Source organism: Danio rerio, chromosome 16 (genome assembly GCF_052040795.2).
Source record: "Danio rerio strain M-AB ecotype USA chromosome 16, GRCz13ab, whole genome shotgun sequence".
Classification (NCBI taxonomy): Eukaryota; Metazoa; Chordata; class Actinopteri; order Cypriniformes; family Danionidae; genus Danio; species Danio rerio.
The window spans coordinates 47,798,948-47,943,126 of NC_141036.1; the positions used below are offsets into that span (position 1 = coordinate 47,798,948).

General features: G+C 35.4%; 6 protein-coding genes and 2 long non-coding RNA genes across 16 annotated transcripts in view; 1 reads left to right on the forward strand and 7 right to left on the reverse strand.

The window, feature by feature from the left end:
* Nucleotides 1-1,231, reverse strand: part of zp3d.2 (zona pellucida glycoprotein 3d tandem duplicate 2) — an 8,464-nt gene extending 7,233 nt beyond the window's left edge. Inside the window, 1 exon segment of one of the 2 annotated variants that reach the window (NM_001162847.1) lies at nt 619-1,191. In NM_001162847.1, coding sequence (NP_001156319.1) covers nt 619-1,137 — 519 coding nt within the window. In that variant the 5' untranslated portion in view covers nt 1,138-1,191. 2 annotated transcript variants of the gene reach the window in all.
* A 1,831-nt stretch (nt 1,232-3,062) lies between these two features.
* On the reverse strand, nt 3,063-11,708 carry zp3d.1 (zona pellucida glycoprotein 3d tandem duplicate 1). 2 transcript variants are annotated; one of them, NM_199838.1, is given in 9 exon segments: nt 3,063-3,269; nt 3,359-4,010; nt 6,498-6,568; nt 6,657-6,742; nt 7,256-7,367; nt 7,679-7,853; nt 7,952-8,055; nt 8,971-9,083; nt 11,075-11,705. In NM_199838.1, coding segments are annotated over 8 exon segments (1,800 nt in total). In that variant the 5' UTR covers nt 11,612-11,705; the 3' UTR covers nt 3,063-3,269; nt 3,359-3,408.
* Nucleotides 11,709-16,393: 4,685 nt separating this feature from the next.
* dyrk1b (dual-specificity tyrosine-(Y)-phosphorylation regulated kinase 1B) lies at nt 16,394-97,327 on the reverse strand. 5 transcript variants are annotated; one of them, NM_001168265.1, is given in 12 exon segments: nt 16,795-18,163; nt 18,395-18,850; nt 19,971-20,074; nt 21,041-21,344; nt 26,104-26,265; nt 28,123-28,269; nt 30,497-30,783; nt 34,363-34,510; nt 36,076-36,264; nt 36,352-36,471; nt 39,115-39,260; nt 96,611-97,096. In NM_001168265.1, coding segments are annotated over 11 exon segments (2,046 nt in total). In that variant the 5' UTR covers nt 39,178-39,260; nt 96,611-97,096; the 3' UTR covers nt 16,795-18,097.
* On the forward strand, nt 54,343-72,479 carry LOC147833466 (uncharacterized). 2 transcript variants are annotated; one of them, XR_015512008.1, is made up of 5 exons: nt 56,091-56,137; nt 56,246-56,340; nt 58,358-58,450; nt 71,838-71,918; nt 72,016-72,479. It is a non-coding gene; the product is annotated as an uncharacterized LOC147833466 (long non-coding RNA). The 2 variants fall into 2 exon arrangements; XR_015512007.1 differs by lacking the exons at nt 56,091-56,137; nt 56,246-56,340; nt 58,358-58,450 and adding an exon at nt 54,343-54,403.
* A 3,895-nt stretch (nt 97,328-101,222) lies between the features above and the next one.
* alkbh8 (alkB homolog 8, tRNA methyltransferase) lies at nt 101,223-122,503 on the reverse strand. Its single transcript, XM_087287720.1, has 11 exons — nt 122,322-122,503; nt 120,399-120,633; nt 120,193-120,324; nt 117,312-117,407; nt 114,413-114,517; nt 114,265-114,335; nt 111,425-111,531; nt 110,815-110,966; nt 106,381-106,637; nt 104,033-104,182; nt 101,223-101,910 (listed from the first exon to the last, which is right to left on the reverse strand). Exons 1-11 carry the CDS (start codon nt 122,442-122,444, stop codon nt 101,338-101,340), a joined length of 2,001 nt encoding a protein of 666 aa, XP_087143846.1. The 5' UTR covers nt 122,445-122,503; the 3' UTR covers nt 101,223-101,337.
* A 2,049-nt stretch (nt 122,504-124,552) lies between these two features.
* On the reverse strand, nt 124,553-134,477 carry fbl (fibrillarin rRNA 2'-O-methyltransferase). Of its 2 annotated transcripts, none has more exons than XM_087285530.1 (9): nt 134,362-134,477; nt 132,544-132,651; nt 129,045-129,197; nt 128,605-128,949; nt 127,956-128,471; nt 127,141-127,273; nt 126,950-127,062; nt 126,721-126,866; nt 124,553-124,953 (listed from the first exon to the last, which is right to left on the reverse strand). In XM_087285530.1, the coding sequence occupies exons 5-9, from the start codon at nt 128,214-128,216 to the stop codon at nt 124,929-124,931; spliced, it is 678 nt and encodes a 225-aa protein (XP_087141656.1). In that variant the 5' UTR covers nt 128,217-128,471; nt 128,605-128,949; nt 129,045-129,197; nt 132,544-132,651; nt 134,362-134,477; the 3' UTR covers nt 124,553-124,928.
* A 7,005-nt stretch (nt 134,478-141,482) lies between these two features.
* The window catches only part of kcnj21 (potassium inwardly rectifying channel subfamily J member 21), a 44,388-nt gene continuing 41,691 nt past the window's right edge, over nt 141,483-144,179 (reverse strand). The window contains 1 exon segment of the mRNA NM_001089393.1: nt 141,483-141,955. Within this exon segment, the coding sequence (NP_001082862.1) occupies nt 141,612-141,955 (344 nt within the window). The 3' untranslated portion in view covers nt 141,483-141,611.
* LOC147840399 (uncharacterized) overlaps nt 143,653-144,179 on the reverse strand; it is a 5,695-nt gene continuing 5,168 nt past the window's right edge. The window contains exon 3 of the long non-coding RNA XR_015512025.1: nt 143,653-144,179. This exon is cut by the window's right edge and continues 1,067 nt beyond it. This is a non-coding gene — a long non-coding RNA (uncharacterized LOC147840399).

A 144,179-nucleotide genomic window follows, 5' to 3' on the forward strand; every position in this document is an offset into this window, starting at 1 on the left:
AGTAAATAAAAACAAAGACTGTCTAGTAATGCACCATCAAATGTGGTCATGATAGAAGTCAATGGGGCAAAAACAGCCGCCCACAATAAATTGAGTAAACAAATGAAAATCTAAGAATGCAAAGCCAATGTTGTTTCTAATCGTTCACATGCCCAAGACTGTGATAAAATGTAAAAACAATTCAGTCCACAATAGCTTTTATATTGAAAATACGTCAATTAGTTTTTTTTTTTTAACCAAATCAGTAACATCATTAATGAATTTGGCAATTAAAGAGTTAAAGTCCTGTAATTTTCTAAGCAATTTAGCAGTTTTGATAAGGACTGAGGTTGATTTAACAGATTTAAGAAAAAAAAATTATATATATATATATATATATATATATATATATATATATATATATATATATATATATATATTTATGATTTTTTAATTCATATTTATCTGATGCTTTTTACAGCAGTTTAATTCAGTGAATGTTTTCATCGCTAACATAACAAATGGGTAGCAAAATTGAACAACAAGGGTTAACGGTGTTACTAGTAATAAAATGGTGCTTGTGTATTTTATATTCCCGCATCATTCTCTAAATTAAAAAATAAAAGGGTTTAAACACACCTTTCTCTCACTGGCACACTGATCCATGTCGTAAATAAACACATGGTGGCTCTTTGTAGTCTTGCTGATGTCGCATGTTCCCAGTTTTAACTCGTACTGAACACCACCGACTCCTAACATGTGTTTGTTGACTTTAACGATCATTTTCGTCAACTGACACACGACGTGCACTCCGTGTGCTCGTTCGCGGCGTCGGGAGCTCGCACCCTCTGTCGCGGGGGCGCGCGGGATGAAGAGTTTCTTTAACCCTTCGGGCACTTGCTCAAAGCCTGATCCAAACTTAGGAGAAAATTGTTCCTTGTCCACAAGCGGGATTCTGGAATGCAGGAAAATGGGTAGTTGTAAATATGGCGGTTGGAGACGCTTGACGGCAGGTCCTTCAGGATCTTCTTCAAATCTGAAGTCCAGATCTGAGGTTGAATTTCTTGATTGATTGTTTAGCGTCGCTCGAGATGAGGAGATAAAGACAAATAAAAGTATTATTAAGAGGAAATGAAGCTTCATATCTTTGAATCGCATCAAGGAATTCACTCAACCAGTCTTGGCAACCTTAATACGTTTTCCATCGCTGTGACTGGTAATTAACGCACCTGTCGTTAATAGAGTGCGAATCAAGATTCATTTCCGCGAATCGGTTCTTTTGAACAGGTCTCAAAGACCATTTTTGTACGTCCTCGCGTATGAGTCTGACATTAGGTTTTTTTTACCGTGCGTGTTTAACATTTTCTGTGTGTTATAGCTGTTTTAATAGATTTTCAATTTGTCATTTATTATTATTTTGAACAGTTTTGCCTCCCAGCAAGACGGTCGATGGTTTGAGTCCTGGCTGGGTCAGTTGGCGTTTCTGTGTGAAGTTTGCATGTTCTCCCCATGTTAGTGTGGGTTTCCTCCGCGTGCTATACGCTATAGGTCAGTGGGTCCCAACCTTTTTTTTTTTTTTTTACCTGAGACCCCCTTTTCCCCCAGAAAATATTGTAAGGCCCCACTCCACATTTAATGATAACATCACTCATAAGTTTGCAGTGAGTATGTTAAAAAAACGGTTTGTTTCTTACTATATCTAGATATGTTTATGTATAAATAATAGCCTAATGTAAAATATGTAAGCAAAAAAACAGTAGGTCGTTTGTATTGGGTACATCTTGAGGAGTTATCTGCAAAATTTAATTAAAAAATTAATTAAAAAAATTATTTGGACAGTCTCATGCATTCATTAGCAAGAACTTTGGCGCAGATAATGCACTGTGGCTGGGTCAGGGACTCTTTGCTTCAAGAAAATGAAATAAAACCATAATTCAGGTAACTGTCTTGGTGTTTCCAGTATAGCGCTGTGATAAAAAATGTTTGAAGTTTCTTCACCTAGGTCCAGTATGCTTAGGTCATTACTATAAGCTGCTGAAGGTGAATCAGTGAGACTTTGTCTTTTTTTTGTGGAGTACGAATTACAAATTTGTCCATTTTTATTTATTTTTTTCATCTGCCAGGATCAACACAGATGTTAATGCAGGAACATGTCTTCTTGGTGAAATCAGGTTGGCGGTAGGGCAACAAAACATGTTTCACCAATATGTATATATAATTTTCATAAAAGTAATTTAAAACATCAATTTGCCTGCAAATTTTAGGTATATAAAATGACTTTCAAGAGTTCACACTTAGCTGATGATTGATTATAAGCAAGTTTGGCATGCTGTCCTGAAAGAGAGCCCCGAGTTCAAAAGGGTCCTTGAGCCCTGGGCTACCTCCCGTTTGCAGGGCGAGAGGGTAGCTTTGAGCTCAGGTAGATCTCGACAATTCCCCCTTTTTGATCAGAGCTGATTATTAAAATGATTGCTATGAAGAGATAAGCTGCAGGATGGGAGTTTGACTGTAGTGCTAAATTTAGACCAATTCACTTGTAGTGCATGTTTTTGGAATGTGGGAGGAAACCGGAGAACCTGGGGGAAACCCACGCGAGCACGGGAAGAACATGCAAACTTCGCACAGAAACAACAGCCGGCCTGTTAAAGGACTAGAACCGGTGAAATTCTTGCTGTGAGGCAAGAGTTCTAACCACTGGGCCACCATGCCACCCTATGAAGAGAAAGGAGGAGTAGGGTGGAAGAGGGGATTTTTCAAATTAAAGATGACAAGTGAGAAACCCTGGCTCTTTATAGTGGATTAGGGATCGTCTGATTGGTGGATCATACATAGTTAATGCAGAACCAGCTGTGTTCAATCATAATCACGTGATCCTCTCAAAATTAGTTGATAAATAAACTTCACTTAGCGAATGTATGTTGATATACAGTAGACACCAAAAGCAGAATCGCATCTTCAAGAGCAAGAAACCTGCATTTTCTTTTGAAATAGAGTTCAAATATAGCCTGAGATTTACTTACAAAACAAAAATTGCTCATTCAGTGGGAAGCATTAAAGCGGACAAAAGACATATGATCAGGAAAAAAGATTAAATCAGATGTGTTTTAATATTCAAATAAGACTCGATGCAAGTACTGTACATTGAAGAATTCCATATGCATGGGTTACAATGCAGACAAAATGCCTATTATATCACACAGCTCTGTATTCATTTAATCCATAACCACAACACCCACTTTAAGAACGTTGCTGAGATCTTTTGCCACACAGATCCAACTCCATAAATGATCCTAAAATAGAAATAAACAACATATGTAAAAATTATTAAGGATTTCATAAACTGGCAGCTGAAATCATATTAAAATAATACCTTACACACCCTGGAATGATCTCAGATGTCAGTCCTCCATTTTCTACATATTGAGTTTGTTAAGGTCCATCTTTGTTCCACTCCGCTGGTTCTTGTTTGGCATTTAAAAACAGCTCTTCATCCAACACCATTTGTGACTGTACCGTACTTTGTACCTGCAAGTCTTTAAAGTCCATCTCATCTTTGGTAATGTTAACCATTTTATTTATTCCACTTTTGCTGGACATTTTAACATCTTCCAAAAGCTCTCCCATCACACCAGCTCCACTTCTGCTCCTGGGTCTTCCAGCAACTTTCCCAATCTTTAAAACTCTACCCATCTCTTTCCCATCAGACTTCACATGTCCAGAATGAACGGACTCTGTAGCAGTAATTTCCTTACTCCCAACAATTACCTCAACATCCTCATCCAAATGCATCACACTCATCTTCTTGTTTTCCTTTGTTACTTCTGTTTGTTCTTCAATATCACTCACAATCTCCAAAGTGTCACCATCATCATCTTTCTCTTCATCGATTCCTGTAGCGCTCTTGAACTTCTTCTCTGGGTCCCCTTTAATACTGACCCATCCTCCTTTAATGTTTAATAAGTTTTGTTGACTACGGTCCAAAATCCAGGGTTTGCTTGATATCAGAGATTGTGTCATACTGGGAAAATAAGCTGTTGTAGAAGCAAGAGATGTAATGTTTTCAGTTTACACACAGACAGTCGACACAACAAGACTTGTTCCAGTTTACACCTGCTGTTAAAAATCTCTTTTGACCACATTTGACCATTTTTTTTCTAGATTTTATTGAGTTAAATAAAAAAAACGTTGTTTTTTTTATAGCGCTTTTACAATGTAGATTGTGTCAAAGCAGCTTTACATAGAAGATTGTAGTGAATTGAAACAGTGTCAGTGCAGTTGGTGGTCTATTAAGGATTGTGATGAGATTTTTACGTTGTTTTTGTTAAGAAATCTTCAATGATGAAATACATGACTGGAAAATATTTTACTATTTTTTTTACTTAGAAATCAACTTGTAATGAATGTTATTTCTATATACTTCTATTTTAATGAATTCTATGCAGTAAAGGACATGCAAACACTGCTAATTATTTTGCTAATATATAAATGGATGAATAGATTTTTATTCAACTGAATAAAAAAAATAATAAAAATTAAAAAAAAAAAATCACAAAACGTAGAACCATTCAGGAGCTTTTTTTAAATCAATTGTAATAAATGTTATTTTACATTTATTTTAATGAATTGTGCCATAAAGGATATGCAAACGCTGCTATATATTTAGCTATAAACTCTACTGACTGGCTTCTCCACTGTGCAGTTTCACATGAGAATCGAATTCCTTTCCATAAATTAAACTTAAAAAAAAAAAACTGCATGTAATCATGTTATTTTGGGGCTTTAAACTTTCATTCAGCAACAGCTTCTGTTTATGGACAGCATAAATTTGTATCAGTGATGGTGATAATGACGACGACGGCTGTACAGTATGTGTCTCCAGGAGTTCACTGTGTGTGTGTGTGTGTGTGTGTGTGTATGTGTGTGTGTGTGTGTGTGTGTGCGCGCGCACTCTAGGATGTGACTGTGGTCCTTTACCGACTCGATGAGTGCAGAGAAGTGTCAAACAGCTGGGTGTGTAAGGCTTATCTTTGTTGCAAAATGCAGCTATAAGTCCTACACAATGGTAATAGTTTGATTACGGTGTTTACATGTCTGTACTGCACTATAATGCAACTATAATGCACAATAATGCAACTGAAAAAGGAATACTCCACATGTCTTAATTCCATTAGCGTTTAAGTATAGTAATGTCGTTTATATATAGCGACGTTGTTCCCATCACTGGAAATAAATCTGCACAATTTACATAGGACTTTGATTGCTGAAAAGTTATATGGAGAGATGCAGCTTTGGTTTGTGCTTCGAAAGCCTTAAAACAATGAGCGCTGTGGGTAAGAGAACATTGCCTTTTACAGTTATCAACTGATTATTTAAACCAACAATGCAATCTGCTTAAGTCTCCAGAAGTGGTGCAAATTGGACAAGAGATTTCCTCAAAGTATTTCAGACCCAGTTTACACCTGTATTTAAATTTGTTTAAATTAAGATTGGTGTACACCTTAAAAGTCATAGTTTTTCCATAGCAGAAAAAACAAATACTACGGAAATTAATGGCTACTGGTTTCCACCATTATTCAGTATATACCTTCTTGTGTGTCAAGTCAAGTAAATTACATTATTATACTTTTTAAAACTGTCCCTTTAAAGGTCTCGAGAGATGCTTTAAAACATGATTTTTTTTTTAATTCAATGACAATCTCAACGGAAAAAAATGAAGAGAGTGGGATAGAGTAGCTCCTTCCCTGTAAGATAAACAGCCAATAGCATTTTGTTTATATCACAGCTCCGCCAGTGAGAGTGGTTGAGATCAAAAGTGTAGATGTTAATAACTGATAATGGTTGGGTTTAAGGTTGGGGTAGGTGTAGAATTTAAGAACTGATGATGGTTGAGTTTAGGGTTGGGGGAGGTCTAGATCAGGGGTCATCAAACTTGTTCCTGGAGGGCCGGTGTCCTGCAGATTTTAGCTCCAACCCTAATCAAACACACCTGAACAAGCTAATCAAGGCCTACTAGGTATACTTGAAACATCCAGGCAGGTGTGTTGAGGCAAGTTAAAGCTAAACCCTGCAGGGACACCAGCCTTCCAGGACCGGGATTGATGACCCCTGGTCTAGATGATAATAACAGATGATGGTAGTGTTTAGAGTTGATGAAGGTGTAGATGTTAATAACTGTGATGGCTATGTTGATAATAACGGATCTACAGCGCCATCTTGCCAACAACATAGTTTTGTTATGTGGGTCTCCATAACTTCAAGTTACACCTCTAACGTACTACAAGTTACGGCCCTTCATGTTACACCAGTTTTCGCAGTCCGCAGGCCTTACTTAAAGTACTTTCCCATTTAGGTGGAAGTGAATTTGTGTGTTTATATCAGTTTTATATTTTCTTAACGTGTATTTTGTCGTGATTTTGGAGCAAGCTAGCTTATAGATATCCTTAAATTTTGTTTATTTATTTTTTATTTCACGAGACCTTTAATACCAGGTGTAGACTTGACCTCTGATGTCTACTTACAGTCTGCTTTAATGTCACATGTGGAATCACAGCAATCGCAGACAGATGCATCGCTGTAAAGTTCTTCCCACCTGTTAGTACAAGATAATAAAGAGTAAATCAAGTTAGAGTGCATTTACAAAATCTGTTAAATAAAATGTGAGAAATACAAAAATGTACCTCCACTCTGCATTGTTGTAGGTACAGGACTTTGCTGTGGCACTAACTAAATTGTGAACTGATACTCGGCAATGCAGGTAAAAGTGCTGCAAAATTAGGAGAAACCCAGTCAACACTGATACATTCACATGTGTGAATAAAGCCTAATTTTAACACTCACAAGGAGAGTGAATTCAGCACTGAAATGAGTAAAAAAATGCTAAACTTTTTTTAAAAAATTCAATGTCTGCGAATGCAAAATCATCAAATCAATCAAAGACTCTGTAGTAGTTAAATCAATATCTACTCTGATTCATAGCACTGTGATCTTTTTTAAGTGAGCAGCTCATGATCGCAGTGTTTTCCGTATTTTGGTAGCACAATGGTAAATAACTCACACAAATTCTCCATGTACTAGTGGTTCAAGTTTAAGCCTCTTTGAACATGCATTTGAAAATGTACCAAACATCTTTCCAAGCTAGTATCGAATATGGGGTTATAAACAAACATTTGCAGTCAGAATAAGATGTGCAACAATGAATAAACCAAATACCACTCACTAAATAATCAGTTAAAAGTGTGACAAGCTCCAGGTTCCTCATGTAAAATTAACACATTACCGTGTCAGTAACTTGGGGCAGTAAAAACGCATCCACTGAAAATCTTATAATGTGCGATTGTCTATGGTGGAACTGGGAGAGACTGTCTTGTCTTCTGCTGTCCTCCATACACCTGAAAAGCAATTTTTTTTCAATATAAGTGTCAGTCAAAAAATATTATTTTATTTTATTTGTACTGCCACATCAGCACTTAACGATTATATAAAGGCAAGATCAGTACAAATAAAATATCCAATAAGAGATGATAAAACACTTAATTTACATTAAAACATTATACATAATTTCTCAGTTTGATAAATGATAAATAACATTGTTTCAGGAGATCCATTAGTAAAAAGTCCCATCAAAAAGCTCCCAGTATAATAATATTGCCTTCATCATTGCCCATGTCAAATAAAAGTTGTGTGCACCAATCAATCTTACCCATAATTAGAAATAACACTGTGTTGTGGAGTCGACTTTGGGTCTTTGGATGCTGTCGCGTAGCAGGAGTCAACAAAAATCCTTTCATTCTTGGACGTATGCGGAGCACAGACTTCAAAATACATGGGCTCCCCGAGCACAAAACTCCCATTTTCCTCAAGCCTTTCCCAGCGCTCTGGAGTTCAACAAAATTTAATAGACCGGTGGGCACCAATACCACACTGAGAGGTCAAACAAAACAGGAAATTATAGAGAAGGAGAGGAAAAGCTTACCATTACACACAAAAATACTGAACTTTGTCTTGCGTTCAAAAGTCTTGTGAAACACGTGTTCCCTCACCACAGGCAGGAAGCCCATTTTGTAGGAATAATGAAACCTGGAAATGGGAAAACAAATGGATAGTGAGATGCATTTCATTTACAAGACTTGAACTTAGGCCTGTCACAATAATCAATATATTGAATTATTGTGCAATACTTGAAGATACGGCTGCACGATATTGGAAAAATCGGACATTAAGATATTTAGTTTCTCTGCGTTATATACTGCAATATGAATACAATTTCACCAGATGACTTGAATAGCTCTATTTGGAAATAAATCAATAATTTACATCAATTGAAGTGATTTTGAAAGGATGTAAATCATGTATGTAAAACAATAAACAAATTGCAAGCAAATATTATAAAAGAGCAACGAAAAAAGTTAATCTTATTTGCTTTTCTATTGATTCAAACAGTTTTTAGGTACAGAAATTAAATAATGAAATGCAAAATAACTCTGTATAATCTTCATTGTAATAATTCAGTAAAATTATTCTTCAATAAAGTTACAAATGTACTTTTTTTTGTACCCGAATGCTTAAAACTCTCTTGAAATGCCTTTAAAACACACAAAATGATAAAGATTCACTCTGGTATGGTCACACATTGCAATGACTCCACAAATCTCATGTATTCTCAACTGTTGTGCTGTTCAACTAATCCCAACTAAACATTGCATTTCCTGCGATGTGACTATTATAAACACACACATTGTGCTATTGATGCGCTATTGATGCTGAAACTATATATTGTGCAGCCCTACCTGGAGATGAGCTCAATAATTTCTATCTTTAAGGCTATTTGCATTATTAAGCTGTTATATAATCATTATATAATCAGTGGCATAAAATTATCTCAAAATGACAATAATATTGCTTGTCACAACAATTTCTGTGACAATACATCACACAACAAAAATTCCTTATCGTGACAGGCCTACTTGAACTCTTGTCAGATGTATGGTTTACCGATTGTAAAGGCACTGGATGTCCAACGTAAGAGGCACAGCACGGATGACCGTTCCTTGAGGCTCTGGTGTGTAATACACAGTGTTGGAGTACACGATCTGGCCGTTCATCATCTGAGAAGGATCAAACATTGTTATACGGTAGGAAAAAATAAATGAATCAAGACGAATAAGTGCACATTAAGTTAATTTTGGTGGTGTCCAGAAGCTAAACACTTATAGATTTTCTTAATATGGAAATTAATTTTCAGTAACTAATAAACCTTTAAAAACAGAAAGATTGTGAGTGCTGAGGTTATTAATTGTAAATGCTTTTATTTAACCCATTGGTTTACATTTATTTAAATCATGCTAAACTCATGCATAAACACTACATTACCCATGATGTTGTACATAAATTCCCACCAATCAGACTGAACCTGAAAATATAGATTTATACCTCTGCACTCACTCACATGATCAAATTCATCTTACTACGCTCAACATAAATATATACAGTCAATTTCAAAATTATCCATACCCAAAAGTATCCATACACACATTCTGAAGGTGCACGAAGCATAATATAACACGACACAAGTGAAAACAAAGTGTATTTAAGTTGTACTTTTTTAGAGTAATTATCAAATTTTAATTGTACTATACTATATGGATATTAAATGTGTTATTTTGAATGCACTTCAAGCATGTTAATTGTTATTTTATATATACTAAGATTAACTTTAAGCTATTTGAAATATGTTGTAACATACTTAGTTGTGTTAAAATTGACATACTTTAAGTACAATTAAAGTGTACTTTTAAAAGTGTATTTTATTTAAAGTACATTTAAATTTTATATTTGAAATTGAAATACAGTTAAAGTATATTTTTTAACAGTTAAAATATATTTTAAGTTCAGATAAAGTGTATTTTAACCCAGCTGCAGTGCATTTTAAAACCAATTAAAGTATAAGCCCAGTTGAAGTATAGTTGAAATTCAGATAAAGTATTATTTAAGCACAGTTGAAGTGCGTTTGAAAACTAGTTCAAGTATTGTTTAAGCTCAGTGGAAGTATTTTAAGCCCTGTAGAAAAATATTTTAAGCTTCACATTAATGTGTTAATAATATACTTACTATACATTTGCAGAATACTACAAGACCTACTGTATTTCAACAATAGTTATCAAAATCATTTAGTAGAATGTATTTTAACTATATTAAAATATGCTGTAAAAGTTAAAAAATAACATGCATTTACTTTAAACAAACTCAAACTGGCACCAATTCACAATGTTCTTAGACAAAGTACACATGAAAAATACTTTATTAAAGAATAAAATTAGTTTGATTTACTCTTTTAAAATTAGTGTTTGCTGTAAATACATTAAAATGCATGAATAGTATGACTGAGTTCTAGCATATTTTTTTTAAAAAGTGCAATTATGTATATATATATATATATATATATATATATATATATATATATATATATATATATATATATATATATATATATATTTTTTTTTTTTTTTTTTTTTTACCAATTGTACTTTTAGTATGCCTTATAATAAATACATTAAAATGCAAACCAACACATTTAGAATGCACTTTCAGGATGTTATTTGTTGTAATTGTGCTTTAAACATACTATCTACATTTTAGGTACATTGGTAAAATATTTAAGAGCACTTCTTTTTCACCTGGGTAGTGTTTGAACTTAAATAGTTTATAGAGGTAAAGTTGGTTATATATTTGCACATTCGTTTATCCCTTCATTCACAAGTCTCTATATTGTGTACCATGCTGCTTTGAATATTCGATCGGAATTAGCAGAAAAGTATGACTAAATTAACACTATCTAATTGACTGTGAACAATGTTGTACTTTGATAGTCATTGGCTGCTTACATGATTTGCCCTTTTTAGAATTTGCAAAGAATACTTGAATTATGAAACAATGTTATTAAGGAGATTGTCTGAATATCCGAATATAAAACTAACTTTACCTCATTAAATAGTTTGTTGAAATTGGTTTCCTTAATTGGTTTGAGTTACCTTAACTTTTTGCAGCTTTTTTTTTTTACAGTGTCCTTGACTTTATGAGGTTAACGTTCAGTACTTACCATTAACGAGCTATCACAGTCATTGAGGTCATAATGGAAATAAAAGAAGTAGTCGTCGAAACGAGAGACGGGACAGGTTCCCAGTTGAAAGGCAGACGGTGAACTCCTGAATCCGAGCAGACTCTTGTTCAGGCGCACAGAGACTTTCCTGTAGCCGCACCAGACCTCCACTCCCCGGGCGTTGCGCGCGGGAGACACCTGGACGCGCGGAGCGCTCACTGGAGGTGTTAAAATACTTGTCAACAGCCGCGGAAAGTGTCTATTCTCGGACACAGGTCTGAACAGCTCCATGTCAACTAAAGGAACCGGATAATCCTGGAACATTGGGAAAATATGATAGGGGGGCATAATCGGAGGATTCCTTATAAACTCGCTGCCTGCTCCAGTCCACGGCCTGACCGCGCCGAGCAGCTGCTCCGTGGACGCGACATCTCTATATGCTCGGTGACCCCCGGGAGCCTGAGCGTGAGTTTTGGCGAATTGCAGCAGTCCAAGAAAGTACAAACAACAAGAAAAATACAAACTCACGCGCTCCATGATTAATATTAACGCTTAAATGTGACATAAAGGGAGTCAAACGCCGCCGAGAGGAACGCTGAGGCGCGCGACCTGCGGACACCTGTTGATTGATGACGTCACGGCTAATTGCTCGCTCTTTTTTACTCGGGTATGAGCGACAGCTTACAAGGTAAATATTTCATTCATTAACACAAATTTGCGCAATGTATACCAAAATGCAATATCTTTTTATTAGAAATGGAAACTTTGAAGTGAACTTTTGAGGGATTTAATGTTAGATTTCATAAAGGAATTTTTCTCTGGTACAGATCCCCCGCTGTAGTCAATGATTGTACCCTAAGTTATTATTTTTGTTTTTATGTATATAAGTATTATGTAATAATTTTTTCTCCCCCACACCTGTTATATTTTTGCTTTATTATTTCCGGTTGTGTTTTTGCAATTCTTGTAATGTTCCTGAATATAGCATATATCTGAATTTATATTATTACTTTACGTAATGTTTCAAAGCTTATAATAATAATAATAAACTCGGGCATGGGAAATTTTACATTCACAGAGGTTCCTTAAATAAATCCAATCTTTATAGACGTCCTGTGTAAAATAGAACATTTAATTAAATCACTTAGATTAATTGAAAATAAGAAACTTGCTTCTTTCTTGAGCAAATATGAGACCGTCATGCTACTTGAATATTTACCTCTTTTTAATACAATATTTCTTTTAACTTTTACAAAACAATGTATTATTATTTTTATTATTTATGTATTGTATTGTGGTTTTGCTCCTTATCTTGTGTATCTAATGTGGTTATTGTGTAAAATAACTGTTATCTTTTACTGTATTCTATGTTGTATTATACAGTTTCTTGAAGTTAATTTAAAAAAACTCGGGCAAGAGCTTTAATTATTAATTGCAACATTATGAAATGTTTACAATAACAAAACAATTAAAAAAATTGTGAAACTTCATAATGACTTTTTAAAGTGTTATAAAACTTGGCAGCTTTGCCTCTGTAATTCTTTTTAATACTTAGGCTTATTTTATATTTTTTAATTGTCTCTGACTTATGTACTAAATTTTTTTTAATTTTTTTTTTAATGAATTGTTTGAATATGCAGAAAACGAGCAATGAACGTAAATAGGCCTATATTTTCCTCATGTTGCTCAAGAAAAAAAATATATATATACACACACATTTATACACACATATAAATATATATACATACATACATACATTTATATATATATATATATATATATATATATATATATATATATATATATATATATATATATATATATATATATTGTGGTTTATTTATTTCCAAAACTAAAAACTATATAACCTATATATATATATATATATATATATATATATATATATATATATATATATATATATATATATATATATATATATATATATATATTAGTTATAAGTTATAGTTATGAATGGTTTAGATGCAAAAATCTAAGTGCCATCTAAAGTTTTTTTTTCTAAAATTAGCTTTTTTTCTGTATTAAATTCAGTATTTTCACTTTTATTGCAAATGATAGGTTATTTTCATCACTTTTAACATGAAATAACTGAACATAAACATAAGAGGCTGAGAAAAATTTTAAGTTTTTAAAAGATGTCTAAGAGACGTCTACACATAGTCGTTTTAGCCAAAAAGGCCAAATTCGGGCTTTCAATGAAAATCTAATAGACGTCTAAAAATAGGCCAAAACTAGACGTCGGCGTCAAATAGACAGAAATGAATGACTACACATATAAAGTATGTCTAATCTGGGCTATTCTTAGATGTCTATTAGATTTTCACTGACAGTCCAAGCCTTAGCCTTGTTTTAGCCAAGCTGTCTACCTTTAGATGTCTAATAGACGTCTATTAAACACTAAATTGTTTGCTGGGAAAGTAAATGCGAGTGTGTTGCGAGTAAGTTCATGTTCATTACTTTCTGTCAGATAATCTTTGTTGATTACTTGTATGTTACATTTCTGCTGTTTGGTTATAAAAAGGACAAACCTTTTGGTTGATCAGAACCAAATCTTTAAAAAGATTCAATTCAATTGACTCATTAGATTCCCTGGGTCCCAGAAAGTATTCGATGGGTTAACCAGCTAATATTAAGATAGGTTAGAAGAACGTATCCGAAATGTTTTAGATTTTGAAGTTGTTACAAAAACCTCCCTGAAAAGTTAACAAAAAAGTATTTTTACAAATATTTCCATAAAAAAAGCAACCAAATAGCAACATTACCAGAATGTTTTCATTTTCTGGGTTATTTACAACTTGGATGTATAGTTTAACATTTTAAACTGTATTTTAATTGACTTCATTACACATTACTTATGCTGTGAGGCCTGGAATAAAATCATTTACTACAAGAAATATTTTAAAAAAATAGGCACTTGAGGTTAAATTCAAGTACCTCAGTTACACAGCAGTTTTTAAGTAAAACTTCTACTAACTTGAGATATGAATAATATTCATCTAGAAATGGCATCAGTCAGTGTTTTAAGCTTAAGCTAGTCGTTGCAAACTCAATTCCTGAAGGGCCACAGCTCAGCATAGTTTAGCTCCAACTCACACCTGCTTAATAGCACTGGTGAACACCTTGATTAGTTGGATGAGCTGTCTTTGATTAGGGTTGGAGCAAATCAGTGCAAAGCTGCGGCTCTCCAGGAATTAAGTTCGAGACCTAAGGCTTAAGCTATTATGGCTGAATTTATTAACCAAACCGGAAGGAATCTTGATAATTTTTTTCGGTCGAACTCCTGCGATTACAAACAATTATTCCTTCAGATGCTGCTGCACTTCAACAGTTTGCATGAGGGTTTTCAAGATTTAGTGGGAGGTGACAGAGCAACAATCTGTTCAGGATCCTGCTCCTGCAACCCGTCCATTTATATGTATATAGGCAGTTAGATTTGCTTTTAAATAATGACCATCTAGAGCAGGGGTGCTCAATCTTGGTCCTTGGAGGGCCAGGAGCTCTAACTTCCTTTAACACACCTACCTGGATGTTACACCTAGAAAAAGCTCGATTAGCTGGTTCAAGTGTTTAATTAGGGTTGGAACTAAAATATGCCAGACAACGGCCCTCCACGACCGAGTTTAGATGCCCCTGATCTACACCATAAGTCTTAAACTCAACTCCTGGAGGGCCGCAGCTCTGCAGTTTTACTCCACCCTTAATCAAACACAGCTGATCCAACTAATCAAGGTGTTCAAGACTACTAGAGACTATTAAGCAGGTGTGAGTTAGAGGTGGTTGGAGCTAAACTATGCAGAACAGCAGCCCTCCATGAATTGAGTTTGAGACTCTGTCCTGGAGGGCCGGTGTCCTGCACATTTTAGTTTCAACCCCAATTAAACACACCTGAACCAGCTAATCAAGCTCTTTCCAGGTAAATTAGAAACATTCAAGCAGGTGTGTTAAAGGAAGTTGGAGCTAAACTATGCAGAGCTGCGGCCCTCCAGGAATTGAGTTTGAGACCATTGATCTAGACTAGGGGCAGTTCAAACTCGGTCCTGGAGGGCCAGTGTCTTGCATATTTTAGTTCAAACCCCAAATAAACAAACCCGAACCAGCTAATTAAGCTCATCAGGTGTAATAGAAACGTCCAGGCAGGTGTGGTAAAGGAAGTTGGAGCTAAACTCTGCTGGACACTGGCTCTCCAGTACATAGTCTGGGCACCCCTGATCTAGACCAGCGGTACCCAAACTCAGTCCTGGAGGGCAGGTGTTCTGGAAAGTTTAGTTCCAGCTCCAAATAGACAGATCTGGGCTTGATAATCAAGCTCTTACCAAGCTTTCTAGAAACACAAGGCAAGTTGGAGCTAAAATCTGCAAGACACTTAGGGGCTACCCTAATCTAGACACACACACAAAACAAAGATCAGTATTTGTGTTACAAGCAGCTTGGAAACATCTGCATTTCCATTGTTTATCAATGCTCAGACACTTTAGTTGCTGTTGTTGACAGTGCATGGTGCGTGTGACATGTATACCACGGCCTAAACATAACAAGATTAGAGGACCTACAGAGGCAACTCTCTCTTTAATAGAGAAACCAAAAAACTGATGATATCATAATACTTCAGACAGCATGTTCTCATGAAGGATGACGTTGAAAGAAATGACAAAGTAAAGAAGCCAGTGAGGCCAATTACAAGATTGTTGTGTTTAAAACTGGTTATTTAGAACAAAAAGGACAGCAGTCATCATCACTGATCTGAGCAGAGCAAGGTAGTTTGCAGTTTCCTGATGCCTGGAAGGAACCCTTGAAAAATGACATTTCACCCTAACATTGCTTTAACGATGACTGGATGATGCATGGATGCTATGTACACAGATTACAATGGATGAGGATGTCATCAGTTAATTAAATATATATGTATATATATTTATATATGGTATTGGTCAGTCATACTGAATGAGGCTTGCGTCCAATATGAAGTTCTCACATGACGTCTGAATTGTGTTGGGTTTTGTTTGTCTACACAGTTGCATGAGGCTCGAGTTTTAGCTATACATATAATAAACCTTGATCAAACTCCTACAATCCTCTTCTGTTCAATCCCGTCCAGTGGCTGACCAATAAATCGAGGCACTTGTTTAATTAATACCATGTATCCGTTACATAATATAAATGTCAAGCTTTAACCTGTACCAAGAAAGAAAGCGAACAAAAAAACAGCAGAAAACAGATTTTTCTTCTTTTTTCTTTGTTAAATAGTAATAAATACATGAGATGCAGTGGTTTATTTTTCATTTTTCTGAAGCAGGAGGGTTAAAAAGTTCTCATTTTTATTTATTTATTTATTTCATTTATTTATTTATTTATCTGTCTGTTTTCTTTAGCAGCAATCCGAACATGGTTGAGAGTGGAGATAGCAGCCGAGAGAGAAGTAGTTCACTTTTTTTGACTTGATGGCAAACAGCACTCACAGAGTGTTGTGTAGGAGGAAGGGGAGGAGGGGGAGAATAAAGACGGGACAGAAAGCAAAATGAGAGGCGGGGAAATGAAGTCAGAGCGGGAGGGGCTGCAGTCAGGAGGGCGTGACAGTGTCCCTTCGTACTGAAGTATTGCGCCCTCCTGCTAAATCTCGCCCCGGACTCTTCCTTACAACACAAACATGAGATAAGAAAATAAAGTGAGAGAGAGAAAGAGAGAGAGAGAGAGAGCTACAGCAAGATTTGGCTTAGCATATCCAGAGTTAATACAAATGTGTTAACGCTTTCATAGTATTCTGTCCAAAACAAAGAAGAAGGAGAGAAAGAAACCAAAGCATAAGAGAGGGGTGAGAGAGTCTAGTGAGATGGTGAAGAAGAAGGCAGACTATTTTTTTTTCTTAAAACGAACAACAGGGAAGCATTTTGGTTTTCCTTCTGGCAAAATGTTTTGATGTTTTTCAAGACTTTCCTGTATCACTTCCTCCTTTATGTGAAGTCGAGTTACGTTCCCCCTCTCCTCGTGAAAGCGGCTCATGGTTCAGCCTCCTCCTCTAGTTGTTAGTTGGTGTTTCTCGACTAAAAACAGTTTCTGTCATTTGCTTTATTTCATTCGTAAGGATTTGTTTCATAGTTTGAGATATATAAGCCAGTGTGTCAAGCGAGATAAAGACTGGAAACATTAAAAAAAAGTAACAAAAATGTGTGAGTGTATGTCTCGTGGGTGTGCATGTGTTACGCTCGGCTAGAAAAAAAGCGACCAAAACGAAGCCAAGAAAGAAAAGGAAAAACTCAAACCCAGTTTGTTTGTTGTTTTCTATGCATAAGTATCTTTCTGACCAAAAAAGAAGAAGAAAAAAAAACAACAACTGTATAAATAAAACATGAATAAATAAACAAATCCAAAATAATACCCACCTCTCAATTTAGCTCTCTTTCTAAACCCATTTCTCTCTCCTCACGTAGTGATTCTTAATAAATTAAAAATGTACAATTACGGCAAAATCCTCAGGAAAAAAAACAACAAAAACAAACCAAAAATATTTCTTAAAAAAGCATTAGGTACTCTCTCTCTCTCTCCCGCTGCTGTCCTCTCGACAAAAACATTCAATTTTTTTTTCAACCCAAAACTCTCCTCAATCCATAAACAAAACGCCAAATAAAAATCTCTCGCTGCAAACCTGTAATCACATAAAAATCAAACATAAGAATGATTAAAAGAAACATTCTGAAACCTTCCGCCCACACAGCTCCGCCCTTTCCGTCAAAGAAAAACAAACATAACCATAAAAAGAGTCTCAAATCCCTCCCTTGACCTTCTCCCCATGCAAAACCAAAACAACGAACCAAACAAAACAAAACCTGTCTGATATTTCACAAGTTTTTCTCTGTCATGTGTGGCCGCGCGTCTGTGTGTGTCTGTGTGTGTATATATGTACGTGTCATATGTTTACTATGTGTCGTGTGTGTGTGTGGCGCTTTTTGTCACTGTAATGTTGTCGTTAAAATTTTCGTATGGCTTTTGGAATTTGTTCAAGATTTATCAAGAGTTGGCTGCACTCTGACCGCTCCCACTCCCGCTGCCGCACACTGCCATCATGGAGGACTCCTCAGAGTCCGGCCGCCCCCCTGCTCCACCCACTCCTCTGGGCGGAGGCCCCCCGGTGAGCATCGCCCCCACTCCCACGCTTCCCTGCGGCGGGTTGTTATTGTTGTTGCTGCCGGCGTAGCACGGAGGGATGTATCCCAAACCGGAGGCAGCGACCATGCTGTCCTGGGAGGCCGGGGCCTGGGGCAACTGTTGCTGGGAAGCGGAAGGGGGCTGCTGGGGGGCCATGACTGTCCTAGTCCGAAAGGCAGAGAGGCCCAGGTGGAGGTTGGAGGAGCCGTACTGACTGGAGTCCAAGCTCGACGGGGGCGGCTGCATGATGGAAGACTGACCCAGGTGGTGGTGGTGGGTGAGGCTGAGCTCGATGCTGTCCTGCATCTGCGGGGAGGAGACGGGCATCAGCGCCGTGCCCTGCTGGCCCTGCGAGGCCTGGCCCTGCGGCTGGTTCTGCTGCTGCTGCTGCTGTCGTAGCTGTCTGCCGTTGCTGTGGTGGCTGCCGTAGATGGGGTGAGGGTGGTGCGGCTCCATCATGCCCCCGATGTTGCCCAGGAAGTGGCGCGAGTGCTGCGTGGCCGCCGGCTTGTGCAACAGCAGCTGCGGGTAGGAGGAGTCGCTGCCGCTGTTGGACAGCTGACCCATGCTGCTGTCCCCTCCTGGCCAGATGCGCAGCTGCTGCTGAGACGGAGCCTGGAGTGACACAAGACAAGATTTGTGCTGAATAGTTCTGAAAACCGTCATTTAGTTTTGCTAATCGTTATTTTATTTTAGTTCCAGGGTTCCCACACTTTCATGGGAACTTTTTATAACCACCCTTGATTTAAAATCAAGCACCTTTGTAATTCATATCCCAGCATATGTAGCACCATGAAAAGTCCTTACTGTACATAACATTTCACTTAACAGACCCACTAGTTTTTCAAGAGTTTTTTTGCGATAAAAATTATTTTGTAGTGGTAATTCCCGAAAATTTGCGGACAATTTTACGATTATAAAAAAAAAAAAAAAATATATATATATATATATATATATATATATATATATATATATATATATAAATACAACAAACTTTATATATATGGTCTCTTGTCAAGACAAAATCTAAAACAGACCAAAAATGGTAGGGATTAAGCCAAAGCAAGGTTGTATAAATCTTTTCTTTTTATCCACGATATTAGCTTCTCTCAGATTTTTCTCCCCGGAGCATCTGACATCAGGTACTTCACTCAAGACATGCGTTAAGGCTTCCTCTATGTTATACACCTCAAACCAAATTCAAAATACACAAATTTCTGTAAAACTCGTCAATGGCAGGGAATTGTTTTCTATCGTCAACGACAGGTAAAGAATTCAACGAAAACATTTATCGATTTTACGTAGATCATACAGAGCTATACATGTAAAGCACCAATGAATGTCCTTAGAACGTCTATAAGTCATGTAAAACAATTAAATGCAAACTGAAATTAATATAATTTGATTATACGGTTTAAAATTGTATGTGTTTTGAGATTATTTACATAATTTGTGATTATTTTGCGTTTAATTAAGAATTTAATAATAAATAATACGTTTTTGTTGATTTTGCGTTGGATTCAGGGTCTGGGGGACAGACTTAATATATACATTAAAAACTCACTTTAATAAAATTCAATATTCAATACTAATATTGGTAAAATGTGTTAGTCAAGTGTTATTGTAGAAGAAGTCAATTTAAGACTTTTGGATTGAATACAGTTGTTGAAATAAAACCATAAACAAAACAGACTCTAATAAAGGAGCTATGTGTTGCAAGAGAATGATCACTTACTTGTGGGCTCTGCATCTCATAGTCTGTGTGAGTGACTGCGCTGTTGTAGTACCGGTTGCTGTACCGGTAATTTCGGTTGTCATTGGAAGAACCGCTAGATCCACCTGGGTTGGGAGGAAAGACAAAAAAAAAAATGTTTTAGTAGTACAAAGTAACCAGTTTAAATGGTGGTCATGATACACGTTTTGTTTAATTAAGAAATAGCAAAAGCATGCAACTTTCCATTATTTTTAGCATTTACTGTACAATAAAGCTGGGAGACTTACTACTACCAACAGTTTGTCCTAAGCTCATATCTCAGTGTAATGAGTAATAATATAATACACAAGTATCTAAAACAGTTTCTCCTCAAATAAATATTTTATGTGACCATCATTATTAATGTGCAATCAGTGAAACAACTCTGGATCATCCATAATACAGTTATGGAACATTAAGAGACCACTTAAAAATGTCTGTCACTTTAATGTTTCTCTGGCCTTATTGGATTTATTAGGTGTAGTTTTGAGTAAAATATGAACATTTGCTCTGTGAAGGTCTGATAACGTTTAACAGCTTTTTTTGCTCCTTATGACAGGTAGATAGATAACTGAATGATAATCAGGGTTATTCCACCAAAACTATATTTCTAAACTCCTCTAAAGTTAAAACATTGTTACAGTGTCGTCTAAAAATCTATATAAACATGTCTGAAATCATGGCACATTTCTGTTACTTTATGCACAAAAAAAATCCATATATTTTATATTCATATTTCTTGTTCAAATTCCATAGAAAAAAATGTCTCAAAATCGTCTCAAACTTCATCCGTATAGTCTCAAAACTGCATGCTATAGCATTTACCTTTCATTTCAGGTACTTTTCTTTTGGTGTTCAAAAATCTGTATTTTCTGTCTAAATATTTACTTATGTTGCAGGTAAGTGTAATGTACATGCACCCAGGTGCTACTGCAAAATAAACCCTGATAATATGATCTGGATCCCTTGCGTTTTACAAGTTGCAGTGTTTGATGGCATATTATGAAAGTTGCGGTGTCTGTATTAGTTTCCGTAGTAGTACATGCACTTACCAGAGCTGGAGACAGAGCTCGTGGTGGAGGTGGAGTGGCTGTGGTCCATGGCAGGGCTGGTGGAGGTGGAGCTGCTGGTGTTGGTGCCCTCGTCTGTCGTCTTCTTAAAGAAGTTGTGCTGCAGCGCGTAAAAGGGCGTGATGCGCGTCTTGGGATCATAGTCCAGCATACGCAGGATCAGGTCCTTGAACTTCAGGTAGTCGCAGGGTGCGTGACCCTGTTCTCCAGCTCGCCTCCCACCCGGACCTCCCGTCTCCACCCCCAGGATCTCATGCAATCGTCGCGTGGCCGGTGGTTTATATTCCTGGAGTGACCAATCAACACAGAGGATGGGGAAATAATGAGGAACAAACTTGCAATTTAATGCAACTCGGTTCAAAAATCCTCATTTATTTGGAAACATTTAAAGGGATAGTTTACCAAAACACTCAACACTTACTTACTTTTGCCAAACCTATTTTGAAGAATGTTGGAAACTGGTTGCCACTGATATCTGTAGTTAATAACTAAGGGTTTCCAACATTTTTCAAAATATCTTCTTGTGTTCAACAGAGGAAAGAACAACAAAGATTTGGAAAGGCTTGAGGTTGAGTAAATTTGGGTGAACTATCCCTTTAAAAGGACAAAAGCTTAATGAACTCCAAGTCACTACTATACTGTAATGACCGATTTCATGAGTTAAACATATAAATAAATCTACTGATATTACTATATATTAGGGATGCTCCGATCAGGATTTTTGCAGCCGATATGAGTATAAATTCCATGTCATGGTGATCGACTGATATTGAGTACCCCTTCTGATGCTTTAAGCTGCATAATGCATAAAGCACATTTTCACTCTAAATATGAGACTTAAATGGACATTATTAACCCTCATCACGATGATTTGTGGGGTATTTTAACTAATTTTCTCCCGTCACAGAGCAGGTATGAATATGCGAGAGACTCAAAGGTTCTAAAAGAGGTCATATGATTTGATGAGACACGAGATAGAGGTCGAAACACTGGATACACAATGGTTGCGATAAAGAGACCATCACTTGCGCGAGTCGCACCAATAAACTGTATAAACAGAGGTTGCACCTCATCTGAAAGTATTTTAGCTGCTATCATTTACCTCCTCACATGTTGTTGCTGGCTTATGTATAACCCGGGTTTGCATGTGCATCTTCCTCTGCTTGTAAACTCAAACAAACACTTGCAATCGGTTCATGAGATTGACCAGATCAAGAAGTAAGTACCCATTGAGTCATTAAATGGGATTATCGGCCGATACTGATCCCTGGCTGATTGATCAGAGCATCCCTACTATATATTACATCATTACTAGAAAGTCAACGTGAAATGCAATGTACAACACTTGAAACATAGTTGTACAGGAAAAAGGAACGATTTTTTTTTTATCTGATCTTTGCTACTTTTCATGGCTGTTACAAGCCAAAGTAGAGCCCAATGTGAATGCAAGTTAATTTACAGTAACAATAACTAGCATTGAATTTCTGTGTTAGAGACTTTCAATTTCAATTATACAACAATGGGCTAAAATTTATGAAACATGATTGACTGAGCATACATTTGTTATGGAAAGATAATTTCGATTTCATGTTGACTTTCAACATTCAAAACTAATCCGTTTAAGGAATCATAAATGAATGCCAGTGAAGAGGGGCTGAAAGTGAAATATGTTTGTGGTTTTGAGGGATAAATGAGTGTTGAATGAGACCTGCTGGTGTTCTACAGGGTTCAACAATGAGATTTATTGACTTTAGGCTTTAGTTTACTGCCAAATAAAAGCATAAACTTTACTTTTTACTAATAGATATAAAGATTTTGATTCATAAATATGCTGCTAAAATATTGTTTTAGCCGAAAAAAAAACCTTATTGTTGAGCCCTGTTTTACACACAGAAGAGACCTTTTGACCCTGACTATTATACACGGCATCTTGGTCCATAAATACTTAAATAAAGACTTTGGTGTACAACATCATTTCTGAAAGCTCTCAAATGTTTTCCCCAGAGTCCGCACTCAAGCACAAAAAGTGTGCTGGGTCGTTTGAGGTGAGTCTCTGGATGAGTTGGCATTAAGTGGCAGACATTAATCCTGTAAAACAAAGTGTATTAGGACCTCATCCAGACTTTTACCCTCTACCTGCTTTCACCTTTGCATCTTAATCTGCACTCACACACACACAGACCCATTGCATTCTTGACGCAGTGTGACTTCTCTTCGCTGGAAACAGGGTCATTCTAGCTACTGGCTGCTCACACTTAACCTGTGACCCCATGTGTGTCTCTGACTGGACGAAGAGCTGCTAACAAGTCGATCTCTGCCCATTCTGTACACACATATTGATATTCTGTGTTTAATACAACACTGCCGTCCAAATATTGGGACTGAGTGTGATTTTTGTCCACGTTTTTTGAAAAATCTCTTAAAGACTGCATTAATACAGTAAATGTTGAGAAATGTATAATAATGATATTCTGTTTTAATCATTTTAAATTTTAATTAGCTTATTTTTTTGTTTCAATAACACTATTCCTCAATGGCAAATGATACTTCAGAAATTATTTTTAGAATTCTGAACAGTGATTAGAACTGCGGAACATATAGAAAAATGATCGTTATCGCATAGTGCATGCATAGGTTGTTTACACAAAGTTGACCAATCAGATAAGGCCTTTACTATCTTTATCCCCACCTCTTCAGTTGGTGCTGTTAGGTGAACCCAGAGCACTCAGAGCAAAAATACAAAAGCCTATAAGAATCAGAATTGTCAACAAGGAATTAAGTAATTTATGGTGTATTAAAATCTTATTTTTTTTTATTTAAAGATTTAATTAGCTCAGAACGTTATGCATATATACAGTTGAAGTCAGAATTATTAGCCCCCCTTTGATTTTCTTTTTCTTTGTTGAATATTTCCCAAATGATGTTTAACAGGGCAAGGAAATTTTCACAGTATGTCTGATAATATTTTTTCTTCTGGGTAAAGTCTTTTTTGTTTTATTTCAGCGTGAATAAAAGGATTTTTTAATTTTTTAAACACCATTTTAAGGTCAAAATTATTAGCCCCTTAAAGCTATTTTTTTTCTGACTGTCTACATAACAATCCATAGTTATACAATAACTTGCCTAATTATTCTAACCTGCCTAGTTACCCTAATTAACCTAGTGAAGCCTTTAAATGTCACTTTAAGCTGTATAGAAGTGTCTTGAAAAATATCTAGTCAAATATTATTTACTGTCATCATGGCAAAGATAAAATAAATCAGTTATTAGAAATGAGTTATTAAAACTATTATGCTTAGAAATGTGTTGAAAAAAAATCTGCTTTCCGTTAAACTTAAATTGGGGAAAAAAAACAGGGGGGGCTAATAATTCTGACTTCAATTGTATATATATTTATGCAAATGAACAGCGAGTTTCATGCGAGAGAACCAATAAGCTGTTTGTATTCTCCGTGATGTAGACCTACACTGTCCACCATTAGCCATAGGTAAAGAGCCAAAATGGATAATGGAGCAGATTGTTCATCTTTGTAATTGAGTGTTTTATGTACTGTTTGCATTTATATTTAGTGCTTCCCTTCCACAATTTTCATTTTCAGTGACAATAAAACTTATAAGCTATCAGTGAATATCATAAATAAATGTAACCTGAGCAACCTTAAGGTGGGAACGCCCACAACCAGTTACAAAGCAGGTAAAGCCAAAAAGGCTTTAAAGGGAAAGTTCACCCAAAAATGAAAATTTTCTCACTATGGATCCTTTTTCCAAGACTGTTCTGATGATTTAATGTCATCAACATTTTAAATCCTGGAAGGTTTTTAATATTTAGTTAAAACAACATGAACATTTATATGTATTTACATATGCATTATATCAGTGGTTCTCAAACTGTGGTACGTGTACCACTAGTGGTACGCAGGCTTCCTTCTAGTGGTACGCTGAGAAACGAAATATGTCATGTACATGCTTAACACATTTCAAAATTTATCAAAAATAATGTTTATAATATGTCATATATGACATAAAGCCTATATTTCTGAGGTAATCTGCCACGTTTTTAACCTTAGCAGAGTTGTAGCTGCTTTACTGGGATACTGTATTTCAATGCTGCTCATTTTGGTTGTACTTGGAGAGACAATTTTTTTCTGAGGTGGTACTTGAAAAAAGTTTGAGAACCACTGCATTATATCATCTTTGTATCAAATTACAAAAAACAAATTACCGCTTAAATTAGGTATTTGAAATGAACAGTGAATGTAAGTTTGACCTTGTTCTCTCTTCTGGCTGTGGTTATCAGTCTCACACTATTTTCTTTCTTTTTTCTGTAAGTCTTCATAACACCATTGCTAAATATTTCAGCAAAAATGGATTGTAAAAAATGTATTAGTTGTATTCTCCCATTACTGTGCTTCAAGTTTACTCAATAATGATGACTTCCAATACTGAAAAACCTGGAAAGGTGAAAAAGGTCCATTTACTCACCCTTGAATGGTTCCAAATCTTTATGAGCTATTTGGAAGAAACCTGAACACCTGTAACCATCTACTTCCACAGTAGGAAAAAACTAATGCTACAGAAGTCACAGGTTTCCAACATTCTTCAGAATATCTTCTTTTTGTTCAACAGGAGAAACTCATAAACGTTTGAAACAATGAAGGGTGAGTAAAACCGACAATTTTTATTTTTTGCGTGAACTATCCCTTTTGAAGTGTATCATGTCTTAGCAACTAGCATCTCAGAGACAGATAGAGTATGGCTGTGAAAATGGCTGTGATGAAGGCAAGGAGGAGAACAGATGGAGTAGGTTGAAGGTTTTGTTGGACCTCAGAGGCAGGTCAGCGGAGAGAGGAGGAGGTTCACTAGTGCACATTATATTTCTTTCAATTTCATCCCCGACAAGTTTTTCACCACCCTCTCCTCCATTTTAGCCCAGCGTTTCTCTCTTCCCCTCTCCCTGAGGATAAGGTGTGGAGCGGGTGACGTGAGCGAGGAAAGGGGTTCTTTGGGAGGAGGGTGAAGATTAAGTAGAAGCAGAATTTTACTCACAGAGGCCGAAGGATAAAGTACCTTCTTAATGTCCTTGTTCTTCTTGACGGTCCAGAGGCCGTCGGACAGCTTGTCGAAGTATTTGCGTGCTTTAGGGGCCTGATCCAGCATATGGTTGGGCGGGACCCCCAGCACCTCCACTATTTTATTCATCTGGTCCACCTGAGAAATGTACAGTACAATGTTAGGGAGAGATCCACACAAGCTTCGCTGAAATGTTCATGTTAGCATCTTAAACAGTCGAACTCAGATTTATTAGCCCTCTTGAATTATGAAACCCCTGAATACTTTCTTTGGCATGATGACAGTACATAATATTTTACTAGATATTTATTCAAGACACTAGTATTCAGTTTAAAGTGCAATTCAAAGGCTTAACTAGGCAAGTTATGGTAATTAGGCAAATCATTGTATAATGAAAGTTTGTTCTGTAGAGACAATACAAAAAAATATTGCTTAAGGTGGCTGATATAATATTTACATTAAAATGTTTTTAAAAATTAAAAGCTACTTTCATTCTAGCTGAAATAAAACAAATATGATTTTCTACAGAAGAAAAAATATATGATATAAATATTATACAAAATACTGTGAAAAATTCCATGCTCTGTTAAACATCATTTGAGAAAAATTCACTAAAGAATTCACTAAAGGGTGAATAATTTGGATTTTGATGAAGCATTACAGTCTGAAATGCATTAATCCCTTGCAGAGTTAACTAAGCGTTTATATTCAAGATCTTTTGTTTAGAGCGGTGCTATTTAAGCATCTGTTATTATTTTAAATAAATGTTTTAATTTTAAAATAAAGTTTAGATAATTTAATAATTTATTTACTATGATAACAATTTATTTACTAACAAATTATTTAAACTTATTTTCTAATGCACTTTTATTTAATTCTATTTATGATTTTGTTATTTTACATATAAACTTGATTTTTAATAGTTATTTTAAGTTTATAAATTGTTTTAGGTAATGTTTATTTTAATATTTACTCTATTACATTAATAGATTTATATAACAACAATGTTTAAGACTGCTGTTGTGTACATGTATATATACACTACTGGTCAAAAGTTTGAGGTCAGTGTGATTTTTAAATGTTTTTAAAAAAAGCTTCTTCTGCTCACCAAGACTGCATTTATTAAATAAAAAATACAGAACAAATTGTAAAATTGTGAAATTTTACTGCACTACAAAATAACTGTTCAAAAGTAGTTAATCGTTTAATTTAATAATTTATTTCAGTGACTTTAAAGACAGATTTCCAGCTTCATTACTCCAGTCTTCAGTCACATGATCCTTCAGAAATCACTCTAATATTAATTATTATTATTATTAATATTATTAATAATAGTAAAAAATGATTAATGACTGGAGTAATAATTTAACTTAAAACTACATACAATAAGAAAGCAGTTTAATATTTAATTTTTTTTAGATTTAGTAAATGTTGCCTTGATGAACAGAATATATATATATATTATACTATGTTGAACACTTTATATTTTACTATATACTTTACTAAATACTATATACTTTACTGAATACTATATATTTTACTATGTTGAAATAAAATTTTATTCAAATTAGCCTCTATTCAACTCTTAAGTTCTATTTACATTTCTATTTTGTTTTCTTCCAATATTCATTTATTTTACTATTTCAATTTGTTAAAAGGTTTGGCAAAACTAATCTGGGGATTTATAGCCTTGCACAGCATTTTAATAATCAGTTACTGATAATCAAATAGATTTATATATATATACCACATCAGTGTCAGTTATAAAATAACCAACCAATCAAAAATAGTTGGGGCGGGGAATGTGGCATCTGCTGTTTAAAACATTTAAAGTAGTAACTGCTGTAACTGTCATCAGCGTCTTGAAATAATAATAATACTTTAAATATGCATAAATGCCAGCAATCCTGGGAGTTTCGAAAAATCCATCTTTCCTGTTTGTATGCCTGCATAAGTTTACACAAGCTTTGCACAATAGTCATCGTGTAACCGTACCTCATTGGAGCCACTAAAGAGCGGTTCGCCCGTATGCATCTCCACCAGGATACAGCCCAGAGACCACATGTCTATAGCCAGGTCATACGGCATGCCCAGTAACACCTCTGGAGAGCGGTAAAACCGGCTCTGGATGTACTGGTAAATCTAAAAGAGGAAGAAATCATGAATGAATGACATGCACAAACACACAATGCACAAGTGTCAACTCAAGTGCTTAAAACTATTTCATTATGTATAGACACTAAAATATTTAAAATAAAAAAAGTTTTATCTGTATTTCGCTCTGTTGTTTTTATCTGTATAACTGTTTGTAATTTGATTATTTATTACAATTATTAATGTTTTAAATGTAGTTAAGTTAGGGAAGCAGTTTATTCTGAAATTGGATTTAAGAATTGTGAAATTTATTAGAATTTTTATTAGCCCAGTTATTGCAATATTTAATGAATTAAAACAATAAAAACAAATTTTTTCTCCTTTATTATCATTATTATTATTATTATTGCAGCAGCAGCAGCAGCAAATGTTAGAATTTTAGCAGGGCAGGAGAAAATCCATGACTGAGGTTTAAAAAACATTGTTGCAATTTAATGTAATGCTGTGGCCATATTTCACTTTGGCATCGAAAACTATATTGAGCACTGATGTTTTTAAAGGTATCATCAAACTGAGAAATGTTTGATTCCTAACAGAAGTGTGTTACAAAGAACAGTTTTGTCCACTCAAAGCTCTCATTCTAGAGGGGAAAACCCTTCGAAATCATTAGGGCACAGAGATCTCTTTAGAATGGAGCTCAGCCATGCTGCATTTTCACCTTTGTCCATTAGGGGGCAGCAGAAGCTGTGAGTTTAGAAAGGCGCAGCAATGCCACTAGGAATCTCAAGCAGTAAAACCCATTTCAGCTGTGGGAAAGTCCTCTAGAATGTGCTCTGAATGCACATCCCACCAACTAAGTCCATTGCGTTTTTTTTTCTCTATTATAAATCCCCTTTACCATTAAACGTTCAACACAGCACATCTCCACTAGTCATGTGACAGTGCAAGTTTACCACACTGTAAAACACAACAGTTAACTTTATCAAATGAAATGAGTGAAATTAACTCAAAATTATTGTGTTGAAGGTAATTAAATACCTCATTACGTCAATTTAGATGGAGTAAGTTCACAGTGCTCATATAGATTACAGATTAGAACTCAAATGGTTTGTAGCGATCGGTTTCCTCGAACGGTTTGAGTTGCCTTAACCTAATGAGTTTTACAGTACTCAGTAGGTTTGAGTTCTCTTCATTTATTGGATTTTAATGTGCTCAAGTTGCTTCGTTTACTCAAATGTATTAAGTTCACAGTACTCGTTAGGATTAGTTTTTGAACTGAAATGGTTTGTTGCAATAGGTTTCCTGGAATGGTTTGTTACCTTGACTTTTTGGGTTTTAGTTATAACTATGCCTGATCTTGCAATGCCCACATCATCCCTAATATTTTATTCACTCCTGTATCAGCCAATAAATTGTTTTGTTTTTTGCAATTAAACTGCAGTTTCTGTGCAGTTTTATATGATCCCAAGTTTTTAACCACAGTTGCTTGTATCCCAGAGCTAGGGATATATATATATATATATATATATATATATATATATATATATATATATATATATATATATATATATATATATATATATATATATATATATATATATATATATATATATATATGTATTTATTTAATATTTTTATAGGAAAATTACAGATCTTTGGGCTGGGTAAGACTATTCCCCAACTGTAATTGCTTCGATCCCTTTCAAGGTCTCATGAAATTTAGTTTCAGTCTGTTAGTTTAAGGATATCTATTAGCCAGTGAGCACCAAAACAGTGACACTATTTACATTTATAAAATATTAAACCGATAGAAACATCCACAAACATCGTCACTTCCACCTAAATGGATCAACATTTTTTCATGTCAACTTTTACTTCAGTTTCTCATTAAATCTTGACCAATCAAATGCTCTCTAGTATCTGACATGCCCCGCCTCCTGCAAGACGCTTCTCATTTGATGTGCTTGAGCTCAATCACTCTCACTGGCACAGCTGTGATAAAACTAAACATTATTGGCTATTTTTAAAAAGGAGGAGCTACTCTAAATCCCGCCCTAACCATGTTTTAGTTTAGGTCAAACATCGAATAAAAACTGCACATTTCAAAGCACTTCATGAGACCTTAAAGGCTGCACTGAAGCACCAATGAAGTTTATTAAATTGAGAATAATCCTTCAAGTTTTCCTCCTTTTGGAGGACTAAGGGGTGAGTAAAAATACCAGGAGCAGTTAAAATGTTTTATTCTGGAAGTGAAGAAATCCTTGACCAAGCTCACCCTCTGTCCTAGCTGGCAGGAGCTGCCGAAGTCCACAATCTTGATGGCGCTGCGCTTGGGGTTGCAGAGGAGGATGTTCTCCGGCTTGAGGTCGCAGTGGATGATGCTGAGCTCGGGTGTGGCCAGGAAGAGCAGCGCCGTGCACAGCTGCTGAGCGAACTTGCGCGTCAGGTTGAGCGAGACGCCGCGGAAGTTGGTGTTGCGCAGGAGGTCGTACAGGTTGTAGGAGAGAAGCTCAAACACCAGGCACAGGTGGTTACGGAACATGAAGTGCCTCTTTAAGTGGACTGAGGACACAAATGGGAGAAAAAAAAACATTCATCAGAGTGACTTAAAGATATCACTAATACATTACAGAATTTTAGGATGGAACAGTTAATCTGAATTCACATACAAATCCACTATGCACTGAAGAAACTGATTCAAAGGCGATTTATTGGATTGACTAACATTGTTTTTATGGTAAGTGTCTATAAACTATTTATTCGGGCTGAATTTAAACAAAGAAATTAAGTTGAACATTACTACATTTAATTTGCTTGTTTAAATTCCGCCCATATAAATTGTTTGCAAAAATTTTGCAAAAACATTTTTTTTCTTTTTTTTTCCTTTTTTCATTCAATGTAAAAAGTAATTAGTTACTTAAAGGAAGTAAACCAATTGCCTTGAAAGCAACAAGTTAACTTCACATTGACTTTGCCATGACCTCTCTTGGCTTTAACAAACTTATCCTATAGGTTTTCCCGAACTTTAACAAAGCGTTCTTCCTTACTCAATGCTGCGATTTCCAGCCAAGAATTATTGTTCATCTTGTTCTCCCTTTGATCACACATGGACGGATCATAAAGATGTCTGTACAATACATCTTTTTCAGACAAAATCTCTTTATTGCGACTCAAATTCAACTCAAATAAAAACAGGACGCCATGTAAAACTGTTCGCTTGAGTCTCAAAATATTTTGTGTGCTCCGCCAGCCGAAATTATGTCACACCCACCCAAAGCAAACCTTCACAAACTCTGCGATGGCGTCATATTTGTTGTGCACACTGAGTTAAATAACAGAAAGCTGACTGGCTATTGCATGTTGGTCTCATTTGTAGTTGTAATACTGAGAAATACATTTGAACTAGTGAAATAAAGTACTACAACACCACAAAAACCAAGCAACAACAACAAAGAATTGAAATGAGTATTAAATGTAGCGTTACATGGACATAGGAAAAATAAGACCTGTGCAAAAATATTTAAGACCTAGAACAGGGAATTTAAGACTTTTTAGACCTAAAATTTTGATTTTTAAATTTAAGACTTTTTAAGACCCTGCAGAAACCCTGTTATTAAAGTCAACTAATCCTATTTTACAGTGTCAGACTGTTTTAGCACATGTTTTCAAAAAACTATTACAATATTACATATTAAGTGCTTCATTAAGTTTAAAAAAATCTGCAATTATAGTCTGTATTGAATTTAGAAGACACACTGGATTCTGGAAGAGCAGATTTATTTTACTGTATATCATTTTGCTAGATACAGTAAAGCTGAAACAAAAAAAATATAATAAAGGTGTATTGGAAAAAAGTTATTAGTTGGTTTTGGAAAAATCTGATATTGCAGTATTTTTATCTGCAATAAATATTGCTATATAAATAGCACTTTGAGGGTTTTCTGGGGAGCCTAAGAGTATTCAGGTATAGAAATTAAATAAACACAATGCAAATAAAAGGCTTTTCCTACTTTGTTTAATCTCGTTTCCTGTCAAAATATCACATAAATTCTAAGAGCAAGTAAAAATATTTGTTTTCACCTTCAGGATAATTAAGTCAAAATTAAGAGCTTTATCTTAAAACAAGCTAAATTATCTGCCAGCGGAGTAAGCAAAATAATCTTGTTTTTGCTTTGAAATGTAGATATCTGGACTAGAAAGAAGACAGAATTATGCAATACATTATTTTGTGTGCATAAATTGTATAATTTCAGAATAAATACAGTAATTAAATACAATTCTGCAACTCCTGGTCAACTATAATTCAGACTCAGCACTCCATTATATTCATATTATTGCATGTGTATTGCATTTGCAGCACTAACTGCTTGAAGACTTGATATGCTATTTATTTGCAAACATTTTTATGTTCCATGACGTGTCTGAGAAAGGCATTTTGTTGTGTATTAGGAGGAAAATAAATATTTTATTATGCTTTTTTGGAGTCAAACATTTTGAAAAATGCTTAATCGCGTTTTTAAAAGGTCTTGTAAAAACAAATTTTGTTTAAGACTTTTTAATACCTTCATTTAAGGGCCTTAACTTTTTTCATTGATTAATCAACATTTAATACTTTTTAATACCCCTCAGACACCCTGAATATATAATAAAACACTAAAAATAATCGAGCTGTTTCACTCGTTAACTCTACTTTTCTGCAGTTTATGTTAATATTGTTATAATATAATGTATTGTCATAAAACTTTCAGCAATTATCACAACCAACCATCTTTTGCATAACACAAATAAACAAAAAGGCTATTTAGGGCTAAGTATTTTCTTATTGTCGGGAATAAGATTTTCCTTTAATTTAATTTCAGGCATTCTATGCATGTTTTAAAATATGCTTCTTTTTATATAAATCATAACCAAAATATATATAAACTAAAATGTATTTATACTAAATGTTATTAAATGAATTTTATAACATTACATAACTTTAAACAACTAAAACTTTGTATTTAATAACATCTGAAGAGTTTATATCTTCTAAATCTCTAAATATCATTTGATATTTTCTTCTAAACTTGGCATTTTTCACAGACTCCTGTGTTTACGCTCTGTAACTTTACTGTCATGGTGACAAACAAGTTCTTCTCATTGTCTTTAAAGTGAAATAACTGAACAGACTGGAAAAAAGTGCTCATTTTAGGAGAAAAGTTTTAGACGGCATTTAGAGGCATTTGCATCTAAACTCTTAATTTATTAGACAACTAAAACAATGTATTTAATAACAATTATTACACAAGTTAAAATTATTTTAGTGATAAGTGATATCATTTTAGCAAGTCGCAAGTCTACTGTAACTTAAAAAACTATTAAAAAAAATGACACTTATGCAGAAGTAAACTACATCCCCATAAGATCTGTTTATAAAACAGTATCATGTACAACTTATAAAGGCTGATTTATACTTCTGCGTCAAACACCGGCGGTATGCTACAGCGCTGACGCATAGCCCTTCGCCGTGGCCGTCGCTGTCACTGACGTGCACCTCTCAAAAAATGTAACTACACGTCGCAACGACGCATAGCGTAAGCTCTATGATTGGTCGGCTTGGTATCGCTGACGAGTCTGGGCGGGACCGAGAGCCGCGCGAATGGCGCGAGCGATTGTTTACAAGTGTGGAGTCCCGTGAAGGAGCTCCGGATGGAAAGTTTTGTTTTGTGTTTACCTCATAGTTAAAGTTGTTGCACGTCCGCCGGTTCCTGCCTCAAAATGAGCGAGTTTGAGCCACTTGTACATCCCGGAAGTGTTCAGGAAAAGCAACACAACAGCGAAGAAACTTGACACAGAGGAACATTTACACCTCACTGCCAACTAGCGTTTCGGAAGTGTTAATGCAGACCAACAGAGACAGCGCGCAGAGGTATAAATGCACAGCCACGCGCGTTGCATGCGCCGTGGATTACGCCGGTCACCTGACGCAGAAGTATAAATCAGGCGTAAGTCTTATAGACTTATTCTCTTGCTATTGGGTCAAAGCTTTTGCAACACAAGACTATATGTAAATTAACAGCTGCTTGTCGTATACTTGTGTGTGTGTGTGTGTGTGTGTGTGTGTGTGTGTGTGTGTGTGTGTGTGTGTGTGTGTGTTTTTACCTATGTAGTACTTCATCTCAGTGTCATGTTTGTTCATGAGCTCAAGAAGCCGCAGCTCGATCTGGGCCTGGTTCAGGAAGGCTTTCTTGTTCTTGATGATCTTGATGGCCACCCACTCCTGCTCGTGGTGGTCATAGGCTTTCACCACCTACACAAAAAACAGCTAATTAGCAAACACCTGGGAAGATGGTGGTGTTTTATGACAGTGAATGACAAGCAGCAACATAATATATTGTATGTTTCAAAAGGCAGCTACAATTCTGTACATTTAACATTTATTCTGCCACTTTGTAAACCATTCTTGTTTGTTCGATGATTTATTTAAGATAAGAACTAAGAACACAAAGCACTCCTTGTTTAATTCCTCTAAATTTTAGATATTCTATGAATATTTTAAAATATGCTTAATTCATTCATTCATTCATTTTCTTTTTCAGCTTAGTCCCTTTATTAATCAGGGGTCACGACAGCAGAATAAAACGCCAACTTATCCAGCATATGTTTTACACAGCGAATGCCCTTTCAGCTGCAACTTGCACAGAAAACAACCCAATTTTCCCCAATCTCTGTTTAACGGTGAGCAGATTTTTCCAACACATTTCTAAACATAATAGTTTTAATAACTCATCTCTAATAACTGATTTATTTATCTTTGCCATGATGACTGTAAATAATATTAGACTAGATATTTTTCAAGACACTTCTGTTGAAAAAAAGAGCTGTTCAGCTTAAAGTGACATTTAAAGGTTTAACTAGGTTAATTAGGTTAACTAGGCAGGGTAGAATTAGGCAAGTTATTGTATAACGATAATTTGTTCTATAGACTATCAAAAATAACACAGCTTGAGGGGCTAATGATATTGATCTTTAAATGGTGTTTAAAAATTTAAAACAGCTTTTGTTCTAGCCGAAATAAAACAAATAAGACTTTCTCCAGAAGAAAAAATATTATCAGACATTTTAAAGTAAAGTATCAGGAAATATTTTAAAAAGAACAAAAATTGAAAGGGGGGCTAAAAATTCTGACTATATATATATATATATATATATATATATATATATATATATATATATATATATATATATATATATATATATATATATATAAAATTTGCAGGTTTACTTTAAAATTAATATGAATAACTATATTATATATGTTTTTTTTTTACTTTTTAAAAATGACAAAAACACAACATAATTGACTAAACATTTAAAGTAATAAATATTAATTAACTCAAATTAATACAAAAAAACTATAAAAGATACTAAACTGCAGAAAAAAAAACCCTCAACAAAACCTGTCACTATTTTACCAAAATAAAGTCCTGAGAGAATAAAGAATTAATAAAATAATTAACCTCATCTTAAACATGAAAATAAATGATAATAATAATTTGCAAGTTTACTCTGATTTGAACAAAAATAAAAATTGTAATTAATATTATTAACAATATTATGTTTATTTATGCTAAAAAACACAGAAAAAAATTAAACTTGCCATAATTTGTTATAATAAACCTTCAATATGAAAAAAAACCCCTCAATCAATGTATTGTGAGAAAAAAACGCAATCAACAGACAGCACTTGATAGCCTTTTCTACACATCCTAATGAATAACATGTTTGTTTTTACAGTTTGATTTTAACCCATTATAGATACACATGTAAGACCAAATCATGAAACCTTTTCTTCTCATGTGCGCTCATACTAACCTGTCCAAATGAGCCCTTGCCAATAAGTGAGTCGATCTCGTAGCGGTCCAGCCACTTCTCCCCGTTCTTCACAATGTAGTCGTAGTTGTCGTCGTCATAGCCGTCGTTGTACACCTTGCGCTCTTTTTTGGTGCTGGAGTCTTCAGGAGGAACCTGCTGGGCTCGCCGTTTCTTTTTCGTGTAATACACCTGAAAAGCAAAGAAACAGCTGAACTTTTCTGCTCTAAGGAGTTTGCATGAACGCTCTTTCGTATGTAACAAAAAGTTATGGCTCACCTCATTGATGTGCTTGTATGTCTTGATGAGATCGACTGAGAGTTTTCGTAGCGGGGCGCTGGCGGGATCTCGAAAACTTGGGGGAATCCTCCTCTGCAGGATGGTCATATCTGACAGCACCTGCGAATCAAACAAGAAGAGTCACACCAACAGAGGAAGAACCATAAATAAAACAAGACAATAATTGTGGAACTGTGTGCTTATAAATGTAGTTTGATTAATTACAAATCAAACGTCGCAATATAAAGAAGCTAATTATTTATTATCCGCCTTAAGCAGTGCATGAAAAAATGTAACAAGGGATTCTCCAGCCCACATGCAATAGTGATGCAATGGCTTATGACGTCAATGTGCACGTATACACTGACCAGTAATAAAACCCTGCAGAATATATGAACAAGTTCTGGGTGAACAACTAAATCTGCCTCTGACAGACATAAAAACTCTATTGCATAATGTAGCTGCTGGACAATAGGCCATATAGCATATACATATAGTTTTTCTGTCTTTGTAGTGATGTACTGGTCTTAATATACTGTCATTTGAGGGCTGTTATTTTGAAATACAGTATATACAATTGCATATCAGAGCATGTAATTGTGTTATGAATTATCTAATTGCAGTTTAAAAACAAAAGAGTCACTAAAGCTTGTTTTTGGTGATTGTAACGAACGGTACAAGACCAAACACATTATCATTTTGTGAAATATACTTTGCACATGGGTTATGTGCAAATACAATGCATTTTATAATCAGCCTGTAATTGTGTTATTCATTTATTTGATTGCATCTGCATTGTTTAAAAAAATTCAATGAGGGACAAGTCATAAAAACATCCTTCACAGGACTGTTTACACCTTAACTAAGGCTGCATTATATTGAAAAATATCTAACATTGCGATATATTTTATTTTGCGATATATATTGTGATATTATTACGATTTCACCAGATTACTTGAATATCTCTATTTGGAAAGAATTTATACTGTTAGATTGATTAGGATGATTCCGCAGTGCAGTTTCCCAACAAGTTGTCAATGTTGTCTGTGCTATTTTGCAGTGTGCTACTGTATTTGCATGTGTTGTGAGTATTTTCATGCATGTGTTTAGTCAGAGATTGATGAATTAATGTTTACTATTTGCATCTCCAAAAAATCTAATAAACAATCTATAAACTTTTTTTAGGTTCCCTGATGCACTTTTGTTGTGGTCTGTGCTATTTGCAGTGCATTTTTGTATTTGCATGTGTTGAGAGTATTTTTACGCTCAACAATCTATAAACACAATCAAGAAAATGATGCAAATAAAATAGTGTTTTATCATGTCCCGAGTCTAACAGTATTCGAGTACAGAAACTGAATGATGAAAACAATTCAATAAAATTAATCATAGTTAAGGTCACAAATGCTACCATTTCTTATACCTGAATGCTTTTATAGTCATACGATTACCGACATTAAAAAAACGCATGCAAATGATAAATTATAATACAAACTCAACATTGCAGATGATGAGATGTGACTATTGCCAATGATCACATTGTGATATCGATGCTGAAACGATATATTGTGCAGCCTTAACACATTAATAGTCTTTGTATACAAGTTAAATAAACTTCAGTACAAGTGCAAGACATTACACAAATCTCTAACAATTTTATTTGTTTTATTTTTTCATAAAATACAATGATGAAGACATTGTAGGATATACTTAGTCAATTTGCAGTAAATGCAACTACAATTAATTTATTAAAGAGCATGTAACATTTTTAAACAAAATGTAATGAGTGATGGTTAGAGCTAATGAAAAGATTCACTTGGGGAACAAGCTTTGCATAGGAGTTAAATCATACTTCATGAAAAACAATAGATGCAGTTGCAATTAGGCATGGGATGATAACTGTCTCAAGGTATATCGCAGTTTGGAAAAGTCAAAGGTTTAAAACCTCAAAAATTTTCGCTTTTACCGTTCATTAGTTTTTTTCCTTGAATTTTTATTTACATGCTATAAAGAAATCTGTGTTTTTGAAACAAATAAAGAGAGCAAAAGTCAATGACTTATTTACATTTTTTAGCCTGACACATTTACGGTTACAACATATTAAAAATATTATAAAATAAAAAGTTGCTATTTTTTACTCAGACATTTGAAAAAACAAACTTATTTTAGAGCAGTGATCACAATAACAAGATCACCATGAAAACTGTAGTATTTTAATCATATCGTCTGAAACTTATACTTGCCCATGCCTAGTTGCTATCAACTTGTTTAAACAAATCTTTTCATTTACAGTTTTAAAACAAATTATTAAGAAGACTTGATATAACTGAACATGATGAGGATTAAAGAAAAACGTTGAACACAAAGCTTAGTATAAGAGAGGTTGAATACTTCAATAAAATGTAAAAAATAACTTTATTAAATCAAATAACTGTCAGATGAATTTATCACTTGGCAATACTTTAAACAAAATAGGATGAGTAGCTACCGATGTAGAACATTGCTTTGCATATGGCTGATATATAATGTGTAATCACATGTACTTTAAATTAATCTCATGAATTTATCAGGCTATTTTTATTTATTTATTTACTTTTAAAAATAGTATAGGAATAGCAACAAAAAAATAGTAACGTCAAGTATTTATTAGGCAATTTTTCAAATCGGATGAGACAGTGAAACAAAGAGGATAAGTTTGTGAATGTCGCAGGGCATATGGCGTACATGATGTAATTTAATTGCAAGGAAGTGCGTTTCCGGTACCTGCTGCTGGTCGGCCATGGAGTGGATGTTACTGAAGGAGGGGTGGCTGTGCTGGCTCGACATGGTTGGCTCAGCGGGGGAGAAGCCCAAGGCGGCAGGCTGGCAGAGGGTAGAGGAGGGGGGCTTGCATCCTGAGCTGCTTCCACCTTCATAGGGAGAGAGAGAGAGAGAGAGAGAGAGAGGATTCAGAAGACACATTGCTAAAGTACATCGCACACGCCAAGCAAATCCTGACATGGGTGTGGGGGGAAACACTGCACTGCAGGGGGAAGTAGAAATATGAACACACAAAACTCACACACTCCATATTGGAAGTCAAACCGAAAGCATTTTTTTTCTCAGCCTTTTAGCTAAGAAGAGATCTTTGAAATCTGCTTCAGTCGGACGAAAACGATCAGTTATCCTCTCAAGAAGCTCCAGTTCATTTTGGCTGGGAAATTACAGCAGGTCAGCGTGCCTGACAAGCGTGCGTTGGAGGTGCGAATACTCTGTTATACACCTTCAAAGCCCTGAGAATGATATCCAAATCAGAAAAAAAAAATCTCTCAACTTTCTGAGGCAGCATGTGTTTTTTTCCAACAGGGTGGACGGTATGCAAATGCCAGAAAATCACTGTACGCTTTGCTGCTGCCAAACCGGTGGAACAAAGAAAAACGGCCGTATGACATAGCACACCAAAATCTCAGTGGATGATGGGAGTGACTGGGAGGAAAAGCAGAGCTATCCATGGTCCTGTGCTGCCACTCGTTGGCCAAGAATATGCTGCAGCTATTACTTCCAATGCACACAGGCTGCCTGATAGAGCAAATAACAGGTGCATCACTGTCAAACCTTGTCATGTGTTACATCAGGAATGGTTTTCAGATTTTAAATATAATTTAGAGATATACAGCAGCATTTTCAAATGATAATTAAGCACAATTTTCCCTATGATGTGTCGAGACATTTGCATATTCCTGTCATTCACTAGAGTAGTTTACTAGAGTAATACTGCTACTTTTACAACAGCATACTGTAATAGACAGCTTGCTGCTTTTCACAAATGATTATACATTTGATTTGAGATTTAAGAAATGCATTACATACAGTGCTCAGCATATATAAATATCTCACAGATCTCTCTATTAAATTCATATTTTAAATAGGAAGCTATGCAAAATTATATTTATGCGTATACATTAGATTAGTCAACACTGAAGTCAAATCTGGAGCTTATCTAACAAAATAACTTGCGATAACGGTCCAAAAACTAGCACAATAGTACATCCAAATTTATGATAGAGAAAAATATTAAATACAAATTTAAAGAGAAGAAAAATCAAGAGAAGCAAACAAATCTGAACAATTTAGTTGATATTTTGCAGGTTGTAATTTATTTTGCATTATTTTGCTTGAATTTATTTAAAATCTTTCAATTTCTAAATTCTTATGGTGACTAAAATGTTATTTTAATAAAAATGTCTGTTGAATAAATCAGTTTAGTTCAAATACACCAAAATATGTCACCTATAATCACTGAGAAATGGAAATTCCTTTTTTAAAATGGGGTGTACTCAATTATGCTGAACACTGTAACTAGTGTATATTGTGAAATAAAATGGATTCATGTGAACATGGAGTCAGAAAGAGATTTAAATGACGATAAGGATCCTGATAACACTTATATAACATATTTAATTGAGCTATTCTTGCTAATAAGATCATTTTTTAAATTTGCATTATGTCTAATAGTCATAAAAATAATAAATCACCATCCAAAATCCACACTCTTGACCAGTTTTGTCTTTGTCAGACTAGTATCAATCCCACAACCAAGCCATCTGAGAGCATCAGGTATCCATGAACAGCATATACACATTTCACAATGTAGGCCGGTGAGGTTTTCAGAGCTAGTTATGTGTACAAAAGACCAAGGGACAAACAGAGAACTAAACTACATGCTTATAAAGAATTAATGCTGTCCCAAATATGAAGGACATAAATTTTAACTACAGGATGTGATTTTTTTTCCTCGCCCCCACATCACCAATAACCCACAGTGAACATTTATAAACGTACAAAGGAAGTATCGGACATCTTGGGAAAGCAGCGAGAATGTGCAGAGAGAGTACAGTAATTAAGTGAGATTGCTGAGTGCGGAAGCTGGGATATGAACGTCTAACGGGGATATGAAATGGATGAGATATTCCACAGTGAATGCTTTTATTGCTGCTTTCAGGAGCTGACAGGTGAGGAGTAATAGGGGTGAAATTTATCAATGACACATTACAACTTGAAATAGCCAGGCGATCAATGGCCGTAGCTTAAACAAAGTGTAAAACGACACATCTGACCACCATCAATCCCAGGGAGTGACGGCGAGCACTGCTGCTACATGCCCATAGGAGGAGTCCCAGCACCAACTCACTGACAGGAAGCCTGCCTGGATATACATATGTGAGTCATCTCCAACTCATTGCTTTTTTACTTCAGAGCCTGCTGCGAATGACAATGACGGCTCAATCACGAATGCAAAAACCTTTCAAATGCATACATGATGTTTTTTTTTTATTTTTAATGACTAGCATTCACTTTGACTTTAAGCACGTCTTCATTCAATTCCTTGCCCTTGGTTTTCAAAAGAAAGCCACGACTGAAAGAGCGCGATCTGCTGAGCACCAGGAAAAATGTCACACTGTGCCTTTAAATGCTGAAACGAACACATTGAGAACTTCCTGAGTGTGACACCCCCCTTCCTCTGCTCTGATTGGCAGAGGCCCCCTCCCTCTCTTCCTCCTGATTGGCTGCTGGTATCCAAGGGCTGGGCGGCGAGGTCTCTATAAATAAACCTGGTAGCTTGTGCTGTATCAGCAACCCTTCCCACAATGCCGCTCTCTCGCCCTCCCTTTCCCTGCCTGTTACCTCTCTCTTCTTTTCCCCCCTTCTCGCTCTCGATCTACACTGATCTGGCCATAGCGCTCGCATAAAAACATTGCCCCGTTGGGAATGAATATTAATAAAATATAACAGGGGCACATGCCCCATCACAGACACACAGGTGCCTGGGTGGAATTTATTGACACGAGTGTCACGTCGCAGTAGTTAAATATATCAGGTGCTGGATGAAGTAATCATCTGCTGCAATTAACCATGCAAAAGACCACCTCCACCAACTAACTCACTCCACATCCCCACAGCTGACCAAACACAGCTGCCAGCTGCCAATCACAGTGTCGCCATGGCAACAGACCAGCCTACTCCCTGTCTCTAAGGCACAGGAAGAGGATGGTGGTGTGTGTGCCTGTGAACAGCTGAACACCCCTCCCCATCACTCCCACCTCACCCTTCCCATGTCCGTAGTGACCCCCTATCTTATTCCCTGTTAGGGTAATGGGAACGCTGGTGCTACTGAGCCAAAGTTGGACACACCATGATAGGCGTGAAGGGAAAAGAGGTCAGGGAGGAAACTCTGTGCATTATCAACAACTCGTTTTGCTTTTATTCTCCTCCTCAGACTTGGAAAAGTTTAACGAAAACTTCCTGGTGCATCATAAAACTATAGGAAAACTTGGCATGAGCAGCAAGCAACAAGTTGGTGTGTCAGAATTGTGTGTCGGAAAAAGGACATTGTAGACATGCAGAACATAGAGGTGAACTAGGCAGGGATGTGTGCGTCACATCGTGCCCACCAACTAATGCGTGCGTTTATGGCCACAGATGGCAGGTCACATGGATGTCACCATGTCCCACAGTGAAGGACTACAAGTTTCAGATGCTAAGCTAAACTCTGCCCAACAAAAGCAAAGGTAGATGTGAGAATGTATAAACATGGCAAAGATATGTACATCTCAGAACAGAATGTTGAAGAATCAGTTGTATCATCCCATAGTAGGCCAGTATGATTTGGGGAAAATTATCTAACTGCAATTTTTTTAACAGATATTGCGTTTTCGATTTGCAATTTGATTTTGTAGACAAGCTTCAGCTCAATATTTTGTATCGTAGCTTCTTACTGCTAAAATGCAGTGAGTGTTAGTCAAAAAAAGGAAATGAAAACATTTTTACTTATTCCAACGTTTATATAATTATGTATTTTTCTATAACATATAAAATTGCATCGTTTCAAATAACGATTTGATTTCGATTAAATCGCACAGCCCTATCCCAAAGCGACTAAAAGTTAACAAATATTCTTAATCCATTACTCTTTTTTTTGTCAGCACTTGGATTAAAATCAGAATAAATGACGAATAAGTTTACTTTCTGAGATTTGACACTCACTAATTGCAATGGGTTTTATTTGTTGCATACTAGTAGGTACTAGGGATTCACCTGACTCACGATTTGATACAATTCACAATAATAATCCCACGATTCAGACACTATTTTTAAAAAAAAATATTGAAAACAAATTTAAGGTCAAGAGCCCTTTCATTTTTTTCTTAAATGCTGCACATTTTTTGCAAAATGTAGACTCAATAATATAAACAAACTAAAACTGTGACTGTGCTGGGATTTTACATTATTAAAAAGAAAACAAAGGTAAATTGAGTTTGCACCTGTAAACGGGGCCCTTTTGTTCAAAACATGTATCGCAATTCGTTCAACATTTTTACCAGTTCAAATTATCACATATTTGAATCGATTTCAACCAGCTCACGGGGAATTGTTAAATATGTAGTAGGTACTACATTGCAATTTGAACTTCACAAGAATTAAAGTTCTTACTGTTATGTAACCTAGCAACAACAGCTGTGTGGCTTCACTTGCATTCTTAAATTCTCTTTCATGGCATCATGGGATAGTAAATTATACACCAAATGTGCACTTTCCCCGACACAGGTCATCCAGGTACTTATAGCCTACTGTTTTTTCATGTTTATAGTATTATACAGTAGGGAAGTATCAGATTAGAAATTTAGTGTTGAGAATTGGGAAGCTGTTTTTCTGATAAGAAATACCTCCAGAATGCAATGTGCAATTTGATGAGTTTATTACTTCAGCATATTGAGTTAAATGATATTTTGAACTGCAAACCAAAGCATGCATTTCTAAAAACAATCTAGTAATGATTTAGTTTACAGTGTTCAGGTAGAACAGACCACTTATGAGGACAGAACACATGCATTCAATTCCCAAAGTTTCATAGGGGACCAGCACTTTAGTCTCACCAATTACAAGTTTGAGGAAAGATTATTTATTTAGGGAGCAAGTGAGCTTGTGCCACCATCTCCCAGAATCTCCCACTGGTCATCTCCGATTTTGATTCTCAGAAGCCCCTCATTTGCAAGAAGACACCATCTTCAGCGAGCCTTCTGCAAAACATTCAACCTTTCCACTAAGTTCAGCACCGTGTTATGCGATATAACCCCGTCCAACCTTTCCTTGGCGGCCAAAGCCCAAACAGTACCACTGAGAACTTTAAACAGCCAGACCCCCACAGCTGAGTCAGACTGCACACTATTAATAAAAAGCCATCTGGGTGGACGCCTCTTACAGTGACACTGGTAAATTGAGAGCTCACACAGGGTATTAAAAATAAAATAAAATAAAATAAATCCCCCGCCTCAAAATAAATCATTAGCTAATGATGTACGACAACTGTCCACAGCAACAGCCAACGCTAAAACAAGCACAGTGCTGTCTGAACATCGGTATCCAACCATTGTTGATATGGGTTAAGGCATATCTATGTCTGACTGTGTCCTTCTAGATTTTCCTTGTGGGGTTCCTTTAATTTCTCCAGCAGGTCTAGATCTAGCTGCAATTCGTTGCTAGCCTTCTCGGTGCTAAGTGGGCTCGTCTTCTCCATTTTTCTTTAATTTCCTTCTTATTATCTTTTTTATTACTCATCTTTTGTCTCGAAGTTGAGGTAATTTTGTCGATGATCTTGTTTTTTCTTTAATTAAATTGCTAGGGAAATAAAGTTGCCACTTAATGTTTTTATTTTGACAGAGCTCAATTTAGTGCTGCTTATTCGGTCATAGCGCCACCGGAAGTCAACAAGTAGTTTTCAATTGCTAAAACAAAATTAACACTAACACAGTAGCAAAGTTTTATAGTATTAATTAACATAGGATCCTAAAATACTATTCTTCTCTTTTTGTAGGTGTTATGCTCAGTTTATACGAAAAGTAAATGTAAGCATTTATGCAAATAAATAACATGCTAAGTCAATGTAAGCACACAAATATCCGCTTGTTAAGTGTGACGTCACGCGAAGTGGCTTCCGGGTCCAAGCGATCTATTCAACTGAATGGGGAGACTCATAAAAGCGATTTAAGACTTTAGAAAATCACGATCGCAGTATATATGTCCATGCCTAATATTCGATGGCCAGAAAATGATTATTTTTTTTTTTATTGTTAAATTTTTGTATTTGCTATGCCGCAAGCCCAGAGATTGTTGTGTACACTATAATTTTATATAAAATTAACTTTAATGTGTGATAGGAATAAAACGTTATCATAAACGAATGATTTCTCCACTCAAAGGAATGACGGCTTGGACCCAGAAACAGTATTACATACGTCACAACTTAACAAGCGGATAAGTGAATTTTCACCACACTGTGGAAATGACATGGTATGTGCAGCCCATTTGCGGTGAATCTGTAGAATTTGCCTCAATCGTATCTTCCATGCACAATCAAACAATTATAATCAAGAATAAAATTAGCTTGAAGTGAAAAACATCCTGTGAGTAAACGAGGGCTAGTGATGTGATGCTCTACATTTAGAGTGACCCCAAACATTGGTTTACTGTGTATTAAGTTGTTATTCAAGAATAATTAAGCAACTGTTGAATAGTTTAAATTAGTGTTGTCCCGATACTGAAATTTGGTACCAATTTTAATGCTGTTGAGTGCATCTTAAAAAAACGCTGATTTGCCATTGCTCAACAGCGCTCAAATGTTAGCGGGAAATGGAAGTGGTTTGGATTAGTATCGAATACCAGTAACGTGACAACACTAGTTAAAATTTGATATTATGCATTTTGTGGTTTTTATTTGTTTCACAAAATACCTATATCGTTTTCATTCATTAATTTATTTATAAATTAAATATTTTCTTAACAACTAGACAAAATTAAAGAAGTTCAAACTTATTGTTTAAACTTAAGTATTGTTTATTGTATTGCCAAGTTAACTAAAGCAGTTACATTTTAAAAGTGTAAATCTTAAACACTTGTGTAAAAAAACAACACTGACAGAACATTTTGCAATAGGTTCATAAGCCATCCAGAAATAGTTATCATCTGAAATTGGCCTAGGCACTAATAAAATACCCAATAACCATCTAAAATAGCCTATTTCATTGCAATCAGAGATAAGTTTTAGTTCCGCTCATCATAAACAGATGCACGCCGACTGCTGTCATGAACAATGCTGGATCTCCACCCCTATTATCCTTGAGTTTTAAACACGAGCTGCGGGACCCTAAGGAGCTTACGTGCTGATCTCTCGGTGAGACTGCACCTTCACAGCTCAAGGCGACTGCAAGCTGACGTTAACACCAGACTGGCTAATCTAAAGTGACCAGCACTAATCAAGCGCCCCTTGAGTAAAGAGCCACTTGCTCCAGTGGAGGTGGATGTTGACACAGAGTGAGGAGTGAAGGCCTATTCACGTTGTTTACTTTCTTTCTTGGAAAGAGCACAGCTGATATGAGAGTGAGTCTGGAGACACAAATACAGACAGAAATGGGAATACCTGCACAAAAGTGTGTGTCAACGACATCAGTCGCGTTAATTTGAATGAGTAGGTGGTGGGTTATATCAGCGAGATGTCAAATGGATTGGATTGCTGCTCTGGACTTGCAGGTACACTCTGTGCATCTGGTGAACAATAACATGTTTTTGTTCTGATTCAGGCCCACCACTAATCCAGCAGGAGGCGGGGAGATGGAGAGCCAATGAGCATGAAGGGCATTTGTCACTTTTTCCTCTGAATATCTGAAACAACAGATTTTATCGGCATGCAAAGATGACAACTATAGGCAGACACTTTTCTAGACAGGCTCGAGCTCTAGGAGAGTTGAGTTCAACAGGCTAGATTAACTGGAGCACTGAGGAAAATTATTGATGGTTATAGTTAAGCTATTAAAATATGGTTCAGTATATTTGTGGTGCAACCTGAATTGAAATACTTTGACAATTTCTGGAAAACTGACTTATTTGAATCAAAAGCCAAAAATCTGTACGTTATCGCTGCATATATAGTGTTTGATGCACAATAAATCCATCTAGCCTCTAATTTTTTACATGCGTCTTTAAACAACTGTGCTCAAAATAATTTGTATAGACAATACTTCAAGCTAAGTTAAAACCTTAACATAGATGCAAGTAAATGTATATTATATTAACAAATTACATTAAGCGTTGAAAATTAAAATTGAAATGTGACAGCAATAAATCAGGATTTCAATGGACTTCACGTGGCAATAACTGAGCATTTCACCTTTAGACCAAAAAGCAGTGAGCAAACAAACATGAAAGGCAGCATGAGGGAAAGGAGCAAAGGGCAAGGAGTGAACCAGGTTGTTTGTATGAACGTTGTCTTTCTTTCACAGTCCAAACTCCATGCACCTTGATTCAGGGCTTGCTGATATGATGTCTTCAGGTGGCCCTATCAAATTCTTCTTTGTCTCGTATATGGAGAAACCATATTCCTGCAGCTTTCCCTCAACCCAAAAGGTTGCATTCAGTTATTTCTATCTTTAAAAGAGTTACTCAGGCTTCTGAAAGGCAGATATACACAGTGCTTGACACCCCAGACTGGGGTGGGGGGGGGACAGAAATAGCATCAAGAGGAAAGTCAGCCAGATACATGGATAAAAATAAAAATTTAAGGGAGAAAATGCAAAAACGCTCAATGAATTCTCTTCCCAAATAGTCTGACTATTGTATTACCAATGAACAATCACCCAATTGGACTGATGTTGAGATTAAAACAACAACTCTTCCTCTATCAATCCTCCTATGTACAACTTAAGTACAAACTCTTAGTGTTTGTCACCAACTTAAGACTAACCAATATCCAATAAGCAGTCTACAGGTGAACCGTGACACGATCTTCATGACCGCAGTTAGAATGGACATATGAGTTTGAAGCTAAATCCAGATTTGTGTGGAGTGGGGTTAGTACTTTGCAGTAGCTGTAGATTACTTGTTTGGAAACTTTCTTGAAATGGGCCAATTAAGCAATTATATCGTGACTGCATTAAGCAGCTTAATGCTTGACAGATAATTGAGTCCTTTAATTCCAATCCTGAACTGACAGAGAATAGGAGGGATGGCAAATAATGACGGTTAGGCTAAACATGGTTATGTCTAACAAATCAACTGTCACTGTGCTTTAGTATATATATATATATATATATATATATATATATATATATATATATATATATATATATATATATATATATAGGCAGACAATGAGCTGGTAATATCACATCATCAACTTTCCTCCTCCTTTAAAAACCACTGTGTGTTTTATCATCACTGCTTTCATCTGACAACAATTAAACACTCATTACACAAAATCAGAGAACTATAAGATATGAGATTCTTATTTTGTAATGCTGAATTCATGTAATACTGGACAGCAAACTGATACCACTGGTGGAATAATAGCAAACTGATCTGCCATGACAACAACCTTTCTTATGTCATCACAAGTCAGAGTCTCACTTGTCTTTGCTTAAAATCTGACTAACAAACCAAGAAAAGCTGTTTTGTGACGTGCACTGTGCACAATACAGTACATGCGGGTCTACAGAGCAGCATTCTGCTGCAGCTCTAAGATTCCCAGCAACAGAGCGATCACTGTGAGCTCACACCTCACGTAGAGCTCCCATAGCACACAGCACAAATTACCGCGCAGAAGTGACGCAAAGATCAAGCAGCCTCTGAAAGCGTTTGAGAATGTGCCTATTCCCATGATTGTTTAAACACGTTATGTTAAGACAATGATGGGAAAAGGAGTGTGTGAAAGATTTGACTAATATATGTCCGGTCTAAAGGGGAAATCCCCCAGGGTGGGCTCTTTTTCTACCTTGAAAAGCTCAATATAAACAAAGCTTTTTAGTGATTTTAATAGTAATACGTTTGTAATGGTGTACATCTTGCAACCACTTTCAGTTAAAAGCAATGTTGTTGATGAATGAACCAGACCATGTTTTGACCAAACTGTATTGACGTTCAGAACCAAAACTTAATGTACTTCCTCAAATTCCAAACCACTGTCATCACCACAATTTGCTTGCTTTTCCCTCAACATTTCATGCAGTTTTTTGAGTTGTTGCCTGGATTCATGCTGTCAAGGACACATTGAATTTAACCCATGAGGATTTCCAATGTTTACCATTGGTCAAAGGTAAATAGGACCTTCAACAGAAACTAATGTCTGTGAAATAAACGTATATGAATTTATGCCTGGATGCCATTAAACACTACTGTTCAATGAACAACAATCATGATGTACCAACATTTGTGCATATTCTAACATTAAGGCCACTTTTTCACGCAACACATGAGAATTTAGCGAATGCTGATTTCTTATGGGTGCAAAAAAAGGTACTAACTTCTTGCCGGTTTCCGTAGCAGGTGTGACTGTGGTAAGAAGCGATTCTGATCTGGGCTGCCAATCCAGGATTCGGTCGGCAAATTTGCGACCATTCTGTTAGAAGGCTGGGGCTTCTCCTCCACAGACGAAGTGATCACCATCTGAAAAGCTTATGCGTTGGCCCGTGATATCCAAAGAATGAGTCTAATCAAGTTTGCTGGGGATCCCAAAAAGTACTGAAAAAGTCGCTGACATCAAGTATAGAATCCTTCGCACATGCTTATAACTTCAGTAAATAATCCAGTAGGGTACATCCAATGGTAACTAAACTCAAGTTTGAACCGTAAAGGCAGGTTATAAAGATTAGGATTTAAATTTAAGCACAAAAATATCTTTCAATTACTTGCGAAATCCTGAAGTGACAGACAGAAGAAACCGATGAACGAAAAAGGCACCATTAAGTTATTTCAAACACCGTTTCATTTCTGTCCTTGTTATTCCCTTTATTACTATAATATTCTAAGGCAATGGATTGGGTTTCAGGCAACAATGCTCACTTTTGGCATAAAAATATACATATTCAAACTATGTACGTCTTATATACTTTATAGAGCTTTATATATATATACTCTGCAACACACACACATATAGATAGATTTCTCTGTTTATAAGGGGATGAGCTTATTTGGTTACTAAAGTTTGCTTTACTTGTACTGTATCTAGATTCATTGTCCCACAATACCAAGTGGATTCCATTTGATAAAATAAAAATAACGTTTAGACGAAATGTTCAAAACAGTAAAATAAAAATCGAGATCCTTGTTGAGACAGGACCCCCCACAATTTTCCAATCCCGATAATTCAGCAGCTGACAAGGAAACCAGAGCTAAACCTGGAAGTGTTGGTAGCCTTTAGGGTGGGGGTGGGGGTCTCAATTTTCAACACCATTTACCCCATCACTCTCGCTAAAAATAGCAGGCGTTTCTTATATTCTGTCTAGGTATCCTACAGTAGCTTAAATTAGTCAAAAATGGCAGGTGTGCTTGGCAACAATGGTTGTGTCGCCACTTTCCTCGGTTATAGTCTTAATCCTGATTAGTAAAACAAATGCAGCTCCAGGTAAGACAGATATCTGTGACTTCCTTGTGGGAAAAACAAAAAAGAGAGTTCCCCTTCCCCCTTGAATGCAACTGGCGAAGTCTGCAGGTGTACAGGCGACCTTATTCGCTGGCAAGTCCAAAAAAGAGGGGAGGAGGGAGCCAGAAGCTCAAGACAACGGACGACAACAATCTATAGCTTATGATAAATGTTCTCGTGGGCTGCAGGATCAAAACAAACACGTGCATGCACACAACTACGACGAGTCAAAGTGCTGAAGTGCAAGTTACAGGCACACAAAAATAGACAACTACTGGACAAGAGAATAAAAACTCGCCGATTTCACTATGATACTGTTTCACAATACAATGTGGATCAAATTTAGTCTCAACTGTAGCGCAAACGTCAACCGAGCAGACTGCGCCTGCAAGCGCACAAGCTCTTCAGTTCTGTCAAAAGATGTTTCCGTTGTGCGAATGTGCTTGGCATTGAAAAACAAAACGGGAAACAGATATCCAGAAATAAGTCCAAACGATCCAATCGTCCCAGTCAAGCAGTGAAAACTCACTGAAAAGTTCGGATTATAGACGGTGTCGTCCAACCGTGCGCTGTCAAGTCGCCTCAAAGAACAACAGAGAGCTTTCAGTTCGCGACTGACAAATTGGTTTTAACTTTCCATAAAAGCACAACTCAAAGCGTTTTCGTGAAAAACATCAACTGCCAAAGCTGAAGCATTTGACGTTACTTCCATCCTGAGCTGTCACCGCGATCGCGATCCTGTGCAGTTCCGCGTGCACTTTTCACAGATTCGTTAACTCCCGCTTTCAGATCTCAACCCCCAATCGTAAAGCTCCTTTCCGTTTTTAAAGCGTCTCCTCGATGTTTTGTTTTCCTCCAAACAAAAAAAGTCGTTCTTTTTTAAGCCAGTCTCAAGTCATACTCTCTGCGTGCCCGTTTTTACTTCTTGTTGTCGAGCCTCTCTGGCCGGCACTGGATCCACACCCTGCAATGAGGATTGTTCCATCCGCATGCAAGTGCAGGGGGATCTAAAAGAGCCACTCTGTGGAGGAGCTCGGTTGACGCAGCTACCCACGCTTCAATGTTTAAACACCAAAAGCGGAGGGCTGCCATGAGAACCACGAAACACGTTTCAAAAGGAGTGACGCATGACTATGTGCTTATTTACCCAGATTTCATCAGATCAAACAAGGCTTCGCCACAAACACACATTCACAAGCATTAAAGAAAGACCCCCTTTTTAACTTTAGTAGCGCCACCAAGCCACTTCTCTCCATTTATAGTAACTCTGCAGATATAGATATTCACACAGCGCACATATATATAAACATATATATAGACTGATGGAGTCATTAGAAGCACTTATCAAAATTACAAAGTTATTTAAGCAAACAAAAGTACATTAAGGTAAATGCAGCTTTAATGGAGACCAAACTTTTGTAATGCATGACATCTGGCTGTCGTTCTTGGCATCTCGTAATAAGTATTGCCTTATTCTAAAGCTAAACTTATTTTCTAATTATAATAATAGTAATTCCATTAATATTAAGTGTTATTGTTTAATTCTGTAAATGTCTGGTAACATTTCTTCCAAATTTTAAATAAAATATTGTAATTTTTTAGCATGCTTTTTTTCAGAAAAAAACTATTAAAAAGAAAAACTACTAAAAGGAAGATGCTTTTCATTTGTTATGACTTCCAATGATGAAATTATTGCTTGAGCACCTCTTCAGAAGTTAAAGAGTATTGTGTTGTCTAAACAATATATAAACATCTGAAAATATGTCATCTTTTTGTTGACTATACGTCATTTTATACTCTAACTTAGAGCTGCACAATAATATGTTTCAGAATCGATGAGCGATGACGCAATGTGACCATTCACAATAGTCACATCGTTAGCACAAGCAATGTCCAGTTTGGATAATAATTCATCATTTGCATGTGTTTTTGATGCCTGTGATTGCATAATGACCTGAAAAGCATTCAGGCATAATAAATAGTTCCAATTGTAACTTTAACAATTAATTTTATTGATTTTTGTTTTATTTTTATCATTTAGTTACTGTACTTGAAAACTGTTAGACTCTGGAATCGATAAAAACTTTCAATTGTATCTTTTCCTTGATTAGATTGTTATGCATGAAAATATTGTTAACACATGCAAATAAAGAAATGCACTGCAAATAGCACAGACAACAGCGAAAAAGTGTCGGGGGACCCCAAAAGCTTTATAAATTGTTTATTAGATTTTATAGAGATGCAAATAGTAAACATTATTTATCAATCTCTGACTAAACAAGTACATAAAATTACTTGTACAGAAATCCACTGCAAATAGCACAGACAACAACGAAAAAGTTTTGGGGGACCCCAAATGTTTATAGTTGGTTTATTAGATTTTATGGAGATGCATTCCCACTGCAGAATCATCCCAATCAATCTAACATAGATTACTTGAATATTTGAAAATAAGCTGTTGAAATTTTATTAATATCGAAATATATATTGCAAAATAAAATAAATATTGCAATGCTATATTTTCCAATATCATGCAGTTCTACTTTAAATTATAATTACTTGAAATATGAACAAAATATCCACTAGTCAAGAAAAAATTATGTCATATTTTGTAATTATCAAACGTTTGTGTTAATTGTTAAACAATCCTAGCTAGATAATATATAAATGCAACTAGAACAGATATACAGAAATCAGAGAGGGAAATTCTAACACTTTTATAACACTATTATAACCACTTTAGGTTTCAACCGGAAACACTGGTGTGATTTTAACTTACAGTATATTTGCAAAATATTAATGTAAGAAACTAATCCAAAAAACATTCACATACTGAATACAAATCTATTAAATCTAACTAATTTAGCAGGTTGGCTTCTGGTTATTGGAGTAAACAAAGCAACATGATGTCAAATCTAGCAGGATTTTATTGATTTCGTAAACTACACAGCATCCTGATATGCACAGATTTAATTCAGGCAAACTTTAGCAGACAACCATGCATTGCACAGACACAAATCATATAAAATTTAATGCCTTGCAAAATAGCATTACTTTTTAGGGTCTTACATTTCTCTACATTAATTGATCAACTTTTGATACTTTTTAAGACCCTGCAGACACCCTGTAAAAGAAGTTTAAATAACATTTTAACTAAAACAAGTCTAACTTCACTGAAATAAATACATTTTATTGCCTATTTGTAACAAAAGCTTTGTGTGTGTATGATAAAAAGAGATTTTTCTGTGCCCTTTAAGTTTCATCAAAACTTTTCTGTGCTAAAGCGCGCGCGCACACACGCCGATGTTCCTTTCCCATAGAGCTGCTGCTCCTCAAATCTCCCTCCTCCCTTTCTGCTAGCGCGCGTTCATGGGCGCCACATTCTCCACCCCCTGTGTGCGCGTTCGTAGGTTCTGTTGCTATCCGACGCCACGGCAGCTTACGCGCGATTGGTCAGATCCAGTCCGTGTGGCTGTTTCTATTGGTCAGCCTGATATGTGGGCGGAGAGGAGACGAGAGACTGCCCTTTCCCCCAGCTCCTTGTTGTCTCTAAAATACGCCGCGGAAACAGGATGACGTGCCCGCGGAAATAAGACAAGACTTCAGGTAGATTGATATGGAGGGGGGAGACAACAGCGAAAAGTTGAGAGAGAGAGGTAGAAATAGAAAAGGATAGAGAGAAAGAGAGAGATAGAGAGGAATTGTCATCTAACACGAAACTGAAGGACTGTTGCATTAGGACAGACTTTAAGTAATCATTAATTTTTAACTTTGTTATCATATATTTGCACTTAAACAGCTATTAAAATCAAAGTTGAGATTTAACAAATAAGAAATAGGCCTATCAAACATTTAGATATTATATTTAACTGAAGCATAACTGAATATACTCGTCTTCATTTTAATATAACAAAACTTATTATTGTTATGGACCATTTCAATGTGGTCATGTTAGTGGCCCTTGGACATTTGCTTGTTATCTAACTATTTCATAAACGTAACAAGAGGCAATTCAACCATAACTTAATGTTAAAAGAGCTTTCAGAACATTATTGATTAATATGTGGCTGTTTTTGGATTCCCGGAAGTTGTTGAAATGATAAATGTAAAACAGGAAATACATTAGGACCATCGTTTTTGTTTACATCCCTCAAAATGATAATGACAAGTTAAAAAAACTTGAAAATAGTCGTTAAATCTTTATACCACAATGAGAAAAATTATATTTAATGGATAGTTATTGAGCATGAAAACTTGTGAGCAAAATGAGATATGGCCTAACACACTGTGTAACTTACTGTATATACAGTTTTAATTTACCCGCATCTATAGCCAACTAAATAAGGAAGTAAACAAAGAACAAATATATCGTTTGATTAAAATGTAACCCTACATATTTTCCTGCTTGCAATTTTATATTATGGTTATGAAAGCATGTTTTAAAACCCCATTGCGTGCGGGTTGGTAAAGCCTCTCTGTTCTCCCCTAAAAGAGTCCAAGGGAGGGGGGTCGACGGTGGTGCAAAACGAGGTTAACCATGCCGTCATTCATCCTCCATGACTCCACAGAAGCTCGTTTATGTGCATCTATGCACGTATATTTCTCTTGCTAATAGACTATTATCGATATGACTGTTTTAATGAGTGATATACAAGCGTTTATTCTTTTAAATGTTAAAAATAAAATATTATAAAGTGATAAATAGTTCGGCTCAACATGAAATGTTGTGCGTTGTTACAGATACTTACAAAACTAAATTACTAGACGAAAGGGCTTATCACACTAACAAAATAAATAAAACATATTATATATTACTAATTTATATGTATTATTAATGTTTATAATATATAAACATATATATAATATGTCAAAATATACATTTAAATTGCATGAATTTTAACTTCATCTCCTTCCTCTCCAGCGCCACGGCCGCGCGCGCGCCCCTGTGACAGCTGCGGCAGCCGCTTATGTGCCACATTATTATTTTGGTTTGTAAAGCATAAACGTACAGATAAACGTCTACGTGTATAAGTGAGTTGGTTCTTGAGAGGAAATGTGACTCGGTTCCAATAAATCACCTTTGCAAAGCTCCCAGACACCCGAGATTAAAAACGCAAGGCGAAGATTCCGGGACTCACGTGCCTTGCAGCAAAATTCCACCCGGCAACTACACATTGTACCATGGTAACAGCCCTGCCATTGGTCCCGGGTGCGTTTTGAAATGACCAATGGGAGGGCCGGCAGCGGGTGATGCGTGTTGCTAGGTAAACATGATGCAGTGGGAAGATACGGTAGTCGAACTTCAGTAAAGAAGCTAGCGAGCGCAAAAGGAACGGCGGGGTAACACAGCAGCGAATTACAATTACACTGCGGGGAGGTTGCCGGGGTTGTGTTTCAGCTCTGCTCACGCCAGAGATGTGTGTGTTTTTTCTCTCTCCATTTCTAAAGTGTGCATTACAGAGTTACATTTGTCTGTTTGGACACATGCAAGTTAAATAAGGCAACAAAAATGGGCTTTCCGCTAGCAGCAGACGACGAGGAAGGTATGCTGCTGACCAAAACAAATCATATAGCTACTCTTCAGGGCTTTATTTTCAACCTCCTTACTGACAGGCAGAATTGGCCAGATATACATCACAGCGCTCCCAGCAAGCACTCTTGCCATTGGCAACTGGCTCGTCCACCAACAGGGAGATATTTACAACTAAGTAAAGCTGACCGCTTGGTCCCTAAATATTTAAAATAGCCAGCTAAAGTGCGTGCTTTCTTTGGACCACGTCTATTTCGTATATCCAAACAGCAGTATAACAAAACATGCCAATTATGGAATGAACACTTAAAGCGGGTTGGGAACAGAACATCTTGTTAGGATCTTAGCAATATTTCATGTAAAGTGTCCTCTCTGACACTCAAAGGACCAACAGACCAATAAATAACATTTCACTTAAGATCTACAAACCCCTGTGATAACAGTATATACAATTTTGACCTGTTTGGTAACAAGTTATTCATTTTCACAGCTTCATATTTTGCTTTCCTGCATGACCAAAGCATTTGTAGGTTATATAATTATTGAGCATAACAAAAAGATTCACACTACGCTTAACCTTGGGTTATTGATGTTATAAAACCCCAGGTTAAAGAATCACAATTTGAATTTAAAGGGATAGTTCACCCAAAACGAAAAAATGACTTTTTTCTCCTGTTGAACACTGCTGAAGTTATTTTGGGGAAAAAAAGCTGGAACCAACATGTAACTATAGACTATATGTTTTTTTTCTATTATGGAAGTCAATGGTTAACAGGTTTTCAACTGTTCATAATATATATTTTAGTGTTCAACAGAATAAATAAATTCACAAAGATTTGGAACCACTTGAGGGTAAAAAGGTCTTTTATCTTAGGGTGAACTATCTATTTAAAAATGAGGTTAATTAATCTGCTCCAAACAAGAGGAAGCACCAGTTTTACCATACATGAACAGTATAAAAGACATTATGTTTGAATGTTATGGCTATGCTTCATACTGTGTTGAAAAAAAGCAATTTCAGCATTTGAGAATACACAATGGAAAAATGAAAAGTTATTCATTTTTACAGCTTCATATTTTGCTTTGTCTAAACCACTTTTAGGTTATCTAATTATTGTGTATAACAAACAGACTCTTCACACTACACTTAACCCTGGGTTATTGAATCACAATTAAAAAAAATTATTTAAAGGGATAGTTCACCCAAAACTAAAAAATGACTTTTTTCTCCCGTTGAACACTAAACAGGTTTTCAACTGTTCATAATATATTTATATATTTTTATTAGTGTTCAACAGGATAAAGAAATTCATAAAGGTTTGCAACCACTTCAAGGTGAGTAAATTATTTTTTTTCAATCTTTGGGTGAACTATCCATTTAAAAACAAGGTTAATCAATCAATTAATCTGCTCCAAATAAGAGGCAGCACCAGTTTCACCAAATATGCACAGTATGAATACATTGTGTTTGAATGTTATGGCTATGCTTACCATCTGACAGTCACGTGACTCACATCAATGTGCTATCAACAGTCTTCAAACACTCAGTGTTGAAAAAGGCAATTTCAGGATTCCAGAACAATCATTAATGATGGAAAAATTTCTATTGAGAAAAACACCCAATAGCAGTCAGCAATATAAAACATGCAAACCTGTTGATTCTGTACTTATACAATCTGTGACACCACAAATATGCAAATAAGGAAGTTAATCCTGGGTAAACTTTAAACAAGAAACACAAAGCCAAATTATTAATGTGGGGTTTAGAAAAAATTAGGTTTAACTTTTTTTTTTTTTTACTTCAAGTTTGACAATCACATTCCCAGATGATGCTAGCTCACTCACAACGTTTAGATTAATTGAAGAACTAAATCAAAATCAAGATGTAACTTTTCACACAACCTAAACTTCAAAGTTGTACATGATGTAATACTTATATATCCTACAAGTGGATTAGTCATGCCACTAGCATGCTATGAAATCACATGCACAGAATATGAAGCTGAAAAAAAAATCTTGTTTCCAAACAGAACAGTTGTCCTCATTACACTAAAGTTACCTGTGACAAAAATGGCCCAATGTTGCTAGTCCCATGGAAGTTCTGCCAAGAAACCCAAGATGAGGTAGGGTCAAGTTTACCATTACAGAAGTTTGAAGTTTCATCCATAAATAGGCTGCATGAGGTGCCATGCTTGAACAGTTATGGATATGAACGCTAAAAATGTTCAACATTTAAGCCATGGTACCAGCCTTTCAAAATCACTCTATTAAGGTGTCACAACAACTTTAGGAATTAAATTACTTCCATAACTACACTGTAAAATCCAACAGGCAAGTTTATTAATTGAAATGAGTGTAGTTAACTTAAAATTTACTGAAAGCTAAGTCTACTCATTTGAAAATAGCTTTGAACTCTGTGTTGAAGGTAATGAGTTAGTTAAATACCTAATTACTTCAACTTAAATGGAGTAAGTTCACAGCACTATAGATTAGTTTTTTTTTTTACTCAAATGGTTTGTAGCATTAACTTATTGGGTTTTACAGTACTCAGTTGGTTTGAGTTCTCTTTATTTATTGGATTTTACTGTGCTCAAATGAATTAAGTTCACAGTACTCAGTCTTATTAGTTTTTGAACTCAAATGGTTTGTTGCAATTGGTTTCCTCAAATGGTTTGAGTTACCTTAACTTTTTGGGTTTTATCTAATTCAATTCAATTCAGCTTTATTTGTATAGCGCTTTTACAATGTAGATTGTGTCAAAGCAGCTTTACATAAATGGTCATAGTAACTGGATCAGGGTAGTTCAGTTTTTAGTGTTTAAGTTCAGTTCAGTTTAGCTCAGTTCAGTGTGGTTTGAAGTCATTATTGAGAGTCCAAACATTGAAGAGCAAATTCATCGATGAGTATATTTTCAGATCCTGAACCATGCAAGCCAGTGGCGACAGCGGAGAGGGAAAAAAACTTCACTTCAGTGTACAAAAAACTATTTTAGACCTAATCTCAATTACTCTTTACTTTACAGATATTACAGAAAAAAAAATGTAGCAGACTCATTTCTTTGGATGTTATATTTATTTCACAGATCTTTGGAATATTTTTGGGTCAATAAACAATATTATATTGAATCATGATAAAAAATTTATGTCAATAACAATAATAAGAACTTTTTTTACTCTATTGATCTAAGAGCCAATCACACAGCAGACATGTGCAACAATAGGAATCTATAAGTGTGTTGATATTATGTCCCAAATTTTTTTTTAGCCACCGAAAATTTAGCGGTCAAAAATATGTTATGCCATTTAATGGACTCTCTTCAGTCATTGTTGGGCACTCTTTTAAATCTAAAAGCATTAACAACTTTTATCAAAATACATAGCTAAGTTATTATTCAATATAGAAAATAAATATCGTAATTGCATTTTTTCCATATCGCCCAGCCCCATTTCTGATTGGTCAGTATCCCAAAGTCAGGTTAAACACCATACTGAATTTTAGTGCCTCTATTTCTTTCAGACACATTTTCATTCCTGTTAAGAAAATAAATATGCTGCTGCTATTCTAATTAAAGTCTAGCGCAGTTCAGCAGTAAAATATGTCTGATATTTTAAATTATCTACATCCAGCATATCATTTTATATCTGATTATTCAAATGGTTCAGTTCAATCAAAGTTCTTTAATTAAAAAGTGTTGCATATGGTGTGTAATTTCTCTGCACTCCCTACAAATAAGTTCATTTCTTTATGCCACAAAAGTACAGGGGAACTGATCCAAACCCAACCAACTGTATGTATGTACTGTATGTATGTTTGTATATAATTAAATAGGGATGTCCAGAACTGATCACGTGTTCGGAAATCGGGCACGATCACAGTTTCTGACTCGATTGGAATCAAACGTTACCTCCTGATCAGGACTCAAATATATATATATATATATATATATATATATATATATATATATATATATATATATATATATAAATATTTATATATATATATATATATAAATATTTATATATATATATATATATATATATATATATATATATATATATATATATATATATATATATATATATATATATATATATATATATACACACACATATATATATAAAACGCTACAGAAACAAAAAGAAAAAGACAGCTGTGAAACTTAGCCAGCTTTGTCTTTTTGTAGGAAACACACTTCAGATCTTTTTAGGGTAAGAGGTTCTTGAGTTATTGCCGCTATAACTGAATGTGTCAGGAATATCGAAAACAAAACCAACTTAACCGCGCTCATTTCTGGCACCCCCCTGGATGTACAGCGCCCTTAGTGTTTGTCTATACTGCCTATGCCACGGGCCGGCTCTAGGTTGGCTCCTGAGTGTTGTAAATACCGGCGCTCACCTCCCTCGCGATAGGAGATAAATGACGTCAGTACATAATAACCGGTTATGATTATTACTGAACCGTCGAACCGATATTGAATTGTCCGCGTCTGCATCACGGTGCACCGAAGAAACAATTAATTTTGACACCCCTAGTTAAAATGTGTAAAAAAAAAAAAAAAAAAAAAAAAAAAAAACTTTATGGCTTTAGAAATACAATATTTAAAGAAAGGTTTATTTTAAAGGCATCATAGTCTTACAAATAAAACAATAAAAAGATTCTTACAAGTCACCTCCTGCTAAATTATATATGTACTGGTAATAATACACCCATGTACATGACGATCAGGAAGAGACAAAGCTTGACAGTGTCTGTCCACACGTGTCAGTGCACTTAGGCCTGACCCATTCGTGGAGCGAGATGCAGGAGATTCCCCTCTGTTAATCCCTGATGAGCTCCCCCCCCACCCTGCCCTGCCTTCCGCAGCGCGACCTTTCACCTGAAAACCACACATCTCACAGCTACACTGACAGTCAATGAGGCGCTGTTGCCCAGGCCACTCCACTGTCACCCCTTCTGCTCAAATTCATCTGCAATTATGTATTCCGGTTGTTTTTGTTTTCTCTAGCTGCTTTACTGTATGCATTAGGCTTTATATATATATGGTATGGGCAACAATAGAGGGATTAGGGCTTACATTATTTCTTAAGAGGTCAGTGAAAGTTTATAAACCAGATCGGGTTGCTCATGGGTCATTTGTATGGGTGCTGCTGGAAGGCTCAGGGTGACAACAATAAGCTGAAAGAGATATTTATATATATCCCATAAATAAACATATCATATAGAAATATAACAATTAAATACAGCAAAAAAAATCATGTTAAACACACTACACCCAAAAAAAAAAAAATCTATAGTGCGTTATCTATAAAAATAAAGTGATCTCAGTGCTATACCAGGGATTACCAGGGAAAAAAGCATGCATAGGGCTGTGATAATTGAGAAGGTAGCAGTGGTCCCTCCTTTGCTGCCTCTAGTGGCTAAACTAGATCACTGCATGAAGAGGCAGAGCAAGAGGAAGCCTTTTGAGACCAGCATCTGTTAAACCACTGAATCAAGGACAGGTTAGGTATTTCTTTACGCTACTTTTTTTTTGTAAAATAAACAACAAAGGAAAAGTTTTTGCTTCAACTCCCCCAAGATTGACTGACAGATGAATGGGATCATATATTTAACATTAATAAATGACGTTTTTATAACATGGGTTAAATATGAAGCATCTCATTTTGGTGTCTGCATCAAAATAAAAAAAAACCCATTATTTTATATACATTGGAAGCACATTAAAAACAAAATGGCTCGGTTAAGTTTTGTCAAAACAGAAGCAAAACCTGACCTTTATTAAAATATGCAAAAGAGTAAGGCATGATGACATATAATAATATAATTTGTATTATATTAAAAATAATTTAAATTTGGGTGTCACGGTGGCGCAGTGGGTAGCACTGTTGCCTTACAGTAAGAAGGTTGCTAGTTGGAGCCTCAGCTGGGTCAGTTGGCATTTCTGTGTGAGTTTGCATGTTCTTCTCATGTTTGCGTGGGTTTCCTTCGGGTGCTCCAGTTTCCCCCACAGTCCAGACATGCTATAGGTGAATTGGGTAAGCTGGAAGGGCATTTGCTGTGCAAAACATTTGCTGGATAAGTTGGCGGTTCATTCTGCTGTAGCAGTTCCTGATTAATAAAGAGACTAAGCTGAAAAAATATGAATGAATGAATGATTAAAATCTGATAAATGGGTTAAAACATGCTTTGAAGGAGCATTAAAAAAATCAATCAGTATTTTGGGGCTGATCTGTGATCATTTTAATCAATTCATGGTTTCAATACAATTGTTTGGTGAACTAGTGACTATTTCTGATGGAATTTTTAATTGTTTAAATTTCTACAGTATAATGAATTATCATTTTTTTTAATTGACTGTGGGCTTTTGTTTATGCTACAGGCTGTCTAGAGCCGGACAGTTTGTAACATACGGGGGCTCGTCCAGGATTAGTTACAAAACTTTTTGTTCGTACTATGAACCCTTTTCACAAGCCTGTTAAGGTTTACTTGTCATCAGCATCTTAAATCCTTAAAAGTTTCTCAATTTTTTTTTTTACGTATAAACATTTATATGTAATTGTGTATATATCATATTATCTTATGTTTTGCTGTATTTGTGTAAATGAGAGAAAACTAAAGACCTGTTGTGCAAGGTGTTTCTAATGCAATCTTTTTCTAATGCAAAATTTTCTAATGTCTATTTTGTGTTTGGTCCAATGACATAACTTTTTCTAATACAAAGTTTACAAATATTCTAAAAAAGAAAAAAAAAAGAAAAAGAAAAATGGCAATCAAATGTGAAGTATGTTACAACGTTTAAAGTGAAGTATGCAAGATTGCTAACCTAGATCATCTGAGGACAAATGAGCCCACAGTTTTCTGAACTACGATGTGCACAAAACTTTTAATATTAAAAAATTTGATTAAAATGTCATTGCAGTAATATAATCATGCAATTTAGCTTGGCTGTCATTTTGCTAAGGTTTACAAAAACTTAATTAAAAAAACAAACAACGGCTTAGTGTTTCACACAGATTCAGGAGTTGATAAACTAAGGGAGGACTGGAATAAACGAAGGCCAATGGATTTGCCAAAGGACAAACCCATTGAAACAAATCAATGTGAAACACATGTCAAATAAATCTCCCCATTACAAGGCATGAGTGCTATAGACTATCTGTTTGAGAGGAAATGATGCCCAACTTGAACATTTCCACAAAGAAAAAAAATCCATGAAAGTTCAACTGCTTTGTCTTTCACTGCTGTTCACGTGTCATCAGACAATTCTTTGAGAGGTTCGGCAAATGCATTCAATAAAATTTACAAAACAAAACAAACCGTTACCAAACAAGTGAATGATATGTCACATCCATCCTTTTATCAGATGCACAAAACAGATATGTCACCCTACTTAACAATTGATCAAAAAGCTTATACTCACTAAACCCCTTCACATATTATTCCTTTTATTTTAAAGTCTAGAGTGGGTTTTTTACTCTTCCAAGATACTTTTTCAGTCACACTTTAGTTAAAGAACAATTGTGACTTTTTGTCCAGTGGTAAAATAAAGACTGTCTATGCATGCTACACGTATTATTTCAAATTAATAGAAAAAAAATCCACATTCAGAAATATAACCATAATACAGTCTTGTGATTTTAATTTCTTTACCTCCTGTACAAACATTTAGGATAAAATATTTTACATAAACCTTTATAGAAATTTTAATAAATAAAAACTGAATAGGAGCAATTTATGACAGGCAAATTTGTTAACACATTTTTGCTTAAGCAGATTTTAAACATTTCTTTTTTTTAAACAGCCCTGAACATCTTAACATAATCAAAAAATAAGGCACCATAACATTGATCACTGCGCTTTACATTAGGGCTGCATGAAATTGGAAAAACCTGACATTGCGATGTTTTGCATTTCAGCTATATACTGTATGATGCGCTGTGAATACAGTTTTATTCAGAAATAATTCCTCATTTTAGACTGATTGAGATCATTTTGTAGGGGATTGGATCTTGAATTATATATAAAAAATAACTTACAAGCATAGATAAATACAATATAGCAAAGATAAAGTGAATGATATTTTCTGGAGAGTCTAACATTCTTCAGGTACAGATATTGAACAATCCAAACTGCATAGTCTTCATTGTATATAATGTTATCTTTATTAAAACACAAAAATGTCTTGTGGCTAATGTTTTAAACTCTGAAATGTTGAAATGTTCACACAATCACAGGCCTTAAATTGTTAGTTTACCCAAAAAATAAAAATGTACTATTTACTCACGTTTTAAATGTTTATGAGTTATTAAATATTTTATTTTTTTGTGTTCAACATAAAAAAGAAACTCATAAATGTTTGAAAACAGTGATTAAAGTTTAATTTTTGGGTGAACTATCTCTTTAAAAACGCATGCTTTAAAAACTTTTACTCCATTATTCAACTCTGCATTGATTAAAATCAACTATAATTCCAACTCAACATCTACTTGTTAAATGTGACGTCATGCGAAGCGGCTTCCAGGTCCAAGTTCCATATCATACTATATAGTGTGACTCGTTAAACAGTAATATAAAGCACTTACAAATCAATGTAATACTTTTGAAAATCACGGTCGCAATATATAACCATGCCTAATATTTGATGGCCAGAAAGTCATTCATTTTTTATAAGTTGTTAATATTTTGGTATTTGTGATGCAGCAAGCCCAGAGACTGTTGTGTACACATTGATTTTATATAAAATTCACTTTAATGTGTGATGGGACTAAAAAGTAATTATGAATAAGTATTTTCTCGATTTAAATGAGTAGTTGCTTAATTGGACCCGGAAACAGTATTTCATACATCCCAGATACGTCATGACCTAACAAGCAGATTGAAGATGTTTATTGCGGATGTGATGCACACATTGCAATATCAATGCTGAAACAATATAATGTGCAGCCCTACTTTACATATGAGAATGTTAAAAAAAAAGACAAAACAAAATAAAGCAGAGTATTAAAATTAATCTGAAATGTTCAAATGTTCAAAACTACTACAGAAATAAAACATTTGAAATTAATAGAGATTAAAATGCAGAAATTATAAATATTTGTTTATAAATACATTAAAGCTTTCTTTAAGGGATGGTTGGCCCCCAAATTTACATTTACTCACAATTTACTTGGTTGCAAAACTTTCATGACTTACCTTCCTCTGTTGAACACAAAAGAAGATATTTTGAAGAAAGCTGGAAACAAGTAACCAATGAGTTCAATAGAAAAAACAAATACTTCAGAAGTCAATGGTTACAGGTTTCAAACATTTCAAAATATCTTTTAATGTGCGTTTAACAGAAGTAAGAAACTAGAAGGTCTGAAACAAGTAAAGGATGAGTAAATGATGACAATTCCTACACTATTGGACTTAATAAATCCTATAATATCACTTTATTAGTGTGAAGCACATTTTAATAACCTGTTATGAATTTATAGTCTGTTATAAATTGTCTTTTTTACAATGTATAGCTTCTGTGAATGCTCAAGTTCTTCATGAAACAAATAAAGCTCCCTTTTTTTATTTAATATAATCTCAACTAAAACAAGAAGAGAGGGTGGGACATATAGCAGGTCCTCCCCATAACAAAAAAAAAAAAAAAAAACAGCTAATAGCATTTTGTGCTTAATCAGAACTCTGCCAGTGAGAGTGGTTGAGCTCAATCCTGTCAAATAAAAACCAAATGAAAAGGACATGCCAGATACTAAACAGCATTTGATTGGTCAGAAGATTTGACGAGAAACTGAAGTATGAGGTGATGTCAAAAAATCATTGATCCATGTAGGCGGAAGAAACAAACTGCACACTTTGAATGTTTCTATCTTCTAAATCTAAATTTTGTCACTGTTTTGAAGCAGACTAGTGTATAGATATCCTAACATACTACCGATTCTAAACCTTTATTTTACCTTTAATGCAAATAAAGAACATTTACGTTAGTTTATATATAGAGTACACTAAAGAGTGTATATATTGTTAAACATTAGGGCTGGGCGATACAATCGGTATCGATATTTAGAAAAAAAAGATTCGCTATGAATTGCTATAGTTTTATTAAAATGTGACCGCTAAGGGTGCGCCTTGGAAGCAATGGCAATAAGCTTAAAGTGTAAGTCTGTAAGAGGCATGCAACTTGCATGATGCGTATGTGAGAGCGACGTGCACATGTTGTGCAAGCGGTGCACATGTGACTCGTGTGCATTTTCGAGGCACACCCAGTTGAAAACATCTCAACATTTCCAAATGCCCCGACTGCAATGCGATTCATGCAAGTAGAACTAACCAATCTGCTTCACACTTTGTATGGAATACATATTTCAGTAATAACAGCAGATTAATTACCTCAGACAAACACAGCGGACCCAAACAGTGCAGTGCTTTTTACTTTTCTGCATAAACTTGCCATCCTCTGAGAACACGCTTGATGGTTGCTTAGTTATGAGAGACGCCAGGGAAGCACAAAAGCAAAGCCCAATGTAATGGTCAATGAAACCACGCACTAGTGCTCGTCACTTCAGGTCAGAATAACAATACATGGGAAAATGAGTGCCGTATACTACAAGTGAGGAGATTGTAAATAAAATATGATGTAAGGATGTCGCCAGAGTGGCTTTTTGGTTTCTTTTTTTGTGCAGCCACTAGCTCCTCATCTAAAAGAGTTTTTAGCATAGTGGGTAATATAGTCATTAAACTTCACAATTTTTAATGTTCAGTATGTATTTCAACAATGATGGCTAGTTCCTTTGCTTGAAAGCTCAGATTTGATTATTGTAATCTGTTTTGTTGACAGAGTTTGAGGTTTATTGTATCATTATTATCCACACCTTACAGATGTTGATCTACCGTAGTTGCACACACTTTGTAACATTGTATTTATCAAGTTTAAGAGTCTCTTTAACACTTACTTTTATTTTATTAGAAACAGATCAGATATTTTGTTTCAGTAATGTTGGTAAATTAAAGTGGTTAAATAAATAAAAAATCAAAAAATTCCTAAATGTGTTGGTAAATAATACTCAATAATTATCAATCTCGTATGATATGAAACATGATAACGTTATTTGTTTTTAACAATATCGCCCAGCCCTATTATACACATTATACAACCAATAAGTCCAATATGTACCAGATTTAAAGCATCAGGGTCAAAGATGTCTTTAGCTAGCAAACAGGTGGTTATCAAGAGCAGTTGTGAACAGCAAGCACCCAAAAGTTGACAGCTGATGTCCACCTAACCCTAACCCTATGCAAACGCCTGACCTGTCAAAACATCAATTCTTATCCCTCTGTCCATAAGAACACCTAATGCACTTTTTCCACCGCTGCTTCTCTTCTTCCTCCTCTCCTGTCTGTCCTATTCCTCCTATACTGCACATACGAAGTGATTAAGCTTCTGTTAAGCCAGGCATAATCTCTAGAAGCTCTGGCTATTTAATTCTTGCTGTGCCAGCTTAGAGCAGTCATGGAGCCTGGCAAGGGGTGTGTGCACTGTGCAGGCATGCAGGCCCACAGACAGGCACTTTGGCTGTCACAGTCAGTGCATGAAGCAGTCTCGCACTCCCATGGTGACAACAGGGCCGTTTACATGGACACACGCCGTCTTCCAACCATGGCCTTTAAAACAGGCATGTTTCTAATACAGGCTTTCAGGACAGGCATGCAGATGTTTGAAGGAACACTTGAGTTGAACAGTTGAGTTTTACCATTTTCAAATCCATTCAGCTGATCTCAGGATCTGGCGAGAGCACTTTTAGCTTAGCTTAGCATAAATCATTGAATTGGATTAGACCATTAGCATCTCGCTCAAAAAAAAAAAAAAAAAACAAACAAACAAAAAAAAAAAGGTTTTGATAAACCGAAGTCTAATTTAAAGCCAGACTTTTACATCATTAGGAACAGGGATGTACAGTAACAAATTACAAGTACTCGAACTACTGTAATTAAGTAGTTTTTCCAGAGGAATTGTAATTTACTAAACAGTTTTAAAAATGTGTGAGAACATTTTTAGTGCTGTATTGGTACTTTTATTCCACTAGTTTCCTTCATACTGCAGACAGTCACTACTTTTTTTATTCTAGGGAGATTAGAAAAATCAGTCCTGTGATTCCTGTCCAATCAAATCGCACAAAGTAAATTGCATCATAATGAACAGCCTCACTCAAGACATGTGCGCTTTATAATTGCAGCAAACTGTTTGGAAGCATTAAAAGTGTCCAAGAAGATGTCCAAAATCTTTACATGCATAGATGCTCACAGGTTTAGATGCATGTCACTGATGAGATGATGACAGATGTTTACTGTATGATGACTGAAATGGCCTTAAACACTAAGCAGGTAACATCAATTTAACACATTATAGTGTTTTTTATAACATTTACCATTTATAATATTTTTGAACAGCAAAAATGTCAGGCTAAATAATTCAAATACATCATTGACTTCTCTCTTTGTTAGTTTAGTTAGTTGGATATCTTTCTTTTTTTGGATATAAATAAGCCAGTGCACTGTTCAAGCATATAGTTGGTCGAAAGCAGGAGTGTCTAAACTCGATCCTGGGGGCCGGTGACCTGGAGAGTTTAGCTCCAACCTTAATCAAAAACACATGAACCAGCTAATTAAGCTCTTATTAGATATACTAGAAACTTCCTGGCTGGGGTGTTGAGGCAAGTTGAAGCTAAACTCAGCAGGACACCGGCCCTCCAGGACTGAGTTTGGACACCCCTCGTCTACAGGATGTTGCTGTGATTTGTTCTTCAGATATTTGCTGAACTGTGGGGTGATCAGTAGCTTTTGATGTGGATGCTCCTTTGCTGCTGGAGATAATGTTGCCCTAAATAAAAAAAATTAAGTAGTCTTTGATAACAAAACAATGACTTACATATACCTTGTAATGGTATAACTATGACTTTTCCAAACCACTGTAAACCTTGAAACTGATTAACGTCCCATGCCTATAATGTGTTATCTAAGTCTACTTGTTATTTGGATGTTGTTTACTGCTAGGCCGGTGGATGGGACAATGATCACCACAATCCTTTGTGCCTTGGGGTTAGGGTTTCCAAATACAGCTTTTCTTTAAATACATAAAGTTTCTGAACTGTTGAATTACCCATATTTGTGTGCACACTTCTCTTGGTCTAGTTTGCTTACTGTAAGACTGTAAGATTTGTACTGGGCTAAAAGTGATCATGTTGCATGCAAAGTATTGTTTTACAAGAGCTTTTAAAAGGTGTAAAAGGAGTCATAACAGGTCCATAGTTCCTCTGTCAGACACAAAGATTTGTTTTCAATGAAAGAAGTGCTTTACACTTGTATTAACCTGTAATGGGTAACATTATGAATGGCAAGACAAATCATGTATGCTTGAGCATTCTGTCTTTTGTATGGTCATATATTGTGACATCACATTTCTGGTAAGTTTTGATGTCTTTGATTGATTTTAGATGGCATTACTAAACCTTAAATACAAATAAATTAAGGCAAACTAAGTACAAATAAACTACAAATATTAAGTAATGAACAAGACAAAAACAAAACTAAAATTTTACAAACAAAAGTGGACATCTTAAACACATGAGCAGCAAAGTTCCCACCCATATCAACTTAGCTTTTTTCATCTGTATTAGTGCATGATGTAAAAGATTAACATTTCAACCTAAAAGTAAACTGAAAGTTCATCTTCAAAACAAACTGAAACAAAGTTAACGTACAACAATCAACAAAACAGCTCTGTATTTTTGAAGTAATAAAAAGGACATAAACATAAAAACAAAGAGTAAAAATTCATAAAAAGGCTAATTAAAATATTAATCAATGCTACAGTAGTCAACATTTGAAGTGGTCCAAAACCTTTCATTAAAGTTGTTATAAAACTACTGAACAACAGCGATTCTTGTCTTAGGACAATGTTGAAAAACATTTTAGATTATAATTATTATAATAATATTTTTTGATTTAGGAAGCCACTTCAAATGTTGACTACTGTATCTTGGCCCCAGACAGTTTCTCCGTTGGCAGGGCTGTATTTAGTGCTAGTTTCATATCTAAGTATTTAAACAGGGCATATGCAGGAATCCTAAAGATAATCTCAATACCTTGTTTAGGCTTTTTAAAGACCTTCTCAGAATATTTTAAGACCTCATCACCACATCACGTTATAATCAGTATCAAACCTTTAACTTAATAAACTGTTGTAGTAAAAAGAAAAATGAATGTAGCACAACCATGCAACAGTACTCAGATAAGCTCAGAAAAAACAAAGCTTGAAATGAGAAATAACGAAGTTGTTTTCAGCAACAGGCTTCAGCCACTGTTTAAACTCCAACCAAGAGTACGCAAACTTACATTTCCCCATTTTGCCGTCACATCACCTTCTCACATTTGTTGCAAATTACGTGACATCATTGTTAATATTAGGAGAAAAATAAATATATTTATGCTTTTTTGGAGTCAAACACTTTGGACACTGAATGAATAAATTTAAGACCTCTTAAAAACATTATTACGACCTTTTAAGGACATTAATTTTCTCATAATTGATTTATAAACCTGCAATACTTTTTAAGTTCCCGCGGACACCCTCTAAAACTATTGCAAATTTATCCACAAGAGAACGAAGCCATATTTGGAGTGGCATGGTGTTGAGTAACGGATATCCGAACCTTCATTCATCATTTCCTTTGCTTTGGTCCCTTATTTATCAGGGGTCACCACAACAGAATGAACCATCAACTATTCTGGCATACGTTTTACACGGAGGATGCCCTTCCAACCGCAGCCCAGTACTGGGAAACACTTATTCACACTCACATTTACACAACACTCATACAGTACAGTCAATTTTAGTTCATTCAATTCCTACACAAACACAGGGAGAACATGCAAAGTCCACACTGGAATGCCAACTGGCCCAGCCGGGACTTGAACCAGTGACCTTCTTGCTGTGAGGTGACAGTTGTAACCCTGTCACCTTTCATTCATCACAGTCTTCTTCTTCTTCGGCCTTAGTCCCGTATGGTTGCGGGGTCGGCTCTTTGGAACAAGTGCTCTATTTAGACTTGTCCATATGATAACGACTTTTTTTTTTTTTTTACACATTCCGGCCGGCCTGTCGTCTGGAACCAGCGACCTTCTTGCTGTGAGGTGACAGCACTACCTACTGCGCCACTGCTTCGCCCTACCTTTCATTCATTACAGTACATTTCCATAAAGGAATAATTCACTCTAAAACTACAATTCAGACCATCTACTCACCCTCAAGTGGTTCCAAACCATTAAGAGTTATATTTCTGTTGAACATGAAAGTCATTTTGATGAATAGCCACTGACATCCATAATAATAATAATAAAAACATTCTTCAAAATATCGTCCTTTATGTTCAACATAAGTAAGAAACTCCAACTGGATTGGAACAAATGGAGAATGAGTAAATGACAACAGAACTTTCTCTTCAAACTGTGGTTCACTTGCAGGTACCAGGAGTGTACACTTGAACAGACACCAGCTGATGCTACAATCTGACATCATTCAGGATAAGGCCGATGCATGTTTCGGTAATCAACACTTGTGCAACTTCTAAAATAAAAGCGTGTGGCATGTTCTCGGAGTTGCTCCTGATTTCCTTCCTTCTCCTCTCATCTCTTCCCCCAGTCCTGACCCACTTTCATCTCCCTTTGAAGAGAGAGTGACCCAGCAATGTCCCTGATGAGGATCCTATACTGTTCTGCCCCGCACTACCCCCACGTCACTGTATCCATAGAGACAAGGGCCATGTAAATACATCCCATATTCCGCAGCATACAAGCCTATTGAGCGCTGCCATGTCAGGTCAAAACCTGGGTGCAGGAGAGCAAGTAAGGGTTACAACGTTCTCACAAAACAGGCCATAACAAACACAACACTGTAAAAAATGTTCGTAAATTAGCAGTTTTCTGTATTTTGTGATTCATGTTTTTATTTCATTTATGTTTTTTAATTTGCATTATAAGACTTTGATCTTTCTTCCAACAAGTTTTAACCTTGATAAGTTCCAAAAAGTGATTCTACTAATATTTTTAACGGTGATCTGGGTTGGTGCTGTAAATTACATCACAAAATCTTTAATAAAATACCAGAACAATTTCTGTTATTTTACAGACTTATTTCTCAATATATTATTCATTATATTATTTCAACCAGTGCTGGGCTTGAAATTAACTTTTTTTACTTGGTAGCGCTGGTGCTCCCAACTTAAAATATTTAGGAGCACCAAAAAACATAAAATAATAATAATAAAAAATAAATAAATAAAAAATTAGGAGCACTCACCAAAAAATGAATGAGCACCATTGTAAATTGTATTTTAAGAGATTTATTGTATTTGAAGACAACATCAATTAGGACTAACAAAAACCAGAACCAACTATCTAACTAATGCTGTGATGACTTATTGATATTTGTGTGCAATAATTCCAAAATGCATGTCTAATAATTATTAAATATTAATGATGACGATGATGACAATAATACTAACAATAAATTACATTTCTCATTTTCATGCTGCCTTGAATATGCTTAATTGTGAGTTATCTGCTAAAAAAGTCAGATTATGAAAAATAAATGTATGGTTTGCATCAAACTAAAATGAAGCATTGCAGTAAGTAATATTTATTTTGCACTATTGTTTTCATATGCATGTCAATCTAATAAATAATATTTCTGCTACAAAACAAACAAAAGATTATAATAAATCATTCAATTCAAAGCTGAAAGCTGCAAAACAGTTTTTTAGTTAGTAATTAAATAATAATAGTTACTAATGAGAATACATGTAGTGTAATTTATTAACAAAGAGTTGTAAATATATATACAATATGCCTATTCCTAAATATTACCTTTTACTATAAATGACTATAGTATTTTAAATGTGTAACACCTGGTTTTACTGGATTGTTTATTTTTGCTGTCATATACTATCATTTGTTTCTGTTTAGTGCAGCATATTATTTGCAATAAATCATTGAACTAAATAATTTTGCCTCATATGTTTCCCTGAAAGTTTTATTGATCACTACGATATGATTAACTGGGATTTTAGTTAAATAAAAATTACAAAAATTAGCTTAGATATAGCTAAGCTACTTTTCCCAAGTAGCTTTTAGCTTAGCTCGCTGCATTTCCCAGCGGGCAGTTTTAGTGTCGTTAAGCTACATTTTAAGTAAAGTAACTAATAGCTAAGCTCACTACATTTTTCAAGTAGCTTGCCTCACACTGATTTCAATATACTAAAATGTCAATAAAAGTAGAATAAGATTTTAATTTTTAACATAAAAAGTCCACAGAGCAATGATCAATGTCCCAGAATGCAACTCACAAACAATTAAACAGAAAACACTTAATTTCTCTTATCGGTGGACTGAAAGTGAAATTATCACCCTCAAATATGAACTCATAAAAATATTTTTTTTTGTGACAATTTTATACAGTGAAATTGGTTTTACTACTACAGATTTGGGGAAAAGTTAAAAAGAAAGAACTTTGCAATTTGCAGTAGATTGTAGCAACGGGACATGCAGAATGCTGAAAAAAATGATACAAAAATAGCGACTATCACCAGTGTTGGGGAAAGTTATTTGTAAAAGTATCTTAAGTCACTTTTAAATAACAAATAAGTGTTACTTAGTTCATTTTTAAGCTAAGTAATGTGTTATGTTAGCATTTTTGTTTTAGGGTGCTTTAACACCTGTATATCGATTGTTTTGTTACGAAACAGGTATTAAAATTGTTACAATATTCATTTTCGTTCTTGGTGCAGTTCGCTTTCACTCCAAAGTTTCTAAATGGACCAAAATACAAGTCACGTCTGACATTACTTTGCTGTTGTAAATTACCACGGAAATCACTCTAAATATACATTTTATCATGACCAAGTAGTGGTCATTAATATTTATGTTTGACAAATAAAGCCATTTTTAAAGAGCAGCATTTCACAGAATTTCCTTTGTTACAACAGTCTTTACACTTGCAGTCTTTACACAACAACAAAAATTTAAAATCTTACAGACGCCAAACTCAATGGTAGCCTACTTGTGTTAATAGTGCAATAAAATAGAGGGCAGCTAATATATGATGGCTAATAGCTGATAAACAATGTAAATAAAAACAGTCAGTTACTTATTCATTCATTTTCTTTTTGGCTTAGTCCCTTTATTAATCTGAGGTCGCCACAGGGGAATGAACCGCTAACTTATCCAGCATATGTTTTATGCAGCAGATGCCCTTCCAGTTGCAACCCATCACTGGGAAACATCTATACACACTCCTTCACAGACATACACTACGCTTAATTTCCGCTTACCCAATTCACCTACAGTATAACGCATGTCTTTGGACTTGTGGGGGAAACCGGAGCACCCGGAGTAATCCCACACAAACACGGGGAGAACATGCAAACTTGACACAGAAATGCCAACTGACCCAGCCGAGGCTTGAACCTGCGATCTACTTGCTGTGAGATGATTGTACTACGCACTGCGCCATCATTAAGCCGCTTAATTATTATTAAAATAATTAAAACCCACAGACATACTTTGACCATACCAACATGGCCCATAAAACGATTAACAGAATAGTTCACCAAAAAGGTAACCAAGAAGGTAATAAAGTCCTCCAAATAGCAACAATCCCTCGCTGAATCTTTCAAGAAAACATACCCAACTGGTTCTGAGAGACACATAAAAATAACAAAGGCAGTGCGGGTGTTTATTGCTAAAGATTTGCAGTTGTTTGCGGGGATTGGATATGTGGGCTTTTGTCATTTTATAAAAGCACTCGATCCACGTTACGGACAACAGACTCGCATTTTTACAGCACTGAGATAATTAAGATTGTTTATTTATATTTACTTAAGTACAAATATGTTTATTTGAAATGGCCAATTTATCTTTACTAACTTCTCATGTATGTTTATTTTCAAAGTGTAGGATTTTATGTGTTACCCAGTTTGTACATAGGCTACCAGCAGCTATGAGATTTCAGTGTTCATTTTTTTATTTATATACTCTAAGAACTACTGTACTTTTATTGGCTTTTAAGTAAAACAAAATGAGTATTGGAATAAATCTTTTAAGAAAAATTTCTCCTTAACCTCTTACTGTATCTATTACCTTTAGAAAAAAAACACATGTCAAGCCATGAGAAAACCAAACCGAAAACAATGTTAAAAAACCGAGGTATGTATTGAACCGTGGGCTAACTGTATTGTTGCATCCCTAGTGTTTACATTAATCTTATAGCATAAAATAATGCTGAGAGATTCCTTGTCATCAATTGAGTGTACGGTTAAAAACTAGCCGAGAACACTATCTGCAGTTAAAAACTATAGGCTCAGAATCAATTCAGGAGAGAAAAGCGATGCATTATGAACATCTCAAAATTAATGAAAAATGTAATTCTTGGACATTTTTGCCACAGCTTAGGTCTAGACGTGAACTTAAAAAAAAAAAGATGTTTATTTTAGGTTGTAAACAACCCCTTTTGAACTACTACAGGTCAGTGGCGATGTGCTCTGATGCTCAACCCTTATTAACTTAATCTCCCATGTCAGCACATTTGACTTGTTGTATGGTGTTAGTAAAACAAAATCATTTGCAGAAGTCTACAGTGGATATTGACATTCATACGTGTATATAACTGTGGCTAAAGTGTTCAAAGACCCGATATGACCATTCCAATTTGCCAGATTATGAATAGTGGCCCATACAAACAGAGGAACCTATAAGCTATGTATGTGTATATATACATGGCTTTGGCTACAGGACCGTAATTTCAAACATATGCCAAATAATCTGACTAGTCTAACTACACATTTTAGATCTAGAATAGATCTAGTCCATTTCTAAACAAGTTGACAACCCAGGGGTTAATGAAAATATTTCAGATATTTTATATTCTATCATTGACTTGATATTTTAGATAAATAAAACATTACAATTAGGAAAGCAATGAGGCATAATATATGACCAGATAGAACCTGCAGATCTTTTTTGCTATTTCTGCACAGAATTTTATAAAAGAAAGTCCACTCAGAGTTCATGCAGAATGATTTTAAAAGTGTAAAAAAAATTATGCAAGGTTTACAATCAAAATCCCATCAGAACCACTTATTTGGTAAATAAAGCTAAAGCAGGTCTCTCATAATACATCAACTGAAAGACAGAAAAGATTATTTTATAAATTGTGGTATGCGGAAAGACTTTTAATTTGTCAGTAACCTGGGTCAAGTGCTTCCTGGTAACATGTATGTCGCTATAATATCGGCGCATTAAGGTCTGTTTTCTTTAAAAATCAATGAACTTCACTGGCTGAGTGATATATGATATAAAGTGGGTCTCAGAATGGACATAAAAATGTATTTAAAATATTTTAAAGAACATAATTTCTTGAACATGTCTTTAAAATACAAATATTTATTTTACCCCAGTATATTCAAATGGAGCTTCTGCACAAGCCTGCTAATCCTGATGGGCGCATGCGTGTAAACAGCTTTTCATTTTGTTTCACGGTTGAGCAACTAAAAGAAAATTTAAGTCTATTAACTAATTATATTTTGATTATATTAAAACATCGATGCTGTAAAAGAAACCGTAAAAATTTTTAAAAAGTCACATTAACTGTTCACCGGAAGTTTATTGGTATGGGAAGAAACACTAGCTGTGCATATACCCTATTAACTGTATATGCAACTCATAAAATATGCTTAAATATGGCTCTTTTAGTTAATTTAGTATAACTTCAAATAAAAATAAGAGACACATAATAGACAGTTTAGGTTAAGACTTAAAGTTTAAATTAAATAAAAATATAAATGTATTTAAACTTTTATTTGATAAAAGCATCATGTTGGACCAACTCAAATGCATTTAATGGTGTAAATAGTTTTTGTTTATTTGGTGCTAAAGAAATTCGTTGGATAAAATCGGGCCCTCAATTCAATTAAGTTCATCCAATGAGTTCTTTTTTGAGTGTAATTAGTCTAAATACTTGCATATTATTCAATACACTGAAACTAATATAAAAATGTAGATTTACACATCTACAACAAAATAAATAGATTGAATGATGGGCTTGAAAATCTGGGGATTTCTGCAATGCACAGATTCATGCATGCCTACATGCACTGTAAGAAAATGCAGGGTTCCACAAAATTCATTCATGTTGTCCCAACAAAAAGTAAGTTACCTCAATACATTTAAGTAAATTGAACATAATACAAGTTGTCCAAAAAAATAATAATCTAAAGAATGGTGTTGTTTCAGCTCATTTTAAAGTTATATTTAGTTAAGCATCAAAAAACATTAGTGTATAACACACACTAATGTTAAGTAATGGTGCTGAAACAGGACATCACAATTTGCGCTACAGATTAATTGCAAAAAAAGCTCAGAAAACATTTTTAAAAGTAGGGCTGGGGGATTAATAAAGAAATAATTGAAATAGACATTCAGAACCTATAACCGATAATTTTTCTAATTATTCTCCCTACCGCGTGTTAAGTCTGTTAAGGCTGATTGTTGCTGTTGATTCTGCGTCGAGTATACGCGTATGGTCCGGCGTAGCTTTCGCACGGTCACATACCCGCGCACCTGTCCAAAATGCAACTTAGTTACACGAAGCGTAGCTCAAGCTCTGTGATTGGTTTGGTAACGTTTACACGCGTGGGCAGCGGGGAGAGCCGAGAGACAGCAGCAAGCCCATTGACGCAAGCGTATACAAGTGTCGAGCCCCCTGGAGGAGCTCCAGATGGAAACTTTTGTTTTGTGTTTACCTTATAATTAAAGTTGTTGCACCACTGCCAGTTCCCGCCTCTAAATGAGCGTGTTTTAGCTTCTTGTACATCAAGGTAGCATTTAGGAAAATCAAAACCCCAACGAAGAAACAACACAAAGAAACATAAAAACCTGCTGCCAGCTAGCGTTTCTGAGGTGAAATTGCTGAGCAACAAAAACAGTACGCAGAAGTTTAAATGCACAGCTACATACAAGGCAAGGACGATTACTCGACACAGAAGACTTTAGAGACTTTAAAGGCTGATTCCTATACTATTGCAGCCACTTTGCACCAACATATGATCTCTGGTGAAATAGGATGATGGACCCATTCTTGAGCCTTACTTTGCTCTACAATGATTGTAAGCTGCACCTGAGATGCCTTGTGATAACACTAAAATTATTATTTCGATTAAAATATTTGTTCACAGAAGATGCAAGAAACGCACTGTTTAAGATATTATTTACAGGATATACAAGAGTTAATTTATTTAGAAGAGATGCTGCTCATTTTCTACTTTTAATATGAAATAGACAGAAAATAATTAACTTTGTTTCCAAAGGTGAAACAAATTATTTATTTTCACTTTTTTATAAGAAAAAAATGTTCGTTTCAGACAGTGTGTTTACATTTTAGTTGTTCAAGTTGCCAAACATTTTAGTCATTTTAGTTGCCAAAAATGCAAATGAACATTATGCGCAAAACTGGAATATTGCATAAAAGAAGTGCAAATAAAGCAGCGTTTCCATCCAACGAGTCAAAGCGAACAAAATAGTCACTTCCTGATTAACTGGCGACAAATATCAACAGTAAAAACCGAAGCTGCATCAGTCTTTTTTCATCTAATAAATGACTTGCTCCTGCTCATGATTCTTGAGGTCATTAATAATATAATAACACTAATACTGAAATAGTCAAGGCGTTTTAGAATGACCAAAACAACAGTTCAAATGTTTTATAATGTGCTCAGTCTGCTGGTTTGTCCATTTACACACATTTTTATCATCACATGATCTTTTATAACAAAATCACATGACCTTTTTTTTTTAATGCGCATACTGAAATTTGTGCTATAAAAGTGTTTCCATCCTGCGCATCTTTTCTTATCAAATAAAAAGTTTATCCTACTCAGTTATGCGCATATGTTTTTATTCACATTTTCAAAATGTATGCTCATCATGATGTTTCCATTAATACGTTTTTTTATGTGCATATGCAAAATGCATATAAAAATAGGTGGATGGAAACATAGCTATAGATAGTAGATAGTGTGTGTTTATTTTAAAATCAAACAACGCACCCTTCATTCTAAAATCTCTTGTAATATGTGAGCATATTTACTGTACAAAAATCGTCAGTGAACTATTAATCGTAATCAAGTTAAAATGTTCAATTAATTGAGATTTTGATTTGAGGCCAAATTGCCCAGCCTAATTTAAAAGAATGATAAAACTATATAAAAACTGTAATGCATCTCAACAGTTATAACAGTTTAGTTCACATTCAGTTTTAATAAACAACAGCAATAAAACACAGCTTTTTTTTTTTTACCAACAAATGTACTGAACATTGTGGTCACGTCATACACTTGACTTTAAATGACTATTCTCTCATGGAAGAGGGATTTGCACGGGATGGATAAAGATTACTAAAATGATGAAGAAAAGTCTATTTTGGGAGCAGCTCATAACATCTTTATCCCATCCAGCTCCACCAATGACTTTGTCGCTCTCTCGCTGACACACATACACATCCATCTTTGCACCTTTCTGTTTCGTCTTTGCACTGAATAGACCATCCATTTATCTTGATTTATCCAGATCTTTTTTTTCTCGCAGTTTATTCTACCTCCTTGTTACCTTTCCAGACTTCGCTCCTTCATACGTTTAAACTCATTCACCCTCACTCTCTCTCCCCATCTCAGAGCTGCGTTAAGCAGGTCAGCAAGGCAGGGATGCTGAGAGGGAAAAAAGATCACCATGAAGATGAGCAGCTCCCTCTTATCACACACACATGCACAGAAGATGCTAAAACAGACAGGCATACAGAGAGACATCCTACTGATCAAACTTATGCATGCATCACAATGACTCTGAATCTGCAAACAGGATGCTTAGAAAGGCCTCTGTTACTTTAAGCTTCCTTTTAGGCCTGTGTAATATGACAAAATATACTGTATTGACAAAATATTCATATTTATATAAAGAATTTATATATTTGTCTTTTATTTCATAGCATCATCACAATTTACTGTTTATGGCCTACTTTTTATAAATTCATCTGAGCGTACTATTACATGCCATTACAGGGATGCAAATTGAACCATGAATAACAGCAGCATGAAAAAAGTTGCAATCATGGAAACACAATTTTTACATTTTTCATTTTATTTAGCAATTTTTTTTGTGCTGGGCAAAGCATAATCAAGATGTATTGCATCCAAAATAAACGTGTTTAGACATAATTTAAACAAATATATAAATTATGAATATGTGATCACCACATATGGAGTTGAAAACAAAATGATTCGAACTTTTGTGATTTTTTTTTCTTTTCTAAATATTTCTCAAATGATGTTTAACAGAGCAAGCAATATTTCACAGTAATTCCTGTAATATTTTTTCTTCTGGGAAAAGTTTTATTTCTTTTATTTCGGCTAAAAAAAGTTTTTTTTTTTTTTTTTAAACATTAAGGTCAAAATTATTAGTCTCTTTATGATATTTTTTTTCGATTGTCTGCAAAACAAACCATTGTTATACAATGATTTGTCTAATTAAACTAGTTAAGCCTTTAAATGTCACTTTAAGCTGTATAGAAGTGTCTTGAAAAATATCTAGTAAAATATTATATACTGTCATCATGGCAAAGATAAAATAAATCAGTTATTAGAAATGAGTTATTAAAACTATTATTTTTAGAAATGTGTTGAAAAAAAATCTTCTCTTCATAAAACAGAAATTGGGGGAAAAAATGAACAGAAGGGCTCAACAATAAGGACTGCCCAATGGCCCGGGTTCAGTGTAAGGGGCGGTTGGGACAGTAGACAGGATCATTACTGGCCCAATTGGGACAGTGCTGTCTTGTCATTTAAATTTTATTTGTCAAATGAATGCATTTTAAGTTTGTGCTTTTAAGTCTTTAAATGCTACCTTATCTGTGATGTCGGAAACACCATATTGCTTTTCGGTTGCTCTTATCTGATTTGATGTTTTGAGCATGCTATTTTTTGTGACGGCATCATAAAACTATAAGGATAAAAGAAACGTCTTCTTCTAACGTCTTGGAAGCAGACACTTAGGTGGGAACAACATTGTGGAAAAAAAAATATATTTTGCACAATTTGCAGTCAGTATGACAAGTCGGTCACATTTTGTTAAATAATTTCGAACTGCAATAAATTACCTGCACAGTTTCCATACAGCTCTATTTAGTTTGCATAACACTTTGAACGTTGCTCATTATAAATGTATTAAATGACATTTTTTAAATATTTAAACTCATCTAGAGACATTATTTTAAAATAAATATTTTTTTAATATGTGGCTAAAATAGCTATTAACTTGTCTTTTTTTTGGTACACATATGCATGTATATCAATATATATATAATTATATTAAACACACACACACACACACACACACACACACACACACACACACACACACACACACACACACACACACACACACACACACACACACACACACACACACACACACACACACACACACACACACACACACACACACACACACACACACACACACACACACACACACACACACATATATATATATATTTTTTTTTTAAATTAATACATACATTTATAACTGAATGCAATTTATTTTTGCCCAGCACTATTTTTTACGTTGGACTTTTACTGATTAGTCTTCGAAAGGTGCTTAATGTATTATTACATAATACATAATACATGTTATTTAAATGTATTTTGGATTGCTACATTAATCAAACATTTGCTCTGAAGGTCTAAATAAAGTAAGAAATATGATCCCACATGAATGAGTGCATTTCTGACCATGTGGTCAATATATAAAAGCTATTAATTGATTAAATAAACTATATCGTGGGGCGGCATGGTGGCTTAGAGATAAGCCTTACAGCAAAAAGGTCCTGAAGTCCCGGCTGGGCCAGTTGCTATTTCCGTGTGGAGTTTACATGTTCTCCCCATGATCACGTGGGTTTCCTCCGGGTGCTCCGGTTTCCCCCACAGTCCAAAGACATGCGCTATAGGTGAATTGGATTAACTTAATTGGCTGTAGTGTACGAGTGTGTGTGAATGCGAGAGTGTATGGGTGTTTCCCAGTACTGGGTTGCGACTGGATGGGCATCTGTAGCGTAAAACATATGCTCGAATGTAAAACATATGCCGGAATAGTTGGCGGGTTATTCCGCTGTGGCAAACCCCCAATAAATAAGGGACTATAGGCCGAAGGAAAATGAATGAATATGTATATCGTGATTACTTGTATAATGATATGAGATTTTTTATTGCACAGTCCTACATGTTTCAACAATCACTGCTCTCAGATTTTTAGGAAAAGTGATGTATAAAATAACCCACATATCCATATCTTCATCCAGATCATGTGTGAATGTAAAATGTGGGAACAAAATACAATGTCAGGGAGTTACTAAAGCATGTTGCTATGCAGTGCTAAGATCTTGTGAGTGGCTGATTGCTAAATGGATGCTTTAAGGCCCGAGTCCCCACAAGTCTCCATGGCTTTGTTCACACACTGCAGGGCAAATCTGATTTTATCTTGATCAGATTTTCTGTTCGGCCTGCAGTAGCTTTTTTCCAGCAGGTCTTTTATGTTTGTACTAAGTTAACAACACAAAATTGTGTAGATTCACCATTTATGAAAGTGAATTGGAGAATGTATTCTCATGTGATTCAAATTACAAAAACAGATTTAAATGAGACACAAAATGTATACATTTACAATGCTCAGCAGCATATATAAGGGCATCCCCCACAAATCTCTCATTTAAATTAATATTCTCTATAGGATGCTTTACAATATTACATTTGTGCATATGCATTAGATTAGTCATTACTGAAGGCAAATTTTGAGCTAATCTAACAATAACTAGTAACTCAATTGTATATGTTGAAGGCATGGGCCGTTATAAGATTCTGACGGTATAATAACCTTGAATAAAAATATCATGGTTTCACGATTTGATGGTATTGTGATCACTGCTCTAAAATATTTGAGTAAAAAAAAACTACTTTTTACACCAATTGAGCACAATATATTTTATTTTGAGAAACATTTATAATATTTTGGAGCAGCAAACATGTCAGGCTAAATAGTTATAATAAATTTCTTCTGCCATCTTCATTTGTTTCAAAAACACTGATTTCTTTACAATTTAAAATGGCTCTTTTAAATATCTTTTCTGCTGAAAATACTGTATTCCTAAAAACTAAAAAACTAAAAAAATAAATAAGTAAAAAACTAAAAATAAAATAATAAAAAATAAAATAAAAATTGGAATAGTATAGCAGAACATTTAAAACGTTTTAAAACCTTGACTTTTCCAAACCGCAGTATACCTTGAAAACTGTTATCGTCCCATGCCTAATATGTTAAGGAAAAATTTTAAACAAAATTTGGCGCAATAGCCTATAGTGGTTAGCGTTGAAATATTTAGTGTATAGAATTTTGTTGAAATGTTGTAGTTCGTCTTGCTTTTTTTTTATATATTTTGCATGAATTTAAATATTTTATTTTTCCATTTCTAAATATGTTCTGTGACTAAAATATTAATTCAATAAATATAACTGTTTAACAAATCTGTTTTGTTCAAATGCACCATAAAATATTACCTATATTCACTGAGAAATGGATAAAAAAATTAATTTTCAAAATAGGGTGTACTCAATTATGCAGAGTACTGTATAAACATTTTCATACAGTTGGAACAGCATGTGATGGCAAGATCAGTTTTTTTATTCAATCTGCATGTGTGTTTGCTAGAACATCCACACTGTTAAAACCCAATTAGAATACTCAATTCCCTGTGATTTTGTATTATAATTACCTATAATCTATTATAATTAAAAATGTACATGATATTATAAATGGTCCATTTGTTCATGTATTTACTAACATGAACAATCTTTTACAGCATTTATCAATCCTAGTTCAACATTTGCTAATGCATTATTAATATCCAAAGTTCATAATGTGTTAACATTAGTTACTGCACTGAGAGTTACCATGAACTGGCAATAAATTACTTTGTTCTTATTAACTTAACAAAGATAAATAAATACTTTAATAAATCTGTTGTTCATGTAATGCTATTATTTTAAACTATTACCTTTTGGGTTTCCAGTCTTAAGGAGGATAATAATATCAATGTAAAAGTTTTAAGTTGCGAGTTGAGCACCACATATCTCATTAACAAATTCCATAACAACCAAAACAGAACAATACTAGAATAACATACCTTAAAGTCTGTAAGAAATCAAAATGTGCACTGTTTATTTTGTTAGCACACCAGGGTTCAATGCTAAGGATTTTTCCTTCTGATTTCCTTCAGATTTCTACTTGCCCTGCCAATATTTTCACTGGCCCTACCAAAAAAAAAAAAAGTTAATAGCTATTTCTTAGCCACAAATAAAAAAAATGTGTCAAAATGTTTGTGAATCTAGAATTTGAATATTTAAAAATATGTTATATATGTATAATGAGCAAACTTCAAAGTAGCAAAATGTGCAGGTATTTTATTGCAAAACAAAAGATGGCTGAACTGCCAAACTGACGGCAAACTGTACAAAACATCACTTCATATTTTTTGTCATGGTGTACCCTCATAAATGTCTGCTTCCAAAACGTTAGACACAAATGTTTTCCTTTAGCATCGTCACTTGATGTTGCCGCCATGTTGCCGTCTCTTCGCTGTACTGGTTGTTACAAAAACTCTAACGTGCTCACAACACCCAATCAGATAAGTGGAACCGAGAGGGTAGCATTTGAAGGCTTAACAACACGAACTTTCTCAATTCTGACTGTATTTGCATGCAACTGACAAATAATCACAGGCAAATTAAACTTTAGTGACAGGGCATCAGCGGCCTAATCAAGCCAGTAACGATCCTGTCTACTGTCCGGAGCATCTCACACGCTGGCCCTAGGCCATCGGGCAGTCCTTATTGTTGAGCCCTTCAGACACTCTTATGATTTTTTGGTGTACAAAAAAAATCCATTCAAGTTAATCCACTAATATTTTTTTAGCTTTTGGTAATCTTCAATCAAAGTCTGACCATTTGCTTCCACATTTGGAGTGGCGGTCCTTCTCTGTTGACGTCAGTTTGACAGCTTCAGCCACAATATTCTTAACAACACCTCTCTTATCATTTATTTAATATGAGGAAATGATGTACAAAAAGAATGCCCCGCCCCCTACTCAATATTCCGCTTCAGTCAGAAGTACATTAACATACTTAAATAAATGTCTCAGCAACTTACAATTCATGTAGACTTTAAGCTAAATAATGATTAAGAACAAAGTGTGACATCATTCAGTCTAAAACGACGTTCATTTCAAAAGTTTGAAAGCGCATTCTCAAACAAACTTCTGAAAAGCTGGTTTCAGAAGGAAAACACACTTGTTGCTTTATTACTTCTTATACAGGGAGATATAAGATGGTCTCACAGTATAGCTGCTTGATTTAAAGCCAGCTACTTTATAATATTGATATCTTTATAAATAATTTTAAGTAGTTGGCTAAATCTAAATAAAGGTGACATGACTTTACTCGACTGCAGAACTGAATTGTAGAGCTGATGCAAACATCACAGTCTCTGTTACTTTTTTACCTTGTACTTTTATGTTAACATTTATTATTATTTATTTAGGTATGCACTTTCACATTCTGATTCCAATGCCTAAATAATAAATTGTTGAAATGGCTATAATTAAATGAAACATTCTTAAGAATAAAATATTATGTGTTCTTTGGAATTGTGCACTTGCATTGTGATAATATTACATTGTCATACAGGCATTAATGAGTAGCATAAAATGGTCTAAAAATGGCAATAATTTAATTTATCACAATATATTTTGGTGCAATATACCATACAACAACATATAGATATCGTGTCAGGCTTATACAGGTTTCCAGCATTGATAAAAATAACTAAATTTTGTGTTCAATAGAATTAAAGAAACAGTGAAGGGTGAGTAAACAATTTACAGAATTTCCAGTATTTTTGAGTAGGGTTGCACGATACTGGAATTCGGTACAAATTGATACTAAAATTTTTAAAACGTTATTTCCCACTAACATTTGAGCGTGTTCTTAAACACTGTTGATTTGCCATTGTGTTCACATGCTCAACTGAAATTACTGTGATTGGCTGTGAAGCTCATCAGTTCACCGAACTCCTTGCTGTGTACTGAGTGTAACCACAGATATAGGGACATCAGAGCGTTTTAAAGCCGCGATTCATCATCGATTGCTCGTATGTCAGCTTATAGACAAACCAGCATTTTTTCCAGTGTACTCTCCCTCATGTGGTTTCAAACCTTTATGAGTTTCTTTCTTCTATTAAACACAAAAGAAGATATTTTAAAGAATGCTATTACCAATAAAATACCACCATGGTTTCCGCTATATTCATTCTTTCATGGCAGGGCGCCACACCAAAATTCATCCCGCTACGGCTACATTACAGCTTCTTATTAATTCAAAACATGCATTCATTCTTGTTGTTGTTGTTTTTAATAGCGGGTTATAATCGCACCAAAACGCCTTAAAAGGTAAGTGAATTATAACAGCGCAAACTTTTTTGTTACCGTAGTAGGGCTGTGCGCTACTTGTTTAACATTTTAAGGTGACGTGCTGACTGACTGACTGACAGGTGCGTGATGGGTAAGGCAAGCAAACACGACATAGCTTTCAGTTAAGATGAACACAGAATCCATAATTATAATTTATTTGTAGATAAAGGTCTGTGATTCTACATACATAGTCTATCTTGCTGGAGTTTACTGCCGTTTCACTTTACTCTAGGAAGCATTCATACCGTTCTGTAGGACTATTGGAGAAATTCCTAAATATTCCTAGCAAATCTAATAAATGCTGGAGACAAACTCACTACATAAACGCACTAAATCGCACTTCAGCAGTGTTTATTTAATAGCGCACAAGAAGATCTGCGCTTGAGCAGTGTGTTTGAGGGCGGGCAAGAAGTTTTGTGCAGGAACAGAGGAAATCAGCGAGCAAGCAGAGATTGGCATGCTTGTATAAACATGACATAAATGCGATCCCGATGTGAAATACTGCGCTCACCACATTACTCCAATTGTCATTGAAATAACGCCATGGGTAGTTGGTAGATTTCTGTAAAAGACCTGGCTCACAGCTAGAAAAAATCCTAGAGGAAACACTGTCCATAATAGGTTAAAAAAAAGTCACTACGGAAGTCAATGAGTGCCAGCTAACAGCATTTATCAAAATTTCTTCTTTTGTGTTTAACAGAAGAAAGAAACAGGTTTGGAACAAATGAAGGATGAGTAAATGACGGTGGATTTTTCATTTTTGGGTGAACGATCCCTTTAAGGGTTTGTATAGCTGTGTAGCAACTCGAACATAAAGATATCCAGTCAGTGATGTGCATTGCTCAAACTTACAGGGTTTCTGGTCTTACCTCAAACACTGACCAAGACTGCATCATGTAGAGGTGGAGACTAGACCAGAATGACTCACTCATACACACTACTGCTGCTGAGGGGTACCTCGGCCAGGCAGGCTACTCTTTGATATGTGCATGCAGTGGTCAAGACATTGCAGAGAATGGACATAAACATCCTCCTCACAATGAAGAGAAAGCATCTACATTATAATCTGTACCATACGTCAAATCAAGTTTTATCCGCACTAAGGCTGCAAGATATTGGAAAATTCTAACATTGCGATATTTTATTATTCTGTCATATATACTGCGATATGGACACCATTTCACCAGATGACTTGAATATCTCTATTTGGAAACGATTTATAATTTTAGATTGATTAATTGGGATGATTCTGTAGGTTAGTGCATCTGTGTATAATCTAACAAACAATCTACAAGAACACAATACAATAAAGAAAAAGATATAACAGGGTTTCTGCAGGTTTCACAAAGTCAAATTTAAGACATTTTAAGACCTTTCTAAGACCATTATTATATACTTATATAAAGTTAAATGCTAAGGATTTTTTTTAAGAACATGGTTGAGCCAAAGAAAAAGATTTTAACTTGCCTCATCGAAACTATTTTAATTTTAGTTAAATCATTTATTCATTCACTTTATTTTCAGCTTAGGCCCATTATTAATCAGGGGTTACCACAGTGGAATGAACTGCCAACTTATCCAGCATATGTTTTACACAGTGGATGCCCTTTCAGCTGCAACCCATCACTTAGAAAAAACCACACAACCCCATACACTACGGACAATTTAGCTCTCCCAATTCACCTATAGTGCATGTCTTTGAACTTGTGGGGGAAACTGGAGCACCCTGAAAAAAACCCACGCAAACATAGTGAGAACATGCAAACTCCACACAGAAACACTAACTGACCCTGCCGGAGCTCAAACTAGTGATCTTCTTGCTGTGAGGCGATTGTACTACCCACTGCACCACCGTGCAGACCTTTTGTTATATCTTCACCATATATTTTAAATGTCAAAACAAGCAAAATCTTGTTATAATATTTACAAAGCTACAAAAAACTAAATGTATCCACTTAAAAGTTATTTTCAGAAAGATAATTACACCATATTGCAAATTGGTAGATAGAAAAAGTAAAAGTTTTATTGAGACTGGATTATTGGTCGGCATGATTGTGTAACTTTACATAAAGGAAATTTAGGACCTGTTTAAAATGGACCCATTTAAAGTTGACCTACAACACAAAAGTTCTTCTTCTTTTAAGGCCAAAAATTTTGTTCTTGAAATTTAAGACATTTTAAGACCCCCCGGACACCTTGTGCAATTTAAATAAAAAGTGTAGTTTTAAAATATAAAAACTTGGCGTTTTCCGAGTCTATAACTGTCGAGTAGTAAAAATTGCCACTGCAATTGTAGATAAAGCAAAAAGACAATGAAATGAAATCTATTTAATGAGAATTAAACAAATAGCATGTCAATAATGAAGATTGTTCCTATCCTTAAAATATAAAATGTCAGCTTTTGCCATCAAAAAGAAGATTTATGCAACCTTAAGTACAGAAAATGTGCCGTATGCCATTAGAATTTTAAATACTGGGTTTTAAGTAATGAATAGGGTTTTATTGAGTTTTTAATGTGACGATATTGAATGTAATTGTGTTGCCTGTTTTTGTGATAAGTGGGATGTGAATGCTGATATGGTTGTGTGGTGAAGCCAAAAATAAATTTCCACTTGTGGACAATAGGGATGCTATGATCAGGATTTTTCCAGCCAATACAAAGTACCAATTCCTTGTAGTCAGCCGATATGGAGTACCGATTCTGATGCTCTAAGCATAAAAGCACATTTTCACTCCAAATATGAGACTTAAGTGCCTTACCTGATAGAATAATGAAAGATGTATCATTTAATGTCTTAAATGTGTCTTCTATAACCATTTTGTGTGGACATGTAATGATCAAAAGCAGCTTTAGAAAAAATAATAGATAAAAAAAAATTGTAAGTAAAATCACCAGCAAAGCAATTTGGAAACATTGCAAAGAATGAAACATTAAATAATCATGTCTCAAGGAAGATTAGGGCACATATTTGATGCATAAAAATTTAAAATGCACCTATAAATCCAATACTTCTTACCAAAAGGAAATAAGCATATAAACCACTTTTATTTAAACATTTATCCCGATAAGTTGTATTATTAAATTTTCAAGTTAAAAATAATTTAAGTTTTTTTTTTTCTCTAATATTTCCAGCTGGTTTTAATGAACTTGCAATAAATACTGCTTGTAAACTTGTAAAAAAACACTTTTGATCAGTTCATGAGATCGGCCAGATTTGTTGATCAAGTTATGAAGTGTGATTATTGGCCGATACCGATCTCTGGCTGATCGATCGGAGCATCCCTAGTGGACAATAAAGAAAGTAAAGTAACAGTATTCAGGTGCAGTAATTGAATAATTAAAACAATTGGTTATTAAAGTTACAAAAAGTACAATTTCTTATGACTGAATGTTTTTAAAATCTTTAAACATTTAACAGGCCTCAAAATCACATACAAATGATAAATTATACAGCCTCAATATTGCATATCCTACGATTTGACTATTGGGAAATATTTTATTGCCATATCAATGCTGAAACGATATACTGTGCAGCCCTAATCCATACTGCAAGAAATTAAAAAAATAAAGTTGATCTAAATACAAGAGATGACTTCCATAGTAGCTACACCATCTGTGCTTTTAGAATCTAACTTTCCATCTCTCCTTACCACCATCAAAGTCACAAACACCTAGCAAAATTATCGCTACTAGCCTCAACTGTACCTTCCATATTATCCACCAAGCCAGTTCAGGATCTACAAAGCCACTGTGTGTGCTTTTCATTACCAATTTATGAGCCACTGGAAGCTGAAGGAAAACGACATTAAGAAGGGACAGGCAGCAACAGTTTATGGAAGGAGGATGGGAGGAAGCCATGAAGCCGGATAGGACACTGTAAACCAGAGGTCTGTTCTCATGTGCTTCTTTTTTTTTTTTTTTACAGGCAGCAAACTTTACTTTTGCTATATGACTTGGTCAAAAATACCTGAATTAAACTGGGGGCTTGCAATGTGACTACTGAAGGATTGGACTATCTGAAGGATTGGATCTGCAAAAAATCATCACCAATGTTTTAGCAAATGACACTATGAAAGATCTACTCAGCTCATGCTCACTGACAACTCACAGTAGGGCTGAGGGATTTGATAAAAACCTGATAAGATACGCATCACGATAAAGCAGCATTTCTGTCAATTTATCAATTAATAGTTATATATACCACATGTAAAGAACTATTTCATTTTCACATTTTAAAGTGTATATTCAAGGCGGCACGGTGGCTCAGTAGCAAGCACTGTCACCTCACACCAAAAAGTTTGCTGGTTCGAGTCCGGACTGGGCCAGTTGGCATTTCTGTGTGGAGTTTGCATGTTCTTCCTGTGTTGGCGTGGGTTTCCTCCAAGTGCTCTGGTCTCCCCCACAGTCCCAAGACATGTGGTACAGGTCAATTAAACTGAATTGGCTGTAGTGTATGGTTGTGTGTGAATGTGAGAGTTTCCCAGTACTCAGTTGCGATTGGAAGGGCATCCGCTGTGTAAAACATATGCTTGAATAGTTGGGGGTTCATTCCACTGCATTGACCCCTGAATAAATAAGGGACTAAGCCAAAAGAAAATGAATGAATGAATGAATGAATAAAGTATATATTTGGAAATTTACTTATTTATGTGATCATATTTCTTACTTTATTTAGACCTTCAGGGCACATGTTTCATTAATAATGTAGAAATCTAAAATAAATATTAATAAAATATTAAGCTTTCCAAATAACAAATGCTTACAGGTCCAACTTTACATAAAAAAATAACGCAAAATAATATGCAAAATGTAAACATTGTTCTTTCATGATTGCAACCTTCTCATGCTGTTATCCCAGCCTGATCTCACGAGGAAATTTAACTATTTTACGTTTTATCAGTTCATTGGCTAATTTGTACAAGTTCAGTCATACGATTAAAAAAGGAGGCATGGCACTGAACCCCTCATCATTAGGGGATAAGCATATTTTTAAAAAATTGTATGAATGAGCTTGTAGAAAATTATACTAACTAGACCCTAAATCAAAAAGTTACGAATTGCTGTGAGATCATGTTGGTTATTCATGTTTCTGTCTGCATTGAAACTTGTTTATACTTCTGTGTCAAATGATCGATGTGACCTACGATGCCTGCCTTGTGGATAGTCGTGCATTTAAACTTCTGCGTGCTATTTGTGTTGCACTGCAATAACACTTCCGAAACGCTTGCTGGCAGTAGGTTATGTTTCTCTGTGTCGAGTTTCTTCGCAGGTGTTTTGTTTTTCTGAATGTAACAAGTAGCTAAAACTTGCTCATTCAGGGGCGGGAAATGGCAGACGTGCAACAACATTAATCATAAGGTAAAAACAAAACAGAAGTTTCCATCTGGAGCTCCTTCACAGGATTCGACACTAGTAAACAATTATCAGAGCTCAATCACAGAGCTTACCCTATAAGTATAAATCAGCCTTTACTGTTAAAAATATTTTTTGTCACACCATGAAATAATCGATGTAACAATATGAAACAATGACTGACTTTTTATCTTGCATATAGACCATTTTGATGAATGTAAACAAATACAAAGGTCCCAATGTATTTCCTATTTTACATTTTTAATTTCTATAGTTTGCGAGAATCCAAAGAGTCACATATTGATAAATAATGTTATGATAGCTGTTTTAACATTGAGTTATGATTGAACAGCTTCTTGTTACAGAAATAGTTTGATAACAAGCAGGAAATGTTCATGGGCCAATCACATGACCAAACTTAAATGGTCTATATCAGTGGTTCTTAAACTGTGGTACGTGTACCACTAGTGGTACACAGGCTTCCTTCTAGTGGTACGCAGAGGAATTGCTGAATAATTGAAGTAAAAAAAATGAACACACTTTTAACTCTGACACATACAATAACACCAATGTGATCAGTAAATTGATTTTAATAGGCTAAAACTTTTAATTTTATTTTCAATTTTCTAATGTTTGTTTTGTATTCCATCATTAGAAGCTAGTCTCCTCCCCATATTTGTAACAGTTGTTGGGGGCTTATCCTGTATTTTTATGTCCCAATGTTGACAGGTATAGTTTAATCACTTGCTTTTGTGACAAACAAAGCCTATAACTTGCAGTAAGCACATCTGATTTCTAAATTAAATATGTAAATCCAAATCATACATTTAAAGTTAATGTTTAGATTTCAAATACAAACAAATACGTTAAAAATATGTGCAACATCTATTACAAAACTTTTCAAAAACATTTTATATATGAATAAGATCACAAATAGCCTATATTTATGAGGTCCGAGGCTGCTATATGTTTATACTTTACATTTAAGTACAGCAATTTTCTTTTTTCTTTTTAAGACCATTTGTAATTAACTTTTAGAAGCACATTTTAATTTAAAGATTTTTTTTTACCTGTAAGCACAGGGCAGTGTTAATGTTCAAGCTATTTATTATGTTTAAAGTTGCTGACAATAATAAATATTCATAATAATAGAAATTAATCTGCCTCATTTCTGAATTGTCCAGAGCTTTAGCTGCTTAATTAGGCCTACTACACTACTGTATTTTAATACTGGTCGTTATGGTGGTACTTGGAGAGACTATTTTTTTCTGAGGTGGTACTTGGCGAAAAAAGTTTGAGAACCACTGCTCTATATGATATATATATCATCCAATTACACAACTCAAACATACTTTAAAAAGTCTAGAATTGGCAAACCTGCCAGTTAACAACCGTGTACATTTTGCTGTTTATATGACTATTTATTAAAAATATATATATATATAATTTAATAGTAAATACGCCCCAAAATGACCTTTACTGAAAAATATGCAGGACACCGAACTGCCGGTACTCAAGACGTTGAATGAGTTTGCCAAAATGCTAGTAAATGGCTTTAACTACAATCCCTTACGAGACAAAGCAATTAATGTTTAAAATGGAGGCTGTAAACGTTGCTCCATTTCCCGATGCAATTTCCTTGCAAATGCCTCAATTTAATATGTAAATGAATTACATGGCTGTGGATCTCCTCAAATGAACTTGCTTTTGATTCAAGTCAATGAAAGACCTTGACCCTGATCACCATTTAGACAATGACAAACAATAAGTCGCGTTTATACTCTGAAATGTTAAGATGTGCACAACTTACACTATAATAGTCTGACCAATCCTAGGTGTCAATGCATACTGTTATCATCCACCAAGCCACATGTTGACCCCATTCACAAGCCATGCTTTTAGAGCAAAAGCTTGTTAGGAGCCACATCCAAATCGATGTGTTAGGCTATATGCCATCTGATGAGTGAAGGGATTTGTCCTGATAGAGTAAGGGCAAAGTCAGACAGGGACAGACGGACAGAAAGAGAGAGAAAAAAAACTACCTTCAGACTCTAGCATTCATCATTTACACAGCAAGAAGAGTGCTTTCTAACATTTGGAAGAGCAAACAGTTTTAGCTGTTCATCAAATAAGTCAGAGGCATACATAAACTTGCAGACACTATATAAAGTGTGTATTTGTCAAGTGTTTGTGCGTCCTCTCCTCCCAGAGCTATCAAATTTAGGAGGACGTTGCAAGATGAATGGGGAATACTGCCTCAGGTGGTCTCTGAAAAGACTAACAAGCTTGTGTCCATCCCTGTTTAGTTTGTCAGCTACAGGATATAAGAGATTTGACATTAACGGCTTACAATCCGGGCTAATATCAAATAGGAATTACTTGCTGAGCAACTTTAGTTATACAAAAGACATAATATTGTGGGTGTTTGAGGCAATTGTTCTGTTGCGTGCTAAATGTCTTATGTTCGTGTGCTTCTAAAGTTTAAAGGTTAAAGAGCAAGAGCTTCGCAAGATCTCACAAACACCTAATATAATGCGTTTGGCATCCCATAGAAGGATGCTTTTAATTAAATAAAGCAGCCCCACAGTGAGTTTACAGTCATTGCAAGATTTTGTACAAAGAAGTTAGTTAGTCTATTCACAGCCCCGTGTCACTCTGCCACGGACACCAAAAGACATCCAAAAACAGAGACTGCCACACATAAAAATAAAAGAGGCCTAAAATCAAAAAGAAACTAGAGGGCAGATTAATGCATGCTCAAAGCAGATGTGTGGCACTAAAATGCATGAAAACGAGAGATAAAGGAGACACTATTTTAAGATACAGGTGGCTCCAAAGTTGCAACTTAAAAGTACTGTGCATCTGAAAAGATGTCAATCTCATATATATATATATATATATATATATATATATATATATATATATATATATATATATATATAACTGTAAGAAAATGGAATAGCAGAAAGTAGTTCCAATAGGGTAAATCATAGTTTCACCTACAACCCAAATGATTCCACCCATTTTTGTTCTGAAATATAAAAAATCTACCTGGTCTTTAACCAAAGGTGGAATCCTATTTAACACATTCACAATATGCATGCTTAGACCATTCCCAAAGGTGACAGTGTCTAATGATGCAGTGAGAAGGCTGATCGAGATGGCAACATGCAAAAGAAGAACAGAAGCACAAAGTGTGTCCATTTTGAACCGGCATTGCTACTTCAGCACCACAGCAGAAGCCTTGCAGAAAACGCTATGGAGATGAGGGGTGTAGGCATAAGCCAGATTTATCCACACTCACTGGGCTAAATAGAGACCTGGGTGAATATGCCACATCCAAATGTATTCTAGAGGTGGACAGTAATAAGAATCGACCATATATCTTCACCTACAAGCAACATGCTCGTGCACGTATGAACATTAGGAAGAAAATTGTAACGTCACCCTCTTTATGGAGATGCCTGGAATAAAGTCGCGATTTAACTAGCAAAATGACCTAGGATGATCTTATGGTTTGTGAAACAGTAAATGTATTAACGAATGCACTGAAAACCAACACGATATCTGTCAGATTTCAGTAGCTTTCAGGCATTCTGTGCACAAGATTTGCATCCCATGCAACACCGCAGTTTTGCATTAATGTAATTGTGGCCGAACTAATGCTCTGTGATTTTACCCTCTTTTTTCCTTTTAAACAAGCATTAAATGACGACTGGGTGTCTAAAGCAAACGTGATGGGCTAACCTGACTCATCAATCTGAGTAATGAAAAGCGATAATCGAAAGATGCATTGAAGGTCTCATAATCGAACATGTTCATGGGTGCATGGCTGCAAAAACGCGATCCATGCAGTGGATTTGACCGATGCTTATTTTGCACATATATCACATAATAAGCGGTTTAGCGGCCGTAATGGTTGGGGAAAGATGTTGTGCATGGTTTTAATCATTGCAAATCACATCCACTGACAAGCAACCTGGCTGCCATGAGTTGAGCCGCTGCTCTCTGGATGGCACCGGGAGGATAACGTTTAAACACCTGCCCATGGTCTTTTGCATCTGACCCAGTTTACATGAAGTAACAAGCCGTATACACACACACATACACACAGATGTCCCCACTCCCTCCCCATTCCCCTGCCCAAAGCCCCGGCCTGTGCATCAGGCGTCTTCGGGAACACGGTGTCTTGCAGGAACCGGCTGGGAGCATCTCGTTTGAAAGACACGTTAACGGTACTAGTGAAGAAACCAACTGAAGTCTTACCTCAGCTTCGTGTCCAGCTTCCCGAAGCAGCCATTACCAGTATTCCTCCTCTACCGTCCGAACCTCCGCCACACAGGTACCGGGGCGGACCGAAAAACCGGCAAAACGACCCCCCTCCCCCCGAACCGCCACCCCTTCGGACGGGTTGCTGCGATCGTCTTCCGAAAAAGACGAACCGCGCACGCTGTAGTCTTGTAGAGGCTCTACAACCCCTCTTCAGCACATTTGTTTGTATTTTCTCAGTTTCCCAAAAGCACGGAGAAGCGAGGCGGCGGCGTCTTCAAAACCCCCGGCGCGGCCAACCGCCAGTCCGGTGAGCAGCAGTACATGCAACCGTGACAGCCGCCTCTTGGTGGTCCGCGATATTCCGCCTTATCGTGGTGTCTTCTGGAGCTCGTTCAGAAGCAGCTCGCGGTTAGTGCTGGTGCGGGTCTCGGCGGCTAGCGCTCAGGCTAACCGCGCTCACATCGCCCAGCAGCGGCAGTGTAGTAGCGGCGCGCTCGCGGTGCAGTTGCAGCAGCAGAGAGGGGGTGGAGGGGTGAGAAGAAGAGTGATTAAATGAAAAAGGAAAAAGAAAGAAAAACGGATGAACTAAAAACTGGGGTTTCTTCGTCGCACCGCGATGTGCATTCGCCAGGGACCCCCCCTCACTGCCCGTTAATCTCGGATCGGCTCCGCGGCTGCTTGTCGCTGGAGAGGGTCTGCACGGTAAAGCGCGTCCCCGCTACAAAGCGCGCTCGCTTCAGTGTGTGTGCAGTGTTCACAAAATGGCCGCCTAAACAAACCCGACAACGGGCTGCACCCAGCGGCTGTTAGCGTGATTTGCCTCGGCATTTGCCTGTGCAGGGGAGGAAAACGATGCGTTTACGGGAATAATAATTTAGAAAACGCGCAATGGAGTGGCTTTTTGGCCCGCTTCGAGCAATTATAAAGTGTTAAGTTCCTTGAAGCCAAGGCATAATGAACAATGCCGAGGCAATGTAGAGGTGAAGTAGCTTTACTTACAGAGCTAACGTTAACCGGAGACCACCATAAATGGTTATGACGATGACTAAGAAAACTTATCTTAATTTAGCACAATATCTGTCTTTTAGCACAACAGGTGGTGGGACTGCGAAAAGTTTTCTGATTAACATTTTGGGGTTTTACACGTGCATTACATGAGAAGAAGTCACATTTTAGTGTTCTGGCGCTCAAAGAATGGGATTTAACAGCAGGAGCGGGATAACACGTTGTAATGCTTTTAAACATGCCATATAACATTTCTCCTTAGCCAGAAAAATTAACGTTATATTAGTGAATATTGACACTGGAAAACAGTTGCTTAAAAATATCTGTTGCATAGTCACATCGTGCACGCGCCTAATCAGAATAGTGGGGGTACGCGCTCCTTGAAGAAGAGTTTATCGAAAAGGGGGTCGTGCAATGGATGTGGAGCTGATTGAGTTATCTAAGGTCTTTATACACATCCTCTTTCATCACTATTACACGAATTCCTTTGTTTCAGACCGATGGCACCATTTAAAACGGTCTAAATGTGTCATGTGCCAATAGGATAAAAAGACAAGGTCACAAATATGACCAACTCCCCCACACAAGACATTCACCGCAAACATATTTACAGATCTGCATTGTTCATAACCTTTCTGTCGCATTGTAAGCGTCTCCTACGTCCGTAGGAGTTTTGTGGGAACGATTAGACCGTGCGCGAAATGGACCCTTATGTTTCCCCCCTCTACAATTTTATACATGTTGGAGTCCCCACGTAGTTTATCACAAAACAAAAAAAGTATATGTATTAATAATTGATGAATTAACCGAAGCGTCAGGTCAACCTAGGTTACTAAAATTTAAACATGCAGGAAGTTCGTCATCAAATTCAAGGTGAAAGTTCACAGCGCTACCTTTACCTCTGCCTTACATTCCGATCTTACGCCATCTAGTGGTTAAAGAAAGAAGTAGAGTCAGTTCATATCTTCAGTTGCACTGAAAACGATGTATAAAATAGTTCAATACATTTTTACTACTAATTTTACTAAAAATATTTACTATTAAAACATTTGGTTATAATACATGCATAAATTTCTATTTAATAAAAAAAACGAAATTTTAAATGTTTTCTTTTTTTGCTTGTTTCTGAACCCATGAGGAAAATCCTCCATTGTCAGCTGTTTGGTCAGAACTGTGTGTAGGTATAGTGTGTCCACAGTCATATTGGGATGATAGAAACACAAGTCTCTTTCTTAAAATTTCCTGAGGTTAAAGTAGGATCCAAATCGTTCCCGTTATGAGGCCGACCGGAACGTGACATAGGAGTGCTGTTTTCCCCGCCCACCAAATTGATTGTCAGCCGCGTATTAACAGGCCTCTGTAGTAATGCGTATAATCATATCCACGAGACAGGACGTGCACAAAGCAGCTAAGATTAAAAGATCTTTTCAGTGCTCTGTGATCATCAATCATCATTAAATGTGATAAAGAATAAGTTTCACAAGTTTAAAACATTTTTAAAACAGTGTGTTTGTAATGAATTACAATGATTTTACCGTCTTTATCACCACAGCCGCATGTCAGTACAATTATAAAAGACGCTGCTTTAATCCCGGTTTGTGGACATAACTCAGGTTTATTTTGTACATTAACATAACAGATATTTATACAGCAGTAAATATTAATGTGTATCCTGTCACATTTATGTGCAAAAACAATAAAAGTTAAACGCAAGAGCTGTGTGTTTGTGCGCGTAAACTTTGTAACGGCGTTGTGTGTGACTCATCGTTGTAGATAGACAAATTAATTCCACAACAAATACAACAAATAATCATTGGGAAAGTTCCTACTGTAGCATTTCTCACAAACGTGACATGAGATCTGCTTCCTTCATGTTCATAAATGTGTAATAAATAATCTGATGGGTGTTTTGAGCTGAAACCTTACAGACACATTCTGGTGACACAAAAGACTTATCTTAAATCTGCAAAAGGGGACAAATAGGTGCCCTTGAAATGTGTTCAATAAGAAGAACTGCAAGATATAAACTTCTGATGGGGAAAGTCAGAACTGACTGATGCAAACTTTGATTAAACTTTGTTTAAAGACAACAATTCTAAAATAAAATATTCAGGAAATCAAGATCATTTTAACTTTCAGAAGTTTCTGAAAAATGTAAAAGTAAGTTTTCAGACTTCTTGAGGCTCCTATAAATGAGACCAAATTATAATAATAAAAATTCAACAACCTTTAAGTATATATTTTTGTCCATTTCATCGACATCAGGTCAGAACAGTTGTACTACCCGAACTAGGCATGGGCCGGTATAAGATTCTGATGGCATGATAACCTTGAAGGAAAACATCACGGTTTTACGATATTGTGCTCACTGACAAAAGTCTTGTTGTTGATCCCAGTTGTAAGAGCAACAAATCGACTTCTGGTTGATCATTTGGAAAAATGGCAGAAGGAAGATTTTTCTGATGAACTGCATCTCAGTCATCACAAATATTGCAGAAGACCAATTGGAACCCACATGGACCCAAGATTCTCATAGACATCAGTCAAGTTTGGTGAAGGAAAAAATCATGGTTTGGGGTCACATTCAGTATGGGGGTGTGCGAGAGATCTGCAGAGTGGATGGCAACATCAACAGTCTGGGGTATCAAGACATTTTTGGTGCCCATTACACTACAAACCACAGGAGAGGGCAAATTCTACAGCAGGACAGCGCTCCTCATCCTTCAGTCTCCACATCAAAGTTCCTGAAAGCAAAGAATGTCAAAGTGCTCCAGGATTGGCCAGCCCAGTCACCAGAAATAGACATTATTGAGTATATGTCTGGTTTAAGATGGAGGAGGCATTGAAGATGAATCCAAAGAATCTTGATGAACTCTGGGATTTGAACGCTTTCTTTGCCATTTCAGATTACTTTATTAATAAGTGATTTGAGTCATTGCAGAGATGTATGAATGCAGTCTTCCAAGCTCATGGGAGTCAAACACAATATTCATTATTTTTCCACTGCACCATGACTTTATATTCTATACTGGACATCATTTCTGTTAAGTGAAAAGACTTTTGTCTAAGCAAAGTCAGACATTACTGTCCTAATTAAATAATTAAAAATCAGGGCATGATAATATTTTATTTTGGAAAAATAGGTAATCTAGAGGCTTTTGCCTTTCATAGAGTATAAGCCACTTCTGATACCAAATGATCAACTAGAAGTCAAGTTATTATTTGTTGTTCCTAAAACTTGGATAGTCGAGTGTTTGTCAGGTAGTGTACTGGATTCCTTTCAAATTACAACATGCAGAGTCTTATCACCATTTGACAATCATCCACTCTCATGGACTGCAGACTTTAAGTTAGATGAAATGCTTAAGAACCACAAAAACATGGGCTGACGTGATGTCTATTGTAATGGACACCGTGTCCGAAGGGGTTAAAAAGTCAGAACAGTAAGACAAACTTACAACTGCAAGAAAAAGTGTATAATTGTAAGAGTCGCATCAATTATTGTATTGCAGAAAACCTACACAATTATTTGAAAAAGGTAGTAGGTAGTAAGTGAAGTAGGTTTTGAGCATGTTGCACTGTTTTATAAAAACACTCAACATTGTTGTTATTCTGCTGTTGTCATTTATTAACCGTCATTGCGTTCATTAAAACATTTCAAATGAATATTAAAATATATATTTTACGCTGTCATTTATTAAAGAAAATTGAATTTTTCATTTTTCCGCTGCAATAATTGAAAAGTTACCATGTGTCTTTTCCAGTTCCACACACCAGTTACCCTGATCATGGTAACTCCTGAGCACTTTTACTCCTTTTACCCCCAAACACAGCTCCTCCAGCTCTCCCTGCTGGAAGACATGATAATAGCGGTGAAATACAGGCTTCTGCTTAGCGTTTTCCACAGGGATGTCTGCGCAGCCACTTGCTGCTCCCTTCTTATTCTCCATATTGCCTTTTAAATGCCACGGCACCAGAAGGTCCTGGGACAGGAAAGCTGTTCGATTAGTGTGGACATGTATTTTTGGTTGCGTCACATTACTTAAACCATCATCTGTGCACCGAATGTCTGATATCATATTTCTATCATGCTCCTCCAGTTGGATTGCCTTATTTTCTTCAGTTTTTAGCTCTTCACCATCCTCCCTGCTGCTTCCAGATGCTTCTTCTTTCAGATATTTAGATTTTTGGTTGTTGTATTCTTGCTCCATGGCCCAAACATAGATTAGAGCTCTTCCTCCTACCTTTATTAACCGGATCAGCTCTCTGACAGCAGCTCGTCTTCTCTCCTAACAACACATGCAACTTTGTTCAGCGACACATATATATTTACACATAATTCATCACTCATGTATTTTACCATTCCAGTTTAATCCCAAACAGATGATTTTGTCCTAGTATATTTTTTCCTAATGCAGGAATTACACATGTTGATATTTTTTGTATGTTATTAAAAGCCTCATGTTCTATAAAATTAAAAAGTAGTAGTGTTTATTACAAATAATATAAGAAACTGCCTCATTCTAAACCTTATGGTCATATTTGTGGAAACAGAATGCACCAGTAGATAGACACCAACACTCCTAAACATCAGAAAAAACTACCAAAACATTACATTAAAATATATTAAAATAATGGTTTAAAGTTTAACAGGTTAACAAATACTACTAATAAAATTTCAGGGGTTGGACATTTTTTGTGTGTGTTTTTAAAGAAAAATTGCAATAATCTGATCAAGAATACAGCAAAAATAGTAATGTTACACATGAATATACTTTAAACAACCCTGTTTTACTATAACATATTTTACATTTGATTTGATCCTAAGCAGAATTCTTTGCTTCTTTTAGGTGGCACAGTTTAAGTTTAACAGCTTTATTAATCCCACCAGGGGCAATAGGATTAGGGTAGTAGCATTTCATGATACAAACACACACATAAAGAGATCAGATCACTTACAAACAATATTGAAAAACACAATCCGGCATGCTTCAGAATAGCTTCATAAATTGTACAAAAAAAAAAAACCATAGAAAAGACCCATGTATTAAAAATGTCAATTTAAAACTTGCTAAAATATAGTGTTGTAAAGCCTTATGGCCTCTGGAACAAAGGTAAATTTATATATGTTTTTTAACCATTTAAAATATTTTGCATTTTATTTGATCCAATGTTAAAGCAGAACTCTTTGCTTCATTTAGGTGGCATGGTGGTTAACGTGATTGCTTCAAAGCAAGAAGGTTGCTGGATTGAGTACTGGCTTGACCAGGAGGACAAAGCTTTTAAAACAAAAGCTTTTCAAAATGATGGTCAAAACGGTGTAAATGGAAATAAAACTCATGAAAAACCAGCATTTGACTTTTCAGAAATATTGCGAACTTTAAATTTAAAGCATAACCTTTAAATGCTCTCAGCTTATCAACTGATATCAGTAAATATTAAGAGTCTGCATAATAAGCGCTTTTTTTTTGTACATTTTCAAGGCTTGTATATTGCATGTTCAATTGTGGGCTCTGCTAAATTATTAACTATTATTCCTTTTCATTTTACAAACGTCTCAGTAAAATGACAATAAACTTGTAAAACTGATTTGAGATCAGGTAAAGTATATTGATTCGCCACTGTGGGCGATGTTTCATGTGGATTTTATTGTAATATACAGATTGTCTGCAAGAGGAAATTATTCAATTTTTAAAAAGTTTTGAAACCATAATAATGTAACAAACCCCCGTTCAGTGAAGTCACGCCACCGTTTGATATGTGCTCTGAACCACTGATTCAAAACCAAAAAATCGTTAAGTAGCCATCACCAGTCAAAACGGGCCTCAGAGTAATACCACAGAGTAACTGGAAAGTAGACAACTGTGAGGTAAATGGATCTTTCACAAGACTGTTATGTCACGTTTTATGGAAATTAGTATCTTAAACCCTTATAAGTTTTTAATATTTAAATAAAAAAACAACAACATGTGTACATTTAGGTGTATTTATGTATGCATTATATGATCTTTGCATGCAAATTCTCGCTTAAGTAAGGAATGCATTGTTTATGAGCAGAACAATGCATTTGACGTTGGTCCCACATAATTTTTTTCTTTTTTTCTGAATGTTTTGATAACACCAGTCATGTTTATCTTCTATTATTTCAGCAAATATGATTGTAAAAAAAAAAGAAAAAAAATTATATATATATATATATACACACACACACACACACACACACACACACACACACACACACACACACACATATATATATATATATTTATATTTTGTACTCTCCCATTCACCGCTCTCTAAGTTTACTCAACTATGATGACTTCCTCTACTGAGAAACCCAGAAATGTGAAAAGGGTCCCTAAAATGATTATTCTGTGTATTTCTCAGAATTTCCAAGTGCTGTATGCTCACCTGGGTGGCGAAATGATGAATGACGGCAATGGAGATGCAGGCATCACAGCTGCCTCTGCGCAGGGGGACGGACAGTGCATCGGACACAAAAGCATCGTACCCTCGCTCAATGCAGATCTGAACCAGATTAACACTGCGGTCACAGCCCACCTGCAGACGGACAGAAGACATCAGACTGCTCATTAGGAGTTCACGTGTCCCATTATGCTATTCTGAAGATCCTTCCTACAAAGTTTACAAAGTATTCAAGATAAAAACTAAAATTTTCTTTATTGTCTCTTTAAAACGGAACCTTTTGAGAGCTTACTCTACTCTTATTGGTCAGATTTGACCCAGTCTTGTGATTGGTCCTCTGCTTACAGCATGTGTCAGGGACTCCATTACAATGTAGTTTTTTTTCCTCACCACTGGCTTGCTCTGATCAGGACTTGTGGAGCTGCGCTTTGATAGATTTGCTCTACGGTGTTTAAACTTTAAGCAGAAATTTAAACCACACTAACTAAACTAAACTTTAATTCTGAAATCTGGACTATACTAGAACTATGTTAAGCTGCTTTGACACAACCTACATTGTAAAAAGCGCTATATAAATATACATGAATTGAATTGAATGTAGTAGTGGTTGTTATAAAAAAATCTATCTGTGAACTTCATTTGAAAAAAAAAAATAATTTGCACTCATAATCTTTAAATCAATCACCATAACTTTCCTTTCCTCCCTAAAAATGACTTTTCTTCACTTCTGGTCACATGGTCTGCATTTAGGGCGGGGCTATCAGTACGCTTCTCATTTCTGCTCAGGCTTTTCTAGTGGCAGTGGGTTAAACAACCATGACACATTTTCCATCTGTGAAATGTAGCTTATATTTCTAGTCATCATTGGTCAAATCTTCCCCCATTTTGTTAGCAATGCCCATCTCCCAACAATCCAATTGGTTCCTAAAAAATGAAATTGCACACTGCCCTACATTTTTGTCATGATAAGGGAAAAAAAAAAAAAAAGTACTATCTTATCTTTGGTGCATGCCAACTTTAGGTGATTGCCGCTGACAAACTACAAAGGAATAAAATGGTACCAAAAAATAAATAAATAAAATAGACCAACCATTACAATAGGTAAAAAAATGTTCCACTTTTGGGGTACCCTTTCCATTGGTTTACAGAGAAACATTACTAGCGCATGCAAAAGCCAGGAGAATGGAAACAAAGGAAGTGCCATTTTTAAATACACAGCCGAGACATTACACCGTTATAACATATGCATTTCGTAACGAGCCATTGTTGACCCGAGCTTAAACAAACCTTGTCGATATCTTGATGAACAGCCACAAAGCCTTAGAAGAAGAGCTGAACCTGCAGTATGTCCTCTTGTTGTTTATGATGCCCTATGAAAGCGCGAGTGGTTTCACTTTCTCCAGAGATTTGCATGCGCTTGCCACGCGTCTGTATTCGAAATGACGAACTTAAGCTGATGATAATAATATGCATGTGATTATTAAAGTACTTTTGACGTCCTTTCAGAAACGGACAAATGCGAGAGTGAAGAACGAAAAAAACAACGGAGATGCCTGAAAAACAAAGGAGCAAATGATGCTTTCAGCAACCTAAAACATGAACGAACTGCCATGTATCATCGCCTTTTGGACTTTTATGAACTCTGATTGACCGAATTACTATTTAAAAGGATGCTAACGTTACATGTGCTTGTGAAGAATAAAGATAAGAGGTTTGTTCTGACTGTATATGTTGCATATGGTTTATGAACCCAAAAAGGCCTTAATGCATGTTTTTTTTTAAATTGGTAACATTTCAGAGACTGTAAAGTTCATTGTCATGAGTGAGATGCGTTTCATTTATTATTTATTTTATATAATCGCAAATGTTACAGTAGGCTATTTTACATTATCATTAATTTGCAGTTATAATCCCGTTCATAAAATGATTAGCAATTAGCAGTTTTTTAAAATAATTTTAATATATATAAAGTATTTATGTATAGTTATTGTATATAGTTATGTATAGTTATATATAAGTATTTATGTATATAAAGCATCTGTAAGAAGTGATAGTAAGAAGTGCTTCTCATACGATATGAGAACGAAGTCAACTGCAATTCTGTCGAGCACCCCGCCAAAAAAGGGGACCATAGGTACCATTTAGCAGTGGACACACAAGCCTGATAAAGGTGATCCGTACCAAACCATACCATACCACTCAGTGGAAACAAAGCATTTCACACTACATGAAGAAAATACTAAAAAAAGGCATAATACAACCACAGATACAAAACTGCTGAGATGCCTTACTAAGAGACTTCCTGATAAAGTGTACCGTGCTGTTTTACTTACCGCCCTCACTGCAGGATTGATCCCCAGGTATTTGCCATTGCCGCATCCGACATCTGCCAGAAAACTACCAGGTGGAAGAGACAACAGGAAGTCTCGCACCTTGGGCCACGGCGAGTGTCGTGTGCTGCTGAAGTGAGAGAAAATCTCTTCATAAACCTGATGAACGTACTGTGACTCCAAACGACACGCATCTCCTTCAGCTACAGGCACAACAGGGGGAGATGGTGGCCGCTGGCTGTCACATACAGACGGATACGCTGCAACAGGGAAAAATAATCAGTTATACGTTTACCAAAATAAACAAATGCATAGTAAGTTTCAGTGGCAGCACGATGGCTTAGTGGTTCGCACTGTTGCCTCACAGCAAGAAGGTCACTGGTTCGAGTTTCGGCTGGGCCAGTTGCATTTTTGTGTATTTGCATGTTTTCCCCACGTTGGTGAGGATTTCCTCCAGGTGCTTTGGTTTTCCCCCACAGTCTAAAGACATATGCTGTAGGTGAATTCGATAAACTAAATTGGCTGCAGCGTATAAGTGCATGTGTGAATGGGAGAGTATATGGGTGTTCCCCAGTAATAGGTGGCAGCTGGAAGCGCATCCGCTGCGTAAAACATATACTGGAGTAGTTGGTGGTTCACTCAAACCAGCGACCTTCTTGCTGTGAGGTGACAGTGCTAACCACTGAGCCACCTTGTCGCTTAAATCATCCCAATAATTCTTTTAAATACATTTTATATTTAAACAAAAGTCTTAAAAATTTTTTTGATCTTTCACATTGTGACAGTACATAATATTTTACTAGTTATTTTGCAAGATACTAGTATTCAGATGAATTAAAGTGAGACAGGTTAATTAGTCAAGTCAGTGGTTTATTCTGTAGCCAAAACAATAATAAACATTTTTTGATCCTTGTGTTGTTTTTTCCCCAAGTAACCTTCCTCTTGGGGAAGATCGCCTCTCGCGTCATTCAAATCACATGCATGAAAGCATTGAGGCTTTCCTGTAAAATATGGTGATGACTGGAGAAGTTGGGGTGGTTTATTCGGCATGTGGTGGGTTTCTTAGGTTATTAAAAGCGTTTTTGACATTCAAAAATGAAAGTTGTAGCCAGCAACTACATTATTTTACCAATATGTGGTGATAACCAGCCATCAAAAATATGCCACTGAATAATTCTTAAAAAATGACACATCTAGCATTGAAACAAAGTTCTATGAGTGAATAACTGAATCATTTATTGAAAATGAGACAAAAAAAATAACATGGGTAGTAGAAATTGTTAGATTTCAAAAAAAGTTAGATTTCTACATTTAGCGTCATTAGCAACAATACATTTAGCAACAGTAGTAACAGTGAATTCTTCACAGTACTGAATATTTTATTTGTATTTTATTTAATTAAAAATGTATTTTTTATTTATATTGAAAATTTTATATTCATTTTTATTCAGCTGATAATTTCTTCATTTTATTTTTAATGAAAATACAGGTTCTGAGTTCTGTTTGTTGAAACCAAGTGACAACCTCCTGCTCTCCCTTGTAAAGCAAATACGTAACTGAAACTGCAATTCATAGAAATTCCATTAGTCCTGGCTCCATAATAGAGCACATTTCTATTGACCCCACTGTTGAAGTGACCAACTTTACAGCAGAAAAAAAAAAAGTGTTTACAGCCTGGTACAAAGAACAATTTTGGTTCATTTAGCTAATGTTACCCCTCATGACAACTGTGAAGGGTGTGATTTTTTTGTAACTCCTCTGTTTTGTTTATATCAGGGGTCTCGCGCCGACCGCTGTACACTGACAGAATCAGCAAAGCGGGGAGAGAGAGCGCTCCAAGCTCTGCTGATTCTATCCGTACACAGCGCGCTTGTCACTCAATGCTCGTTGTCGCGCGCGTTCTGATCAGCTGTGTTGTCGCGCGCGTACTCAAGAGCGGTATTATCGCGCGCCTACTGAAGGGCGGGACCGAGGGTGTGTCGCGTCGCGGGGGCACTTTTGGTCATTTTGGAAGGGCACTTTCTATGCAAGACTAAAAAGGGCATGTGCTCTGCACAGGTTGAGCCCTATGTGTGCACGTGCCTGCCCTGCATCTTATATATATTATAGGTAGATACAGACTGGTACAGACTGATGTGACTGGAGTGGGGTGGGGGGGGGGGTTTATTTATACACATATACGCCTTTTTTTTGGGTGAGGGAATGGAAGTTTTGAGTGAGTTCCCCCACTTTTTTCCCTAGGACTTCAAAGTACAGGTCTAGACTTAATGATGATCATCTTTAAGCCATACTGAGGGTCTCAACTGCTTCCGCTCTAAAGCCAAATGTGGTTCAGATTTGTGAGAAGAAGCGCTGTCAAGTCTCTGGCAGCAAGAAGTAGGCAAAAGATGCCATGTTCAGAAGAACTGTTCATAATGTTCACTCAATGTTTTATTAATGTTCAGGACACTTCATGTTCAGAAGAAATAATTAAAACTGTTAATAATGACATTTGAGGACTTTTTTTTGTGAAATCCCTTATGCGGCCCAGCCTCACCCAGACTTTGCCTCCTGCGGCCCCCAGGTAAATTGAGTTTGAGACCCCTGGTTTATATTAAGCTATATCAAGTCTGCATAATTAAGGGTGTGGCCACTTGAGTGACAGCTAGGTCTCGCTGGTCACCATCCCTTCACCTCAGCTGATTAGCTCAAGATATACATCATATTTTTGTTTTGTTTTATGTGGCTTTACACAGTCAGTTGCTTTTTAAAATTATTTTCTACAATTATCAGATAATATGGCATGCTGTGTGTATTTAATTGTGTTCACAAACCATTCATGTAACATTGTTATACAGAGTTATGGTTGGATTTTACAAATAGCCTTGCATTTACTAACACAGACTATATTTGAAGCATTTAGAAGTAATTCACATTTTTCTCCTGTAGAAAAACGTCGTAAGAACAATGTTTAGTGGCTCAATGTATTACAACACTTTTTTGATATAGTTTACAACCAAGCACATGTGATCAGAACACAAACGAGTCGCAGGTAATGAAGTAATAAGCATTTCTCCCAAAGAAAAGCCTGTCTAAGCAAAATGCTAGCAGGCGTCTGTAGCTCCGCTCACGCTCTGCCTCTTTGCCCTTGTTTGGTATCCCCTGTACAGTGCGATGATGTGCAAACAAAATGGTGACGGCTGGCCACGCCTACTGGTAACTTCTTTTGTGTTCTTCAGAAACCAATGAGTGAAACCAAGGATTCTACATCCATAACTTTTACAGTCTATGGTTAATACCAAGTGTCTTGCAGTGCTGTTTTTGTCATAAATGGAAAGCAAATGACATTTGTTTCCTCCCCATTTTGGCTAATCCGACATATGGTCAGATTCGTGACTAAAAAAACATAATGTGATCCGAACTGTGAGGTTTGTGATCTGTTACACCACTAACCGTCCATTCACACTGAAAGCAGCGAGAGCGTCCAAGGTCGCTCTGGCCGCCCTGGCGACAACGCTGTCTGCCTTCAGCTTCAGCGACGAGAGCGGCAAAACTCGCTACATTGATTTCGTATTTAAAGGGAGCCGTTGCAGCATATCAGTTACATTCCTGCATAAAACATGTTTTTAGCATGAAAATGTTGCGCGCTTCTTATCAAATTCATGTAACAATGGAAGATCAAGTTGCGTGTGGTGTGGCTTTGCTCTAGTTATCCAATATGTGTCCATAAGTCTAAAATATCCTAAAGCAGCTATACTGTTTTGTACTGTCACGTCGCGTGAGATTCCCACTTTTTTAAGATAAATATAAATATATATATAAAATATTATTCCACATCAGTAACTCGCCAGTAACTTATTTAATGCATGTTCCTGTAAGAAAACATTGTAAATAATTGGAAATCCGGTGACCGCAATCATCAAATCCTTGGGAACAACTGTGGTCGGAACCAAAGTTCACAGGTCTGTGTTCTCTAAACTCCTATCAAGTGGTGGACGTCTTCATTCTGATTGCTTGCCGCCGAACTGCGTCATAGCTCATTACCATAAAGTTGACTTGATTTCGACTCTCCTTGACGCCCACGCCGGCGAAGACGCGCCGCACTGCTTCTCGCCGCTGTTTCTCATTGAAAATGAATGACTTCCGGCTACTTTGACGCTCTCGCCGCTTTCGGTGTGAACGTATGGTAATATTAAATTGTGTAATATTATAACTATATACTATTCTGCTCTTCATATATTTCATGATATATAAATCAGATATTTAAAAATGTTTTTGAAGTCTCTGAAGGCCTATTTAATATTTAGAATAATGAATAAACATTTTTAAAGAGGTCATGAACTGAGAAATCCACATTCACTCAATCTTCTGACATATAAGACAGGTTTAGGAATGAGCAAATCATTGTGAAATAGTATTTCTTTAAAATAAATGAGTAAATAAAAGTACTTTACTCACCACAGTTGCAGGGAGTATGCCGTATTTTGCGGAAGGTCAGCGATGTCCTGGTATCACGCCGGCTTAGGGTCAGATTACTCAAGTCAGAGGTCATGACCCCTGACCCTCCAGTCTCTGACACAGGTACCACATCAAACTTCCGAGGTGTTATGCTGACATTAAACACACACACAAAACATGTTTATCGCTTCCTAGAACCAAAATGCATGTTTTTGTAAATATGAAAAGTAAATTTTTTAAATCATTAATAAATAAATAAGATGTAATATTTTGGTCACCCATAAAATAATTAAACTTACAAACAATAAAAAATAAAATAAATTACATACATTTATGCATAAGTACAATTATATACATCAAAAGTACATGCAAAATTTGATATATATACACACACACACATATATATATATATATATATATATATATATATATAATTTAATCAGTATATCTTTAAACTGATTTTTTAATTGAGGCAAGTGAGTTTAGATTTGGATATCACTGATAAAAATGTGGGGTATATAAAATTGTCAAATATTCTGCAAACATACACAACTCACAAAAGAAAGGAGGAAAGGACAATCATAACATAAAAAAAAAAGATGTTTCTCACCCATGAGTCCACAGATAGCGGCTCTCTCCTTTCATCACAAGCAGACTTCTCTCTGGCAGCACCACGGCGACAGAACGTCCATCAGGATGCTTAAAGTCCATCACTGTCTGTAAAAAAATAGAAGGTGAGACAAGACAAGATGTCAAACAAATACCCATGTGGGAAAATCAGGAGGATCATTTTCCATCTCCATCTTTGTTTTGACAAAGGAAAATCAAATAATCAATAATGCTGCTGTACCATAACCAATCAATACGTCTGAACAGGCCTGGTGTAACAGAACACTGTTCCACTTCATTACACTGACCAATACAAAATACCAGTGTTAAAGTAGCTGTGTGTGAGAATTTTCATGCATTATTCATTTTTTTATTATCAATGATTGAACAGCCTGACACAAAACTTAAAAACGGAGATCGTCCCCGACTTCCTAAAGTGTCTATTAAAGCCTGTAGGTCGATGTTTATGTATATAAAAAAAAAACATTGAGAATTCTGGTCAAGAAGATTAAGAACATGTTCAGAATGCTTAAAACATTAAAGATACAGTGCAATAATCTCAAAAACCTTAATGCTACTGAAATCATACTAAACACCAAACAGCCTTAAACAATCACTAAATAAAACGAATGAAGAATGAAAGGAATGGCCAAATGAAGAAAGGATCGACAAGGAATGGAAGAACCAAATAAAGAAAGGACAGAACTAATGAAGGAAGGAAGGACCAAATGAATGAAGGAAAAATACAAGGAAGGACTGAACAAACTAAGGAGGAAATAAAAGAATGAATGAATGAATGAAGAACCTAATGAAGGAACAAAATATGAATAAATAAATAAGCAAACAAATGAAGGGAGGAAAGAAGGAAGGACCAAATGAATGAAGAATTCAAGGAAGGACTGAACAAACTAAGAAAGGAACTGAAGGAAAAAAGGAAGGAATGAACCAACCAACCAACGAGAACAAAACAATCAACAAACAAACAAACGAACGAACAAACAAACAAACGAAGGGATAAACAAATAAATGAAGAAACGAACAAACTAACAAACAAATGAATGAATAAAGAAAAAACAACAAACAAACAATGGAAGGTTGGAAGAAACAAACGAATAGAGAAAGATCCCTAAATGCACTACAAAATGTTACGTTTACACATCCCTGCACAAACTGCATGTAAACACATCAACTTTTCACAGTGCAACACTCACTATTCTGGAGTACTTTTAAAAGGGCCACTTTTTACACATATTTGGAGAAATATTTACAATAGATACTTTTACTCTACCTGCGCTACATTTTTGGGAAAATAATTATGGAAGCCCATTACCGCCACTGAATAAAAAATAAATAAATAAAATAAAGTCGGAATTGCGAGTGATAAAAGGTTAAGTCCACAATTACTTTTTATATTGAAAATACGTCATTTTTGTGTGTTTTTTCACCAAATCAGTGATATAAATTATGAATTTGGCAATAAAAGAGTTAAAATCATGTAATATTCTAAACAATTTAGTAGTTTTGATCAGAACTTAGGTTGATTAACAGATTTAAGCAAAAAAAACAACTGAAAAATATATTTATCTGATGCAGTTTTAATGCAGTTTAATTTAGTAAATGTTTTCATCCCGCACATAACAAAAGGGTAGTACATTTGCCCAGAGTGTATCGTCTTATTTTTATTGAAAGCATTGACCCATAATATGTCTCAAAATAAGATTTGTCATCAAAAATCATTCTGCTTGCTGAAACACAGGAAAAGTTATGTCCAAATTAAAACTCAAAATCACCCCAGAGTGGATGAAAACATCTTCAACAGCACACAAAGGTAAAAAGAAAGAGTGCATAGCATTTTTTCATATTCATCTAAATATCACCCTTAGCAGTGCAGATACATTCAGTATATCATTGAAAACATATTTCGTCCAACTTCTAGTAAATAAAACAAAACAAAAACTAAGGAATCTGTTCTCACATTTTTTCTGAAATGCTGAGGATTTTGTGCAAAGTTAGGGTCTGGAGGCTTTCTTTGACGTCATCACAACACAGATTTACCCAAAACGAAGGCCAGAAGGATACAAACAACCCTTGCTAAGCCATATTTTTTCACACATCATTATCTTAGGTGGCAGTATATACCTTTTTTGTACAATATATTTATTACTTTTTCAATTTGCATATCACAACAGATTACAGTTACAGAATAATAATCATGAAGACACAGTAAACTTTTTACACCCTATTCTCCCTTCCATCAACCCATTACCTTCATTTTTTTTATATAAATGAAAGAGAAAAAATGACGTTTAAATCTTGTAAAGAGTGTTTCCCGAGTCTATGTTTAGGCCATGATACTCTCCTACTAAGCTAGTTCTTGTTATAGCAGACTGCCAACATTTACATTGTACTTCAAGAAAGGCAGTATGTACACCTTTAAACTGGTCTGTAAGTCTGCATTCAACCAGACGAGGAAGACAAATCATGTTAAACACTGACTTTGAGTCTCTTATGCATGCTGAAGTTCCATTATTGACCACCAATGTCACAAATTTTACAAATAGAGACTGGGATTTTTTTTGGGATTGTTCACCCCAAAATTAAAATAATCCACATATTCCAAACCCAGGTTTCTTCTGTTGAACACAAAGAAAGATATACTGAAGAATGCAGAAGAAAAAGCAGCCACTGACATCTTTAGTTTTTTTGTTCCTACTATAGATGTCGATGGCTGTTTTTTTTCCCAAGATTTCAGAAAATTTTTCATTTTATGGCTGAATTATTCCATTAAAAAAGCAAGAGATAATATAAAACATGAATAAAACCTCACATTATTATCAATACCTTTGCACCAAGACTCAAGGAAAGGATGGTGTCCTCAAACGGAGAGTGAGTGTCCACATGAGGGGGAATCCCTGTAACAGACAATAACACCAACTCATAAAAACCGACATAAATCTCCCCTCAGCTGCGTGAATACATGATGTACTACCTTGTCCGCTTTGGTATTGGTTTACAGTGAGCTGGTCTGGAAGGACACTTATATGGCCGCCAGCCAAACATCTTTGTAGTAAAGCATCACATTCCACAGGCAAGCCTGAAACGACAGGTGTCAATTCAGTTTTGAATATTAGCTGTGGAATACTTCGAATAAACAAATATGTTATATAAGGTTAATGTGGCTATTTTCAATTCCATAACGTTCCTTTTACAGCATTGGTAATCTAAATTAATTAAAATATAATTAGTTAAATATACATAAACATTCTATTAGTGGTTCAAGTGTAAAAAGAGATGAAGGACTATTCGGATGCAAGCGCCTTCAGGAGCAGCAGGTGAGCAAAATTTAAAATACTGTGGTAAAATTTATGTTTTTATTTTAAAGATATGGCACAGAACAATGGAATTTAATGCAGTGCCGATCTGAGACCCACTTTATATTGTATATCAATCAGGCAGTGAAGATGGTTGATTTTTAAAGAAAACAGACCTTAAATACTGCGACTTTGTAATAGCATGACAGTTCACCGGAAGCGATTGAGCTGGCTGACTGAAAATGAAAAGTCTTCATGCATATGATCAAATGTGAAAATTAAAACGTAAAAAAAAGATCACTTTCAAACATAGTTATTTATCTCGAACATTCAATTTATATTAACCACAATTCCCACACAACTATTTAGAAAATAATCTATTTTCAGCTTTGACAAGTAAAAAAACGTTTCACAGGTATCAGTTTAATACTATAAAGTATTTCTGAAGGACCAGCGACACTAACTATGTTTCCATCTTAAGATGCGAATTAAATTTATGCGCAAAATTGAAATATCGCATATGAGACATGTGAATAAAGCAGTGTTTCTATCTAATGAGTCAAAGAGAACAAAAACATCACTTCCTGATAAACTGGCACCAATTATCAAAAGTAAAATTAATTTAATGTGGTAGAACACGCTGCATGAATCTTTTCTTTATTTAATACATTACTTGTGTGTTAAAAGACAATGCCAACATGCAACGAACACGTGGTGGCGTTTGGAGGAGTGAGGCGCGAAACCGAGACACTCTTCTGGAGGTTTTTAATAACATAACAACACTAATATTAAAATTAATACTGAATCAAAAGTTGATCCTACTCAGTTATTTGCATAAGTTTTTTATGCACATTTCAAAATTGATGCACATCTTTGAATTTCCATCAACCATTTAATGTGCTAGGGTTGTAACGGTATGGATTTTTCCTTAGGTTTTATGTGCCAGCATGGATATGGTTGTCTATGGATATGGATATGGTTGTCTGCAATGCAGACAAACAGCTGCACCTTCATTTGCGTCTTTTGAAAACAGCAAGAGCAGCAGTTCGTCTTTGCTGTGTCACTGTTTTGTCATGTTTCTGTGCTGCTGTGCATGCAAAAGTACTTAGTATGAGAATTATTTCATCCAAACTTTTTTTTTTTGCGTTTTATTTAGCCGCGCATAAATGTATGCCTTTCTCTCATTCCGTGTTGTTCAAAAAGCTTGTTTCTCAATATGCGTTCTTCAGCGGTCTTGCGTCCTCGTGTTCTCGTGAAACGTCATCATCAGCTGCCTAAGTTCAGTTCCAATACTCAAGACCGCAAGTACGGAGGACGCGTGAAACTTCCCGGATGTGTTCTTGATATCGAGGACGCACCGATGCAGACTTCAACAGCGAGCTCGCTCTGGAAGTCCCAGAAGTCATTGCGACTGGAGGTGGGAAGCGCAGCATTTTATTTAGATTTATTATTAAAGTTCAGAGATATTACTTATTTACCTCAGGAGTTTCCCTAAATGAAACGGTGAAGGTAAACATTAACATGAACATCTTAATAAAGGAATAAACACATTAATTGTGTTTGTTTGATGAAATTCGTATTAAAATTTGTTTTATTTATAATGTGCAGAGTATATTTATAATGTTTTTATGCAAAGTATATATTTTGAAGAGGGGGGAAACAATAAATCGTTGTATAAAGGCTGTAATGTTTAATTAATTTCCATTTAAAACGCGTGAAGGTCACATGACTATCAGGAAGAACGCATCATCCCATTTCTCAAAGGACGCGTTCTCTGCCCTCGCGGTCTCCTGAGTTCGTTCTTCCGAGGACAGCTGGCAAGACCGCACTCTACAAGAACGCAAGTCCATTCTCTGCGTTTTTGGAATTGAGAAACAGCTGGTCCACAAACAAAAGCGAAACCTATGCTTATTGGTTGTGATATAGCGAGTTTGAACCAATCTGGGCATGGAGGAGGGATAATGCATCAATGTATCATGTCTGATTTGTCCGGAGACACAGTGACGAGCGTTTCTTTGTCAAATCAGCGTTGTCAAATGTTGATGACGTAACCGCACTGATTCCGGAGCCTGTGAAAGTCCGCACTGGAAAGCTGAGATTCTCTTCTTTATGCCAATCTTTGAATTGTATGAATCGGATCAGCGGATCAAAAGTTATTAAACATTTAAGAGCAATACTTATTTTTAGCCGCGGGCGGCTGTCTCGGTCTTTAAGGGTTAAAACCGTTGATATGCAATTGTTCATGGTATGATAATCGTGCACGTTCAAATCGTGGTAAACCGTCATACCGGTATATTGTTACAACCCTATAATGTACATTTTCAAAATACACATAAAAATAGGTGGATTGAAACATAGCTAATGAGGACTGAAAACTGATGTCATTAGTGTAATAAATGGCATTTAAAATATTAAAATAAGAAAATATTGCTTTAAATTTCAATAACAGTTATTTATAAACATACTATTTTACTGTAATTTGATTAAATGAGTGTAAGCTTGATGTTAAAAAAAACATTAATCTTACCAAACCCGAACTAAGAAGAGAAAATGTGCTTTATTTTTTTCAATACTCACCACCTGGCAATGGCTTGTCTTTGTCCACATTATTATTATCATAGCGAAACTCATATCCATAATGCTTCACTCTTCTGTGTTTCAAAGCTTTCTGCGCTGAAATGCAAAATCGAAATGATTAGAATTAATAAATGGAAATTCTTTTATGAAAATGAGGACTAAAAATTAATATGACAAGACTTAAAAAAATAAATAAATATTTAAAAATTTCACTCAAACCCACACATAATAAATGGAGAAAAAAAAAGTTGCATATCTATATACTTAAACCTGATAAACAACATTAAAAACAGACCGACTTGCCCCAAACTTAATTTTTTTCAACTTTATTAAATCAGTGGCACAAGAACAAGAGGTATTGCATACTGAAATAGTTTTCTAACAAAGAAAATACTAAACATAAAGATTTAGATGACTTTAACCCTTGTGCACTGTTTAAATGTATTACCCTTTTGTTATGTTCCGGATGAAAACATCCACTAAATTAAACTGCTGTAAAAATGCAATAGATCAATATTTTTTTCTATTTATTTAGCATAAATCTGTTAATTAACCTCAGCCTTGATTAAAACTACTAAATTGTTTAGAAAATTACAGGATTTTTACTCATAAATGATATCACTAAAATTTATAAATGATATCACTAATTTGGTGAAAAAAAAAACCACACAAAATGACTTATTTTCAATATAAAAAGTAGTTGTGGACTGGATTTTTAAATCTTTTATCACAGTCTTGGACATGTGAAAGATTATTTCCCAGCATTGGCTTTGATGCACTGTTAGTTTTTGTGCAGCATAAGATTTTCATCCCCATTTTTCTGTTGGTGGCTCTTCTTGCCCCATTGACTTCCACTAGAACCACATTTTTTGATTGCCAAGCCATGACACCATATAATCATGCATTTAAGATTGTTGCTGGTTTCCCTGTTGGAAAGAGGTAAAATTTGTAATTTTTACTCAACGCTAATAAATTCAAAGCATTTTCCCAAATATGTGTCAGAATAATATTTGTCATCGAAGTCATTCTGCTAGCTGAAACAGAAAAGGTTATGGCCAAATTAAGACTCAAAATCACCCCAGAGTGGATTAAAACTTCAACAACAGCACATTTTCTTATGTACAGTATAGGGTATTTTCCTAAAAACATAAACACATTAAAAATCTGTTGTCTTTAACAATTCAAGTGCTCATTATCAGAATAAAACAATACATATAATAAACACATTTCTATCTTACACTCCATTTTTTGATTTGGCAATAAGCAATAACAAATCTTTCCAAAATTTTCTTATGTAAATACAATGAAAAAAAAATGCAAAATCGTTTCTTTTTCTTGACCACAGAATTCACATATTTATGAAATATTAAGCGAAAATCTTGTACTTGACTTTAAAAATTTTTTTTTTACTAACATCACTGCCTTGAAAAAAATCTTTACAAAGCCTATAGAGGGTATATGCAGAGCTATGTCTCATCCCATACTGATAAACTTCCAGTGAACGGTTAATGTCTTTTTTCCATTTTATACGGTTTCTTTTACAGCATCGATGTTGTAATATAATTTAAATATAACCAGTTAAATAGACTTTGGCATTCACTTAGTTGCTCAAGTGTAAAATGAGATAAAGATCCATGAACATGCACGCCAATCAGCATTAGCAGGCTAGCACAGAAGCTGCATTGAACATACTGGGGTAAAATAAATGTTCATATTTTAAAGACATGGCGGGGGAAAAGTGTCATTTAAAGCAGTGCTTCTTGTAAAATCTGAGACCCACTTATATTGGATATCACTCAACCAGTGGAGATTGCTGATTTTTAAAGAAAACCAACCTTAAACATGCCAATTTCTGGCATACAGTTCACCAGAAGCGATTGACCCAGGTTACTGACAAATTACAAGTCCTTCTGCATACTTGCGCATATACCCTATCATTAAGAAAAAAACATCATAAGCTTTAGGAAACGTATTCTTTCTTCTTATTATTAATAATAATAATACGTTTAAGAGATTCAACTTGAACTAAATGAGTGTGGTTTTCCCTGCCCACCGATTGATTGACAGGTGCCATGTTTCTATAATAACTTGTTTGCACTTGTCCACAGAACATTTTTTTTGCAAAAATATTTGAGAATAAAAATACAGAGATTAAAATATTTGTTTCAACTCTCTGTGATTTTTATAAGTTTTAAAAGTTTATAACGTTTTTAAAACAGAGCATGTTTGTAATAAAGAAAGTAAAATCACTATGCAATTCTTAACCGTTATAATCACCACGGCACCATGTCAGTAAACGCGCACATATATGTGTGTGTGTACTGCAAACGACATTTGTGTGAGACTCATCCTTTCAGAAAGGCTTGAATAAACTCCACCATAAATACATGAAATAAACTCACTTGGTTTTTTGACAAATAAGCTGTATTTCAGCTTTATCCGAGGCTGTTTCTGTCACTGATGCCTGTTTAAATGATGTAGCGAATGAGAAGCTGACACGCATGTGGGAAGAGTGGGTGGGGCATTTAAAGCCACAGGCTATAAAAACAGCTACAATTTATTCAGACACCAAAATGGGCGGATTCTGGATATAAGAAATAATCTGATGGGTATTTTGAGCTGAAACTTTACAGACACATTCTGAAGACACCAAAAGCTTATCTTACATCTTGTAAGAGGTAAAATTGGTGCCCTTTAAGAATAAGAGAGAAGTAGGGTCATTACCAGAGAAGTACAGGAATATATAATTTATAGACTAATTTAAATCATATATAAACAAGGGTGATAAATAAAAAATAATGTTATGCCAAGGAAATTTACTCGAACTTGAATTTCTTTTTCTTTTTTTTTCGAACTTTAATTAGCATTAACAATCTCTTACCAGTGACATCATCAGCGTGTGGTGTCCAATCAACAGCCTTCAGAATCTGCAGCTCCTCCTCCAAAGACACAAAATCCTCCAATACAGACAGACCAGGAGGCAAAGCACAGGACACACTCCTGTCACAGTCCACTGGAAAACAACCAGATTCATTAAACACGGAGCTCAATAACAGTGTTAATTAAAATATGTCCCGCGTGATGCACCTTTCACAACATAGCTGAAATAAAGTGTCACGGTCTGATCCTGACACTGTAGTGTTCGTCCATTGAGAAGTGTGTATGCATTCTGGCCAGCTTCGATAGATGAATAAGACACAAACGCATAAGGTTTTGATGGAGGGGTGAGGAGAGACTCAACAGTTCCTCCTTCTTTAAGGACCTCCAGTAGAGACTCTCGGCTCACTCCATTCCCCAAACCACCATTAGAAACCACCAGATGCTGCAATAACAGACATGCAGAAATAGACATCACTGACTGCTCTTTGGGTTATTTAGACAAAGCAAACACACAAAAAAACACATATATACATATATATATATATATATATATATATATATATATATATATATATATATATATATATATATTACTGATTTTATAGGGACAGTTTACACAAAAATGAAAGTTATCAACATTTTACTCACGCTCTACTTTTTTTTAAACCTATTCGAGTTTGATCTGAGTTTGATTTTTTGATCAGTTGAAAACAAATTATTCTTTTTTTTTATAAATTATTTTTATTATAAATTAATTTGTTATATAAATTATTTTGAAGCATGTTGGAAGCCGGTAACCATTTACACACACGAAAAGCAAATGCTATGGATGTCAATGGTTACTGATTGTCAACATTCTTCAAAATATCTTTTTTTATATTCATCAAAACAACCAGAAAAAAAACTTGTTCAGGTTTGGAACAAGTCAAAGGTGAGTAAATCTAGAAGTTTTTTCATTTTTAGGTTATTTAACCCTTTAAATTTTACATTAAAATGAACAGGCAACACAATATTGTGCATACATCACAAATATGACTGATTTTATAGAGACAGTTCACAAAAAAAAAAACTGTTATCACCATTTACTTATCCTCTACAGCAGGGGTGCCCAAACTCAGTCTTGGAGGGCCCTGCATGGTTTACCTTAAACTTTCTTCAATACATCTAACTGGAAGGTTCTAGTCTACCTGGAAACAGCTAGATTAGCTGTTTCAGGTGTGTCTAATTGGTGTTGGAGCTAAAATACGCAGGACACTAGCCCACCAGGACTGAGTTTGGGCACCCCTGCTCTACAGTTTTGAGGGTTTTTTTTTACCTGTTAAAATGATTTTGAAGCATGTTAGAAGCTGATAAACTTTGATACACAAGAAAAACAAATGCGTTGGATGTCAATGGTTACTGGTTGTCAACATTCTTCAAAATATCTTCTTTTGTGTTTAACAAAAAACAACAACAAACAAATTAATACAGGTTTGAAACAAGTTGAGTAAATGCCCTGCTGAAAAAAAACAGCATATGCTGGTAAGATATGTTTTGATGCTAGTATGCTGGTCTCAGTGCTGCTTCTGACCAGCATTGAGACCAGCAACACCAACATTGAGACCAGCAAAACCAGCATTGAGAAAAGTAAAACCAGCATTGAGACCAGCAAAACTAGCATTGAGACCAGCAAAACTAGCATTAAAACCAGCATTGAGACCAGCAAAACTAGCATTGAGACCAGCAAAACTAGCATTAAAACCAGCATTGAGACCAGCAAAACCAGCATTAAGACCAGGAAAACCAGCATTGAAACAAGCAAGACCAGCATCAACACATACTTTACCATATGCCGTTTTTTTCAGCAGGGTGTAGAACTTTTTTTGTTTTCAGGTGAACTAAGTTAACCCTTTCAATTTTACATTACATTTAAAACAGTTTACCATGGACTGCACTACATTCGTCTAAAATGATCTGTGGATTTAATAGCAAAAAGACTTTTATTTTCAGCATATATATTAGCATTAATTATATACAATGAATGACACATTACACTATGACAGAAGTCTATGGTACTGTTCATTAAACCTCTGCAACGCTCGGACTAAATCCTTCTGGGTGACAATACACCAAAATAAGCTTCATAAGTACCTTTGTGGGGTGTGATACTGTAATTATGTCCTCGTGCTTCAGTATTGTGTGACTGGCTTTAATCTGCCTTCGGAGTAGTTTCTTCTCCTCTTTCGTTCTTCGGACACTTCTCGAGCTCTCCATGCTGCTCTCAATAGTGCAACAGCATAACTGATCCGCCGTGACCCGTGAACACAAACTGCAAGATTGGTTCCTAGTATCCGAATAATTATTGATTTTGTATCTTATTTTAGTAAAGTATGCTTACAACGTGCAAAGTCATGTGTAGTACATTTGGACATATAATTCATGTCTGTAAATCTCATCCGATTATATTTCCGAAAGCACATTGAACATTCATTTAAAAAACTTTGCATAATTATATCACAGAAACACGTGCAAAGTCATGCTAGAAACCGGCTAGTTATGTGCTGAGTTTTGAAAATATGTTACTAACATTCTATTTCCATGCCAGAAAATAAAATATTAGCAACATTTAAACCACAATAACAGGTGGTATAAATGAAAACTGGAGAATTAATGCTAGCAACGTGTTAGCCATGTGCTAGAATTGTGGCAAAACATAATTCAGCTATCAAGTGAAGGCATTTTAGATCTAGAACTCATGCTACAAATGTAATATATCATGCTAGTAACATGCTAAACGTGGAAACAGACGTAAAATGTTACGTTAGTTGTATTACATGACATGAAAAATGCTAGCAACTTTCTAGAAACATGACATCTAACGGTAATTTATTTTCCATGCTAAAACATACTGTGTGCTAAACATAAATAGCAGCAACATAGTAGTAAGAGACACATTTTTTACATTTTCGTCACGTTAAAACAACCAGAAACATGTTAAATACCCGAATGAGGTTAGCCTACGGTTACAATATATTATCATGATAACAATATGTTAGTTCTGCGAAAACATTTTAGAAACTTGGCAATACAATAAGGACTTTTTTGTCATACATTAATAGATCAGCCAATTATTTATGTAAATCCTTTAAATCAATAGTATCTGGATGCAGCCTTTATGATGCAAGCTGAGATTGCATCACTCAGCGATGCTATGCCAGACACAATGAACTCAATGGAGTGAGTGACGTCACTGTGACGGGTAGGGTTAATTGAGCGCTTTAAAAAGCATTGCATGCAGCTCAGATTGCACTGCACCAGATCTGCATCTAGACCCCTCTCCTTTAAATTGGAACACTCATTGACTATCTTGATGGCATGGCTACCAAGATGGGCCTTTTTAGTATGTGGACAATAATTTGACATTTGACCAAAAGTGTTGACGACATGAAGCCTGATTTTAGATATATGAAAAACAATCTAAACCAAGTTAAAAGTTCAATTAAAATGGTTTAAATTGCTTGCCTCTACTTTTAAAGATCTGAACTTTTAATTTAGATTACTAGCAGCTACTTTAAATGAGAAGACACTTGAAAAAAATAATGTTTAATTTAGTTTGTGTACTAGTATGTTTACTTATCAGATGATCAAGCAGGGAGAAATCTAAATTCACTTTTATAAACCAGCACACAAGCAAAGCCCATTTTCAATAGATGATATTGGCTTGATAAAATTGATCAACCCTTTAAGAGACTTCCGAAAACACATCTGCAGAATAATACCACAAGTTCATTCGAGGCATGCATGCAAGTCTAAACCCATGGACACTTCAGTGCAGTAATAAGATAAAGGTTTTTTGAGCCCCTTTACTGGGATTAAAATCCTTCTAGTCTGAATGTAAATGCAATGATGAATCGACATTGAAATTGTCAGCCAGCATTAAAGCCAAAATGAAATTTCACTCGCACTCAAGTAATTACATTCATTTTTCTGTTTAACACAAAAGGATATTTTCTAAAAGATGTTTGTCATTGGGTAACCATTGACTTGCACAGAAGGAAAAACAAACACTGTGGAAGACAATGGTTACAGGTTATCATGATTTCTTAAAATATCTTTTGTGTTCCACAAAAAAAAAAAAAAAAAACTCAGACTGTTGAGACAAGTGAAGGGTGAGTAACTGATGACAGAATGTTCAGTTTTGGTTGAACTACCCTTTTAAGGATTTATGCCGTAATGATTAATGGAATCTGCGATTCAAACATTAATGAATATGACTAATTGATTCAGCAAAAAAAGAAATCTGACTGAACATCACAAAGTTCTGTCTTTTTGAAAATCTACCTCAGTATGTGAGAAATGTAAAAACACAAACCACAGCCATATCAGATAAAAATGTTTTACTAAAAATATTTAAAGAAACAATAACTAAGGTATGCTTCTGAAAACTGTTGATCTAGTTAATCGAGATTCCAATAATTCTGACAAGCAAAACTCAAAAATCATCTCTCGGTACTGTATATTACACAGAGGATAATCATACAAAGAAAAAACAAAACAGAAAAACCCGGGAGCTGTGTTACTCTCCATAAAGAATATATTGCAGCGGGATGCACTCCCGTCCCAATGGATGCAGGAAAATGGTTCAGTTATATCAGTCTTTTGTCATCTGCAAACTGTGGGTCCATCTAGTGGCTGCAGCAAGAATTTCAGGAGCGAAGAAGGATGCGAACAAGAGATGAAAGTTTTCACAATAAATCCTTATTTCTTCCCCTTGGGTGGTGGTCTGCAAAGAGGATGGGAAACAATACTGTATAAATAAAATAAGTATAAATAAAACAAACATTGTAGGTAAATTCAAGTCCTATCCAGACAAAGATGTTTCTGAAAGTTCCTGCAATGTTCCAGTCAAAAATATTTATATATTTATGCTTTTGTTTCATTAACAGCTGTGCTTCATTTGTGCTGAACAAGTTTTTGTGGTTTGGACTGGATGTTTATATGTGCACCAATAATCAGACTTATAAGTTCATATCTCAGTCTCTTCACATTCCAATAGTAATAATTAAAGTAAATTATCTAAATTTATATGTATTTTTATATTCTGGGTAAGGCATAAAACAAAGCAAAAAGTGTTAATCCAATTAAATATTGTCGGGTCAGCAATTCCCATAATTCTGATAAGTAGCCCAAACTGTCTGTCAGCAAATGTAGATTTGTAGCTCTGGTGACGCAGAGCTGCCACTGTTCATGTGCATGAGACACAGTCGCAGTAAAATCAAATGCTAAAGCAAAACCCACTGAAATCTTCAGGTGAAAGACTGATGTGACTACTTTCAGTTGCAAAAGGCCTTTTACAGCATCAATAATGTAGATTTTATTTAAATTGAACAACAAAACATCAGCGCTGTTCCACCTAGCCTGCTTTACTGAGCTGAAGTTGGTTTTCTACTCACGTTGGTTCATTTCTGAGTAATGACAGCCATATTTGGTCTGAAATAGCTTGCAACTATGGCTTAGTAATAAGCGTAATTCCTGCACACCAGCTGGCCAAACACTAAGCATACAGTAGTTGCTTTAGGACAGTTTGAGAGAGTGAGACCATCCTTGCATGCATGAAGTATTGCACATTATGACAAGTTTTGCTTGCTACACAACTGAAAATGTGCTACACATAACACAGTTTTTTTCTTCTAGAACTGTAGTAATATTAAGTACTGTAAAGTTTTCAAACTGGCGAATGACACAAACTAGTGGGTTGTCTGCTGTCATCTTCAATGAGCGCGTGATTTCATGATTTCAGCAGGTGTGGCTTTGGACGGCAGTATCGTGCAGCCCTACAGCGCCCAGACTGCAGCTCTGCACAAAAAGTTTGGCCAAAGGAGAAATGGTCGTGTCCAACTGAGCCTGCTTCTCTCAAAGATTTTTTTTCCTTCGCTTTCGTCAATTGTTAAAGTTTTGTTCCTTGCCACTGTCACCACTGGCTTGCTTGGTTTGGGACTCGTGTGCATCGATGGGTTTGCTCTTCAGTATTTGGACTTTTAGTAGTGAAAATTAAACTATACTGAACTAAACTTCTCTGAAAACTGGACGAACATAGTTTTTATTGAGTAGAACATCAATGTTAAGCTGCTTTGGCAATTTACACTGTAAAAGTGCTATAGAAATAAACATGAATTGAATAATTATGGCTAAATAAATTGATTGTTTCAATTATCAGCACCATTTCAACCATTAAACAATTGTAAATGTTTGCTACATTGTTCTTAACCTGACTGGCTATGTTCAATCATGATAAATATAAAGTCTCTTATTTGTTGTCATGCTTGACGATTTGGTTCATGTGATTCACGTTTCGGGCTTCTAAACTTTTATTAAGTGAGCATCGATGTGCAAACATTTAGGTCCACTGGAAAAATGTAGCGATAAAGGCAGCACTTAAAATGGCTGTCTCTCTTATCAGTGCACTGTCTACTGAACAAGGGAGCTGATTGTGGCGCACCCAATGTCATAGTCGAAACAATTGTTTTTCATTCTATTCATCAAGACTTACCTGTAGATTCCGACAACGACAGCGTGATCTCTCTCGTATGGCTCCAGTGTGAGCTGCTCCTGAGGCTTCATATTCTCAGCGCTCATCTTCTTCACCTCGGACGCAAACACTGCTTCTGGAGCTGCCGTGGAGTCAATACAGTTCGCCTGAGGAAGGAAATATAAGTTTATAACTGAAGGACAATGAAAACATTGGACCAAAATCTCAGGAGATTTGTACTTATTCTAACCTTGATTGAAATAACAAAATGGCCTCCGTTCTTTAGAAAATTGTGTGCGTTGAGGGCAACAATTCTGGTTTGGTCAGGCTGAGCAACATCAGCAAAGATGACGTCCACCATTCCTGTAAGAAAACAAGGCATCGCTTTAATAAACATTCATGTGTATTTATATCTCAAGTGCTCGCATCTCAGGAACTTACCGACAAGCATGCGGTACTTGTGCGGGTGTCGGGCATCTTCAATGATGGGAATAATATTGGTTCTTTTTTTCGCTACATTAAGCAAGTCTCTGCCCGATCTGTGTGAGAACTCAACAGCATACACCAACCCTTCCTATGGTGAGAAAATTAATGTAAATCACTAAAATGTCAAAGACACTTTCAGAAATACAGTGTAATGTCCTGTGGAAAATAATATTGCTTATTCATCGAAAAATCCCAAACTCTTTTTTTTTTTTTACCAATTATAAACAATGCTTTAAAATGGAATAAAATAATTTTATTAAAGTCTAATTACTAGTCTACACTAATAAAATTCTGAAAAAAAAAATTACTGTAAATAAAATGCATGATACAACAGTTGAAAAGTAAAATAGGAGCTAATAAAAAGTGGTAGCAAAAGTTATTAAACCAAATAAAAATCTCATTTATAATAAACTATATCAAAAAACTGGCTGCTTTAATATCTTTAAATTGCACCTGTTTTTAAACCCAAATATTTCTGTTAAAATTACATAACAGCTTAATTTTCAATGGTGACAGTTATGCCACACTCTACAGCATTATTAAAACAAAATATACAACACTTGAGATTTGTTTTAGCTGATTTTATGTGGACAATAAGGAAAGAAATAAAAAACAGAAAAAGAAATAAAGAAAAAGAAAAGAAAAAAGGGGAAGAAATAAAGAAAGAACAAACAAAGAAATAAAGAAGAAAGAAAAAAGAAAAAAATGAAAAAGAAAATGAGAAAGAAAAAAAGAAAGAGAAAAAAAAATGAAATAAAGAGTAGACATACCGGTCCAACAATGTCAGAAACATGGGATACAGTAGTTCCTGAAGCGGCTCCCAGGTACATGACCTTTACTCCTGGCTTGATGTGGATCTGGTCAATACCTCCTAAAATGGCAGCGGCCAACTTTGACCTGAAAGGATTCCACGCTCTGTACTCAATCTTAGTTTCTCCTTCCTGAAGAAAAAAAAAAACTGAATCACTTAAATGAACATTAGAGAGTATGATGTGCAATTTGATCAGACTATTAATATGGCAGATATGCATGACCAATCAGTTAAGTAGAGAGATAGAAAACTGGGTTTCATTGATCAATAATCAACATTTACAGCAAACTAAATATATATTTACCTATAATAACAACAACAACAACGTTAAACAGTTAATTATAATTTGCATTTACCATTACGCAAAACATTCCATAACTAGTGGATTACAAAAGTCTCTCCAATATGGTAGGAAATAAAAGAAATGAAAAGTGGAGAATATTGACAGTGATTGATGACTGACGCAACAGAGCACCTGTTAAAGTTGCGATATTATGCAGTGATGGCATGTCCGAGAGCTTGTCTAGTATATAAAAGTGCATACTTTAAGTAATCACAGACTTAAATTATTTGTCCAAAAGCAGATGCATTTGTGCATGGAGATCCACAAATGCATCTGATTGATTGGAACTAAATTTTATTGTTGGAATTGGACAAGTGGCAATAATGTGTCTATAAAGTAAATTACACAATCACTCGACAGAAACCCAAACAGGGATATTTCGCATTCATAACATGAATTTAAAAGGAATTCAACATGCAGTGAGAGCTTTAAGACTTTGTGTTATTTTCACTTTTCCAACATGAGTAACATACAATTCACAGAAAAATATTACAGACATGCTTCTACAAGCTCACCTCGACATTTATCCTCTTCTCTCCGTACACAGACTCTCCAATCACCATGTTCTTTGTGACCAGAGCATCCTCCTTACCACGGCAGATAAAAACTCCTGCGATTTCCCCAAGAAAACAGGACCATTTAGCACATTTATCTAACAGCAAACTAAATCCCCAATTATTTGAGAGAGTACTGACTGTGTCGCACCTTCATGTCTATGGGGTTCTACGGTCACCTTGGCTCCTCCTCTAAAGCCTCCTCGTCCTCCCCCTCTTCCTCCTCCCCGTCCTCTAGGAGTGCCACGGCCTCCGCCTCGTCCACGAAAGCCACCTTCACCTCCCGGAGACTTGAATCCTCCACCTTTATCAAACAACAGACAAAGAAATGGATCAATGTGTGTAGAATCAAATCCTGTCAGGCAAATTTAGAACAAGAATCCTTTGATTACATATTAAAAGACTATCAGAAGCCCCAAAATACTTTTAAACATCCATCCATCTATAGCGAGAAAATCAGTATTGAACACGTCATGTTTTTTCCTGGGAATAATATTTTTAAAGGAGCTGTTGACATGGAATTGGACCAGATTTTGGTTAAAACCCAAACAATTCAAACATAAAAATAAAACTAAACTAAAAAAAATTGTTTAATAACAATGGAATGACGAGACGAATGTACTGAACTACTGAAACACATTTAATACTTAATATAAAAGGCTTTTTTGGTGATGGCAGCTTAAAGACGCATCTCATAGAGAATGAAGTCACATGAATTGCTCAGTTTTCCCAGACTTCAATAGTGTACAAATCTTGATGGTTCTGTGGGTCTTGTCTATCAAATCTGATCTTTATTTTGTATTTTATATTGAATTCAAGTCAAGTGATTGGCTGGGCTTTTCTACAGCTTGATTGTCTTTCTCTGAAAGCATTGTCCACCCTGGATTCATCATCATCATCCTGAAAACCGAGTTGGGCGATGTCGACCAATTTGGCATCGTACGATGTCTGATGTAAACCATTGCGATAGACAATGGCATTGTCATCATAGGCAGCAGTGAATTAATTGTTTATAATTCATAATAATTTTTATTTAATTAATTACTTGTAGCCTACCGTTTAGACTACCCGACATGCTTGGTCTTTGTTTTACCCATAACCAAATCATAAATAAAGATAAGCTACATACAAATTACCACCTGTCAATCACTTTTTCTGCAGGACTCTGACATGAATAGAGTGATCAGTGTCGTTATAATGGCAAACTTGGTGCACAAAAAGGTGCACAACCAACAGCAACAAACCAACAGTATCTGAGGTTTACGCTAAAATTACTAAGTACAAGGGTGAAAGCGAAAGATTGAAGCAGTGTACTGATGCTGTGACACGTTACCTGATAGATTCAAATGACCGAAGAGTCGTTAGATTAGAGACAGGACTAAATAAACATCACATTTAACAACTATAGCGAGACAAGATCCAGCGCTACTTCCTTAATAAACTGTCCGACGTGCACTGCTCTCTGGGGTGACTGCTGGAGCTTGGAGTTAAGACGCATGCATAGCCTACACTGCAGCTCATGACAGTGTGCTTGTGGTCATGTTATGTGCGTTTTCAGGGGTATAATGTGGAAGCGCTAGATGAAACGCCAGTGTTTACATGGATCGTTTTCGTTCTTAAATGCCATTTGTAAAGGGGGCCTGAGCAAGTATTTTTTGAAAGCAGATTTGTGACAGAGGTGGAGGATTGTGATGTCTATTGGCCATCGACAATAGATGATGGCATCATCTATCAACCCAACACTACCTGATAATGTAGATGTTGGACTGAAGCAGCTAATATTCATTTACAATGAGGAAGGGCAGAGGGTTGCTGAACAACTACTGAGAGATTTCAACTGCTGCCTGGGCTTTCACTGTGGTTCCCTTTCTTAATGTGTTCAATACTTTTTCCCTGCGTCACTTCATATTATTTTATTTTGCATAACTTAATTTGTAAACTAATTAGATTTGTTTTCTTTACATATATGGATTTTTTGCTTGTTATTAACATCCAGGGAAAGATTCAAGTCAACAGCACCTTTAGAAATACATTTTCCGAAAAAAAAAATGGTAACGTGATCAATGCTTAATTTCCGCGCTTTATTCATCTATCTATCTTTCAAACCATTGTTAGTGAGAGGGAAATAATCATTTAATATGTAGTACAATTGTAAAATCATTTATCATTTGATAAATTAAAGGGTCACGAAACACCAAAACACATTTTTTGAGCTGTTGACAGTTGTATATGTGTCCCACACTGCTAAAAACACTATTAGGACACCTATATTTCACTAAAAAGTGTAAATTGGTTGTTTTTGCGTTATTTCAAGCAAATTCGTACTTCCGGTTTGAAACGAATTTTTGAAGCTGCGTCACGGTCATGACATAATAGCGTGTATTCCAGCGTGCAGACTGGACGTCTGTGCCTGAGTGAGTCTTATTACGTCTTACAGTGTGATGCATTAATGCATGAGTAAGGCTTGGTTCAAACCAATCAGCGTGCTCTATTGTGCAACTTTATTAATATTCATTACTATCACCGTATTTACACGACAGAGACAGCACAGTGTGTTGGCAAAACAAGCGTAAGGTGTTGCTTTTATAGTTTACTGCCGTTAAGTTTTGTTTTCATTTTCTCTCTGTGAGAGCTCAGAGTCACGTGTGGATTAACAGTGTACGCGACGTTCCACAACAATAATTTACGTGTCTAAGGAGGATTATTGTTTACCTGAGAGCTGTTCTCATCTGCAAACTCTGAGATCTGGATTCGCTTGTAGTATTCTCTTAATAAAGACGCGGCTCTAGTTGCCGGTGATTGTCCTGTCTCTACAGATTTGGTAAGTGAGCGACCAGTGCTCTTTGTTTATTCAGTTTGTTCGTATCGAACTAAGTTAACTATTGCACCGAGTGTACACATGTTAGCACCACAACCAAACTTTAATCTCGTGTAGGGTTTTTACCACATTTAGTGACTGGAATAACACACGCGGCTTTCTGACGCTACCTGCCGTGTGCATCTAAGTTTCCAGGAAATGCGGAGGGTTTTTTTCTCTCATTCGCCGTGCGGTATCAAACATTGCATGAAAAATACACGCTTAGAGCAGCTCCTCGAATCAAATATCTTGTTTGTCGCGAGGGACATGATTGAATTCCCTGAATCAAAGAGCCAAACTGCAGTTCAAGTCCAACATTTAATAATTTGGCAAATAATTCGACTACAGATGTCCATGTAGGTTAAACACCATCACTTTCTCCTGTGTGTTTATTTTGACTCTGAAACTCGCGCGTGCCCAAATAGACACTCCCATACCCTCCCACTTTAGTTCCTCCGACACTCCCCCCTAAACAGAGCTGGACACGCCCACTTTTCTGACTTTTTCCAAAGTAAAGGTGTGAAAACACCCTGCTGAAACGAGGGGGTTTCAGGGCCCTTTAAGCCAGAGTACTGGTTAAGCCAGAGTACTGTTTTTTTTATAAAATACACTTTGCTTAAATGTAATGCAATTTTCTATACATTTAAAATCCCTTTTTAATTCTGTTAATGGTGTAATTAAACATGTCTTTAAACCATCTATATATATATATGATGTTGACAAAAAAAGCCATAAGGCACATGCAATATATATATATGGGAGTAAAATAAAACTGCTTTAATATCCTGCTTACCAAAACCACCCCTGCCTCCTCGAAATCCTCCTCTTCCTCCGCGGTCTCCTCCGCCTCGTCCTCTTCCACCAAATCCTCCACGACCACCACCTCCCCTTGGGCTGAATCCTGAAGAGAGGACACAAATATTACTTTGATGAAGGGAAAGAGCAAAACATTTAAAAGAAAAGGAGAAAAAAATGCATTTGTGGATCATACTATTATTATACCAGTTTAAAGTTGCAAGTGACTCCTTACAATAACCAGAAAATCCTTTATTATGGTTTCTTGTTTCCACTGGGTGGTATGGTAGAGCACATTTTTTTACTTTGCACTGTCTGAAGTACCAAAAACAAGTCTGCTGTACTGCATTTATGGAAACTTTTAATAAGTTAAAATTGCATTCACACAAAATTATGAAATCCATTAGTAACCACATTTGGGCCTGAAGACATACAAAAACAAAACACTAATTTTGTAAAAAAGCTAAAACTTTCCAAATGCTTAAAAAGCCTCAAAATATTTACTTTTTTGATGGTTATATTTGTAGTATATATATTTGGTACAAAATCAATTAAAAGAAGTTACATTTTATGTTTGTGTCATTTTAGAATGAATTACTATTAGGTGTCAAAAATGTTTAGTAAAAAAACTCAAAGTTTAGTCAAAATCCATATAAAAACTTTAATCCATATAAAATCCATTAAATCCATATAAAAAATGTAGTCTTTAATATAAAAAATAACTGCCAAAACTTTTTCTGCATTCACTCAATGAACGAACAGCTGCTGATCGGACAACATGGTTTTAATTGATGTTTCATAAATACAAAATAACCATTCTCTTGGCAAATAAGAAGTCGAATGAGAAAATAAGAGCGCTAAATGACAGCATTAAGAGGGTTATATGATTGAGATAAAGTTGCTTTTATATTCGTACATTCATTCAGTGACAACTTGTGACATGTTTCCTATATTGTTTACTATAGTACTTTTAATATTCGGTCTGAAATTACATGCAAGTATGACTCGAATACATTAGCACTGTATTTGACTGTAAACAACATAAGTACTATGTATCTAACTGTGAGCAATATTGTACTTTGATAGTCACTGGCTGCTAAAATGATTTCATTATTTAGAATTTGCAAATAATATTTTTGTGAAATTATATTATTGAGAAAGTCCCTAAGTGTAAATTGAAAACTAACTTTCCCTAAAGTCTAGGCGCATTTACTACACAACAAACAACATAGTTCCATTTCACTCAAAATACATTCTGTTTTGGGTGTATTTATGTCTTTGTTCATCCACAACAACAAAGCTACTTATTGTACAAGAGGAAAAAACGTGTATTCCTCTAACGTTACTTCTCGACTGGAAAACGCACAAACTCAAATGTACAAAAAAATAATAACGTTACACAAGACTCACTATTTAAATTAAAACACATCCCAATCAACAAAACAACTATTTTCAGAAACAAAAGCAAACTGGTTATTATCTCTGACTAGTTAAAAGCCATGTGGAGCTTCAGCACCGCGTGTAACAGCATGGCTCGGTCGCGCGCACGTGTAGTGTTTTAACATGTGTATATATGTACAAAAATAACGTTATTTACACCGAAACCACATTTTAACAATTCTACACCAAAGCTTGTAATAAAGTAAATAACAATGCCAAGACATTTAAAAAGAACGAGCGTTTCTTCCACAAAACTGCAAGTGCGTGGCTAACTCATCCGGCTAACTCCAAACCAACACTTATAAACAACGTTACTTGGATTATATTTTATAGCGTTAACTTTAGCTTTAATAATTGAAATGTGTAAATAACTTACCTGGTCTCATTTTATCTTATTTTGTGCGGTTGTTTTAACTGTACGAATAGCTGGCGTTTACTCAGTCCCGCTTTTCCTCCGGTCTGCTGCTGCACTGATCAGGTGGCCACATGTGCGTCGAACGTCTTTACCCACAATGCACTTGCAAATAACCGTGGTTTTGCTCGTTGTTTCGCCATCTAGCGGGAAACATTGCAGCTACAATCATGAATCTGCTGCCTTCGTGAGCCCTTTCAGTTCAATTCCCAGAAACTTTTCAGCTATTTGCCACTAAATGGTGAGGACTAAAGATAAAAACAACAACAAAAATAGTACAATCAATATAGGCTAGTTTTCTGCTTAAATTAATACAGAGCGGATGCCCTTCCAGCTGCAACCCAGTACAGGGAAACATCTATACACACTCAAACTCGACCACCCGGAGGAAACCCACAGGGAACACGGGGAGAACATGCAAACTCCAGAACTGACCCAACCGGGACTCGAATCAGCGACCTTTTTGCTGTGAGGCGACAGCGCTTCAGCCACTGTGCCACCATCGGTTTATTTCCTATTTTAAAATGTTCCCTTATATTGTTTCATTGTCTTTCAAGGTAGGTGAAGTAGGATTTTAAGATTTTATTTTATTTTTAAACGTTGAGTTATTTATTTAACCCAATGGTTGAGTTAAAAGTATTTACTGCTTTGTTGGGTTATTTTTAACCTTTATTTGATTATTCATTAATACCTCAACTAGTTGGGTTAAATGCTTGGTGCCTTGTTGTTTTTTTTTTTTTTTTTTGGTTATTTATTTAATAACTCAACTAATTGGGTGTAAAGATGCAATTCAAATTAAATGAAATATATTTTCTAACTTAAATGAATACACATGTATGAGTGTACATTTAGGTAATGTATAGCTACAGTTAAATAAATCTTAAATGTATCTTAAATAAATCTTAGTCTTATCTTAAATACCTCACTCATCATTGTGTTGTTCACTCGTAGGCTCAAGGCATATATTTGTTTTTAAATCTATTCTGGGTTTATTCCCCTCATATCTATAAACTTACATTTGTTTTAAAAAAAAAACTCTATAGTCTTTGGCCTCAGGAAGTGTATTTGGGCCATTTCTTCAATACAGGCACTTTTAGCCTTGTAAAGTTGAGTAAAAAAAATGGTTCAAAATTATCGTAACAGCCTCATAAGTTTAAACAATTTGTCTAGTTTTACGATCTGTAAGAGGACCAACTTAGATAAGAAGAGAAACATTTTTTTCATGGTGAACTGAACAAATGTCAATTCCACCACATCTCAATATACAGCTTATTTCAAAATGTAATTAATTATGGCAGTCAAACATTGTCTAAGATCATTTTTGAATATAGTTTAATCAGTCTTTCCACAATATATATATATATACATTTGTCAATGAAATAAATAGTTGTATGCTGAATTGTACACCTCTCACACTCTAAAATGTCATATTACTTTGGTTAAGAGCTTATTAGAAAATAAATAAACAGAATTTGTATATTAAATAGAGCATGAACTCATACATTGTGAATGCACTTTTAATGTGTGATGAGAACTTTTTCAATATTTTTTTAGAAATGTGTGTGGTGATGGAAATGACAGTGGTGGAAATAACATTTCAACAGTTTTTGTGAAAAATTTAAAATAGCTTCACCGATTGGCTTTGAACTGATAGCCTTTCATGTATACAAAACACTTTTATTTACCTTAATTTTGTTTGGGTTTTTAAAAACATCTTTGAAAGTACATGTTTGGTAATGACGTAAATGTATTTCATTATCAAGCGATATTTACCTGGATTTTTCTTCAAGTGTTGTTGATAAAAAGTAAATTCCCTCCATCTTGAACATGTTCTCAGATGGCACTATTCATTTTCATAGAAACCACCTAAAAAATCTTTCACACAAACCTTTTAAAGCGACATTACAGCATTGTGGTAGAAATGACACTGATAATGTGCGACAGCTATATTTTGTATAAACAATAATATTGATAATAGTCTCACATTAATACTAACACAGGGAGAACATGCAAACTCCACAGAGAAATGCCAACTGACACAGCCAAGGCTCAAACCAGTGACTGTGAGGCCAGAGCGCTACCCACTGCCCAGATTAGGCATGCAGTCTAAAAATCCTAACACAATGCACAGTATCTGAGAAGGATAATTTTATTAATTTGCTTTATTATTCACGTCTTGTATAAAACAGAACTGGATTGCAAACAAACAAGGAGAAGCAATAAATGAAAGTGAAGGTGTTCCTCGAGCACAAATATGAGTGACACAATAAAAATGAAGAAATGATCCAAACAGTACCGCCAATGTCATACATTTTCAATAAAAGACAGAGAGACAATTCAATTGTGCATTCTGTTTGTTGGGTGTTAATATCCAACGCATGTTTGTGTTAAAGCCAGTGTTGGGGGTAACGCAAGTTACATAATAATATTACTTTTCTAAGTAACAAGTGAAGTAACGCATTACTTTAAAACAATAAGTAATAATTTTTGAGTAACTTTTTAGTTTAGTTAATTCGCTTTTAAAAAGTAAATAACTAAATTAAAATTAAAGTAGTCACAATGAATCACACAGTCATTGAGAGAATGTGTTCATTATTTTGAACACAACGAAGAAATGAAAAAGGGATTGTGTTGATGGACAGGGATTTTACTAAAGACAAAAGTAGCAAATGCATTGCTTTAAACTTTCAATAATCTGTACGGCATGTATAGTTCTGGGTTTAGAACGTTCTCAGAATATATTATCCTAAAATGTATTTTTTTCATGTGTTTTTTAAAGTAAATATAGGTTTAGATTATACTGCATGTTATTAATTGCAGATCTCCCCTATTTAAAAAATGAAAGAAAAAAGTTCTGAAAGAGGTTAAGCCTTAGTCAGATAAGATAAAAAGTAACGCAAAAGTAACTCAAAAGTAATGTAACACAGTTTACTTATCATAAAAATTAACCAAGTAACATAAATAGTTACTTCTTTTGTGGAGAAACTCAATATTGTAATGCATTACTTTCAAAAGTAACTTCCCCCAACACTGCTTACAGCTCATTTCTCATCTTTAACCCTTTGGCAAATCTGACTGCAACGGCAGTCAACAGCAGAGGTCGCTGTTCCTCACTGAAAATCTACTTGCTTCGCTGTAAAGCCCAACAGTCAACTTGATCAAATGAAATGAGTGTAGTTAACTCAAAATTGACTGAAAGTTAACTCTACTCACTTGAAAATAGTTCTGAACTCAGTGTTGAAGGTAAGGAGCTAATTAAATACCTCATTACTCCAACCTAAATGGAGTAAGTTAACAGTACTCATAAAGATTAGTTTTTTAACTCAAATGGTTTGTAGCAATCGGTTTCCTCAAATGGTTTGAGTTGCTTTAACTTATTGGGTTTTACAGTACTCAGTTGGTTTGAGTTCTCTTCATTTATTCTTTTACTGAGCTCAAATTGCTTCGTTTACTCAAATGGATTAAGTTCACAGTACTCATTTGGATTAGTTTGTTGCAATTGGTTTCCTCAATTGGTTATGAGTTACCTTAACTTTTTGGGTTTTACAGTGTAGCATCAGAAATGACTTACTATACATGAGCACGTGTTTATGATTCGACACATGATGTGCAATTGCAAGCTTGTTCTATGCATAATCAATATTCCCTTTAATGAGAATGGAATGTCTTTTGTAAATTAAATATTTTTTAACCAGCAATTTTACACAGAAAATGCTGTGGTTTGGCTAATAAGCACAAAAAAAATCATATAATTCAATAAATAAATGGATTTAGAAATATTTATAAACCTCAAAATCAATGATGCAAGCTCATAGCATGTGTTTAGCAAGATATACATATGCATCTTGCTTACTGAAATAAACTGCATTTAAATTCAAGATATAACAGCTTATAAAGTGCCCCTATTATGCTTTTTTAGATTACCTATTAAATCAAATGTAATGTAGCTGTTTGCAAATGTGAAAAGGTTTCAAAACTCAATTGCAGTTATTGTCTCTGAAAAGAAGCAACCAATTCTGAACCGCCTGAAACGAGCCATCAGTAATTACAATCGATGTAGATTTGTAACACGTTTGCATAATGCCCATATATGGTCTTCAGTTGTTGCCAGTAAACATCTATTTAGCCCTCAAACATAGTAGCTAAAGAGTTTGATACATGTTTTGGAAATGTTGAGAAGACTCCTTCAGTGCTGTGAAAGCAAATCCACTTTGCATGTGTTTCCAAAAGATGAGGACTTGCTTAAATGTATACAATAAAACTGTTCACATAACTGAGGAAAACCTGAAGTTCAGGGGTCTCATTTATAAATGTGGGGTCCACACAAAATGGGGCTGGAAACATGAATAGGCCAGTCCCTTAAGGAAAAAATGTAAGTGATCCAAGTAAACATATTTAACTTTAATATTATCTTAATTGAACAATTTTAAATCATTATTTGAGCCAAAATCATTAATAAACAAATATATAAAAAATATATACTTGCGTATGTTCACTTTTAAGAAGGTTTCAATAAATGTTTTATAAAGGAGACCCCTGATATGGTAATGTGGATTTCATTTTCAACATGTGCTGGGCCATATTTGACCAATCAGAGCAGAGTGCACTCAAACAGTTTAGAGAGACCCAATCCTTGAACAAACTGTTTCAGACACTGTGGACCCTGTTAGACTTGTATTAAGATTGATTTTGTTCATTCCAATAACAGGTAGACAAATCACTTTCATTTCTTTTGTCCACCAATTGTCAGACGAGGAGGATTGTGGAATAACTTTGTGAAATATACTTACTGTACAGTCAAAGAAAAAACCTTTAAAGTGCACTGAAATACAGAGTTTTTTCAGAGGGTGCTTAACTTTGAACTTTTATGATTAAAAAAGAGATGGTAATTATGATGTACTCTTTCTTTTGTTAAACGTTTTTATAGTTAAATATTAAGTAAATGTTAAAGTAATGAAATCAACTTAAAAGATTTTAGGAACTGATTGATTGATTACATGTAGTGTTTTTACGAGTAAAAGCTGTTTTTATCACATGAACAGACCAATCATACTGAGACATTTTTTGGTGACTAAAGTCACATTTCTTTATGTTGCTTCGATAAAATAAAATGATTAACAGAGAAATATTTACTTTATACAAGAAACAGCATAGGCTAGATCAGGTGTAAAAATTGTGGAAAAAAATACTTAATGCTGCAATGTAGTCTACATTATGTAAGGGCTAATCTAAATAAAGGCGGTTGTACTCACAGAGTATCGTCAGACAGGCATTTTCAGCAGCTGTTGTATAGGACTGAATGTTTTTTTTCTGCAAAAACAACCAGCTAGATCTACACCATCCCACTTTTTTATACAACTACTTGACACAAAACTAAACAACTCAAACATTGATCCGAGCTGTAACAATTTACTAACTTTGACTGCCTGCTCGACCAATGGTTGACCATGTTTTGACTATTTTTTATTGAGAGGAGTATCTAACTCAACTCAACCTTATTGAGCCATCTCTACCGTCTGGTACATACATACTGTATGTTATGCCAAAAAAATCCACTAGTTGTCACCAACTCACTCAACAGCACTCGTCACTACATTGCTTCTAACTATTGCAGTCAAAAACAAAGAAATAACTCCTGCCATCTGAACTATTTTTGCTGATAATTTTCAAGGTAAGCATATTTTTGACATATTATTACCCTCTAAGAGCCTTCTTTACAAAGTTATGTTATGGTGCCAAAAATATTTAGTATATTTGTAATAATTTTTCAAAAATTTGCTCAACCAAACAGTTGATTTGTCACTTTATGGTAAATGTAGAAAAGTAAAAGTAATGTTTTCATATCATTAAACAAAGTTGGCATAAACAAAACAACTGGATGTAGCCTAACATATTCAGATGGCGCCAAATGGTCAAAAACAGCAGCAAAATATTCACTAACTGCCAAGATGATTAGTAGTACCTGGATGACGCTGTCTTATTAGTTTAAGTGGTTATTATCATAGGAAAAACATAGGAACAGTGGTGTAGTCCTAAAAAAGTGGTGTACTATATTGTCCACCCAACCCAAATGATGTTGGCAAAGAAATGCCAAAAGTCACTGTTTCTTTAATTCATCAGCAATATATATATATATATATATATTTAGCATAAGATACCTGTAGCTATTGACTTCCACAGAAGGAAAATAAATACTATGTAAGTCAATGGTTACATGTTTCCAGCTTTCTTCAAAATAATCTTTCTTCCTTTGTGCTCCACACAATAAAAAAAGCACAAACCATTTGGGAACAAGTAAAGGTAGAGTAAATTATGACAATTTTCATTTTTTTTGGGTGAAATATCCATTAAAAAAAGAAAAAATATTAAAACAAATTTGTTAATTTTAAAGATAAATCCTAATAGTCTAATACTTTTCAATGCCTTATGTTTAGCTAATTTTCCCCCTAGCAGACCCGGAGATTGGCTGAGTATATCAAGCTGTGGTGAAATCCAATTGTTTAACTCTAGAGGACTTGTAAAAAAAAAAAAAAAAAAAACATTTGTTATCCAGTTAAAGGAAATGTGAATACACATAAGTTAGGGAAGTTTAATCAGCAAAACAAGTGAGTATACCAAGGGTTTACCCAATTATTGATCCTCAGAAGATGTAATATCTAACAGCTTGTGGAAAAAAGAAGGCTACGGAGTATACGTGCGTAAAGCCCCGACTACACCACTGCATAGGAACGCTGTTATTGACCAATCAGAATCAAGTATTCCAGAAAGCCGTGTAATTAAAGGAAATAAAAGTGCTTTTGAACCGGGATTAATCAAACTAATGATTTAAAAAAAAAAGCTAAAAAAAAAACAATATTTGAGTGTTTTGGGGCTGACAATCCACTTTAAAGGGTAAAACTAATAGGTTATCTTACTTCCCTCATGTTGTCCCAACACCAATCGATTGTGTGGAACCCAGCATTTTTTACAGTGTATGAATGTAAAACCAAAACAATATGATAAACCTTGAAAACAGCATAACAGGGGCTACTTTAAGTATTTTTCGCAAATACTTTTGCAAACCTTAATGCGGCGTTGCTCTATTCTCCAAAGCATTTAGTACCAGTGTGGTTTTAATGACAAAATGCAGACCTACAGGCCTAGAGATTAGTAACTATCTTCAGTTTAAGTGAGTTTTTCTATCTTTCTGCCACACGGGGGCAGCAGCAGACCCCTCATTCATGCTCGATCTCCATTCTGTTCACATCCCCATTGCTAACAGTCTCTTCTGCGTCTTCATCTATATTCTCCTCCTTCTCCTCCGGCGTCTCAACAGGGCTTGCTGGCTCCGCTAGTGCCGCTGGAGGTGAAATAGGGGGCAGAGGTATGGATTCCCCTTTCTTGAGCAGTTCTGCGAGCTCTCTGGCGGAGCAGGATGGTGTCGGGGCGGGATAGGTGTGGTGGAAGGTGTCATAATCCACCTCGTAGAAACCCTCCTCCAGTGAGAGCACAGGGGTGAAGCGCTCGCCCCACAGCACCTCTGAGCTCAGGTAGGAGCTGCGCGCCTGACACGTCATTCCTGAGGGAAACAAGGAGGAAGACCAGCATCAGGTCAGCACAGACAAGAGTGGAGGCTGATTTTAAATGGCCAGGTGGGCAATCATGAATAGTTTAGTACAAAAATATAATATCAAGTATTGAAGAAGCAACAAAAATAAAAATGATAGACTTAAAGCAACACTCTTGATGAATTAAATCTGAACAGAAGAGTTAGCAAAAAAGAATTAATTCATTCATTTATTTTCCTTCATCTTAGTTGCTAATTTATCAAGGGTCACCACAGCACAATGAACCGCCACCTATTTTAGCATATGTTTTAACTCAGCGGATACCCCTGCAGTTGCAACCCAGTACTGGGAAACCAAAAAGAATTACAAACTATAACTATATTTGACTATATTTGATATATTTTATGTTTCTCTTGATTCTTGAATAAAAATGAAAGACTTGAAGCAAAACACTCTTGATTACTTAAATCTGAACAAACAAGTTATTGCAAAAAGAATTACATACAGTTGAAGTCAGAATTATTAGCCCCCCTTTTAATTTTTTTTCTTTTTCAAATATTTCCGAAATGATGTGTAACGGATTCAGGAAATTTTCACAGTATGTCTGATGATATTTCTTCTTCTGGAGAAAGTCCTATTTGTTTTATTTTAGCTAGAATAAAAGTTTTTTATTTTTATAAAAGCCATTTTAAGGTCAAAATTATTAGCCCCCCCCCCCCTTTTTTTTTTTTCTACAGAACAAACTAATATCTGTACTGTTACTATTGAATGATAACTCTCAATTTCCCTTAAATGCAAAGGTCCGTAAATTTTGGTTAGCTGCTTCAACTGCTACAAAGAAAATGTTGGTACAAAGGTGGAAACCTCCTCATGATCTCTCAGTTAAGCACTGGTTACATTCATTATTGGAAATACTGTATCTGGAACTGTCATCAGCACGGATCAACCATGCCAAAGTGGACATTCTTACGGCATGGAAAATCTACATATGCAACGTCAAAGAAATCTTGGACACTTAACCCTTATCTGATGCTACGGATGACAACTTAATGGAAATTATCTAACAGCTTGGTCTACACTATAGTTATTCTGTGTTTCCTGATGTGCGTATAATGGGGTGGGGGGATGGGGAATATATTTGGGGTTATATCTGTTAAAAGTATTTTGTTATCTGATTGTAAAAATTGTATATTCTCACTTTCGGAAATAAAAACTGAATTACAAAAAAAAAAAAAAAGAACAAACCATTATTATACAATGACTTACCTAATTCCCCTAACCTGCCTACTAGTGCCTAGTTAACCTAGTTAACATAGTTAAGCCTTTAAATGTCACTTTAAGCTGTATAGAAGTGTCTTGAAAAATGTCTAGTCAAATATAATTTACTGTCATCATGGCAAAGATTAAATAAATCAGTTATTAGAAATGAGTTATTAAAACTATTATGTTCAGAAATGTGTTGAGATAATTTTCTCTATGTTAAACAGAAATTGGGGGAAAAAATGAACAGGGGGGCTAATAATTCTGACCTCAACTGTATACAAAATTTTAACTACTTTTTATATTTTTGTTTCTCTTGATTTTTTAATTATGACACAAATAAAAATTCAAGGCTTGAAGAAACGACTCTCTCTGTGAATTAAATCTAAACAAACAAGTTATTGTAAAAACTATAAAATTAACTACATTTGATTTTTTTCTTTCTTTTGATTGTTGAGTTATGACACAATTAAAAATTAAAGGCTTGAAGAAGCAACTCTCTTGATTACTTAAATCTGAACAAACGAGATATTGCAAAAAATAATTAATAACATTTTAACTACATTTGATATTCTTTGTTTTTCTTGATTTTTCCTGTTCATTAAATTTTTTTGTAAAATGTACATTGAACATCAATTTAATTAAATCCGTCTTTATTCTTATAGCACTATCACAATGTAAGAAAAGATTGATTTTTGAAAATATTATAGAAAACATTCACTTAAAAGAGAGCTCTGAGGAGTGTATTCATTTAAGCTGAGCACTCTATTATTATATGGTTTGATATATGCAAATTATTCCTTTTATTAACATGATGCAATATGTATACAGTGATGGAAAAAATTTAATTTAACATAATTTTTGTTTGTGTAAACAAGTGGAAAATGACAAATAATCAAAATAAAACTGCCATGTTTTTAGACTGGCTTATGTGAATTTTTAGACAAGACAATACCAATATTTAAACTTCAGAAC

What these genes read in the sequence shown, in the direction of transcription:
- zp3d.1 (XM_087285250.1), bottom strand. Translation starts at nt 11,611, where the DNA reads ATGGAGCGCGTGAGTTTGTATTTTTCTTGTTGTTTGTACTTTCTTGGA. An exon ending in TACAACAATGCAGAGTGGAG is followed by an intron (nt 6,569 to 6,656) that starts GTACATTTTTGT and finishes TTGTACTAACAG; the next exon opens with GTGGGAAGAACTTTACAGCG. An exon ending in ATGTGACATTAAAGCAGACT is followed by an intron (nt 4,011 to 6,497) that starts GTAAGTAGACAT and finishes CTTCTACAACAG; the next exon opens with CTTATTTTCCCAGTATGACA.
- dyrk1b (XM_087285811.1), bottom strand. Translation starts at nt 49,821, where the DNA reads ATGGTGATCACTTCGTCTGTGGAGGAGAAGCCCCAGCCTTCTAACAGA. An exon ending in GCAAGGGCTCATTTGGACAG is followed by an intron (nt 34,511 to 36,075) that starts GTTAGTATGAGC and finishes TTTTTTGTGTAG; the next exon opens with GTGGTGAAAGCCTATGACCA. An exon ending in TGAGATGAAGTACTACATAG is followed by an intron (nt 30,784 to 34,362) that starts GTAAAAACACAC and finishes TTGTGTCCTCAG; the next exon opens with TCCACTTAAAGAGGCACTTC.
- fbl (XM_087285530.1), bottom strand. Translation starts at nt 128,216, where the DNA reads ATGCATATCTGCCATATTAATAGTCTGATCAAATTGCACATCATACTC. An exon ending in TTTCTGACATTGTTGGACCG is followed by an intron (nt 127,274 to 127,955) that starts GTATGTCTACTC and finishes TTCTCACCATAG; the next exon opens with GAAGGGTTGGTGTATGCTGT. An exon ending in ATTTTGTTATTTCAATCAAG is followed by an intron (nt 126,867 to 126,949) that starts GTTAGAATAAGT and finishes TTCCTTCCTCAG; the next exon opens with GCGAACTGTATTGACTCCAC.
- alkbh8 (XM_087287720.1), bottom strand. Translation starts at nt 122,444, where the DNA reads ATGGAGAGCTCGAGAAGTGTCCGAAGAACGAAAGAGGAGAAGAAACTA. An exon ending in CAGTATCACACCCCACAAAG is followed by an intron (nt 120,634 to 122,321) that starts GTACTTATGAAG and finishes CTGTTATTGCAG; the next exon opens with CATCTGGTGGTTTCTAATGG. An exon ending in CCTTGAGTCTTGGTGCAAAG is followed by an intron (nt 111,532 to 114,264) that starts GTATTGATAATA and finishes ATTTTTTTACAG; the next exon opens with ACAGTGATGGACTTTAAGCA.